This window comes from Erinaceus europaeus, chromosome 16 (genome assembly GCF_950295315.1).
Source record: "Erinaceus europaeus chromosome 16, mEriEur2.1, whole genome shotgun sequence".
Classification (NCBI taxonomy): Eukaryota; Metazoa; Chordata; class Mammalia; order Eulipotyphla; family Erinaceidae; genus Erinaceus; species Erinaceus europaeus.
Window position 1 is genome coordinate 22,802,915 of NC_080177.1, and position 141,833 is coordinate 22,944,747.

General features: G+C 45.8%; 3 protein-coding genes and 1 pseudogene across 7 annotated transcripts; 2 read left to right on the forward strand and 2 right to left on the reverse strand.

Annotated features, from left to right (window-relative positions):
• Nucleotides 1-1,389: 1,389 nt before the first annotated feature.
• On the forward strand, nt 1,390-89,003 carry SIN3A (SIN3 transcription regulator family member A). 2 transcript variants are annotated; one of them, XM_060174740.1, is made up of 21 exons: nt 1,390-1,731; nt 24,451-24,672; nt 30,829-31,005; nt 41,508-41,614; nt 43,000-43,282; nt 44,969-45,220; nt 48,119-48,271; nt 48,394-48,552; nt 51,161-51,250; nt 53,091-53,209; nt 54,007-54,217; nt 54,513-54,629; nt 56,544-56,782; nt 59,739-59,922; nt 60,972-61,545; nt 65,589-65,758; nt 71,441-71,614; nt 76,560-76,652; nt 78,416-78,510; nt 84,903-85,110; nt 87,928-89,003. In XM_060174740.1, the coding sequence occupies exons 2-21, from the start codon at nt 24,484-24,486 to the stop codon at nt 88,156-88,158; spliced, it is 3,825 nt and encodes a 1,274-aa protein (XP_060030723.1). In that variant the 5' UTR covers nt 1,390-1,731; nt 24,451-24,483; the 3' UTR covers nt 88,159-89,003. The 2 variants fall into 2 exon arrangements, with proteins under 2 accessions (XP_060030723.1, XP_016044901.1); XM_016189415.2 differs by lacking the exon at nt 1,390-1,731 and adding an exon at nt 5,448-5,711.
• LOC103115898 (mitochondrial import inner membrane translocase subunit TIM14-like) lies at nt 54,871-55,448 on the reverse strand (annotated as a pseudogene).
• A 2,401-nt stretch (nt 89,004-91,404) lies between the features above and the next one.
• Nucleotides 91,405-106,432, forward strand: MAN2C1 (mannosidase alpha class 2C member 1). Of its 3 annotated transcripts, none has more exons than XM_016189416.2 (26): nt 91,405-91,678; nt 91,810-91,935; nt 92,298-92,421; nt 94,563-94,633; nt 96,455-96,632; nt 96,736-96,925; nt 100,695-100,801; nt 100,945-101,055; nt 101,359-101,451; nt 101,565-101,681; nt 101,886-101,981; nt 102,093-102,238; nt 102,540-102,663; nt 102,970-103,091; nt 103,193-103,278; nt 103,379-103,550; nt 103,729-103,826; nt 103,958-104,090; nt 104,305-104,409; nt 104,500-104,656; nt 104,760-104,903; nt 105,437-105,546; nt 105,646-105,725; nt 105,812-105,960; nt 106,044-106,153; nt 106,232-106,432. In XM_016189416.2, the coding sequence occupies exons 1-26, from the start codon at nt 91,569-91,571 to the stop codon at nt 106,356-106,358; spliced, it is 3,186 nt and encodes a 1,061-aa protein (XP_016044902.2). In that variant the 5' UTR covers nt 91,405-91,568; the 3' UTR covers nt 106,359-106,432. The 3 variants fall into 3 exon arrangements, with proteins under 3 accessions (XP_016044902.2, XP_007525848.2, XP_060030724.1); XM_007525786.3 differs by having other exon boundaries at nt 91,406-91,678; nt 103,379-103,534; nt 103,996-104,090; XM_060174741.1 differs by lacking the exon at nt 103,379-103,550 and having other exon boundaries at nt 91,406-91,678; nt 103,996-104,090.
• A 365-nt stretch (nt 106,433-106,797) lies between these two features.
• Nucleotides 106,798-112,697, reverse strand: NEIL1 (nei like DNA glycosylase 1). 2 transcript variants are annotated; one of them, XM_016189431.2, is made up of 10 exons: nt 112,367-112,697; nt 110,943-111,377; nt 108,884-109,003; nt 108,739-108,802; nt 108,519-108,618; nt 108,042-108,169; nt 107,624-107,651; nt 107,387-107,454; nt 107,116-107,275; nt 106,798-107,028 (listed from the first exon to the last, which is right to left on the reverse strand). In XM_016189431.2, exons 1-10 carry the CDS (start codon nt 112,594-112,596, stop codon nt 106,952-106,954), a joined length of 1,410 nt encoding a protein of 469 aa, XP_016044917.2. In that variant the 5' UTR covers nt 112,597-112,697; the 3' UTR covers nt 106,798-106,951. The 2 variants fall into 2 exon arrangements, with proteins under 2 accessions (XP_016044917.2, XP_060030727.1); XM_060174744.1 differs by lacking the exons at nt 108,042-108,169; nt 108,519-108,618.
• Between the last annotated feature and the right edge of the window lie 29,136 nt (nt 112,698-141,833).

A 141,833-nucleotide genomic window follows, 5' to 3' on the forward strand; every position in this document is an offset into this window, starting at 1 on the left:
TCCTTTCCCTCTGTCACACTGTCACACCGAGTCAGTCATCCAGTCCCTCTGAGTTTCTCAAACATCTTTCTCCTTTTTTGTTTCATTTTTCAGCAGAGCACTGCTCAGCTCTGGCTTATGGAGGTAGTGGGGATTGAGCCTGGGGCCTTTTCTTTTTATTCCTGCTTGCCTGTTGCCCTTCCCCTAGCCAAGTCCTCATTACATTGCACTTGAATGGTTGGGTGGGCTGAGTTAGCAGGCTCTGCCGCCCTCCTGCACCTTCCATCTCATTAGTAATAACTTCTGTTCCTGGATGTCTTGGGCAGTCCGGTCTTTCTTGCTCACCTTGTAGGTGCCCTGGGCCCAGGCTTAGCTCAGGTGGAATAGCTCCCCTACATTTTGGCCCCCCAAATTCCTTTTGGATCAAAGTTGTGACTAACAACACTACAAATGATTCAGGGAAGACTGAGTCAGAGCTTTGACTTGAAGGCTGCAGTGGCTGCGGAAGGTAAGAGAGGCTTTCTTGTTGGAATGACTGGGAGAGAAGAATTTACCCCTTCATTCCCCAAACCTTCCACGGCAGGATGTACCTCTGTAGCCCTCAGCGTCACAACAGTTTAGGCATCCTCACTAAGGTGCCCCTCAGTACCCACCCTGAGACCATCCAGGATGTGAAGAGTCTTACACCATAGTTCTAGACTTGTTCTTTATTATTTTTTAAATATTTATTTATTTATTCCCTTTGTTGTTGCCCTTGTTCTATGGGACTGTGCTGCTTGCCATTTTGCTGTGCAAATCTCAGGATTTCAAGCAGGGATTAAAGTCTGCTACTTTTGGTTTCACCTTTGCAAATCTTGATTTTCATTATTTTACAGTCACGTTTGAAGGGTTGGTACAGGGTTTTGCATTTACCTTATTTGTCTGCCCGATGAACTTTTTTTTTTTTTTTTAATACCAATGAGAATGAGAGAGAGAGTCCAGAACACTACTCAGCTCTGGTTTCCGCTAGTGCTGGCGACTGAACATGGGACTTTGGAGTCTCAGGCATGGAACTCAAAAAGACCCACTTTGGGTGCCACCTTCTCCAGGAGGCCTTCCCCAGTTCCTCACAACTAGAAAGACTCCCTTTCCGGATCTCCTCTGGCTGTCTATATCTGCGGTCCTGCCTGGCCGTGTTTCTTTCTGTGCAGCCTCGGGGCAGGCCGCGTCCGGAGTCCTTGGGGTGGGGTGTCAGCACCGCCGGCGGTAGGTGCGACAGGGACGTGCCCCCCCCCCCACGTCGCGCTCGAACAAGTGTCTGTAGCCCCACGGCTCGCAGCCATGGCCGGGCGCGATTAGGCGAGGCGGCTAGCGGGGTCCGGCGGCCCCGTGGCCAGCGACGGCGTCCCGCCCCGCCCCGCCCCGCTCCGCTCCGCATGGGGGTGTGTGTGGAGGAAGTAGACACCGGGTCGCCTGGCCAAGTCCTCTTCGGACCCATCCTTAGGAGCTCCGGGTCCCCCTCGGTCCCCCTCGGCTCCCAGGGCCTCCAGGACGCGGGGCGGCGGTGCCGGGGACGCGGGGTCCTCACCGCGACCGCGCCGGCTCACTTATGAATTCAGTCGGTTTTTTCTGGGGAGAGGGGGCCGCTGAATGAAGGGGAAGAGGCGGGGCTCGGGCAGGAGGCGGCCCGGGCGGACTGACGCCGGCGCCTGCGAGCCAATGGCCCGCGGGGGGTGTTCCCCCCCATTCAGGACTCCTCGCCTGGTTCGGAAGGTATGTTAAACAGCTGCTTTGGATTTGGTCTCCCCAATCTCGGGCGTTTGGGGGGGGTTGCTCCGCCGGCCGCGGAACCGGGCCGATCCCCGTCACGGTGCGGCCGCCGAGGGGCCCGGGGCCGGGGCGGCTCGGAGTCGGGCGGCCGCGGGGGGCGAGGTCGGGAGGAGGCGCTCAGCGCCGCCCGCCCGAGGGTCGCCCCGCCGGACCCGAGGGTCGGTGCAGCCAGGTGGAGGGTCCGGGTCGCCTCAGGCGGCGTCCCGGGGAAGGGGCGGGAAACAGGCGATCTCGCCCCAGCCCCCCGCTCCGGGGCTGCCTCGAAGAGACGATCCGAGAGACGGAGGGCGGCAGGGGGGAGATTCCGCACACCGGCCAAGCTGCGGCGGCGGAGGGCGAGCCGGCAGGCCCGCGGCGCCCGGAGTTGCAGGAGCCCGAGTTGGCGGGCTCGCCCGCGGCTGCTCGGCTCGGCACGCGGGCCCTGGCGGCAGCCGCCGAGGGTTTTGTTCCTGCCGGCAAACTTGTCGGCGGGGCGGCAGGCGCCCTGGGCCGCGGTTGTTATGGACTCTGGGGGCGGGGGCTGCGCCGGCGCGGCGCGGCGCGGCGGGAGGGGCGGCGGGGAGAGCAGCCCGGCCACGGCCCCCGGGACTCCTCGGGGCCACAGGGAGCCTCCAGGCCGCGCCGCACTCGGCTCGGGGCGGGGGCAGAGCTCCGGAACTCGGCTGCAGCGACCCACGGCCCCAGCTGATCCCCTTGCAAACATGGAGCTGCCGCCTTCCCCGCCCACCCCGCGACGGCGGCTCCCTTCCGCCCTCCCTCCTGCTCCCCCCACCCCACGGCGGGGCGGCCGGGCGGCGGAGGGGCGGGGGCGCTGGCGTGCGAGCGCGCCCCTGAGGGGGCTGGCCTGAAAGGGGCAGTGAAGGTCGGAAACTGGGAAAACAGTCCGCACGCTCGGAATCGGGAAAAGGAAATGCATCAGCGGGCGGGGAGGGGCGCGGGGGGGCGCGCCTGTCAGTCGGGATGGCGGACGCGGGCCCGGGGGCGGGGCACCGCGGGGAGGGGAGGCGCCGGCTTGGGCCCTCAGAACGCTGGACCGCGCCGGCCTCCACTCCTCGGCTTGGCCTGTTTACTATCTATTCCGGCGCTGGCTTGTGCAACCAGCCTGGAGAGGAGCGGGGGGCGGGGCCTGCCTGCCCTCCACCCACCTCGGGCTCCCCCAGAGGGCCCGCCTTCTCTTGTCTTCCACTGGCTGGGCTGGACACCCTGTTTTCCTCCTCGCCTTCTGATTGGGCGGCGTGCTCCTGAGCTCCGCCTATCCGAGGCCGGGCTGGAGTTTAAGTTGCTAGGATTTTTTTTTTTCCCGTGAAGGGGGAGGGAGGATTCCGGTGGCTTACGCGAGGCGCACGGTCCCGCCCCTGTTCTTGATTGGTGGATCTGTGACCCCGCCTCCTCCGGCTGGGCGAGTTCGGTGGGGGAAGTCCACTCCTCCTCCCCGCCCCCTCCCTTCGCTGGTGTTCGCGCTCCGCACATGTGTGAGGCCCGCCTTAGCTCCTTCGAACTGTTCTCCCGCCCGGAAGTCCCGGGCTTGGAGCCGGGGGTGGGTGTGGGTATGGTTGCTGGCGCGGAGAACCGGGAAGGCGCACGGATTCTTTCAGGGTTTGGGAACTGGTAGCCTTTGCGATGAAGCAAAGGGTTGGAGGGGAGGCGGGGCGGGCTTAGCCTTGGGGACCCTTCAGGAGGTTAGTCAAAGTACTGTTCCCGCGCCACCTGACTTCCAGAAGCCGCCCTGCACTAAAGGTAGATAAACGTTGCTTCCTAGTTAAGGCAGTCACTGTCATTAGTACTTGGTCGGGGTGCCTTCGGCAGTACCCAGCTCATCCCCCTGTTGACAGATCCACGCGTTGTCGAATTCTGGCCCTCGGTGTACAGGTGGGAGCGCCTTAAGGCACTCAGTCCAGGGAGAGGGAAACGGCATGCCAGTTTTGCAGACGTAGTCGCACTCGGGGGTATGACTTATTTTCATAAGATTCTCGCTGAGGCAGGACGAATCTCCAGGCTGCGCCCACCTGTCGACTACTTGTAGAGTTCACTGTTCGGCTGCATTGTCCTTGCGGCTTGACCATCTTCGGAGTCCGGCCACCTGTTGCCAGCGCTCGTTTGTTTACTTATTTATTTATTTATCTCTGCCCTGGGTGGCTTGCGGAGGGATAACTGGATAGGATTTAGGAGCGAATTCTCTGGAGCCTACCATTTGGGCACTGACTCAGCTCTTGCCAAAGTAGCTTTTTTTTGCTGGTGAGCGGGAAAACTCTATAGTCCCGCCCCCTCCTTTCCTGGCGTTCCTAGAGCGCCTCCCAAAGCAAGGTCGGCGTCAGTTCTTCACCTTGTTTGACGAATAAATGAAAGGCAGCCTAGGTTTTGCGATTAATTTATGTCCGAGGTGCAAATACCTATAATCAGTGAATGCCAAGGGCCTGCCATTCACATTGGCTTCGGAAGAGCGAACATCGATTTTCACTGTCTTTTCCCAATAAACCTCGGATCAACCTTTTTTTGGACCGTGAGGGTTAATTTATTATGTCGTGGCTTATTGGCACCTTTCCCTGCCTTGCCCCTTTAAAGTCTGAGGATGCTGCAGCTTCAGGAGCGCCTTACACTCAACCCCACGTCCCGCCTTCCGGAATCTTGCCTGGGCGGTGGCTTTTGGAGCCCTGCCTTCCTTTTGGTTATCCCGCCCTCTAAGGACTGCATATACAGGTTCCTGGAGTGTCTGAGTTAGAAGCGTGCCGCGGCTAGTCCTCGCGCCTTTCTCGGCATTGCTTTCCAGCCCTCAGTTCTGTACTCACTGGAAGGAGCTGTAGCCTTCTCCCAGTATTTATATTCGCGAGGCGGCGGTGTGCGGAAACGTGAACTGTAAAGAGAGGGGGCTGGAAAGGGAGGAGACGGCTCTTCTCATTTTGCCAGGGTCCTTCAGGCTGGTAATTCTTCTGTCCCTCCTCTTCAAGCCTCCAGGCGTCGGATCGCGTCTGGCGGAGCTCCGCTCGACCCGGGCTTCGGGCCCTGGAACTCTGTTCTGTGTTAAGTCTCTAGTGTAAACATTCCACAAAAGGACTGCCGAGGTTCAGCCTTCTCGGGCGGGGCGGAGTCGGCGCCTTCCTAGACGGGCGGCGTGGCCAATGGCGGCCGCACCGGCGCCGAGAGGGCCAATCCCGTGACCGGGGGCGGGACCTGGTCCAGCAGGGTGGTAGGTGGAGCCAGTCTCCGACATTTCCCCCCACCCCCCCCCCCACCCCACACTCGGTTCCCTGCCTTCCTGGGGCGGTGAGAGAGCCTGGGCTAGCCTTCCAATGCGGTGACCGGCGAGGGCGGGAGCCGACCCTTTGAGCCCGTGGTGGAGAAGGTGTGGGGCGGGACTTAGCAAGACTTCCAATGAGACGTGAAGGGCTTCCCCGCTTCCACCAATAGCGTCGGGGCTTGGAGGTGGGACCCGGCAACCCGTCTCCAATAGGCGGGGTTGAGTTAAGGAAGCTCCCCGCCAATAGGGGCGTGGAGAAGGTGAGCCGCTCCCCCTCCCCTCCAAGACAGATGGGGCGGGCAGTCGGCAGGTCGGCTGCAGCGATTGGCTTAGCCTTTGACGGGCGGGTGTCGCGGCCTGTGGTGGAGCGAGGCTGAGTCTTCCCTCTGCGGGGCGGGCCGGGGGAGTGGGCGGGATTTCCCGGGTAACAGAGAAGCGGCCGTGGTGGTAGAGGCGGCGGAGACGGTTTCTCCATCTTCCCCCCCTCCCCTTCCCCCCTCGGAGTTTCCCTCCCTCCCTCCCTCCTTCCTAGTCTGGGCACCGGGGCCTGTGACCGCTTGGTTTGCGGAGAGCAGGTTGCCAGTCCTCTCCGGCGGGCCTGTGTCCTCCGCTCCCGGGGCCTCCCCGCTGATCCCGAGGCTCACACCGAGGGGGACACGCAGTGAGCAGTGGTCGAAGCAGCTTTGCGGTGAGAGCATGCCGGGTCGGGGTCGGGCGGGGAGGCGGGGCGGCGGGTAACACCGGACTCGAAGGTGTGTATTTTTAGGGGGGCTGACCTCTTCGGCTTCCCGTAGAGCCGGCGGGCGGGAGGCGTGTGGCTGTGTGAGGGGGGTGGGGGGCGGAGCGGGGTGTTCGCCGTGCGGGGGGTGGGGGGAGGCGAGCGTATCCCGGTGCGCGCGGAGGGGGTGGGCTCTCGCGCGCCGCTCAGGGGCGGGGCCGGCGCGCGCGTGCGGCGGCGGGGAGGGGCGGGGCCCCGCGCCGGGCCCGAGCGGCCACCCCCCCCCGCACCGTCTGCCGGGTGGGCGGGGCCTTGGCCGGCGGGGGCGCGGGCCGGGGAGGGGGTCTCCTGCGTGTGGCTCGGGGCGCGGCGGGAAGGGGGCGTGGAGCCTACCCCCCTCCGCCAGTTCGGGCTCGGGTTGGCCGGAGGGCCGTGCGGCGCGCCGGTGCCACTCCCCCAGGCCGTGCCCCCTCCCCTCGGTTTCCGCCTCCTTGGCAGAGCGAGGCGGGGCCCGAGAGAGCCCGCTGTCCGGTCTGGCTGGGACTCGCGGCGCCTAGGTGCGCCCCGCCCTGAGTCTCCCTGGGGTGGGGTGCAGTGTGGCGAAGGGGGGCCGCCCGCCGCTGTGAGTGGTAGTGGTGTCCAGCGTCCAGCTCGGGAGCTCGAGGGCTCCGCGCCAGGGCTGTTGTCTCCGCTGTGCTCCGTGCAGCGTGGACGGCACGGTGCAGCCTGGAGAGCGAGTGGAGCGCGGTCGCGATAGTTGCGGCGGGGTGCTCCGGGTTCCGGGTGGGAGCCCGCGCCGAGTGCCGCCGGAGCAGCGACCACGCTTCCGCTGCGGCCGGTGGGGGAGGGGCGGGCCGCCTCGGAGCCGGGAGCGTGGCGGGGACAACCTTTCCTGGAGTTCCCTTGATGTGCTGCTGCCCGGCGGGGCGGGCGGGGCGGGGCTTCCCCGGGCCAATGGGCTGGCGGCTACTTAGTTAGACTTGGCTGCTGCCTCGCCGCCTTAGGACTTCAAACCCATTTAGCCGTGAAGAGGCTGTCGAAGCTTCTGCGCTCAAGGTTGAGATTTACAAAAGAAAGGGTTGGATTTGCATTTTTACTCTTAAAGTGGTGTGGTTAGAAAAGACACTGCTTTAAAAAAAAAAAAAAGAGGACAAGCCCGTGTAAGCTACTTCAGTCTCTTGTGACTTTTGCATTCTTAAATACATCCCTTGTACGGATGTTTCTGCTACATAAGCCTAATTTCACGAAGATATAAATCGCAATTTTGGTGACTATAGGTGTTATTGAAATTTCCTCTTTTCTGGCTTTATGTAGTTCAGTTAGAGCATCTAGCCAGTTTCTGTTTATATTCTATAAAACTGCCCTTGCTCTGTTAAGAGTGGAGTGAGGTTGAGGGCTTGTATTGTCTTGTGTATGCAACTTATATAGTTTTGCCCTCCAGCCTGTGCTGGAGTGTAGCTTTAGCACATTTCAGATTCAATGAACCATTTTGATTGAGTTTTTCTTGCTCTGACTTGCCACATTTTCTTTTCTGATTACCAAAGTATTTTTTTTTTCATGAAAATATAAAACTTGGACCTAGTATAGTTTTGTGTGTACTAACATTTGAGCAAATCTAAGGGGCCGGGTGGTGGCACACCTGGTTGAGTGCACACGTTACATTTGAGCAAATCTTGTGACTAGTTATCTAATCCTAAATTAATTTCTGTTGAATAGATTTGTAGTTTGCTCAGTTGATTGCTGAGTTTGGCCACACACTTGTGTATTTCACCTTATCAGTTGAAAAGAAGTAGCAGTGGCTAGCCCCCCTTCTTAGTTTGACTAATGGTGGCTGTATTACAGCTAGTGTGGAGACTGAACAACTGGGAGTGTTTCCTGAGAAACTTAGAAACGTAGTGGGTAATTTGTTGTGCAAAGTTTGGTCATTTACAAGCTAGGAAACAGCCGACTTGATCCATGCTCTTGGAATATGTCCTGTTTGTGATCCCAGACAGAAATCCCACCATAGTCTTTAAGGATTCAAGTGAAAATCTTCCTACCTGGGCAGGGGTAGATCGCATAATGGTAATGCAAACAGACTTGTCATGCCTGAGACTTTGAAGTCCCAGGTTCAATCCCCTGCACCACCATAAACCAGAGATGATCAGTGCTCTGATTAAAAAAAAAAAAAAAATCTTTGTGCCGATGCAGACATCGTCAGTACTTGTCAGCAGTCAAGACCCTAGGTAGTTGGCATTTCGTAATTAAGATAGCTCTACCTAAAGAATGAAATTTTACTTTTTTTTTTTCCTCTAGGGTTATTGCTGGGGCTCATGCCTGCACTGTGAATCCACTCCTCCTGTGGGCATTTATTTTTTGGATAAGACAGGGAGAAATTGAGAGAGAGGAAGATAAGACACCTGCAGACCTGCATCACAGCTTGTGAGGGTACCCCCCCTGCAGATGGGGAACCTGGGGCTCAAACCTGGATCCTTTTGTGAGCCCTCATGCTTTGTACTATGTGTACTTAACCCAGTGTGTCACCACCTGTCCCCTGAAATTTTACTTTTTTAAGGGAGGAGGTGTGTGGTAATTTGATAAGTTTACTGGCAAAATATAATTCCCTTTATAGCTTGTGAAGACAGACAAGACACTGGAGAACTGTGTAAGGCAGATGTTATTAATGCCTTCGAATTTTAGTTGGAATTAAAAGTTTATTTCCATGGCATTTAGTAATCTGGCTTTCTTGTTCGTGGGAAGTAATTCTATCAACATAGAATTTAGGTTCTACATTATATAGATCCTTTTAAAGATATTTTATTTATTTATTAGAAAGATAGGAGAGAAAGAACCTGACATCACTCTGATACATACGCTTACAGGGATTGAACTCAGGACCTCCTGCTTGAGAGTCTAATGCTGTATCCACTGCACCACCTCCTGGACCACCATTATGTAGATTCTTATTGAATGATAGTATATGCCCTTTCAAACTCTATACCCTTTGTCTCTTCCTTGGTTAGTAATAAGACTATATGTCCCAGATAGTGTGCTAGATACTATTCATATACTAACCTGTATAATGTTCATGATAACCCTGTATGGTGGATACTGTGAAATTCATGTTTTTAATTTTTTTTTATTATCTTTATTGATATGATAGAAACAGCCAGAAATCAGGAGGGTAGGGGGAGATACAGAGAGACACCTGCAGCCCTGCTTCACTACTCAAAAAGCTTTCCCCCTGCAGGTGCGGACTGGGTCCTTGTGCATTGTAAAATGTGTGCTCAACCAGGTGCGCCACCACCTGGCCCCTAATTCATGTTTTAAGAAGAAACAGCAGAGAGTTTAGATATACTGTATAAGTACAAGTTAGGACCTGAATGCAGGCAATCTGGTTCCAGAGTCCACTACTCCAACCCTTCTCCCTCCCTCCAAAAAAAAAACAAAAAACAAAACTTTATTCATTAACGAGACAGGTGGGCTGAGAACCAGAGCATCACTCTGGCTTATGTGATGCTAGGGGTCCAACTAGGGACCTCATGCTTGAGAGTCCAGCATTGCCACCTCCCAGGCATAAGAGTCATTTCTTTTTTTTTATTATTTATTTTCCCTTTTGTTGCCCTTGTTGTTTTGTTATAGTTATAGTTGATGTCGTTGTTGGATAGGACAGAGAGAAATCGAGAGAGGAGGGGAAGACAGAAGGGGAGAGAAAGACAGACACCTGTAGACCTGCTCCACTGCCTGTGAAGGGACTCCCCCTGCAGGTGGGGAGCCAGGAGCTTGAACCCGGGTCCTTCCGCGGGTCCTTGCGCTTTGCGCCATGTGCGCTTAACCCGCTGCGCTACCACCCGACTCTCCATAAGAGTCATTTCTTTTGATTACATTTCAACTGTCTCTGAACTAAGGTTCATAGACAGGTAAAGAGTGCTTTATTTATTTATTTATTTATTCCCTTTTTTGTCCTTGTTTTATTGTTGTAGTTATTATTGTTGTTATTGATGTTGTTGGATAGGACAGAGAAAAATGGAGAGAGGAGGGGAAGACGGGGAGAGAAAGACAGACACCTGCAGACCTGCTTCACCATTTGTGAAGCGACTCCCCTGCAGGTGGGGAGCCGGGGGCTCAAACCGGGATCCTTATGCTGGTTCTTGTGCTTAGCACCACGTGTACTTAACCTGCTGCATTACCGCCGGACTCCCAGGAGTGCTTTTTAAGAATGATTATATACATGCAGTATGAAAATAGAGATTTTGAGGTACCTGTCAGCCTCAAGGGCATCAGGATATTAACATCGTTGTGTAGTGTCACCACCATCTTCAATACCCAGAACTTTTTCATGGTCCCAAACTGAAACTCTATACCTGTTAAATGATAACTGTCCCTTTAAATTCCCCTCAGCCCATGGCAGGCCCATTCTCCTTTCTTTGAATTTGGCTACCCTTAAGTACCCCATGTAAGTGGAATAATGCAGTATTTTGTCCTTTGTGTCTGGCTTATGTGGAATGTCTCCATAGTTCATGTGTCAGAATTAACTTTCTTTTTAAGGCTGACTACTATTTCATTATTTGCTGTGACCACATTTTATTTAGCTGCTCATCTCTTGATGGACATTTGGATTGTTTCCACCTTTTGCTATTGTGATAATGTTGTTAAGAACATGGCTATACAGACATGTCTATAAATAACAATTTGAAGAGTGTGTGTGTAGCGAGGACCACCTACTTGCCCAGCTCCATTTTCCAGTTAAAATTTGACCCCCTAATTGCCTTTTTTCTTTTTACAATTAATGTGTTTTTTATATTTATTTATTTATTTGTTTTCCCTTTAGTTGTCCTTTTTTTGTTGTAGTTATTATTGTTGTTATTGTTGTTGTCGTTGTTAGGACAGAGAGAAATGGAGAGAGGAAGGGAAGACGGGGAGAGAAAGACAGACACCTGCAGACCTGCTTCACCGCTTGTGAAGTGACCCCCTGCAGGTGGGGACCTGGGGGCTCAAACCAGGATCCTTCGGCCAATGCTTGTGCTTTGTGCCTTAACCTGCTGTGCTACTGCCCGACTCCCATGTTTTTTTTTTTTTTAAATAATAGCTTTATTTGATAAAGACAGCCAGAAATTGAGAGGAAGATGGAGATAGGGAGAGAGACAGACACCTGCAGCCCTGTTTTAAAGCTTTCCCCTTGCAGGGAGGGACTGGGGACTTGAACGCGGGTTTTATGTACTGTAAAGTGCACTCAACCAGGGTGGGGGGTTTTAATATGTTCCATTGTCTTAGCTACGTGTGTGTGTGTGTGTGTGTGTGTGTGTGTGTGTGGTGGTGGTGGTGGTAGGAATGTAATTCCTTTGTTTTTTTTAATTTTAATTTTTTAAATATTTGTTTATTCCCTTTTGTTGCCCTTGTTGTTTTATTGTTGTTGTAGTTATTGATGTCGTTGTTAGATAGGACAGAGAAATGGAGAGAGAAGGGGAAAGACAGAGAGGGGGAAAGATAAGACACCTGCAGACCTGCTTCACCTCTTGTGAAGCGACTCCCCTGCAGGTGGGGAGCCGGGGGCTTGAACCGGGATCCTTACGCTGCCTATTGGGATTTGCTGTCACTTACAGCCAAATGCAGAGTTTTGTTTTCATGCATTTGTTTTAGGACAACTTCACAAAACTATCTTTCCCAGGTTGAGCAACACCCACTTCTCACAGTACATGTAGACTGGGACTTGACTTTCTTGATCACTTCATTGTCTAGGATAAGGCTGGCACATAGTAGATAGTAGGTGATAAGTAAATACAAATGGCACTTAGTGGTTTGTTAATCAGACAGTTTCTGTCTAATTGCTTTTAGTTTTCTTCCAAGTTAGTCAGTTACTGATGACACTTTCTGTCCCCTCCCTCCCCTTTCTTCCCTCTCTGGCCAGTTTTTTTCTTTTTATTTTAAAGAGGGGAAGTCATGTTACCATAGCACAGGAGCCAGGTGTAACCTGGTTTGTATGTATGACAAAACAGGTGCACCAAACATGAGCTAATTTGTTGGCTCACATTGGTGGCAGTTTTCTTTTAAATTTTTTAAAAAAACTTTATTGGGTAGAAGCAGCCAGAAATTGAGAGGAATGAGGAGACAGAGAGACACACCTGTAGCCCTGCTTCACCATTTGCAAAGCTTTCTCCCTGCAGGTGGGGACCAGGGGCTTGAACCGTGGTCCTTGTACATTGTAACATGTGCACTCAACCAGGTGTCCCACTAGCTACTCCTGGTAACAGTTTTCTTACTGGTGTCTTTTTTTTTTCTCTTTACCTTCTCCCTTCTTTTGCTCCCAACCCACTTCCTCTCTTTCTTCTTCTCTGCTAAAGTTGTCGTCTTCCTCCTCTTCTCCTTCTTCCTCTTCCTTTTAAAAGATTTTACTTTTATTAATGTGAAAGATAGGAAAAGATTTCATTAATGAGAAAGATAGAAGAGAGAAAGAATCAGACATCACTCTGGTCCATGTGCTGCCGGGGATTGAACTTGGGATCTCATGCTCGAGAATCCAATGCTTTATTCACTGCACCACTTCCTGGATCACAAGATTTACTTTTTTTTTTTTTTTTTTATCAGAGCACTGCTCAGCTCTGGCTTATGGTGGTGCAGGGGATTGAACCTGGGACTTTGGAGCCTCAAGCATGACACGCTCTTTGCATAACCATTATGCTATCTACCCCTGCCCAAGATTTACTTTTTTAAAAAGATTAAAAAATTTTTTTACTTATTCCCTTTTGTTGCCCTTGTTGATTTATTGTTACAGTAATTGATGTCGTTGTATAGGACAGAGAGAAATGGAGAGAGGAGGGGAAGACAGAGGGGGGAAAAGACAGACACCTGCAGACCTGCTTCACCACTTGTGAAGCGACTCCCATGCAGGTGGGGTGCTGGGGGCTTGAACTGGGATCCTCATGCTGGTCCTTGCGCTTTGCATCACGTGTGCTTAACCACTGCCCTACCGCCCAACTCCCCCATTTCATGATTTTTCAGTCATTTATTTTGTCCAGGGATTTATTTATCTTTCATATGAGGGAGAGATACACACACCAAAGTTTGATTCTGGCATACAAGGCTCTAGGGATCAAACCTGAGAACTCAGACATTTAAGTCTTTTTTTTTTTTTTTTTTTAGACATTTAAGTCTTATACTCTACCACTGAGTAGTCTTCCTGATTAGTTTTCTTTTTTTTTGTTCCATAAATTAATCCACTTATTTTGAATGAACAAGACTTTTACTACTTGTTTATTTGTGGTAGAGTGAGACACCTACAGACCTACTTCACTGGACATGAAGCTTCTTCCCTTTTTAATTACATTTTTGGGTAGAGTCAGAGAAATTGAGAGAGGAGGGGTAAATAGAAAAGTAGAGAGACAGACACCTGTTAGCCCTGCTTGATCGCTCATGAAGCTTTCGCCCTGGAAGTGGGGATCAGAGGCTTGAAACCCTGATTATTGTACACTGTAATGTGTGCACGTAACCAAGTACATCTCTACCTGGACCCTTACTTAATTTTAAACTAGCACTCTGCTCAGCTCTGGCTTATGGTGGTGTTGGGGATTGAGCCTAGGACTTTGGAACCCCAATTATGAAAGTCTTTTTACATAACTGTTGTGCTGTCTTCCCTGCCTAGCCATCGTGCCTGAGGCTTGGAGGTCCGCGTTCAAACCCTAGCACTGCCATAAACCAGAGCTGAAAAATGCCCTGGTTTAATAAAACAAAACATTATTATTATTATCATTATTATTTTAATTTTTAAAATTTATTTTCCCTTTTTGTTGTCCTTGTTGTTTTGTTGTTGTTGTAGTTATTGTTGATGATGTTATTGTTGGATAAGACAGACAGAAATAGAGAGAGGAAGGAAAGACAGAGGAGAGAGAAAGATAGAAACTTACAGACCTGGGGGTTGGACGGTGGTGCAGTGGGTTAAGCGCACGTGGCGCAAAGCGCAGGGACCGGCGTAAGGATCCCGGTTCAAGCCCCCGGCTCCCGACCTGCAAGGGAGTCGCTTCACGGGCGGTGAAGCAGGTCTGCAGGTGTCTATCTTTCTCTCCCCTTCTCTGTCTTCCCCTCCTCTCTCCATTTCTCTCTGTCCTATCCAACAACGAATTGTGTCAACAAGGGCAATAATAATAGCCACAACGAAGCTACAACAAGGGCAACAAAAGGGGGAAAAAAAAATGGCCTCCAGGAGCGGTGGATTCATGGTGCAGGCACCGAGCCCAGCAATAACCCTGGAGGGAAAAAAAAAAAAAAAAGAAACTTACAGACCTGCTTCACTGCTTGTGAAGCGACCCCTCCCCCCCAACAGGTGGGGAGCCGGGGGCTGGAACCAGGATCTTTAGGCTGGTCCAATCCCCCCTTTTTTCTGTAAGGAAAAGAAACCTTAGGGAAAGGCATTTCAGTTGTTAGAGGGATTCGTAGATGAATGCAGTACAGCTCTTTTGACTATAATGATGGTAAAACCGACTGCATGAGCAGGGAATCGGGCGGTAGTGCAGCGGGATAAGCGCAGGTGGCACAAAGTGCAAGGACCTGCATAAGAATCCCGAGTGCTACCTCTCCACCTGCAGGGGAGTCACTTCACAGGCCGTGAAGCAGGTCTGCAGGTGTCTTATCTTTCTCTCTCCCTTTCTGTCTTCCCATCTCTTCATTTCTCTCTGTCCTATCCAACAACAATGACATCAATAATAACAATATTAACTACAATAAAAAAGGGCAAAAAAGGGGAATAAATAAATATAAAAAATAGTTACTATATAAAACAAACTGACTGCATGAGCTTAGACACAGACTGTGAGCCTTTGTATTTTAGCTGGATTTTGTTGAACTGAAGACCCGATCATTGCATATTTTATTTCTGAGGGAGGGCATGTGTTATCATGTAGTGATTCAACAGGAACGACTTCCGAATGCAGTAGTTTTCAATGTGAGTCAAAACCAAGGTTATCAATCTGGGGCGTAGTACTATGAATCCTCCTCTCCTGGCAGCCATTCTTTCATTTATTTATTTATTTGTTTGTTTTCTACTTCATCTGATAGGACAAACAAATTGAGGGGGGAGAGGGAGATACAGAGAGAAAGTGTGAGACACCTGCAGACCTGCTTTCCCGCTTGAGAAGCATCCTCACTATAGGTGGGGAGCAGGGGCTCAAACCTTGGTCCTTGCACATTGCAAAGTGTGTGTGTTCAAGTGGTTGTGCTGTGCTATTGCTCTGCCTCCCCATTTCAACTTAGGGGATATATATATAGAGAGGGGGGGGGGAGAGAGATAGATAGATTGAGAGAGGAAGAGAGATACACAGAGAGAAAGTACAGAGAACGATTCCAGAGCATTGCTCAGCTCTGGTTTGTGGTAGTACTAGGGATTAAACCTGGGATCTCAGAGCCTCAGGTATAAAAAGTATTGCATAACCACTATGCTTTCTTTACAGCCTTATTTCAACTTTCTTTTTTTAGAAAATATTTACTTATTAAATAATTTTTTGCTATCTTTATTTATTAGATAGACAGCCAGAAATCAAGAAGGAAGGAAGTGATGAGAGGGAGACACACCTGCAGCACTGCTTCACCATTTGCAAAGCTTTTCCCTGCAGGTAGGGACTGGGAGCTTGAACCCAGGTCCTTGTAACATGTGTGCTTAATCAGGTGAGCCACCACGCGGTTCCTTATTTATTACTGATAGAGACATTGGAATTGAGAGAGGTGGAGGAGAGAGGGAGAGAGACACCTGCAGCTCTGCTTCACCACTCGTGAAACTTTGTCCCTGCAGGTGGGGAGCAAGGGCTTGAACCTGGGTCCTTGCACATTGTAATGTGTGTGCTTAACCAGGTGTATCACTGCCTGGCCCATTTCAGTTTTCTTTTTTTTTTTTTTTTTTAATATTTATTATTGTAAATATTATTGTATGGAGACAGAAATTGAGATGGGAGGGTTACAGAGTGGGAGCGAGACACAGACCAGCTGCAGACCAGCTTCACCACTCTTGAAGCTTTCCCCCTACAGGTGGGGACCAGGGGCTTGAACCCCGGTCATTGTGCATTGTAGCATGTGCACATGCTTGAACCCAGGTTCAAGCCCCTGGTCCCCACCTGCAGGGGGAAAGCTTTGCGCGTGGTAAAGCAGATCTGCAGGTGTCTTTCCCAGTCTCTCTCCCCTCCTCTCAATTTCTGGCTGTCTCTATCCAATAAATAAATAAATAAAGATAATAAAAAAGTTACTACCTTTTGTTGCCCTTGTTGTTTTATTGTTGTAGTTATTATTGTTGTTATTGATGTTGTTGTTGGATAGGACAGAGAGAAATGGAGAGAGGAGGGGAAGACAGAGGGGGAGAGAAAGATAGACACCTGCAGACCTGCTTCACTGCCTGTGAAGCGATTGCCCTGCAAGTGGGGAGCCGGGGGCTCGAACTGGGATCCCTAAACCGGTCCTTATGCTTTGCACCAGCTGTGCTTAACCCACTGCGCTACCACCCCCTGCAGGTGGGGAGCCGGGGGCTCAAACTGGGGATCCTTATGCTGGTCCTTGCGCTTTGCACCACATGTGCTTAACCCGCTGCGCTACTGCCCGACTCCCCCTGTACATCTTTTTAAAATCATTTTATTCATTCATTTATTTTTTTCATGCCTTCAGTGTAATTGCTGGGTCTCAGTGCCTGTACCACGAATCCGATGCTCTTGGAGGCCATTCCTCCCATTTTGTTGCCCTTATTGTTGTTGTTATTGTTATTGTTGCCATTGATATTGTTGGATACGATCGAGAGAGGAGGGGAAGACGGGAAGAGAAAGATAGATATCTACAGACCTACTTCACCGCTTGTGAAGCAACTTCCCTGCAGGTGGGAAGCTGGGGGCTCAAACCAGGATCCTTACTTCGATCCTTGTGCTTTGTACCACCTGCACTTAACCTGCTGCGCTATGCTACCACCTGACTCCCTTTGGACAGATTTTTAAGGCAGGCTGTATGATAGATACTGGGTTGAAGTGATTAATTTAATGCTTTGATAAAAATTCCTTTGCTGTGGGGATCCTGGTTTGATCCCCCGGCTCCCCACCTGCAGGGGAGTCAATTCATGGGCAGTGAAGCAGGTCTGCAGGTGTCTTTCTCTCCCCCTCTCTGTCTTCCCCGCCTCTCTCCATTTCTCTCTATCCTGTCCAGCAGCGAACAGCGTCAACAACAACAATAATAACCACAACAAGGCTACAACAACAAGGGCAAGAAAAGGGGTGGGGGGAAGGCCTCCAGGAGCAGTGGATTCATGGTGCAGGCACTGAGCCCTAGTAATAACCCTGGAGGCAAAAAAAAAAAATCCTTTGCATTCCTTTAACTTTTTGTGGTGCTTGGGAGTGAATCTAGAATCTCATACAACTGTAAAACCACTGAACCACCTTCCTGGCCCAAGTTTTAATCTATTTTGGGAGAGAATTGGGGAGAGAGAACCAACGACCATAATAAAGTACTTCTCCATCATCCTTGGACCTGTCCTTGATGCTCCCCTGTGCCAAGATTTGAACCCAGGGCCTCATATGGTAAAGCATGTACTTTACTCACTGAGACATCTCAGTGGAAAAATTGGCTACGGAGAGCGGGAGCAGTGGATTTGTTGTGTAAGCACCAAGCCCTAGCAATAACCCTGGTGGCAGTTAAAAAAAAAAAGTTCAGATTTTTTAATATTCATGGAGAAATGTCTGAATTTCTAGGAAATCAACTCTTGTGATAAAAGGCATTTTAGATTGTGGAACTAGGAAATGGCTTTTTATCTATCTTGTTCTGAATGGTTTAGTCTTTATCTCTGGCTTGACATTTGTCTGAATTGTATCACATTTGCTTTCCAGTTGTTTTTTACCTTTCTCTACAAGACTCCTGGGTAATGTCAGAGTTGTCCTGTTTGACTTTATTTGGGAATTATGACTTGATTTTGCATCATTTGGAGCCACCTCCCACTTTGACTCAAACAGGACTAGTTGACTTTTTAGTGTTCTGCCATTCATTGTTCATATGGACTCTTCTTCCCTAGTTCCCAGAGCTGTTGTTTGTTTTTGCTTTTTGTAACTGTCTTCATCTCCATAGTGGCTGATGAAAATTCCATCAGCTAAAGCTTGAAAGTTGTTTTGTGTCTGACTGTAGTGATTCCCTCGTGGCATTGGACTGTGTTGTAGTCTGGAATTATACTGTACTTTCTTTTTTTTTAATATTTATTACCTTTTGTTGTTGCCCTTGTTTTATTGTTGTTATTGATGTCAATATTGTTGGAGAAGACAGAGAGAAATGGAGAGAGGAGGGGAAGACAGAGACGGGGAGAGAAAGATAGATACCTGGAGACTTGCTTCACCGCTGTGAAGCGACTCTCCTACAGGTGGGGAGCCCAGGGCTTGAACCTGGATCCTTAAGCCGGTCCTTGCGCTTTGCATCACCTGCGCTTAACCCGCTGCACTACCACTCGACTCTCTACACTGTACTTTCTGGAAGTAGGATACAATAGTCAGCCCAGTATTTCTATTCCAGATTCATCACGTAGCCCAAGAAAAGAGTCTAGTGTGGTTCCTTTTGCCAACTGTGATTTTGAAGAAGTCAATTGATTTCTCAGAGTATCAGTTTCCCTCTAAAGAAAAGAGTTAATGGATCTGTTCATCTCAGGACTTTTTGGGAAGCACATCAACTGAAAGCAGTTACATGTATAAAATCACAGTCACTTATTAAAGAAATGAGATGTAAGGGGAGTCGGGCTGTAGCGCAGCGGGTTAAGCACAGGTGGCACAAAGCACAAGGACCGGCATAAGGATCCCGGTTTGAACCCCGGCTCCCCACCTGCAGGGGAGTCGCTTCACAGGCGGTGAAGCAGGTCTGCAGGTGTCTGTCTTTCTCTCTCCCTCTCTGTCTTCCCCTCCTCTCTCCGTTTCTCTCTGTCCTATCCAACAACGATGACAACAACAGTAATAACTACAACAATAAAACAAGGGCAACAAAAGGGAATAAATAAATAAAATAAAATATTTAAAAAAATTTAAAAAATGAGATGTATATATATTTAAAATATTTATTTCCTTTTGTTGCCCTTGTTGTTTTTATTGTTTTAGTTGTTGATGCTGTCGTTGTTGGATAGGACAGAGAGAAATGGAGAGAGGAGGGGAAGACAGACGGGGAGAGAAAGATAGACACCTGCAGACCTGCTTCACCGTCTGTGAGGCGACTCCCTTGCAGGTGGGGAGCCAGGGGGCTCGAACTGGGATCCTTAGCCAGTCCTTGCGCTTTGTGCCACCTCCCAGAAATGGTATTTTTTTTTAATTTAATTTAATTTAATTTAATTTTATTTTATTTTATTTTGTGTCTAGGCTTATCTCTGGGGCTTGGTACCAGCACTGTGAATCCACTGCTCCTGGTGATCATTTTTGTTTGTTTATTAGAAAGGTAGGAGGAGAAAGAGAAGGAACCAGACATCACTGGCGTACATGTGCTGCCGGAGATAGAACTCGGGACCCATGCTTGAGAGTCCCGTGCTTTATCTAAGGTGCCACCTCCTGGACCTCCCTGGTCTTTCCGCTCCGCTCCGCTCCTCCCCTCCCCGTCCCCTCCCCCCTCCCCATCCTTCCCCTCCCCTCCCCTCCCCTCCTCTCCTTTTCTTTCTTTCTTTTAATATACATTGTGTAGGACAGACAAATTGAGAAGGAAGGGGGAGAGAGATACCTGCAGACCTGCTTCACAACTTGTGAAGTGACCCTGCTACAGGTGGGGATCCTAGGGCTCGAACTGGGATCTTTGCTGGTGGTCCTTGAGCTTCTTACTATGTGCATGTAACCCAGTGCATCACCACCCAGCCCCCCAAGGAATAATTTAAAAAAAATATTTATTCCCTTTTGTTGCCTTGTTATTTTATTATTGTAATTATTGATGTCGGACAGAGAGAAATGGAGAGAGGAGGGGAAGACAGAGAGGGAGAGAGAAAGATAGACACCTGCAGACCTGCTTCACCGCCTGTGAAGCGACTCCCCTGCAGGTGGGGAGCCGGGGGCTCCAATCAGGTTCCTTATGCCAACCCTTGCGCTTTGCGCCACCTGCGCTTAACCTTTGTGCCTGACTCCCAAGGAATGATTTATTAAAAAATATTTATTTTCCCTTTTGTTGCCCTTATTTCTTTACTGTTGTAGTTATTGTTGTTATTGATGTCGTTGTTAGACAGGACAGAGAGAAATGGAGAGAGAATGGGGAAGACAGAGGGAGAGAAAGACAGACACCTGCAGACCTGCTTCACCGCTTGTGAAGACTCCCCTGCAGGTGGGGAGCCGGGGGCTCGAACCGGGGGCTCAAACTGGGATCCTTGCGCCGGTCCTTGTGCTTGGCACCACATGCCCTTAACCCGCTGCACTACCGCACGACTCCCCCAAGGAATGATATTTTAATAGTAATAATACAGCACTTGATCCTAGAATTTAAACATTTTTAATGCTTAACCTACCTTGGGTCCATACTCCCAGAGGGTTAAAGAATAGGAAAGCTTGGGGTCGGGCGGTGGCGCAGTGGGTGAAGCGCAGGTGGCGCGGAGCTCAAGGACCGGCGTAAGGATCCAGGTTCGATCCCACGGCTCTCCACCTGCAGGGGAGTCGCTTCACAGGCGGTGAAGCAGGTCTGCAGGTGTCTATCTTTCCCCCTCTCTGTCTTCCCCTCCTGTCTCCATTTCTCTCTGTCCTGTTCAACAACGAACATCAACAATGGTAATAATAATAACCACAATGGGGGGGGGAAGAGGGGTAAAAGGGGGGGGGGGAAATGGCCTCCAGGAGCGGTGGGTTCATGGTGCAGGCACCGAGCCCAGCAATAACCCTGGAGGAAAAAAAAAAAAAAGAATAGGAAAGCTATCAAGGGAGGGGATGGGATACAGAATTGTTTGAAGTTGTACCCCTCTTATCCTATGGTTTAATCAATATTTCCTTTTTATAAATAAAATGATAATAATAATAAAAACAATCCCCCTTTTTTTTTCCATTTTCCTATAGACTAGCATTTGCTTATCTCTATGTCGTGTAATAACCTTTTTTGCAGATAAAGAGACAGGGTAGAGTTACATAAGTTAGGAGTTTGGGGTGCAACCCAGGTTTTAACAGGTTCTCTAGTCTTTTCCCCCCATAGTTCTATGCTGTGCTATTCTGATCTAACTTGGTGAACCTTGTATGAATTAGTAAACTTGACTTCTGGTTATGCAGATTAATCTCAGGTGACTAAGTATCTAGTTTGCTTCTCTATTTCTATTTAAATACAGTGCTGGAGGTTGAATTCAGGGTTTCATGCATACATACATTACTTTTTTTTTTTTTAAATTTATAAAAAGGAAACATTGACTAAACCATAGGATAAGAGGGTACAACTCCACACAATTGCCACCACCAGACCTCCGTATCCCATCCCCTCCCCTGATAGTTTTCCCATTCTTTAACCCTCTGGGAGTATGGACCCAAGGTCATTCTGGGATGCAGAAGGTGGAAGGTCTGGCTTCTGTAATTGCTTCCCTGCTGAACGTGGGCATGCATACACACTTTTACCTGATTACGTTTTTTTAAATTTTTAAATATTTATTGGACAGAAAGTGAGAATGGGAGAGACAGAGAGATACCTGTAGCTCTGCTTCACCACTTGAAAAGCTACTTCCCTGCATGTGGGGACCAGGGGCTTGACCCGGTCCTTGCACATTATAACATGTACACTCAACCAGGTGTGCCACCACCTGGCCCACCTGGTTCAGTTTTTTATTTTACTTAAAAAAAATTTTAAAGTTCTTTTAAAAACTATCTATTTACTTATTGGATAGAGACAGAATTGTGAGAAAGGGGAGATAAAAGAGGAAGAGAAACAGTCACCTGCAGCCCTGCTTCACTTTTCTCTTGCAGGTGGGGACAGGGGCTTGAACCTGGGTCCTCGTGCATTGTAACATGTGCGCTCAACCAGGTGTGCCACCAGCTAGCCCCTGATTCAGTTATTTACTTAATGAGAAAGCAAGAAAGCAAAGTAAGGCTGACTCTACCTACTGAGCCATTTTTTTCTGGCCCCAATCTAGATTTCAAGCAGATTCAAGACTAGCCCAGGGTGTAGGTCATGGGTAGACAAAGAAGTAGCGGTCCCAGAATTTTAAAGACTTTTCACACCATCCACTTACTACACCCATTTCTTCATCCTAACACGAAGTGGCTGGGTTCATAGCCAGCTGACTGATAACTCTTTTAAGTATTGAACAACATGTGTAAATCTATATTTTCAATCTCTTTTTAAAAATATTTATTTATTCCCTTTTGTTGCCCTTGTTGTTTTATTGTTGTTGAAGTTATTGTTGTCATTGGATAGGACAGAGAGAAATGGAGAGAGGAGGGGAAGACAGAGAGGGGAGAGAAAGATAGACCACCTGCAGACCTGCTTCACCGCAGGTGAAGTGACTCCCCTGCAGGTGGGGAGCCGCTGCTCTGACTGATTCTTTCACTGGTCCTTGCACTTTGCGCCATGTGTGCTGAACCCGCTGCGCTACCGCCTGACTCCCTATTTTCAATCTCTTAATATGTCTGAAAACTTTTGAAATACTGAGCTAAAGACATGCTACTTTATGCTAGAAAAGTCTAGGAAAACACAGCCAGGTAAGCACTTTCCAGCTATTTCTCCACAGCAGTGTCAGCAGTGTGCTTTTACTTCCGGTTATCTTAGCTCAACATATTTTCACATATAAATTTGGAAGACTTGGTCCTTTGATCAACAGGATATTTGTGGCTTGAAATTTGTAAAAAGATAATATTAAAAACATTTGGCTTGCAAATGAAACAGTTGTCACTGCTGCTCTGTGTGGTGTTAGTTAAGGTGTGAGAAAAATCCAGGACACTTCAAGACCGAGGACTAGAGCAACGGGCTGGCTGAGCATGGCGGTGAGTGCAGAGAAGAGGCAAAGCAGGTTCAGGAGTCCTTAAGAGATCTGCTTCTCCATCAGGACTTGCGTTTCCAGGGAATGGAGGAAAGAAGAGTTGGTCGGACTTGGAAATTAGGTAGAAGATTTTTTACAAAAATTATTTTATTTATTATTGGATAGAGACAGAAATTGAGAGAGGAGAGGGAGATAGAGAGAGGGAAAGAGGCAGAGAGACACCTGCAGCCCTGCTTCACCATTCTCAAAGCTTTCCCCCTGCAGGTGGGCACCAGGGACTTGAACGTGGGTCCTTGTGCACTGTAATGCGTGTGCTTAATCAGATGCGCCACCATCTGTGGTCCTCTTTTCTGTTTCTTTTTCCCCTATCTTCATTTTTTACTTCCGATGGAGGAGTGTGGTTTGTTTTTTTGTTTGTGTTTCCTACAGTCACTGGGGCTTGGTGCCAGCACTGTGAATCCTGGTGGCCATTTTTCCTGTTTTTTTTTTTGAGAGGGGAGGTGGGATAGAGAGAAGATAGATACCTGCAGACTTTCTTCACTACTTGTGAAGCATCCCCCCTGCATGGGATGGGGGCTTAAACCCGTTTCGTTGCTGGTCCTTCTGAATAGTACTTTGTGCGCTTAACCTGGTGCACCACTGCCTGCTCCCCCCCTTTTTTAATCTTAAAAAAAAAAAGAAAAAGTGTCTTTTAAAATTATTATATATAATCATTTTTAAAAATAATTTATTATTTTTGTTATTAATAGTTTGTTATAAGAATTTAAAAAAATATTTATTTACTCATTCCCTTTTGTTGCCCTTGTGATTTATGTCATTGTTGTTGGATAGGACAGAGAGAAATGGGGAGAGGAGAGGAAGATGGAGGAGAGAAAGACAGACACATGCAGATCTGTTTCACCACCTGTGAAGCGACTCCCCTGCAGATGGGGAGCCAGGGCCTCGAACCAGGATCCTCACTCTGGTCCTTGGGCTTTGCGCCATGTGTTCTTAAGCTGCTGCGCTATCGCCCAACTCCCTAAATTATATTTTTATGACTAAAAAAAGCAGCGAGACTTGGCCTCATTTTTGTCTTTGGATGACTAGAACATTTAACTGATTTGCTTGTGGTGGTGATTCTGATAATGGAAAAGACCTGCCTGGATTCCTGGCCACTGCATTAGGTTTTGTGCCCTCAAGGGAAGAATGAGCTTACCACAGGGGAGTTAGTAACATAAGGGTTTCTAGCATCCCCTCAGAAGAAACCTTAGAAAGCATTCGTGCATCCATTCCAGCCTTGTTTTATAGCTGGAAAGGCTGAAACTCACATCAGTGAAGAACTGGTTCTAATGTACATTGGTATGTGCAGCACTAGTGTCCTCTTCTGCTCTGCTGCTCTTTCTGTGATGCCATTCCATTGTTGAAACAGTTGATATTTTCAAAATTAGACTACAGTGACAGATTTTGAGAGAAAAGATCTTTTGAGTTGTAGCATGTGAATATGTAACTCATGTTATTGAATCCAATGACGGGTTTTTGAGGAGAAAACTAGAGAATAAAGAAAGATTTAAATTTAAATCTTTAAAATAACGTTTTAAATTGGAGGTGACTTTCCAGTTCTGTAGTACTGCACTAAATACAGCTAATTATTGAAAACTTGTCATCCAGTTATAGCCTGTAGATTGAAGGGTGGAGAGGTGTGGATGCAGCGTGCACTGAGGCTGCCCGGTGACCGTCTCTTGGAGAGTTGGTTCTGCGAGCTGCTGTACACTAAATTGGGGCCACTGATCTTAAATGGTGCACATTGACTGGGATGTGAATTGGTCTGCATGTCATTGCTTTTGGTCTCTGCAGGTTTTGTAGTGCATCCCTGAGCATGAACACAGAATGAAGCGGCGTTTGGATGACCAGGAGTCACCGGTGTATGCGACCCAGCAGCGCCGGATCCCTGGTAGCACGGAAGCTTTTCCTCACCAGCACCGGGTGCTCGCCCCTGCCCCTCCCGTGTATGAAGCTGTGTCTGAGACCATGCAGTCGGCCACGGGGATCCAGTACTCTGTGACACCCAGCTATCAGGTAAGATGGGGCACATGGGCTAGGAGGGCTAGGAGGGCGCAGCACCTGTGATTTCATCCAACTTAAAACTTCATTGAGCATTGTGTTAAATATATATTAGTGGGATTGCTTAAAGTATGTAAAATCATGAAAACATGGTATACTTGTATATTCATCAGAGATATTTTGAAGACTTGTAACCTTTGATGCTCACTGTGTGTCCTTCTCTTTTACTTTCCCTCTCTTCAGAGGTAGACACTAACTTGACCTATGCGTTTATCATTCTCTTGATTTTTAAAAATAACTTTTTGTTTATCTCTAGACAATAAATTATCTAATTTTGAACTTTATTTTAATATTTAATAACTGTTTTAAGATGTTTTATTCATTTATTGGATAGAGAGAAACTGAGATGAAGGGAGAGACTGGGGGGTGGAGAGACACCTCAGCACTGCCTCACCACTCATGAAGCTTCCCTTCTGTGGGTAGGGCTGGGCAGGTCCTTGAGCATGGTTAACATGTACTCAACCAAGTGTACCACTGCCCGGCTCCTATTTTTGAACTTTAATATGAATAAGAACGTGTATATTTTCTTCTTGGATAGTTCCTAAGACTGATCCTTGTTTTTGGACGACTGTAATTGGGTCTTTTTTTTTTTTTTTTTTTTTTTTTTACCACTGTTAATTATATGACTATATCTAACTTAAATTTATCCATTCTAATTTTGAGGGACAGTTTAAGTTGTTCCAGTTATAAGGAAGATATTATAAATGTTATTTGCTTTTTGTTTGTTTTTTGTTTTTTTACCAGAGCACTGCTCAGCTCTGGCTTATGGTAGTGTGGGGGCTTGAACCTGGGACTTGGGAGCCTCAGGCATGAGAGTCTGTTTGCATAACCATTATGTATCTACCCTCTGCCCATAAATGTTATTTGGTGCAGTGGTAATCCACGACAAGATAAGCTTCCCCTGGAATAAAAATCCAACAGAGTTTACTCCGTAACTCTGGATGTGTGTGTCTTTCACTGCTCCTGGCTGACTTTTTCAGATAGAGAGGACACCTGGAAGAAAGCTTCCCTGGTGGTGTAGTACTCTATTGCATTGTATGCCATGGGCTCCACCATTCTCCTCATACCCCCCCACACACACTGCACCTCCACTCCCCCAAATAAAGGTAGTCTTGCTGTGGGGGTAGGCAGAGCTACATTGAACAGTATGCTTATTAGTGAAGTGGTTGGTTTGCATTCTGGTACAAACTCCTTATCTGTTTTGCAGTGCAGTCAGCATGTTTGAGGGCACTTAAAACGTACCTGCTTAGGTATCTGGGAGAGGGATTGTTGAGTAATAGGACAGTTTTAACAGTTTGTCAAAGTTTGGCCAGTTTGTATTGTGAATAGCATCGTATATTTCGGTTATTCCACATCCTGACCAGCACCAATCATTCATTTTCTTATCTGTTCGTTTTGGGTTTTCAAAGAAGATTCATTTGTATATTTAGTGGAGTCATCAGAACACGGTTGGACACGTGGTGCCAGTGACCGAACCAGGAATCTTGTGCCTGTGAAGCAGGGATGGGGTCGTTTGGCCCTTAGGGCTGGCAAAATCATTTGGTCTGGCCTTGCTAGGCAATCTTAGATGGAGCTTGAAATTTAATAAATGTAAGGTCTGTCCCGTTGTCGTGTCTGCCTGTCCCCCGCCACGAGGGTTGCACTGGGGCTTGGTGCCAGCACTGTGAATCTACCACTTTTCTTTTTCTTTTTTTTCCTTCTTCCTTTTTTATTTTGGTAGGACAGAGAGAAATTGAGAAAAGAAGGGGGAGCTAGAGAGGTAGAGAGACTGATAAATACCTGCAGACCTGCTCCACAACTTGTGAAGCTTTCCCACTGCAGGTGGGGAGCTGTGGCTTAAACCTGGGTCCTTTGCACACTGCATAATGTGTGCGCTTAACCAGGTGTGCCACTTCCCGGCCCCCAGTCTAGGAGCATTTTTCACAGCAATGTTATGTGCTAATTTTTTTTTTTAAAGATTTTATTTATTTATTGATGAGAAACATAGGAGGAGAGAGAAAGAGCCAGACATCACTCTGGTACGTGTGCTGCCGGGGATTTAACTCAGGACCTCATGCTTGAAAGCCTGATGCTTTATCCACCGCGTCACCTCCAGGACCACATATGTGCTAATTTTTTTTTTTTTTTTTTTAAATCACTGGACAAGGTGCTGGCACTAGGAATCCACGGCACCTGGCAGTCACCATTTTCCCATTGTATTTGATAGGGCAGAGAGGTATGAGAGAGGACGGGGAGAAAGATAGGCAGAGAGAATGACAGACACCTGAAAACCTGCTTTGCCACTTGTTAAGAGTCCCCACGACAAGTGGAGAGTTGGGGCCTCAAACCAGCATCCTTTCTCAGGTCCTTTGGTTTAACATGATGTGTGTTTAACTGGGTTCTCCATCACCTGCCTCTGTCATGTTCATAGTTGCATAATTTACAGCAGTCTATATGATAGCAACCTAAATGTTCAAGGAAAGGTGGCTGGGTAAACAACAAATCAATGAGAGAAAGAGAGAAAGGAGAGAGGAAAGAGATAGAGAAGAAAGAGTGGAGAAGAGGGAAGAGAGAGAGAGAAGGGCTAGTGTTGCGGGCAAGAGAGAGGACCCAGGAACTCGTGGCAGCACGGTAATACAATTTTTTATTCACATGGGAATGCCCAGAGTTGGGTATGATCACAGCAGGTTAAGCCACCTGGTGCCAAACCACAATGGCCACCTCCCACTCTGCATGCCTCTCCCGGTGGGGACATAGGAGAGAAAAGAGAACCATATGTGCTAATTTTTAAGTTGATAATTTTCAAAGTCCAGAGTTCTAACCATTACACCACGGGGCCAACAGATAATTTTCTATGGCTTGTGAATAATACTAGAATATTATTATAAGTAACCAAATAGCATTTGGCTTCACCACCCAGTCCCCTTACTTACTATTTAAAAAGTATGGCTGGGGCTAAGGAGAGAGCACCCATGGTTTATGCAGACTTTCATGCTGAAGCTCAGAGATCTCAAATTCAGCCTCATAAAGATAGAGCTGAGCCATGTCTGATTCAAGAAATAGAGGAAAGGGGGTGGGGAGTTGGCTGATAATGGTCATGTAAATTTGTATAATCTTCCTTTCGAGTAATTTGACAGTTTGTGTCAGACCTCAGTTACTTTCAGTTCTTGGATAGAACAGAGAGGGGAGAGGGACACCCGCAGCCCTGCTTGAGCACTCGTGAAGCTTTACCCTACAGGTGGAGGCTAGGGGCTTGAACCTGGGTCCTCGTGCACTGTGATATGTGTGCTTAATCAAGTGCACCACCGCCCTGCGGATTCGTTTTATTTTATTTATTTATTAAAAGATTTTATTTATTTTGTTAATGAGAAAGATGGGAGGAGAGAGAGAAAGGGCCAGATATCACTCTGGTACATGTGCTGCTGGGGATTGAACTCAGGCCCTCATGCTTGAGAGTCTAGTTTGTTAACCACTGCACCACCTCCCAGACCACATGGGGATTCGTTTTAATAAAGAGGCCAACCCAGGTAAGTAAGAAATGGTGACTCCTTAGGTGTCACTTTTCCTTGTGCAGTCCTTTTGAAGTACAGCAATTTCATACAGGGCTGGGGTAATAGTCATGATGACCACAGAGTACATGTTTACTTTAGGAAATGCTTTGAAGAAAAGTCACTCACTTCCTTAAGTGATCGATTCCTTTTATCTAAGCAGGTTCATGACTGTCTCTTTAATCTGGATAATTAATTTTGTTGCTACTGCAAACTATGCATATAAAACCAGCCTTCAGAAATACATACATACATACATACTCATTCATTCCAGTTAAGTGTTGTAGAAAGCTGTTCCACATGTGCATGTTGGAATATAGAGGGTCGGATGAATAACTTTCTGAGCTATATTAGTTCTTTTAGAATCATCTGAATAGATACTTCTTTTTCTTCCCTCCCCTCCCCTCCCCTCCCCTCCCCCCTCCCCTCCCCTCCCCTCCCCCCTCCCCTCCCCTCCCCTCCCCTCCTCTTTACCAGAGCACTGCTCAGCTCTGGCTTATGGTAGTGCAGGGGATTGAACCTGGGACTTTGTAGCCTCAGGCATTAGAGTCTCTTTGCATAACCATTATGCTATCCTCCACCCCTGACTAATTTCTTTTGACTCCTTGTTAGTGTTGTTTCTGTTTATTGGTTTATTTATTTATTAATGGAAAAAAGATAAACCAGAACACTACTGTGGCACATATGGTGCTGGGGATTGAATGCCATATGTGGAAGTTAACTCCACTGCATCACGACCCAGACTACTGTTTTACTTTAAAAGTATCAAATTAGGTCGGTGAAATAGCTCACTTTGGATAGTGTGCAGCTTTGCTGTGTGTGTAACCCAGGCTCAAACCTGGCCCCCACCTTATTAAAGGAAGCTCTGGTTCTATGATCTCTTAAGTACTCTGTTTCTGGTGCGAGTGCACACACACCACTATGCACAAGGAATTGGGTTCGAGCCTCTGCTCCCCACCTGCAGGGAGGGTGCTTAACAAGCGATGAAGCAGGTCTGCAGGTGTTTCTCTTTCTCCCTCTCTGTCTCCTTACCTCAGTTTCTCTCTGTCCTGTCAAATAAAAACAAAAACACAGAAAGAAAAGAAAAAAAAATGGTGTTAGTGGTCTGCAGGAGCCATGGATTTATAGTGCCGGTACTAAGCCCCAGTGATAACCGTGGTGGCAATAAAAAATAAATAATTGTTAAAAAGAGCATCAGATTAATTATTATTATTATTTTTAACCAGAGCACTGCTCAGCTTTGGCTTATGGTTGGTGCAGGGGATTGAACCTGGGACTTGAGAGTCTCTTTGCATAACCATATGCTATTTACCCCTGCCCACAAATTAAAAATCTTTTAATTCCATGGTCTGGGAGGTGGCGCAGTGGTAAAGCTGCCAGAGTCATGTCAAGTTCTTTATGTCTCCTCCTATCTTTCTCATAAATAAATGAAATCTTAAAAAAAAATAATTTGTTATCTTTATTTATTTATTGGATAGAGAAAGTCAGAAATTGAGAGAGAGGGTGTGATAGAGACAGAGAGACACCTGCAGCCTTGCTTTAGCACTCATGAAGTTTCCCCCCTGCAGGTGGGGACTGGGGGCTCAAACCCAGGTCCTTGCACACTGTAACGTGCGCTCAACCAGGTGCGCCGCCACCCGGCCCCCAAAAAACAACTTTTAATTCCATTGCTAAAGTATAAAAATACTGATATTTTGCTGTGCATTTGTTATCTGGGACTTGAATTTTATTGTATTATGTGCCGCTTTATGACATACTCTTCAAACATTTAAAAGTTTAAATTGATATGTGGCACATCAATAAATTGAAGTTATGGGCCGTGAACTTTTTTTTTGTTAATATATAAACAGCTAGTAGTCTAGAATAATGTAAGCACAGAAATTGATACTTTAGAAACTTATATAGCAATTGTACATTGCTAGTTTACATATGTAAAAGCTAATAAGGACAATTGCAGTGTTATGCATTTTTTCATTTTACTTTTCTAGTCATTAATTTTTACTATATTTTATTAAAGTGGTAACCATGATAGATTAGAACCTGTGAAAAAGGAAACCTAAGGGGTCAGGTGGTGGTGCACCTGGTTAAGCTCACATAATGCTATGCTCAAGGACTTGAGCCCCTGTTCCCCACCTGCAGTGGGGGGGCTTCTTAAGCTGTGAAGCAGGTCTGTCTGTCTGTCTTATCTTTCATCTCCCCCCTCAGTTTTTCTCTGTCCTATTGAGTAAAATGAACAAAGAAGAAAAAGAAAAAAAAGAAGGCCTTCGGGAGCCTACAGGATACGCAGTGCTGCCAGCTGAACCCCAGTGACAGCCCTGGAGGAAAAAAGTAAAAAAAAGCTAGTCCTTCAACCACAGATAGTTTGAGGAGTATTGAGCTGTGTAGTTTGCAGTAGCTGCAAGGAAATCTATTATAGTATGGGTGGGTTATAATTTTATTTCACCAGTTCCCTTTTGTGGGAAATTTGGGTTTCTAATTAGTTGTCTTTGTGAATGCAAAGATAAGCATGCATGTGTCTATCGGTCATGTTTGGGGAAAACTGCATAAGTATTGACATTTCTTGTCTGTATTTTGCCCACCACAGGTTTCGGCTGTGCCCCAGAGCTCTGGCAGCCATGGGCCGACCATAGCAACGGTGCACAGCAGCCATCACCACTCAACGGCGGTGCCGCCCCACGGAGGCCAGGTGGTCCAGAGTCATGCGCATCCAGCCCCACCGGTTGCACCTGTGCAGGGACAGCAGCAGTTTCAGAGGCTTAAGGTGGTATTCAGTTTCTTTCCTCGCCTCAGAAAGTTCATCTCTAGGCAGGAAATACTGACTTCAGCCTAATGCTCTGAATTAAAATTTTTTTTTGTATGTGTGGGGGACTTGATGATTTCAGTATAGTATAGTACAGTATAGTTAGTGTAGTATAGTTTCCTCAAATACCAGGACCTCTTTCAGCATGTCCCTCGCCCTCCTTCGCCAGAGTCCTTTGCTCTGGTGTAGTACACCACTCCCACTTCAAGTTTCACATTCTGTTTTTCCTTACTGTCCTTTATTCTTAAGTTCCACCTGTAAGATCAGTCAGTATTGGTCTTTATCTTTCTGGCTTGTCTCACTCAACACGATGCCTTTAAGACGTATGCACATCTGTGTTCATAGCAGTTTTTTTTTAGTTAATTAATTATTTAAAAAATTTCTTTATTGGGGAATTAATGTTTTACATTCAACAGTAAATACAATAGTTTGCACATGCATTACATACCCCAGTTTCCCATATAACAATACAACCCCCACTAGGTCCTCTATCATTAATTTATTTTTTATTTAAGAAAGGATAAATTAACAAAACCATAGGGTAGGAGGGGTACAACTCCACACAATTCCCACCACCCAATCTCCATATCCCATCCCCTCCCGATAGCTTTCCTATTCTCTATCCCTCTGGAAGCATGGACCCAGGGTCATTGTGGGTTGCAGAAGGTAGAAGGTCTGGCTTCTGTAATTGCTTTCCCGCTGAACATGGGCGTTGACTGGTTGGTCCATATTCCCAGTCTGCCTCTCTCTTTCCCTAGTAGGGTGGGTCTCTGGGGAAGCAGAGCTCCAGGACACATTGGTGGGGTCTTCAGTCTAGGGAAGCCTGGCCGGCATCCTGATGGCATCTGGAACCTGGTGGCTGAAAAGAGAGTTAACATACAAAACCAAACAAATTGTTGAGCAATCATGGACCCAAAGTTTAGAATAGTGGAGAGGAAGTGTTGGGGGGGGGGGTACTCACTGCAAACTCTAGTGTACTTCTGCTTTCAGGTATATATATTTTGCACTAGTTTATGGATACGTGTGAACATATGCTCTCTCTCACAGAACCTGGTCTATATCTAGGTTTTGGGACTTTGTTAGAAAGTGATCCACCTGGGATGGAATTAGAGAATACTATGAAAGGAAAGGTCTCACCTGAGTAACGAAGCTGAAGGGTTGTCATTCCACACCTGAAGTCTCTGGACACAGTCTGAGCTGAAGCATGTTTAGGTGGCACTCGTTGCGTTGATTAGGTTGCAATTGGCAGATGCAATATTATTTGATATGGATTGAGAGAGGCGTGCGGGAAAGTGGGCCCTATCCTAAGGTTCCAGGACTGGGGGAAATAATAGGCTCTCTAGTGGAGATGTGAGGTTCCTGTCTTAGGGTTCAAAAAGACAATGGATAGTTAATGTTATCATCACATTATTTGGTAATTGGGTTAACTTTGAAAAGTCCTTTTTTTACGGTTTGCTGTATAGTACCTGGTATCTTATGTAGCTCTGCCACTGGTTGTTTCTGATCTGCTTGGTCTAGGCTTTTGAGAGAGTCCACATATCAAACACACAGCCTGTATATTAAAAAGACTCAGTCTGTGTTTTAAAAACTTTGAGACATAGAATTAATTTTCCCCCTCTCATATTAATTAACTAGAGATTTATACGACTATACTAGGAATGTACATAAACACCATTCCCACCACCAAAAGACTGTGTCCCATCCCACCCCCTCCACCCCCCAGCCCCCACCCCCACCACCCCCCACCGGCCGGGAAGCCACATGTCCGCCCTCCCCCTCATCACAGGGTTTTTACTTTGGTGCCCTACCACAGCAGTTTTTAATAGGCCAAACTTAGCAGCCCAGATGCCTCTTGCAGATGAGTGGCTAAGAAAGTTGTACACAGTGGTGCGCTATGTAGGTTTTAACAGTGAGGTTGTCCCCTTTGCCTGTATTTTTTTTTTTTTTTTTTTTTTAAACACCAGAACACCACTCAGTTCTGGCTTATGGTGGTGCAGGGAATTGAACCTGGGACTTTGGAGCCTCAGACACAAGAATCTCTTTGCATAACCATTATGCCATCTACCACCACCCTGCTTATGGTGTGTGTGTGTGTTTTTTTTTTTAATATTTATTTATTCCTGTTTGTTGCCCTTGTTTTATTGTTATTGTTGTTGTTACTGACGTTGTCATTGTTAGATAGGACAGAGATATGGAGGGAGGAGGGGAAGACAGAGGGCGAGAGAAAGACACTTGCAGACCTGCTTCACTGCTTGTGAAGTGACTCCCCTGCAGGTGGGAAGCCGGGAGTTCGAACCAGGATCCTTTTGCCAGTCCTTGTGCTTTGTGCCACCTGTGCTTAACCCATGGTGCTACTGCCCGACTCCCGTGTATATATTTTTTTATTTATCTTTATTTATTTAGTGGATAGAGACAGCCAGAAATCGAGAAGGAAAGGGGAGATAGAGAGGGAGAGAGACACCTGCAGCCCCGCTTCACCACTTATAAAGCTTTCCTCCTGCAGGTGGGGACTAGGGGCTCGAACCTGGGTCCTTGCGCACTGTAACGTGCGCTGAACCAAGTGTACCACCTCCTGGCCCTGCTTATGGTACACACACACACATACACACATATTTATAAAAAGTAAACACTGACAACCATAGGATAAGAGGAATACAAATCCGCACAGTTCTCGCTGCCAGAACTCCGTATCCCATCCCCTCCCCTGATAGCTTTCCTATTTATCCCTCTGGGACTATGGATTAATGGTTTATAGTGCAGTTGTTGATACGTGGGTAAAATATCTCATCTTCCTGTGACAGGTGTCTGCACACTACTCTCCCCACCATAGTTCCTTCTCCCAACACTGCTTTCCATTCTCCATTGCCCATTCTGCCCTCACCTGTCCCTTCCTCCCTCCCCCAGAGTCCTTTGCTTTGGTGCAACCCCCTGCCCCCTTTATATTTTCTCTCTTATGCAAATATAAGATAAAAATTGGGCCAGCACAGGAAGATAGCACTGCAGTTATACAAAACGTTTTCTTGACTGCCACTCTGAGATCCTAGGTTTAGCCCTGCTCCGACATAGACTTTAATGGACATTTCTCTAAAAAGATGGATAGATGGCCAAGAACCCATGAGGAATTGATTGGGCCAAGAGGTGGTTCAGTGCAAGTGTGCATTAATGAGACTGAATTGCATGGCTCTGAATTAAGCATACATTTCTTAAATTAAAAATAAAAAAGAAAGAAGGAAAGGCCTTGTGGGAGGAGCTATTTTAATGCAAAACTGTCTCTTTTTTTTTTGCCTCCTTTTGAATGCTTAGTTTTTTTTTTTGCCTCCTTTTGAATGCTTAGTTCCTAGTTCATGAAGGTTTTTACTGAGCACACGAATGTCTATAGGACCTGTATAGTTGACCAGCCCAGAGTGACTTTATTCTTGAACCTTTCTATTCCTTTTTAAATACTTTATAGTTGAGTTGGCTGGCATCTTGAAGTCCTTTGGGGAACACATTCCTTTTTGGGGAACCTTTCTAAAGTTTGGGGAAGACTATACTTGTGAGTGAAGTGTCAGTATTTTCATCTGTTCTGCTGAGCATGTGCTGTAGATATGCTTTGAAATTCATGAGGCATCTGTGGAGAACTGGAGTGTGTGTTCCCATCTAACCTTCTCTCTACTTACTTGAGTGTTACTTTTCAAAATGTGTGATTATTATAACAAGTGTTCTATATTTCAACTCTCCCTATTTTACACTTACATAAAATTTAAAATCAGCTGCAGGAAATATTGAAGAACTGTAAAGAAATAAAAATTTTAAATCATCATTTGGTGACACCAGCCTAGTGATATCAAGTACTTTGCCATTATGAACACTGTCTCCTAGAAGGACATGTCCACATGTAGCAGATATTTTGACTTTTGTTTTTCTCTTATATTTAATCTAACTTTTCCTATGCCCTGCCTTTTTTGATTTAGGTTCTCAGCAACTTGCTCACTATTGGTCTAGGGGAATTAAGTACAGTATAAATATAAAGCATACCAGAGCCATATTTAGAATGTTGTATAAATTATTTTGTCTTTATTAGCTTTATTTTAATTACTACTTTTAGAATTTGAGAGAGTGGGAAGGATGACTGACTGCTCTAGCTATTTATGGTGGTGCCAGGAATTGAACCTGGGACCTTGAGGTCTCAGGTATGTGAGCAGACCAGAAGCGCCCAACTTAGACATAGACAGTGTATGCCCTGGAGTCTTAAATATGCAGGTCCTATATTCTGCCACTGAGATTGTTGATGATACTTAAGCATTCCCCCTGCCCTAACAGGGTTATTGCTGGTGGGTTGGTGCATGTTTAACACATATCTACCACTCCTGGTGGTCATTTTTTCCATTGTTTATTTTCCTCTATTTGATAGGGGAGAGAGATACACAGGAAGAGGGGGGATAGAGAGAGACAGACAGACAGAGAGACTTGCAGTACTTGTTTCACCACTTGTAGGTGGGGAGCAGGGGTCAAACTCCTGGTCCTAGCACACTGTGTATACTTAGCCAGGCATGCCACCATTCAGCCCCTTAAGCATGATCTTTTTCCCCCTTTATTTGGGGGAGGGATCAGTGGTTTACTGTCAACAATAAAATACAGTATTTTGTACTACGTACACTTAACCTGTTGCGCTACTGGCCGGCCCCCTAGCAGTAAAATGCAGTAGTTTGTGTATGCGTCACATTTCTCAGTTTTCCATATAACAATTCAACCCCTTTTAGGTCCTCCTCTGCCATCATGTTGTAAGACCTGAACCATCCCCCTGACCTCCCAGAGTCTTTTACTTTGGTGTGCAATACACCATTAAGCATGATCTTAAAGAAAGCATAAATTATTTGTTTCTGAAACTTCATTCTGGGCTCTATCTTTGGAAAAGTCTGTATATGTAAACTTGCTATTGTTTTTCCTTAAAATATTTTTACTCTAGCTCTTTATTGAAATTAATCATTGCTATGTGTTGTAACTAAAACAAAAGGACTTTTGCTGCTGCATGGTGCTTAAGGAATTGATGACTGCGGGCTGCTGGGAACAGGCTTAAGCAATTCAAGGCTTTATTAGGATGATACAAGGGTAAAGGGCAAATATCTAGGTACTCCAAAATAAGTGGCTTTATTTAAGTTAAACAAAAGAGGCTTATTCATGAACACCACTGTGAATGTGAGGGGAGAAGTCTAGCTAGGAAAATAGGCAAAAGCCCAAAGTCCGAAACTTAAGTTACCCAAAACCACCATGTGAAGAGATCATTCGGGAACTGTACCAACAGGAAAGTGCCATGATGAAGGAAATCCAGTTGGGAGGAGCTGCTGCAAGTCCTTGCTTATATACATTCCCTTGTGTATGCCCCACTTCAGACTAATGTCATTTATATGCTGATTGTCCCAAATTCCTGCTGGGGTCACAACAGCTATGAACTTAATACTTCACTGCTTCTGTGGCTTCTTTTAAACAACTTTCCCTTGTTCTTTATTTTTTGTGGTTATAGAGAGATTGAGAGGGAAGGGGGTAATAGAGAAGAAGACACCTATAACACCGCTTCACCACTCATGAAGCTTCCCCGCCTGCAGATGGGGACCAGGGACTTAAACTTGGGTCCTTCTGCATGGTAATATGTGTTCTACTGAGTGTGCTACTGCCCAGCCCCCAGCTGCATAGACTTTAAATTCTGCAAAAGAGCATATAAATTTGCTCTTAAATTAACAAAAATGTTTCCATGTTTTTTTCAGTCACTTAAAAATTTTTTTTCTTTATTTCTTTTTAATATTTATTTCTTTTATTTATTCCCTTTTGTTGTCCTTGTTGTTTTATTGTTGTCGTTATTGTTGTTGTTCTTGATGTCGTTGTTGGATAGGACAGATAAATGGGGAAAGGAGGGGGTACAGAGGGGGAGAGAAAGACAGACACCTGAGCAGAGCTGTTTCACCACATGTGAAGTGACTCCTCTACAGGTGGGGATCCTTACGCTGGTACTTGAGCTTTGTGGCACCTGCGCTTAACCCACTGTGCTACCGCCCAACTCCCTATTTTCTTTCTTTTTAATATATATATATATATATATATTTTTTTCCTCCAGGGTTATTGCTGGGCTCGGTGCCTGCACTATGAATCCACCGCTCCTGGAGGCCATTTTTTCCCCCTTTTTGTTGCCTTTGTTGTTGTAGCCTCATTGTGGTTATTATTATTGCCATTGTTGATGTTGTTCATTGTTGGATAGGACAGATTGAAATGGAGAGAGGAGGGGAGAAAGATAGACACCTGCAGACCTGCTTCACTGCCTGTGAAGCGAGTCCCCTGCAGGTGGGGAGCCGGGGGCTCAAACTGGAATCCTTACGCTGGTCCTTGCGCTTTGTGCCACATGTGCTTAACCCACTGCGCCACCGCCCGACCCCCTTTTTTTAAAAAAAAAATTTTTATATTATTGGATAGAGACAGAAATTGAAAGGGGAGGAGGAGCTGAAGAGGGAGGGAGATGATACCTGCAGGTGGGGAGTGTGGCCTTGAACCTGGGTCCTTGTACACTAATGTGAGCACTTAACTAGCTGTCACTGCCTGGCTCCTCAGTCACTCTTATCAAAACAGTGCACTTACTTTACTCACTGTACCCAGATTGTACTTTTTAACCAGAACACTGCCAGCTCTGGTTTATTGATGATTCCCGGGGTATTGAACCTGGGACTTTGAAGCCTCAGGCATGAGAGTCTTTACATAACCACTGTTATCTACCCCGCCCATACTTTGTGTTTTTAAATTTTTAAAAAATATTTATTTATTCATGAGAAAGTTAGGAGGAGAGAGAAAGAACCAGACATCATTCTGGAACACGTACTGCCAGGGACTTAACTCCAGACCCTTATGCTTGGGAAAGAGCTCAGTGACTTGTCACTATACCACCTCCCAGACAACCATACTTTGGTTTTTGTGGAAACTCATGGTAAGAAAGGGCTGTGGCATTGAGGTTATAGAACTGAGTTAAGGGTAGTTAGGATTTTTTTTTTTTTAAATAAATACTCCCTTTTGTCACCCTTGTTTTATTGTAGTTATTAATGTCGTTGCTGGATAGAATAGAGAGAAATGGAGGGAGGAGGGGAAGACAGATACCTGAAGACCTGCTGCACCGCTTGTGAAGAGACTCCCCTGCAGGTGGGGAGCCAGGGACTCCATCGATTGATCGGGATCCTCACTCTGGTCCTTTCTTCGTGTGCTTAGCCCACTGCACTACCGTCGGACTCCTGGTAGTTAGGATTTGAGTGTGATTTCTGAATACAGCAGTTTCCTTTTTTTTTTTCCTCCAGGGTTATCGCTGGGACTCAGTGCCTGCACTACGAATCCACTGCACTTGGAGGCTTTTTCCCCTACTTTTGTTGCCTTGTTGTTTATTGTTGTTATTGCTGAATAGGAAAGAGAGATGGAGAGAGAACCCCTGCAGGTGGGGAGCTGGGGCTTGAACGGGGGTCCTTACACGGGTCCTTACACGGGTCCTTGCGCTTTGCGCCATGCACGCCTAACCCAGTGCACTACTGCCTGACCCCTCAATTTCCTTTCTAAGGAAGAGAGGTAAAGTGCTCTTGTGACTCTGTTATTTTATTCACTGTTCCCACTTTGCCTGCCATTTTTACTGTCTTAAAATGCTTTATAAGTATTTGAATTAACTTCAATAAATCATTTATATTCTGTAGTAAGGAGATGTTCTGTGAGAATGCTTAGGTTATTTCAGGTATTACCGTTGTCTATGCTTTTTCTTTTGTTTTTGGTAGATTGACAAAAAGGAGAATTTTAGCCACTTGACAAATATTTCTTGTGAAAAATATTCTTGTTGAATAATATGGGGCCAAGCTCTGCTGTACTTGGTTGAGTGCACACATTATAGGCAATGGTCCACGTCCCCGTCCCCCCACCCCCAGCATTACTGCACGCGTCTCTTTCCCTTTCCAACTTTCCCTCCCCTCTCAGTTTCTCTCGTCAAATAAAAGAAAGGAGCATGGAAAAGAGGCTGGGTGGTGGTGCACCTGGTTGAGACTACATATTATCAAGCACAAGAACCTGGGTTCCAGCCCCTTCTCACTGGCAGGGGAAACTTTACAAGTGGTGAAATTGATTCAACAGGTCTGCTGCAGGTGTCTTTTTCTTTTTCTTTTTCTTTTTCTTTCTTTCTTTCTTTTTTTTTTTTCCTTTTCAATCTTTCTTTTTCTTTCTCTTTACCAGAGCACTGCTAGGCTCTGGCATTGTGGTGGTCCAGGGGATTGAACCTGGGACTTTGGAGCCTTAGGTATGAGAGTCTCTTTGCATAACCATTATGCTATGTACCCTCACCCTGAAGGTATCTTCTTTATCTCCCCCTCCTTAATATTTCTCTGTCCTATCAGTAAGTAGAAAGGAAAAAAAATTGGCTGCCAGAAGTGGTGGACTTGTGCCGGCTCCAATCCCTAGCAATAACCCTGGGGACAATTAAAAAAAAAAAACAAAACTCCCCACCTGCAGGAGGGTCGCTTTACAAGTGTTGAAGCAGGTCTGCAGGTGTCTGTCTTCTCTCCCCCTGTCTTCCCCATTTCTCTCTGTCCTATCCAACAACAACGACATCAATAACCACAGCAGTGTTAAACAAGGGTAACAAAAGGGAAAATAAATAAATATAAAAAAATGCTAAAAAGACAAGTGCCTATTGGCAGAGGTGAATTTGTTGTGTATGTGCCACGTCTAGAGACAGCCCTGGTGGCAATTAAAAACATTGATGAATATCATATTACTATTTGGCATATACTGGAAATTCTCTAGACAGTTTGTATTGGCTTCATAGTAACACACTATCCTGCCTCATGTCTCAAAAAGAGATCTCAGATGCAGATTTTAACAACAGTATAATCCAGGGCTGAACCAAGAGTGCTCTGGTTAATAACAGCACAATAGTTTGTGTTGCTCTCCCCTACAAGACTATGAACTTAGTAGATCATGAACCTTAGTAGAAATAATAAATGCCTGCTGAAGTGAGCCAGAAAAAATTCATTAGTCTTAAATGTGCTCCCCTCTCCCAACACTCCTCAAATCTGTAGCTTATAAATGATTCCTAGTTGTTTTCTACTAGTTTGTTTTTTTTTAAAAGAATTTATATTATACTTTATATTATAAAGAATTGCTGGGTAGTGGCGCAGTGGGTTCGAGCTCCACTGGCAGGGGGGGTCGCTTCACAAGCGGTGGAAGTAGATCTGCAGGTGTCTTTCCCCCTCTCTCTTCCCCTCTTCTCCATTTCTCTCTGTCCTATGGAACAACAATGACAGCAATGACAACAATAATAATAACAACAGCAATGATAAACAACTAGGGCAACAAAAGGGAAAAAATAGCCTCCCGGAGTAGTGGATTCATAGTGCAGGCACCGAGCCCCAGTGAAAACCCTGGAGGCAAAAAAAAGAATTGTACTGTTTGAGGTAATAAGTAATTTTCATACTTATTTTTTACACGTAGGCAGTTATAAAGTGGATATAATACTGTTAATGAAAATACTTGTTTGGGGCAGGGGGGATAACATAGTGGTTGTGCAAAGAGACTCATGCCCGAGGCCCTAAGGTTCCATCCCTCACGCCAGTTTAAGCCAGAGCTGAGCAGTACTTTGGTCCAAAGCAAAGCAGAACAAGAGAACAAAACTTGTTTGTTTGTTTTCATTTTATGAGAAGCCAGAGCACCATTCAGTGGTCATATGCAGTGCCTGGGACTTACCCAGTCAAGTTCTGTGCTCGGCTGCTCTGTCAATTCCTGGGTGAGGGCAGCCTTCCATTATCCATATATGTGGTTTTTATTTTTGAGGATGGGGCCCAGTGACCTTCCCATGTGCTCCTTCGGTGATTACCTATTTAACCCGCTGCTTGATGGTTTCTAACTAGATGTGAACAGCTTTTGTAGAGCAGAAACTAGCATATTTGTCGAATCTTTAGTTCTTCCTTTGGGGCTTTGTGTGGTATATTTTAGCTTAGTAGGTATTTGTGGAAACAAATACTTGAACAAACAAATAATCCAACTCATCCAAGTTAAGACTACAGATTTTATGAGTTGCTTTTTATTTTAAACTTGAATTTTATTACTGGCACCTGTTAATTTTTCATACTTTCATATATATTTGCTGTCTATTTCCGTTTGTCCGCCCCTCCCTTCCTCCCTCCCTTCCTCTCTTCCTCCCTCCCTCCCTCTCTCCCTCCCTCTCTTCCTCCCTCCCTTCCTCCCTCCCTCCCTTCCTTCCTCTTACCAGAGCACTGCTCAGCTCTGGTTTTGGGTGCAGGGGATTGAACTTGGGACTTTGGAGCCTCAGGCATAATAATCTCTTTGCATAACCATTATGTTATCTCTCCCACCCTTTCTGTTCACTTTCAGTGTTAATTTTGTTCTGGCATACATTATTTGCGCTTTATTATTATTGAATTTTACTTTATAACCTGGAGTTTTTATCTTTACCTCAGGTGGAGGATGCGCTGTCTTATCTTGACCAAGTGAAGCTACAATTTGGTAGTCAACCTCAAGTCTACAATGATTTCCTTGACATCATGAAAGAATTTAAATCTCAGAGGTAAAGTCTATATTCTCACCTACTGAAAAATAAAGGACACTCCTTTTTGGGGAGTTAATAATTCTTCTTTTTTTTTCTTCTTCTTTTTTTTTTTTTTCCTCCAGGGTTATTGCTGGGCTCGGTGCCTGCACCATGAATCCACCGCTCCTGGAGGCCATTTTTTCCCCCTTTTTTGTTGCCCTAGTTGTTGCAGCCTCGTTGCGGTTATTATTGCCATTGTTGACATTGCTTTGTTGTTGGATAGGACAGAGAGAAAGGGAGAGAGGAGGGGAAGACAGAGAGAGAGGGGGAGAGAAAGATAGACACCTGCAGACCTGCTTCACCGCCCGTGAAGCGATTCCCCTGCAGGTGGGGAGCCGGGGGCTCGAACCGGGATCCTTACGCCGGTCCCTGCGCTTTGCGCCATGTGCGCTTAACCCACTGCGCCACCGCCCGACCCCCTTCTTTTGTTTTTTTTTTAAAGATTTTTTTTATTAATGAGAAAGATAGGAGGAGAGAGAGAGAAAGAACCAGTTAATCTCTTTGTGCTGCCAGGGATTGAACTTGGGACCTCATGCTAGAGAATCCATTGTACCACCTCCTGGACCACTGAGGAGTTAATTCTCAAGACCATGCTTTTATGTATTTTTTTATTGGTGAAATTTATAGATACTATATACCTTTTTCTCTTTTGGCTTATTTTTCTTTCCATTTTCAAACATTTTATTTATTGATGGGAGAGATAGAGGCTGGAGCACTGCTGAAGTCTGGCCTAGTGGTGCTAAGGACTGAACCTGGGACATTTGGTGCCTCAGTTCAGACACGAAAGTCTTTTTGCAGACCATTATGCTGTCCCTCCAGCCCTGGGCTTATTGTTCTTAACTAAAACTTTTTTATTCTTTCGATCAGATAAATAGACTGGTGATAATTATATGACTTACTCTTTGAATTATTTTAAAAGAACCTTAATACTGGCATGACTCACTTGTCTCATCTGAGTGTCTCAACCTGAACAGTAGAAATACATGATGATTTATATTGGTATACCAAAGTTGCATCTTGCTTGAGAATTATAACTCTTTTTTTAAAAAAATGATTTACCCTGTGATTTAGGTGGTTATTTTTTTTTTTAATAAGAATTTATTTATTCTTTATTCATGAGCAAGATAGGAGAAAAAGAACCAGATATCATTCTTACATGTGTTACCAGGGGTTGAACTCGGGACTTCATGGTTGAGAATCCAATGCTTTATCCACAGTGCCATTTCCCGGACCACGAGAATTATAACTCTAATGATAGAAGACTGTTGTTGCCAGGACTGTATGTTCTGTTTTCAAATTTTGTTTACTCTCACTAATGTGTTTCTCGAGTTTGCTACTTGATTTATTTATTTATTTTTAATCAGCATTGACACTCCAGGAGTGATTAGTCGTGTGTCGCAGCTGTTCAAAGGCCACCCTGACCTGATTATGGGCTTCAATACCTTCTTGCCTCCTGGCTATAAGATTGAGGTGCAAACTAATGACATGGTGAACGTGACAACTCCTGGCCAGGTTCATCAGATCCCTACGCATGGGATACAGCCACAGCCTCAGCCACCACCCCAGCATCCTTCCCAGCCGTCAGCCCAGTCAGCACCAGCTCCTGCCCAGCCAGCTCCTCAGCCCCCACCTGCCAAAGTCAGTAAGGTGAGCTTGTGGGAAACTTCCTGTCCAGCAAGTAGCCTTTCTTGACATTTCTCCTTTATAGGATTCTTAGATATACAAATCATAGTGATGGCTTAAATCAGATGCCTACAAAGATCCTTTTATTCCCAACTTTTGCTTATTGAACTGCGGTGATTTTAGATGTATAGTAGGACCTAGACAGCACAGGCAGCAAAGATAATCTTATAATCAGATCATGCTATTGAAGTTACTCCATTTACTAGGTTTGGTTTCTCAAACTTAGCAGAGGATCCTGGTGGTGGTGACGATAGCTGTCCTTGCTTTAGAACGTAGCCTGACAGGGTAGCTGCTAGTCGCATATAATTAGGTACATTTAAATTAATTAAAAAATAAACTTTGTTTTTCATTTACACCAGCTAAATTTCTTTTTCTTATATTTGATAGGGACAGATTGAAGTTGAGAGGGGAGGGGAAGACAGGGGAAACGACATAGATGTCTGCAGCATTGCTAAACCATTTGTGAAGTGTTTCCCCTGCCGGGTGGGGAGTGAAGGTACTTACACACGATAATGTTTGCATTCTACTGAATGCACCGCCACTCGGCCTTTTGCCCTCTCTTCTTCCTCTTCCTCATTGACCAGAGCACTGCTCAGCTCTGGTTTATGGTGGTGCTGGGTATTGAGCCTGGGACCTTGAAGAAGCCTCGGGCATGACATTCTGTTTGCATGACCATTATGCTACTTCCCTGCCCCTTCCCTTTTCAACATTTTACTTAATTATTTATACAAGGTGGAGTGGAGGGAGGGAAGGAGGGAGTGGAGGGAGCACACATCAGTGGGAGAGAATGAACTAATCAGAGCATCAGCTGACATGGCATGCAGGGGACCAGACTCAGGACCTCACGTTTCGGAATTTCAGCACCCTCCTCACTGTGCCTACTCCTGGGACCACAGCAGCTACATTTCAAATGCTCTTTAGTCTCAGGCAGCTAGCTAGTGACTGGCAGAGAAAAGTGCGAGTAGAGTGTTTCCATCGTCTCAGGGCTCTATTAGTGAGAACTAGGTTAGAAGTTTTTTCTGTATTGTTTCCATAAGCTTGTTCTATGTAGAACAGAGGATTTACAAAAATTCTGTTTGTGGGCAGAGGTAGATTGTATAATGGTTATGCAAAGAGACTCATGCCTGAGGCTTCAAAGTCTCAGGTTCTATCCTCCTCACCACCATCAGCCAGAGCTGAGCGGTGCTCTGGTCAGAAAAAAATGAAAAAATAAAATTCTATTTGTTACTTAATCTTAACAATTTCATTGTAAGTGCTTGCCTTTAGTTGGAGATGTTTTTACTGCTTTTTTCGATTTATTAATGAGAGAGCAGCATAACATCACCCTGGTACATGTGATGCCAGGGCTTGAACTCAGTACCCCATGTTTCAGGGCCTTACCTACTTTGCCACTTTGTGGGCTGCAAAATGTCCTTAGTTTTAGGGTTGTGCTTGGAAGGCCCAAGAGAGAAATATTTGTATTTTTAATGTATGACACCACCTATATATAATTCTACTTCTGCTCAGTGACACAACTTAGGCTAAAATAGTCTCACTGAGTGACTATAAGATAAAAGTTGATTAAAATGTTTGCTTCTGTTTAGCTTGAACTTTCTTGCTTGTGTCAAACCATCTGTGTTCCCTTGGAAAATAAAGACTTTTTCTTTTTAGCCGTCCCAGCTACAAGCACATACTCCAGCCAGTCAGCAGACTCCTCCACTCCCACCATATGCATCCCCTCGCTCTCCACCTGTCCAGCCTCATACACCAGTGACAATCTCATTGGGAACAGGCCCATCTTTGCAGAACAATCAGCCTGTGGAGTTTAATCATGCCATCAACTATGTTAATAAGATTAAGAATAGGTTCCAGGGCCAACCGGATATCTACAAGGCATTTCTGGAGATTTTGCACACATATCAGGTAAGAGGATCTATCTTTTAGCAGGTCACTCTCTGACGGCATCTTGTCTCAGAAGAATGTCAGTAAACTATTATTATGTCCACTTAAAAAATCTAACTTGGGGAGCCGGGCGGTAGTGCAGCGGACTAAGCGCAGGTGGCGCAAATCACAAAGACCGGCATAAGGATCCCTGTTCGAACCCCGGCTCCCCACCTGCAGGGGAGTCGCTTCACAGGCGGTGAAGCAGGTCTGCAGGTGTCTGTCTTTCTCTCCTCCTCTCTGTCTTCCCCTCCCCTCTCCATTTCTCTCTGTCCTATCCAACAATGACAACAACAATAATAATTACAACAATAAAACAAGGGCAACAAAAGGGAATAAATAAATAAAATAAATATAAAAAAATTAAAAAAAAACTAACTTGTCCACTCTTCCAGTCTGTTTATTTATTTATTATTTATTGGATAGAGACAGAAATGGAGAGAGAAGGGAGGGAGGGAGAGGGGAGAGAGAGAGAGAGACCTGCAATACTTACTGCTTCATCACTTCTGAAGTTCACAGGGCGGTGGGGACGTGTTAAATTGGGTCCTTGCAATTCTAGCGCTTGTTCAGTGAGCCACCACCTAGCCCTACCAGGGTGGTTGTTGGGGCTCAGTGCCAGAACTATGAATCCACCACCCCCCCGGGGCTATTTTTTCTTTTCTTTTAATTGGATAAGACAGAAATTGAGAAGGGAGGGACGATAGAGGGAGAGAAAGATAGACATCTGCAGATCTGCTTCAGCAGTTGTGAGTGTCCCCCCTGCAGGAGGGGGAACAGGGGCTTGAACTCTGGTCCTTGCACTTGGTAGTGTGTGAACTTAACTGGGTACACTACTACCTAACACACACAGGCACACACACCCACCTACCCACCCAGTAAATTTACCTGGTAAATTAAGATGTGTCCTATAGTTATGTTCATCTACTACAGAAAAAAATTCTCTTAATATTTTTGTGTTTTACTGGTTGGAAGTTTGCACATCCACATATATACTGCCCTAATTCCCACCCCCCAAGCTCCATAAGTTCTTTATTTATTACTTCAATATATTTATCTTTCTGGGGCCTTTCAAGATTATTACAAAACATTTCAGGTGCTTTTTTCCGTATGCTTTCTATACTGTGTGTGTGTGTGTGTGTGTGTGTGTGTGTGTGTGTGTGTGTGTGTGTGTGTCACTTCTGACCAAGCTGATTGAATGTTCTTTATACAATATAAAACATTGTTGGGGCTGGGCGGAAGTGCACATGGCATAAAGCACAAGGACCAGAGTAAGGATCCTGGTTCAAGCTTTCTCCCCCCCCCCTTTTTTTTTTCTTACTTATTCTCTTTTGTTGCCCTTGTTTTATTGTTGTAGTTATTGTTGTTGTTATTGATGTTGTCGTTGTTGGATAGGACAGAGAGAAATTGAGAGAGGAGGGGAAGACAGAAGGGGAGAGAAAGACACCTGCAGACCTGCTTCACCACCTGTGAAACAACTCCCCTGCAGGTGGGGAGCTGGGGGCTTGAACCGGGATCCTTACACCGGTCCTTGTGCTTTGCGCCATGTGCGCTTAACCCGCTGCACTACCGCCCGACTCCCCTCTTTTTTTTTTTTTTTTTAATATTTATTCCCTTTTGTTGCCCTTGTTGTTTTTTTATTGCTGTAGTTGTTGTTATTGATGTCATTGTTGTTGGGTAGGACAGAGAGAAATGGAGAGAGGAGGGGAAGACAGAAAGGGAGAGAGAAAAACAGACACCTGCAGACCTGCTTTACCACCTATAAAGTGACTCCCCTGTAGTTGGGGAGCCGGGGGCTTAAACCGGGACCCTAACCCGCGCTTAACCTGCTGCACTACTGCCCGACTCCCTCTCTCCCCGCCCCTCTTGTCTTCCCCTCCTCTCTTGGTTTTTCTCTGCCCTTTCCAACAACAGTAGCAAAAGCAGCAGTAATAATAACGACGGGAGTTGGGCGGTAGCGCAGCGGGGTAAGCGCAGGTGGCTCAAAGTGCAAGGACCAGCGTAAGGATCCCGGTTCAAGCCCCCGGCTCCCCAACCGCAGGGAAGTTGCTTCACAAGCGGTGAAGAGGTCTGCAGGTGTCTATCTTTCTCACCCCCTCCTCTCTCCATTTCTCTTTGTTCTGTCCAACATAGTGTGTTTAAATGTAGCCATAGCCCTCTGCTCCACTGGTGGTAACAAAGCAGTTTGTCTGGCATTTATCAAACAGGATGATGATTTTATTTATTTATAATGAAGTTTATTGCTGAAATTGGTATAAAGAATATATAGTAGGTTTCTGCATGACAGGAAAATTAAAGCCAGAGATCCACCACCAACACCTGTTGCAATAGTTTTAAATAATGATTTTATTTAAATAATATATATATATTTAATTATTTTCTTTTTTATATTTATTTATTACTTTTGTTGCCCTTGTTGTTTTATTGTTGTAGTTGTTATTGTTGTTGTCATTGTTGGATAGGACAGAGAGAAATGGAGAGAGAGGGAGAGAAAGATAGACACCTACAGACCTGCTTCAACACTTGTGAATGACTCTCCTGCAGGTGGGGAGCCAGGGCTTGAACCGGCATTCTTATGTCGGTCCTTGCGCTTTGCGCCACGTGCGCTTAACCCACTGCGCTACAGCCTGACTCCTTAAATAATATTTTTTTATTGTAAAAGTTTTAAAAAGAAATGAGCGGTCAGTAACTACCTTCCATGCCTTTCTCAGTTCGAAAGCTGCAGTCAAAACATGCTAAGAGCACAAACTTCATTCTTAGTGCAACCCAAGTAGGTAACATAGAGTTCCTACTTTACCCTGCAGAAAGTGCAAAATCGAGTCTTTAAAACTGTGGCTTTCAGATATGAGCACTTAGTGCTTCCTGTTTGCAATTTTCTATCAGAAAGAACAGCGGAATGCCAAGGAGGCTGGCGGAAACTACACTCCAGCATTGACTGAGCAGGAGGTGTATGCCCAGGTTGCTCGTCTCTTTAAGAACCAGGAAGATCTATTGTCAGAGTTTGGGCAGTTTTTACCAGATGCCAACAGTTCTGTGGTAAGTTTTATTTAGAAGAACTACACTATTTAGAATGACTGTTTTAAATAATTAAGGGTCGTTTTCTAAATTATACTTATGCCTTGTTAAGAGTATTAATTTCTTTCATATGTCTTAATTAGCTTTTAAGCAAAACAACCGCTGAGAAGGTTGATTCTGTGAGAAATGACCACGGAGGTACTGTGAAGAAGCCCCAGTTAAACAATAAGCCACAGAGGCCCAGTCAGAATGGCTGCCAGATCCGCAGACACTCTGGAACAGGAACCACTCCTCCAGTGAAGGTGAGAACGGCTCACAACTGCTTGTTTTGACTTCAGGAACCACTGTATTGATGGAAAACTCTATAGAGTTTTGTGCGTACTCTGATCCTGAGTGTAGACAGTTGTGTCCTAGATATTCAAATCCTACTGAAAATGCCTCACTTTCCCCCCTTTTTCTCCCAAAGTTTGTTTGTGTCACAGAACCTCAGATGTGCAAAACATGCCTGGTTGAAGAAAGATGTTAAAAAACCACTAGTTCTTTAGATCACTGTGCTTCTTTGAGTTCCAACTTGTCTTCTCTTATATTTGTTCTTGTTAGTTAGCTGTCATCTATTTATTATATTATTCACTTAATTACTTTTGCTGCTCAGGGTTACTTAGACTTTTTAAAATCTTTCCCTTTTGATGTGGTGCCTTAAACGTGCCTTGTGCCAAGAAGATTATTGAAGTTGATACTTACTTCAGAAATAAATTAATGGTCTCTGTGGTCCTCCTGTGAGCAAAGTGTAAGATTTCTGGTATAGAGGCATATCCTGCCTGAGGTTCTTTGCGTTGCCTGATTGGGGTTGAGGGTGGTGGTAAAAAGAAGAAATACCAAAGCATCAGTCTGGCACATGCTAAACCAGGGATTGAACTTGTGCTCTTAGGTCTAATGTTCCAGCCACTGTATCACCCCTCAGGCTGAGGTTTTCCAGACCATATATCTCTATCAACTTCATCTCTAAGTCTGGACTTGGGGCTACAGTGGAGAGAGGTTTAAATTCTGCTGGTAACCTGTTATGTGTTGGTCCTTGGTAGAATAAATGCTATTGGCCTGCCTGTAGGAAACTAAAACTCAACCCCTTTTATATGGTGCAGTGATGGTAGGAACAGTATAGGTGTATTTATTGCATATTACTTCAGTAAAGCAGTATAAACATGGAAGAAATAGGTATTTCTGTAGAATTAAAGAGTAACACAAGATTGGAATTTTCTAATGGTGGAAGGTAATTGGTAAATAAGAGAATATCTACAAATACCGACATGTTCAGTGTTGCTGACACTCTTGGGGGGGGATTTCTATAGTTATTACTGATATTCCCCATCTATAATTTTTTTTTTTTTTTTTTTTTGGCCTCTGGGATTATCACTGGGGCTCAGTGCCTACACTATGAATCCACTGCTCCTGGAGACTATTTTTTTTTTCTTTTTTGTTGCCCTTGTTTTATTGTTGTAGTTAGTAATGTTATTGTTGTCATCGTTGTTGGATAGGACAGAGAGAAATGGAGAGAGGAGGGGAAGACGGGGAGAGAAAGACACCTGCAGACCTGCTTCACCGCCTGTGAAGTGACCCCCCTTGTAGGCGGTGAGCTGGGAGCTCAAACCAGGATTCTTGCACCGGTCCTTTGCACCTTGAGCTATGTGTGTTCAACCCGCTGCGCTACCTCCTGCCCCCCCTGAAGATTTTGTTTTACCCTCTTTCCTCCCAAGATAGAGACGGAGAGAAGGAAAGACACTACAACACTGCTCTGTTGCTTGTGAAGCTTCCCCATGCAGGTGCTGCTCGTATGTGACGGCTCAAACTTGGGTCCTTGTGCACAGTAAAGTGTGTGTGCTCTCCTCGGTTATCTACCTCCTGGCCTCGACGACTGTTTTAAATATTTGCTTTTCAAAGTTTATACTTTAGATTATATTTCACGTCTGTGAACTATGGTAGTTCCATAGGGAGCAAGGATCAGGTCAGCAGATTGGCTTCACACCTGAAGTGGTTTTTTCCCACACCTGATTACTTACAGGTGGAAGTACTATATTTGGGGGGATTAGAACTCACGTTCTACTCTCCTTGGTGGTGAAAGCAGAGGTGATGGCTCCTCAGAGAGTAAACTCTGAGTCAAAGGTAAATATGTTGTTACTTCCAAAGTTTGTGTGTTTCCTCACAGGTAATTGAGAAGTAGCTTTATGGACATGGGTAGGTAGCATAATGTTTATGCAAACAGACTCATGCTTGAGGCTTCAAAGTACCCGGCTCAATCCCCAGCACCACTATAAGCCAGAGCTGAGCAGTGCTCTGATTAAAAGTTAAAAATAAATAAGTAGATTAAAAAAGAGAGAGAAAGAGAGAACTGGCTTTTTAAAAGCAAATTCTTGTTGACATTTATGTCATGGCTTGTTCATTTCTTTGAAAAGAGCAATCGTAAATTGATGTTATTTTTGCTGACAAGATTGTTTCTGTTAGGAAAATAAGCTATGCTTTTTAAATAAAAAAATTTAATTGTAATTTAATAAAAATTTGAAGGTTGCTTTCTGTCTACATAAAGCAACGTGTTTTGGTCTCTTCTGCCTCTAAAATTCAGGTGATAATACGGTAAGATTAGATCCCAAATAAAATTTCTTTGAACTCAATGGGAAGCAGTAAGGACAATGATACAGAAATCACATTTGTAGGAAGACTATTTGGTGAATAGAGTGATCTGTAAGCCTCTCCAAAAAGAAACTTGATCGGCAAACAGCAATAGAGAAAATGGGTTTAAAATGATTCATGGCTTACTTAATTTTCTCATTTGTTGCAAATGATTAGCTAGAAGTGGTTAGTAATAGAATCCACTGAGCATAGATGAAATACAGTGTTTGTATTTTCCCCCTTTTGTAGAAGAAACCCAAATTGCTCAGCCTAAAGGATTCTTCAATGGCAGAAGCCAGCAAGCATGGTGTAGGAACTGAATCATTATTTTTTGATAAGGTAAGTAATGTATATTATTATTTATTATTATTATCAGAACACTGCTCAGCTCTGACTTAAAGTGGTGGGGGGAATTGAACCTGGGACTTGGAAGCATCAGGCATGCAAATCTCCTTATATAACCATTATGTTCTCTTTGCCTTGAGTGTATTGGATTTAATTATTAATGCCAGAAGAAAACCACTTTATCAGCAGGGTTTTGTTTGAGACTTCATGCTGATGAAGACTTTTTTCTTTTTAACTTAGTGTTGTAGGTACTTTATTTATTTCTTTCCTCCTCTCCCTCCTCCTCCTCATTACTTTTAATTTTATAATTTTCTCTTTTGTTGCCCCCCCTTTCATTGCTGTTGTAGTTGTTATTGATGTCGTCATTGTTGGATAGGACAGAGAGAAATGGAGAGAGATGGGGAAGACAGAGAGGGAGAGAGAAAGATAGACACCTGCAGACCTGCTTCACTGCCTGTGAAGTGACTCCCCTGCAGGTGGGGGGCCAGGGGCTCCAACCGGGATCCTTACGCTGGTCCTTGCACTCTGCGCCCAACTTCCTCAATGTACTTATTCTTAAGTATCACAAGCCATATTGTCTCCTTTGACTTTGTGAATATGCACTAAATATAACATTTTCCATGGGAGAAGGGTTTTTTGTTTTTAAATGCATGATAATTCTTTGAAAATTTTGGAGCTCCCTCTTAGAGATTTCTACATTTGTTCAGTGGGGAGTTTTGTTCCTGGCACCAAAGACTTAGAAAGAACCTTGTGGGCTGGGGAGGCAGTATAATGTTTATGCAAAAGAATTTCATGCCTGAGGCTCAGAGGTGCCATGTTCAATCCCTAGCACCACTATAAGCCCCAGCTGATCAGTACTCTGACCTGCCTGCCTCTCTGTCCCTCTCTTTGTATTTCTCTCATTAAAAAATAAATTACTTGGGCAGGGGAGATAGCTTAATTATGCAAAAGACTTCCATGGCTGAGGCTCCAAGCTCCCAGGTTCACTCCCCAGCACCACCATAAGCCAGAGTTAAGCAGTGCTCTGGTATTTCTCTGTGTCTCTCTCATTCAAACAAACAAACAAACAAACAACAACAAAAAGTGCCTTGTAATCTAATTGGTTGTGATACCTATTTGTGGTCATGCATGTAGGGCTCATGGGAATTCTGATTTGTAGTTGCAAAACTTCCCAGGTGATTGTAATGAGCAGTCAATTGATGGTGCATTAGTTTCACACTCTTTCAATGTCTGACATCCTCCTTGGAGTCAACTTGATGAATAGCATGTTCTTTCATTGAGCTAACTGACAGCTGCTGAACTCAGCAGCAGAACCAGGTTGGGTTTATCTGGTGGTGATCTATCCTGTCTTAACACCTTTTGATTTTTGCAGAAGGACAGATGAACTAGTCTGTCCGTGATTGGTGCCTCTTGTTCTCTAAAGTACCTAGAGATATATATATTGAAGTATATATAGATAAACTATTTGGAAGCTGCTTTAGAGTTCAGTGGTAGTTGGAAATGGCTTGTGGTGAAACAAAATTTCTATTGATCTTTGAGCCTGGGTTTGTTGGATTATTCAGGCTACTTTTATGAATGCTTAAAATCTAATAACAGCTGAAAGTAAACATGGTATACAGTACAAAAAGGTATACTGCTTCAGTTTTGGCTTTGAAAGTACATATTCCTAATAATTATGAAAAGTCTATCTGTCTTATGTTCCCGTTTGCTTATATGTTTCTGGTAGTCCAACCCAGGATCCAGTACATGCACAGTATGCAGTCATTGCTGAACTGCATTCCTTCCCTAAATTCTAGTGTCTCTTAAGTCACTTTACTTTTTTTGTTTCCATAAGGTCCGGAAAGCTCTGCGTAGTGCAGAAGCCTATGAAAATTTCCTGCGCTGTCTTGTTATCTTTAACCAGGAAGTGATTTCTCGGGCTGAGCTTGTACAACTAGTCTCTCCTTTCCTAGGGTAAGTGGAGTGAGGGTTGTAACCCTGATGGATGATATAGAGGTGGAATGTTTGTGAAAGTACTTGGAAGGTAAATTTAATTTGAATGCCATGGAGCTATTTGGTTCATTGTCAATACCAAAAGAATCCTTTGAGGGTCTACTATAATTCTGGCGATGAAAAAATGGACAGATGGGCCATTGGCTTAGATTGACCAGTGGTAAATATTTATAGAGACCAGTCTCTTCTGGGTTCTAGAATCTTGGCTATATTTGACCTAAGAATTGTCTGACCACTCAAACAGTAATCTTAACTACTGTGACTGAGTATTTCCTAGCTTCAAAGCACTTACTTTATTCCTACCTTAACTGATTTGAGAGTACTCTTCAAGAATGGGAAGCCAAGTGCTCAGAACTAGTGTTTCAGGAAAAATTGTTTTGATTTCTTTACTTTTTTTAATATTTATTTTCCCTTTTGTTGCCCTTGTTTTTCATTGTTGTAGTTATTATTGTTGTTATTGTACAGGACAGAGAGAAATGTAGAGAGGAGTGGGGAGAGAAAGATAGACACCTGCAGGCCTGCTTCACTGCCTGTGAAGGGACTACCTTGTAGGTGGGGAAGCCAAGGCCTCGTCCTTGCACTTCACCATGTGCGCTTAACCTGCTGCGCTACTGCCCGACTCCCGGAAAAATGGTTAAATTGAAATTATATTGAATTCTTGGTAGCAGGGTTCTGACCCAGCACCAACAGTAGTAGTGATTTCAGGATAACTGTATCATACTTCTCATTGCTCACAGATACTTGGTTTGATTTTATAGGAAATTCCCTGAATTGTTTAATTGGTTTAAAAACTTTCTGGGCTATAAGGAATCTGTACATCTGGAAACTTTTCCAAAGGAACGAGCCACAGAGGGCATTGCCATGGAGATAGATTATGCTTCTTGTAAACGGTTGGGCTCCAGCTATCGAGCCCTACCAAAGAGTTACCAGCAGCCCAAGTGTACAGGGCGGACTCCTCTCTGTAAAGAGGTAAGAATTGCTTTAGTAAGACACAATTCTGCATTCACACCTTTCTCCAGAAGTTAGTGGTAGCTGGGACTGAGGATTTATATGAATGTGCAGGTCAAGAACTTTCTCTTTGTTAAAAAGAAAATGTTTTACTCTTATGTTCAAAACTTTGTCATTACTAATGGCTTTTGTAAACTTGCTAAAGGTGATTTTGTTAACTGCTTTTTCCTTTCTCTAAAGTTTTGTGTCTTACTGAGAATGTTCAATCACCAGAATGCCTTGTCACACTTTTTGATCTCTCTTCTTTAACCCTAAGGTCTTAAATGACACCTGGGTTTCTTTTCCATCGTGGTCTGAGGATTCCACATTTGTTAGTTCCAAGAAGACTCAGTATGAAGAACATATCTATCGTTGTGAAGATGAGCGCTTTGAGGTACAACATTTTATCATTTGAAATTTGGGGAAATGGGAGGTACCTGCCTTCAGTGAGGTTTGGCATTTTAAGATTAAACAAATGTGGTTTGAAAGGTGCTGCAGTGACTGAGTGTTGGAATGATGTGGTTCTTGTGTGCATATGTACTAACGTTTGGTTGGGCTTGTGTGAAGGAATATTTTTTTTTACACATCAAGATACATTAATAATCTTGTTGTGTAGACAATCCCCAACCCGCAGTCACTTGAAAAAACTTGTTTCTTTTTTTTCTTTGATTAGTCATTAAAAAATTGTAGTATTGAGGCATTTTATTATTTTAAAAAGGTATATATATGCATAAACTACTAAGAATTTAAGTTTCATCACACATGTACTTCATTTTTTAGCTTGACCGTCTAGTAAATCTTTAGCTTCATTGATTTTGGCTGCTATATAAAGAGATCCTCCTTTATCTGGGTGATTTAAAAGCATGATTCGACGATGAGCTTCTTATTTTCCTTTTGTTGGCAATATTACTAATATACTAATAACCTAGTATTAGTGCTGCTTCCCGCTTTGTCATTTTGGGTTCAAACCCACCTCTGTAATAGCCACCACTGAAGGCAGATTTCGGTAGACTTTGAAAAACTTGTTTTACTTGAGGCTCCACATGCTTCATGGCTTGCAAATCATAGCGACCTGCAAATCCTGCAGCTGCAATGGTCAGTCCAACTGCCACCACTGTGCTCGCCATGGCTCCAGCTCGGCTGCCCGGCCTCTGCCGACAGCGCGGTTCATCCCAGCCCCGAGCGGCCACACACCTCGTCGGGAAACTAAGAGGCCGCCCACTTGTTTATTTCTTATGCTGCTTGGGCATTGATAATTCACAACCAGTTCTGCTCATCAAAATTATTTGGGAACCCAGGCTTACAGTTCTTGAGCATTGTCAATAACTGAGTGAAGGGAGAGGTCAGAATGGCTTTGTAACCTGAACTAAATGCTCTGGCCTTGAAATAATAAACATTACCTTAACTCACCTGTTCACATGTCATTTGTCAAAACTAGTTACATGATCCTGTCTGATCCCAAGTGAGGCTGCAAGTTCAGTTCAACAGTGAGTTCCTTAAGGGATGATAGTCACTGTTCTTATTACTATTAAATGTTGAACAAGCTGAGTAAATATTTCACATTAACCTAAAAAAATTTATTGGTGAGGCTGGGTTTTCCTCTTGAATAGTTTTTAGTGGCATGTCCTGACTGTAATGTTTGTGACATACATATTATAGTCATTCAGGGAAATTCAGGAGACAGTGTTAACAGCATTGTTGTCTTCTGCGAACTCCCTCTGGTCTGGGATAAGCAGTTCTAAACAGAACACTTTGTAGTGGTAATGGAATAACTTATCACTTACGGAATGTTTGCTGTGTTCCAGGTACTCCACTTTTTGTGAATTATAACATTTAATTCAGAAAACAATCTCTTGAGAGTAGGTTTTTGTTACTTTTATTTTACTGGTAAGGAAATGGTTTACTATGAATAGAGCAGAGCCAGAATCCCAATCTAGGAATTTTGACTTTGCACAATATATTTCTGACCATGACTTTCAAAGGATTTACTTATTTTATTGGTGCCACCGGGTCCGGCTCTCTGGGACTCAGCGTCTACACAGTGAATTCACCAGTCTTGATATCTATGCTTCCCCTCTCCCTTTGACAGAGAAATAGGAGTGAGAGAGAGAAGGGGAAAGAGAGAGATGATACCTATAACACTGCTCCAGTACTTCTGAAGCTCCTCAGCTTCCCCACCCCTTAGGTAGGGACTGGGTACTTGAACCCAGGTCCTTGTGCTTGGTAAAGTGTGCTCTACTGGGTGCGCCACTACCTTATCACAGTTCTAATTTGGTTTGTGTCATACATACTCTTCTTTTTTCTTTAGCTTGATGTAGTTTTAGAGACCAATCTGGCAACAATTCGGGTTCTGGAAGCAATACAGAAGAAGCTTTCTCGCTTGTCAGCTGAGGAGCAAGCCAAATTTCGCTTGGACAACACTCTTGGGGGCACGTCAGAAGTCATCCATCGAAAAGCTCTCCAGAGGATATATGCCGACAAAGCTGCGGATATCATCGATGGGCTGAGGAAGAACCCCTCTATTGCTGTCCCAATTGTCCTTAAAAGGTACCTGAGCAAATATCCCCTTGTACTTGAGTGAGTTCCAGTGTGCTTTCTGTTTGTGTCCCACTAAATATGACTCGTGGAGACCTGTTTATCCCAGGAGGCCCCTTTTCCCCCTCAATTCCAGTTCATGGAAATCAGATGCAGCTAGCAGAGTTCTTGATGGGGCTTTGTGTAACCAGCAGTGAGAACAACCTGAAAAGTCTGTAGTGATGTGTTCTCTGTTTCTGAGAGCTTTCTTTCTTTCTTGAGAATATTTAAAAAGATAAAATGAAAACCACCACCCCCATTTCACTCGGAACTACTAGCATGTTATTTTTACACAGGCTGGGGATTGAATTCAGCTTCTGGCTTGTGTGATGCTGATGAAGTGCATCCTGGGAATTCTCATTTTTGTCTAATGGGACACCCAGCACAATTTCATCTGTGTTAGCTTCCCTAAAACAATTCATGATGACCCTTGTAGTGTTGGGCTGAAACCCAGTGCCTTTTTCTTAATACACATGTTTGCTTTCAATTGTGTTCTCTGCCAGGTGCTATCTCCTGCCCTGGTGTGTTCACTTTTAAATAAGAGACGGTTTTTTTTTTTTTTTTTAAAGATTTTATTTATTTATTTATTAGTGAGAAACATAGGGAGAGAAAGAGCCAGACATCATTCTGGTACATGTGCTGCTGAAGATTGAACTCAGGACCTCACGCTTGAGAGTCCGATGCTATATCCACTGCGCTACCTCCTGGACCACAAGAGACAGTCTTTGTAAAGAACTCAGCCTGCCATTTTCTACCAAGAATGTCTTCTTTCTCTTAAGTAGACTTCATGTTTTGGGCTACTGTTTTGCCCACCTCTGGCCAGGTATTGAGCAGGAATCTAAAGCCAAAGACCTGTGAGTGCCTTCAGCTCCTTGTCAAACTGTCTCCCTTGCTGTCTCTCTTTTTATTTATTTAATTATTATTTTATTTTTAAATTATTTATTTATTAATGAGAAAGATAGGAGGAAAGAAAGAACCAGACATCACTCTGGTACATGTGCTGCCGAGGATTGAATCCAGGATTTCATGTTTGAGAATCCAATGCCATATCCATCACGTCATCTCCTGGACCACTTATTTATTTATTATTTTATTAGTGATTTAATATTGATTTGCAAAATCACATGTCAGCAGGGGCATACTTCAACACCATTCCCACCACCAGAGTCCAGAATCCCCAGTCTCTCCACTGAAGGCCGCCACTGTTCTCCCAAGGTTGCAGACACGGGTTAACTGTCGCCTCTATGACTATCTGTCTAGAGTTTTACATCGTTGCCCTCTTTTCTGAAGTTGCGTTCTCTGTCTCTGTCACCTGGTGAATAGAATTCTTGTCTGCTGCATAGGTCAGAAGTATCCAGACTTTACTGTTCTCCCGATGTGCGCCTCCCAAACCCCCCCCAAGTGCAGGCATGGATTGGTGGCTACATATATACATATATATATAATTTATTTATTCATTTGTTTAATTTATTTTTTTAACCAGAGCACTGTTCAGTTCTGGCTTATGGTGGTGCAGGGGATTGAACCTGGGACTTTGAAACCTCAGACATGAGAGTTTCTTTGTATAACCATTATGTTATCTACACATGCCCGTGGCTGTACCTCTTCTTGCTAGTTAATTTAACTTCTGACTCTGATGTAGGGTATTTTTCAGTTCTAGTGCTCCTCTTCTAGTGAGTCTACTTTAGTCTTCTGTTGTGTGGTGTTAGGATCAGTTTTCACCAGAACTTCCCAAATTGTGTTCAAAGGAACATTACAATGCAAGTTTTCTGCTGTTGGACTTTACACTGGCATAGTAAAGATTCTTAAAAGTAATGCAGTAAAGAGAACATTTAATTTTGTTTTGGAATGAGAGAAGGGGATAGATATTCTGTGGGATGTTTGAGAAATAAGTAATTCTCCCCTTAGCCCCACCCAGGTCTTTGAGCATGTAGATGCTCGGGATTGAACCTGGGACCTCTCCCATTCAAGACCTGAGTACCACCACTGTGATATGTCTCTGGCCCCCAGCTGCTTTTTCATTCAGATAGAGAAGCAGTGAGGGAGAGATGCCATAGCTCTGGAACCACCTCCAGAACCCTAGTGCATGGCAAGACTCTTGTTCTACCCATGAAGTACCTTAGACCTAAAAGTAGCATTTCTTTGGGACAAATTATTTTCTCCAAATAAGTTGAATAAATAATCATGTTACAGAATTTAAAACTGGTTTGAATAACATCCTTGAATTGCCAACATTTTTTTAAATAGACCCAGTTTATCCCTTGACTTTTGAAATAAAGTAAGCCTGACATCTTCCTCACTTCTAAACACTCATAGAGGGCTTACTATTTCCTGATTGGGGGGAGTGTCTTAAATATTTATATCTGCCACCAGGGTTATCAATGGGGCTCCATGTTGACACTACAAATCCACTACTCCCAGCAGCAACACCTCTTTTCTCCTTCCTTCCTTCCTTCCTTCCTTCCTTCCTTCCTTCCTCCCTCCCTCCCTCCCGCCCTTCCTCCCTTCCTCCCCCTCCCTCCTTCTCTCTGTTTCTTTATTGGATAGGACAGAGAAGAATTGAGAGGGGAGAGGGATAGAGACACAACCTACAGACTTAATTGCTCCTGAAACGTCTCCCCTACAGCTGGGAGTGGGGGCTCAAACTCTGGCCTTGTGCATGGTAATATGTGTACTTAAATGTGTGTGCCACTGCCCAGACCCCAATACCTAACTCCCTCCCTCCATCCCTTTGAGGGAGAGAGAACCAGAGTACCACTCAGGCTTATGCACTACCAGGGATTGAATTTAGGACTTCTTGCCTGACGGTCTCTTTATCTGCTGTGCCATTTCCTGTACCCTCTATCAAAAAAAAAAGAAAAAAAAATTTTTTTAGTAGCTACTGTGACAGAGCCAGGGAGTTAATTCTGTTGTTTCTACATCTTGCTAGGTTGAAGATGAAAGAGGAAGAATGGCGAGAGGCTCAGAGAGGCTTTAACAAGGTGTGGAGAGAGCAAAATGAAAAGTACTACTTAAAGTCTTTAGACCACCAGGGAATAAATTTTAAGCAGAATGATACCAAGGTCCTGAGATCTAAGAGCTTACTCAACGAGATTGAGAGTATCTATGATGAGGTAAGTTGGAGTGGAGGCTTCTTGTGTACAGCTTTGAGTCCTAGAAATTACCTTTGTTATAAAAGTGAGACTCCTCAGGGCCTGTTGTTGCTTGCTGCAAAACTATCATAGATTTCTGTTGCAGGGTTCTGCCAATAAAGTTTAAGCCTTACCTTTATACTTAAGCTGTCTTACTGATTTCCCAGTTAACCATTTCTGACCCTATCTATTCCCCTCAAACAGATCCTTGTATTCTCTTACGTACGTCCTCTCAACTTCCCGTAATATGAACACTTTCTATTGATTTGCTCAGACTCTTTCAGATCTTTGTTTATTCAATAGATTACCAGGCTTATATATAGTACTGGGAGCTAGAAGGCAGAGACGAATAAGAAATTGTGCTTTTACGAGTTCACAATTTTGGGGATGGGTAATAACAGTCATATGGTGTGTTTAAGCATTCTTAGAAATAGTATTAGCTTGGATTTAAAAAACAAAAGCTAAAAAATGGCAAACACCTGAAAGGGAAGAGAACAGTAAAATGAGCTTATTATTAACCAAATGCAAACAATCATCCTATTGTCAGTTTTGTTACCTCTGTCACCTTACCTCCCCCACTCCCATCATAATGACTTCTTTTAGTTTTAGACTCAACATTGTCACCTGTAAACACAAGTCCAGAATTTAAAAAGACCATCTTCCAATTCTGTCCCATTGTTCCTAGCAAACAGTACAGAATTTAGAAGTTACAAATACCAAACGACATCTCCCTTATTACCTTTTTTTATTCTTCCAGAGCACTGCTCAGCTCTGGCTTATGGTGGTGCAGGGGATTGAACCTGGGACATTGGAGCCTCAGGCATGAGAATCTCTTTGCATAGCCATTATGCTATCTACCCTTCCTCCCACATTACCTTTTGTTTCTTGGAGGCACAGAAAGTGTTGTTTATGTCACGTCCTAAGGTTTGACTGTGATTAGCAACGTTGGTTATTGCTGTGTAGACTTACAGCACTTGTTCTGTTTGTTTCTGTAGATTTATCACATAATACTTGTGTCTCTTTTCTATCAGAGACAGGAACAGGCTACAGAAGAGAATGCTGGTGTACCTGTTGGCCCACACCTCTCTCTCGCATATGAAGATAAACAGATTCTAGAAGATGCAGCTGCTCTAATTATCCACCACGTGAAGAGACAGACAGGCATTCAGAAAGAGGACAAGTATAAAATCAAGCAAATCATGCATCATTTTATCCCAGATTTGCTCTTTGCTCAAAGAGGAGATCTCTCAGATGTAGAGGAAGAGGAAGAAGAAGAGATGGATGTAGATGAAGCCACAGGGGCAGCTAAGAAGCACAACGGTGTTGGGGGCAGCCCCCCGAAGTCCAAGCTACTGTTTAGTAACACCGCAGCTCAGAAGTTAAGAGGGATGGATGAAGTATACAATCTCTTCTATGTCAATAACAACTGGTATATCTTTATGCGGCTGCACCAGATTCTCTGCTTGAGGCTGTTACGGATTTGCTCACAAGCTGAACGTCAAATTGAAGAAGAAAACCGTGAGAGGGAGTGGGAGCGGGAAGTTCTAGGCATAAAACGAGACAAGAGTGACAGCCCTGCCATCCAGCTGCGTCTTAAAGAACCGAGTGAGTGTTTCTCGGCTGTTGGTTCACAAAGGGTTTGTGGAGTACATCCTTTAGGCTTTAGTTAGTTTTGGGGCTGCTGTCTCTTTTTTTCTTTTTATCATTATATATTTTTTCCTTTCTTTATTAGCGATTGATTATTGATAGATAAAATTATTAGGTCACGGGTATAATTCTACATCATCCCCACCACTAGAGTTCTGTGTCTCTACCCCCTCCATTGGATACTACAGTGGTTCTCCCAAGGTCACCAGTATGGGCTGACCGTATCACTGTAGGTAGGTAGGTAGGTAGGTAGGTAGGTAGATAGATATAGATATATGCCCGTTTTTTATATGGTTCTGCCTTTACCTCCTAAGTCACAACTAACTACTACCTCTGAGTGTGTCATTGTCATTGTTGTGGTCGTGTGTGTGTGTCCTCAGATAAGGGGACTAGTGTCTGACTTCCTCTGGTCTTGGCATAAAAATAAGATTCCTGGTGACAGACACTTGGAGTCCTGGTGGAATTAGGGTTCAGAACCCTCTGGTTTTATTCCTCTCATTTACTCCTCTGGGGTTTTGGATGAAATTTCTATTTTTTTACCAGGACACTGCTCAGCTCTGATTTATGATGGTGTGGGATGGACGAAAACTCTTTTTGGGGTGCAGAAGGTGGGACTTCTACTTTATTTTATTATTAGAGACAGAAATTGAGAGGTGAGAGGGAGAGACTTTCTATAGCTCTACTTCACCCCTTGTGAAGCTTTCCCCCTGCAGTGTGGGACCAGGGGCTTGAAGCCAGGTCCTTGTGTGCTTAACCAGCTGTGTACCATCGCCTTACCCCTGGCAGTGTTTTTTTTTTTAATTGCTTCTCTGCTGGACATGGACATTGGCATACCCCTTGCTTGTTTCTTTCTTTCCCTAATGGGGTAGTGCTCTGGAGAGGTGGGGTTGCAGGACACATTGGTGAGATCATCTGCCCAGGGAGGTCAGGATTGACTTGTAGTAGCAGCTGCAAGTTGGTGTCTGAAAGGCAGTAAGATATAAGGCAGACAAAATGCTGAACAAGCAGAAGTCAAAATGTAGGTGCAGAGCAGAAGAGTATTAGGGATCTTAGGTAGAAAAAGACTAGAAAGTCTATTTCAGGTTTGTTTCTAGGGGCCCATGACTTTAGTACTTTTTGCTTGAGTTTGATAGCTAACATGGAAGGTGGAATAGAAATATTGTCTTGGGAAGATGGTGTCAGAGTTAAGAATAGAACTAGAAAGTTAAACAACAACAATAATAACCACCACAGCAATAAAAAACAAAGGCAACAAAAGGGAAAAATAAAGATAAAATACTAAAAACAAAAAATAAAACACTAGAAAGCTGGATTAGGGCAAAGAGTAGCTCCCAAACACAGAAATACAATTAACTGTTTACCACACTGATCTGACCAAGGGCCCATGTATATTCATATTTAAAGTTTATAGAAAGAGGATTGAAACTGAAGAGATGATGGGAGATAACAGAATACCAGAATTCAATGAAGATAGAGAACTCTGGGAAGAGTTTTAAAGAAGTTGCCATGTCCTTTAATTCTGTGTTGCCTGCTTTTGGATAGCTGCTGAATCCATGAATTAGGTACTTGAATTGTGAGCCCAAAGGGTTTTTTTTTTTTTTTTTTTTTTTACATGTTGCAGCCTATTTCCCTGTGCTCTTGAGGAAATAACCAGTCTGTGGTGTGAATCATCTTTTTGTTTTTTTTCCAAGCTGCTGATTTAAGAAACTGTTGTCTGGCCTTAGCCTTCTATCTGTTTAAAAGCTAGTGACACTAGGAATTGATTCTAAAAGTCTGTCTCTGTCTCAAGCTAGAGTTAATCGAGATAACCTTTTTGATTTCAGTGATGATTCATTTGACTGGGTAGAAATGAGAGAAAATGGCCTAGTACTTGCTTGGCCTCTGACTGAACTAGTTGCAGGTCCACAGAGTTTGCTTGTGATCACACTGAGCCTCACAGAGACATGGTCGACACAAAGTTCTGTGGTTTGCACTTTCCCTTCATGTTCCTACTTTGATTTGCAGCGCTGGAGATCAAATCTACCTCTTTGTGAACGTTATGCAAATGGTCTTTATTTTAATCTGTTAAAAAACAAAGTCCTGCAGTCTACTAGTTGCCAAGCTTCTCATTAATAGGGACAAGGTTCTAGCTGGTAATTGAAATGATTCATACTCAGTAAGTACAGATCATTTAATGCAATTTGTGAAGTAAAATGTTGGGAGTCCATCTTCTTTTAAACAAAGGGACTTTGACAAATGTGGATGACTTCAATATTCATAGAGGATTTAATTTGCACTCCTATTTTACTGTTCTTTAGAGGTTTGCCTGGGCTAGTGTTTGGTTCTAAGTCTGCTCTTCCTGCTTGCTGCTCTCTGCTTTATGCTTCATTGCAATGTTTTATGAGCAAGTGACCCATGTAAGGAATGCTCTTTGCAGGCTTGGAGAGCAGGTTCCTCTTTCAGCAGAGGATTCAACAACTTTTTGTAGGTGACTTCTTCACCGGAATATTTTGCTTTCTTTATGTAGAGAAACCAGCTAGGTTGTAACTAGGAGTCTTCCTAGCACAGTCCCTGAGTGTTAGAAGCTGCTGTTAGAGTTGCAGAATCACACTTTTTAGATGGACAGCACTGGTGAATGGAGCCACGTGTCAGGTTTTATCTGAATTGAGCAGATTGAGTTGTTTTCAATAACTAATTCTTGTTCTTTTAAAAATCTTTTTGTAATTTATTTATTTTGAATAGAGACAGGGAAATTGGGAGGGGGGAGCTCTGCAGCACTTGTTGCTGCCCCCACCCCTGCAGGTGGGGACTAGGGGCTCAGACCTAGGTCCTTGCACACTGTAATTAATGTGTGCGTTCAACCAGTGTGCACCTACTTTTTTAAAAAAACTTTATTTGTTAGAACAGAGAAATTGAAGTGGGGGTTTAGAGAGAGACAAAAAGACACTTGCAGCACCACTTCACCATTTGTGAAGCTTCCCCCTGCAGGTGGGGCCTAGTGGCTTAAACCTGGGTCCTGTGCTTAGTAATACATGCACTTAGCCAAGCACACCACCACCTGGCCCCCCCAATGCTTGTTCTCTGATACTTTTTTGGCCAGCTGTGGGTTTTGCCCCTTCTGACCTTTTCTTTCTTTCTTTCTTTCTTTCTTTCTTTCTTTCTTTCTTTCTTTCTTTCTTTCTTTCTTTCTTTCTTTAATATTTTATTTATTTATTCCCTTTTGTTGCCCTTGTTGTTTTATTATTGTAGTTATTATTGTTGTTGTCGTCGTTGTTGGATAGGACAGAGAGAAACGGCGAGAGGAGGGGAAGACAGAGAGGGGGAGAGAAAGATAGACACCTGCAGACCTGCTTCACCGCCTGTGAAGCGACTCCCCTGCAGGTGGGGAGCCGGGGTTCGAACCAGGATCTTTATGCCGGTCCTTGTGCTATGCGCCACCTGCGCTTAACTCACTTCGCTACAGCCCGACTCCCCTCTTTCTTGTTTTTTTAATATTTATTTATTCCCTTTTGTTGCCCTTGTTTTATTGTTGTAGTTATTATTATTGTTGTTGATGTTGTCATTGTTGGATAGGACAGAGAGAAATGGAGAGAGGTGAGGAAGACAGAGAAGAGAGATAGATACTTGCAGACCTGCTTCAGCGCCTGTGAAGCAACTTCCCTGCAGGGTGGGGAGCCAGGGGCTCGAACCGTGATCCTTACTCGGGTTCTTGTGCTTTGCACCACATGTGCTTAACCCGCTGTGCTACCGCCCGACTCCCCTGACCTTTCCTTCCTTCCTTCCTTCCTTCCTTCCTTCCTTCCTTCCTTCCTTCCTTCCTTTCTTTTTTAATGATTTTATTTATTTATTAATGAGAAATTAGAAGGAGAGAGAAAGAACCAGATATCACTCTGGCACATGTGCTGCCAGGGATCGAACTCAAGACCACATGCTTGAGAGTCCAAAGCCTTATTACTGCGCCACCTCCCGGACCACCTCTGACCTTTTCTTAATAAGGCCTTGCCTATCCCATCTCTCTACAGTGGATGTTGATGTAGAAGATTATTACCCAGCTTTCCTGGACATGGTGCGGAGCCTGTTGGATGGCAACATAGACTCATCACAGTACGAAGATTCATTGAGAGAGATGTTCACCATTCATGCCTACATTGCCTTCACCATGGACAAACTCATCCAGAGCATTGTCAGACAGGTAAGAGTGTTGGAAAGGGTTTGAGGGTGAGCCTAATGTGTATTTCTATTTCTCTTGTTTAAAGTGGGGATATTTCAGCCACACAACTGATTTACTTTGCTCACTGTACCCTCATAATAATGTAAGCTTACTTGAGACCCTATTTCCTCTTTGTTGCTGGCTGCCTGTGCGCTGAGCATTGGTTCTAACCCCAGCTCCAGATCCCTGTCTCTCTGCCCTAGTGACCTAGCTATTGCTTCATCAACCAGAGATGAACTCTCAGTGGGTAACTTTTCCTTTCCTTGAGATGTTGCTATACTCCTTTTTCTTCTTTATTTATTTCTTTTATTTTTTTAAATTTATTTGTTATTGGATGGAAACAGAAATTGAGAGAGAAGGGGGAGATAGAAAGGAAGAGAGACAGAAAGATACCTGCAGACCTGCTTCACCATCTGTGAAGCGACTCCCCTGCAGGTAGGGAGCCAGGGGCTTGAACTGGGATCCTAACTGGTCCTTGCACTTTGCGCCACGTGCGCTTAACCTGCTGTGCTACAGCTCGACTCCATTATTTATTTATTTATTTATTTATTTTATTCCCTTTTATTGCCCTTGTTTTTTTATTGTAGTTATTATTGATGTTGTTATTGATGTCATCGTTGTTGGATAGGACAGAGAGAAATGGAGAGAGGAGGGGGGAAGACAGAGGGGGAAAGAAAGATAGACACCTACAGATCTGCTTCACCGCCTGTGAAGTAACTCCCCTGCAGCTGAGGAGCCGGGGGCTCGAACCAGTATCCCTACACTGGTCCTTGAGGTTTAGCACCACCTGCGCTTAACTGCCCGACTCCCTCTTATTATTTTTTTTTTAATTTGTACTTATTTATTACTGGATAGAGGCAGAGAGAAATTGAGAGGTATGGGGAAATAGGGGAGAGACACGTGCAGCCCTGCTTCACCACTTGTGAAGCTTTCCCCTTGCAGGTGGGGAGCAACAGCTTGAACCCCGGTCCTTGCACTTTGTAATGTGTGCACTTAAGCAGGTGCGCCACCCCCTGGTTCCCCCCCTTTCCCCCCTTTTTATCTTTATTTATTTATTTATTTATTGGGTAGAGACAGCCATAACTTGATGGAGGGGAAGAGACAAAGAGACATCTGCAGCACTGCTTTACCACTCTTGAAGCTTTTCCCCTGCAGGTGGGACCAGGGGCTTGAACTGGGGTCCTTGAGCATTGTAATGTGCACTCATCCTGTTATATCCATGTTCTTCCCTCTTTTAACATCTTTACAGGAAAGGTTTTACTTGACATCCTTCACAATACCCTACCCAACCCACTCTCTGAGATTTCTCTAGATTTATGGTTGACTTTGTGGGATTTTTGTTCCTGTGCAATTGGGAAATTATAAATATGGCTTCCTTTTTCTTTTCTGTATTTTTGCAGGCTAGGGAATAAACCCATTTATATCCTAAAGCTCTCAGTGGCCTTCCTGGACTTTTCAGACATTTAAAAAAAAATTCTGTGTATGGGAGGGAGAGACACCACAACACTTTCTGTGGAGTTCCCTCACTCCCCACCCTGTGCTCTCCATGGTGCTCCCCTGTGGTGCAGCTCAAACCCAGCACCTGTCGGTACATAGTGAGGTCCGAGCTGACTTGGTGAGGGTGAGCTGTCCTCCAGCACCAACATGTTCTTTACAGCATATTTATAGATGGTTTCATAGTACTTGAGATTAAATCTAGGATCTCATGCTTGCCAGTCCTCTTTACAGCAGTGCCACTTCGTCAGCTGTGATTGGGGTTGTACAGTACAGTCGCTGCTCTGAGCTGACTTTTTCAAGGAGGTGGGGGAAGGAGAGAAGGGCCGACCACATGTCTAAGTTCCCTTCCTTTCACCTCTACCTCCACTTGGCGCAGTTACTCTCATGTGGCGGCGAGACTGTAACTGGGGCTGCAGCCATGGTATGGCAGGTGTGCCCTATTTGGTAAATTATCTTTCTAGCCCTCTAAGCATTATTTTAATGGTCACATAGAACCCATTGTCTGCAGTTTGGTTAGCCAGGTCTAGTTGCTGGCCTCTGTCAACCTCAAATCATTTACCTTCTGACCTCACCCTGTCCCTACTTACCTACAAATATACATACTTGTCGCTTGAGTCTTTTTTTAAATGTTAAAAATAAGTAGTTGTCATGGTTACTAGTATTTCAAAAAGTGTAACTTCCTAAAAATAGAGTGGCTTCGTGGTTAGGAGAATTTTAAAGTAAAACAGACAAATTAGTGTTGCAGCTAATGTTTTGCTTTATTTTTATATCTGTCTTTCACATTCTCTTCCATTTTGATGGGTAAAGTATCATTTAAGAGAATTTTTAAAAAATTTTTTTATTAAAGAAAGAATTAGTGAACAAAAACATAAGGTAGGAGGGGTACAACTCCACACAATTCCCACCACCCAATCCCCATAACCCACCCCCTCCCATGGTAGCTTTCCCATTCTCTAGCCCTCTGGGAGCATGGACCCAGGGTCGTTGAGGGTTGCAGAAGGTAGAAGGTCTGGCTTCTGTAATTGCTTCCCCGCTGAACATGGGCGTTGACTGGTCAGTCCATACTCCCAGTCTGCCTCTCTCTTTCCCTAGTAAGGTGTGTCTCTGGGGAAGCTGAGCTCCAGGACACATTGGTGGGGTCTTCAATCCAGGGAAGCCTAGCCAGCATCCTGGTGGCATCTGGAACTGCAAACTCCAGTGTACTTCTGCTTTCAGGTATATATTTTGCAGTAGTTTATGGATACGTGTGCACATAAGCTCTCTCTCACAGAAACTGGTGTATATCTAGGTTATGGGACTTTGTTAGAAAGTGAACTACCTGAGATGAAATTAGAGTGTACTATAAAAGGAAAGGTCTCACCCGAGTAATGAAGCTGAAGGGTTGTCATTCCACACGTGAAGTCTCTGGATACAGTCTGAGGTGAAGCATGTTGAGGTGGCAATCGTTGCTTTGGTTAGGGTTGTGATCGGCGGATGCAATATTATTTGGTTTGGATTGGGAGATGCATACGGGAAAGTGGGCTCTATCCAAGGGTTCCAGGACTGGGGGAAGTAGGGGCTCTATAGTGAAGATGTGAGGTTCCTGCTGTCTTAGGGTTCAAAAAGACAATCGATAGTTAATATTATCATCACATTATTTGTTAATTGGGTTAACTTTGAAAAGTCCCTTTGTTATGGTTTGCTGTACAGTACCCAGTATCTTGTATATAGCTGTGCTATTGGTTAAGAGAATTTTTTAAATTATTTGTTTATAAAATGGAAACACTAACAAGACCATAGGATAAGAGGGGCTATAGTTCCCACCATCAGAGCTCTGTGTCCTATCCCCTCCCCTGATAGCTTTGCTATACTTTATCCCTCTGGGAGTATGGATCCAGCGTCATTTAAGAGAATTTTATTTCACAGAAGTAATCTTGACTTGTGAGGATGGAAACTGAAAGGTTCTCTGTACTGATCAAAATTTAGTAAAAAAAGCTACAAAAGTTACCAGTAGTCAGTTGTGAATGACCAGTGTGGAAAAATGAGTGAACATTATAAGTACTGTAGTTTTGTCAGATGAAATTATCAAGTGTGTTTCATACTTTGTAATAGGCCCCTCTCTTTTATTTATTTAATTTTTGATTTATTAAAAGGAAACACTGTGTAAGTATCCCGATTCGAGACCCCGGCTCCCCACCTGCAGGGAAGTCGCTTCACAAGCGGTGAAGCAGGTCTGCAGGTGTCTTTCTCTCCCCATCTCTTGTCTTTCCCTCCTCTCTCCATTTCTCTCTGTCCTATCTAACAAAGATGACATCTGTAGCAACAATAGTAGTAATTACAACAACAATAAAAACAAGGGCAATAAAAGGGAAAATAAATATTAAAAATTTTTTTAAAAGGAAACATTGACTAAACCATAGGATAAGAGGGGTACAACTTCACACAATTCCCACCACCAGAACTCTGTATCCCACCCCCTCCCCTGATAGCTTTCTTATTCTTTAACCCTCTGGGAGTATATACCCAAGGTCATTGTGGGATGCAGAAGGTGGAAGGTCTGGCTTCTGTAATTGCTTCCCCGCTGAACATGGGCATTGACAGGTCAATCCATACTCCCAGCCCGTTTGTCTTTCCGTAGTAGGGAAGGGCTCTGGGGAATTGAAGCTCCAGGACACATTGGTGGGTTTGTCTGTCCACGGAAGTCTGGTTGGCATCCTGCTAGTATCTGAAACCTGGTGGCTGAAAAGAGAGTTAACATACAAAGCCAAACAAATTGTTGACCCATCATGAACCTAAAGGCTGGAATAGTGCAGATGAAGTGTTGGGGGACCCTCCATTTTGTAGATAGCTAGCAGGCATATTTTAATTATATCCCAAAGAGCCTGTGGCTATACTAGTTTTTTTTTTTTTTTTCCTTGAGCTTGAAATCTGATATGCAGGTGGATCTAAGTTATTGTCCGGGGAGGTGGTGTTATGGCTGGCAGAAGGACCAGAAAGCTGGATCAGGGAAGAGAATGGCTCCTAAATATGGGAAAGGTGTATAAATACTGTCGACTATAAACCCCATCGATTTGATGTGATCTGGGGCCCACATTCAGCTTAGGAGCCTATGTGACCTCTGCATTACTGTAGATCTGAGCTCACATTCTATGGTCATGAGTAGGAATGTTCTAAAACTGCCCCAATATCAGGACCCATCTTCCTCATGTCTAGCATAGAGTATGTTGTCCAGCCTCCCTTCAGAGGGGGCCCACAAAGGGGTCTATTGTGTTGTTCCTGCTAGGAATGACCGGTAACAATGGAGAGAGGGATTTATTTGAGGTTTAGGCCTATCATGTCTGTTTGGGAATCTCAGGACTCCCCGAGTAGGGCCTAGGTCCCTCTCTTCATCTTGATAACACCGTGAAATTTGAAAAACGTGGCAAAATTTTGAATAAGTGGCACAATAACTGAGTTGCCTATGACTTCACTTTGAAATTGGTAATATTTTAATGACCTGGCGTATGGAGCAGTGGGCAGTATATTGTGTGTGTGTGTGTGTCTGTGTCTGTGTCTGTGTCTGTGTCTGTGTGTGTGTGGGAGAGGGAGAGGGAATGGGAATGGATCCCTGAGTTTGATTCCCTGGACTACAGAGTGATGTTTTGGTGTCTTCTCTCTTGTTTGGTCACTCGCTCACTAGCAGATACTCATAAAAAAGTAGAGTTGTGGGAGTCGGGCGGTAGCGTGGTGGGTTAAGCGCAAGTGGCGCAAAGTGCAAGGACCAGCGTAAGGATCCCAGTTCGAGCCCCTTCGTCCCCACCTGCAGGGGAGTCGCTTCACAGGCGGTGAAGCAGGTCTGTAGGTGTCTATATATCTTCTCTCCCTCTGTCTTCCCCATCTCTCTCCATTTCTCTCTGTCCTATCCAACAACGAGGACGTCAATAACAACAACAACAATGATAACTATAGCAATAAAACAAGGGCAACAAAAGGAAATAAATATTTTTTAAAAGCCGTTTTACTCTTTGGGCAGTGACGGATGAAAATGTTGGCTGTTGGTCTCTAAGAAAACAAAATAGTGCTTTAATGTAATTTTCTAAAATTACCAAGCAAAAAGTGAAGGGATTACATTAAAGTATTGGAGCTATCAAAGACTCTGACAGGAAGATATATTTCTTGGTTCACTGATAGCTTTTTGTTTGCCTCCAGCTGCAGCACATCGTGAGTGATGAGATCTGTGTGCAGGTGACTGACCTTTACCTGGCAGAAAACAATAATGGGGCCACTGGAGGCCAGCTGAACACACAGGCATCAAGGAGTCTCCTAGAGTCAACATATCAGCGGAAGGCTGAGCAACTCATGTCTGATGAGAATTGCTTTAAGGTGAGTTTCTCTTGCAGTCAAGGAGTGTGCTGATGACACCTTGAGTTGCTGCTGGCATTGTGGCTACCAGGATTTGGTGCCATTCTAGGATACTGTGACTTAGTGATTCCCATTGTATCTCCTTAGAGTTTCAGTGAGCTCATTGGAGGAAATACAGGTGTGTGGAAAAAATGAAGATATGATTTCTCTTATGCAAAGTGTGCTTTGTTACTTCCATTTCTTAAACTAATTTGGGAGATCGTTCATCTGAGAGAGTGCAGTTGGAATCCAGAAACCCTGTGGAAATGCCGCTGCAGCAGGGAAGCCGCACTGATGGTGGAACAATGCTGTGATTTCCATTTTTGTCTGCCTCTCCCCATGAAGTTAAAAAAAAAAAAAAAGTTTATTTGTGCAACCCGTGTATACATTTATTCCATTATTGCTGTAGAAAATGTAGAGAAAAGAACATTCATTTACAGTCCTTTGCGGAAATAACCACTGACATTTTAAGATTTATACATCTCCTGGAGCATAGTGGCGGTGGGAATTGAACTTGGGACCTCAGATATGTAAGTTCTCTGCTCTGGTGCCCACTATTCTTATAATGAAAGAGGTAATGCTGGGCCAAACTTTTTTTTTTTTTTGCCTCTAGTGTTATCACTAGGGCTTGGTGTCTACACTACAAATCCACTGCTCCAGAGGCCACCCCACCCCCTGTTGTTGTTGTTCTGGACGCCATCTTTTTTCTGTTGTAGTTGTTTTTTCATAGGACAGAGAGAAATTGAGAGAGGAGGGGAAGAAAAAAACACCTACAAAGCTGCTTCACCGTTTGCAAAGCAATCCCCCCTTCAGGTGGAGAGTCAGGGGCTCGAACCAGAATCCTTGCACTGGTCGTTGCACTTTTTAATTTTCCAGTTTTTAATCATTATAGCTAATTTGAAAAGTAGATGATTTGGAAGCAACATCCTATTGTATGAATAGCTGATGGTGTATTTTTCTAGTTCTTAAGCTAACCATAACTTTAAAAAAAAAAAGTTGAAGCAAATAGAAAGATACACAGTGTGTACTGTGGTTGAAGCTTTATAATAATAAATGTGTATAGTTGTGTACTTACTACATAAAAAAGTGCAGGTTCAGATCACTGAGTAATTGGTATAGTAGAGAACTAAGCTAAATAAAAGCTTGACTTCCGTATACTTTACTCTCAGTTATCTGCTTACATGTTGGCTATTTTTTTTAGTTTCCATGGGTATGGGAGATTGCATAATGGTTATGCAAAAAAGACTCAAGCCTGAGACTCTGAGGCTCAGATTCAAAACCCCCCCCCCCCCCCACACACACACACATTATTTGTCTGAGCTGTGTAGTACTATGGTTAAAAAAAAAGTAGAAATAAAAATACTTCTAGATTCTAATCACTTGTACTACTTGCTAGACTTAAAAATCAGAGAACTAGAAGTGAATTTTCTAATGTATTCTGAGATCTAATGTTCTGCAGTAACGGTGACATTCCCATTACACAAGAGATTTGCGAGACTTGTCAGGGTTTAAAAAAAATTATGAATGTTTACTGTAAATTTACTTTGTGTTTGGTTAATAGCACAAAATTGTATTAAATTGTATGGTGAGAATGACTCACCTTATAGGTAAGAGTACATACCAGACAGCCACCACCAGATAGCTCTGTTGGATAGTGTGCTGCTTTGCCAAATAATCCTGCTGCTTAGAACTTGCAAAATCTCTTTGATCACTGGGTAAGAAATCGTGGGATAACTAAAGGCATATTTACAAGGTGAACCAGTTGCCAAATGGAGGTGGTGATGTAGGCAGTCCCTGGTTGTAGAAGTGCTAGAACTAGAATGTAAACCCATGACCAAGGACTGAACGAGACAGCGGATTGGGTGGAGGGTGAACTTTGAGCACAACTGTAAAAACACAGAGATAGTCCTCTCACTGGCATTTTGAAAGATGATTTTTTTTCCCCTTTTTTTAAAAGATTTTTTTATTGGGGAATTAATGTTTTACATTCGACAGTAAATACAATAGTTTGTACATGCAGAACATTTCCCAGTTTTCCATATAACAAACAACCCCCACTAGGTCCCCTGTCATCCTTTTTGGACCTGCATTCTCCCCACTCACCCACCCACCCCCAGAGTCTTTTACTTTGGTGCGATATGAAAGATGATTTTCTTAATAGTAGAACAAATCATGGTTTGGGGTGGGGGGTTGGCACAGTGGATAAAGCATTGGACTCTCAAGCATGAGATCTTGAATTTGATCCCTGGCAGCACATGTACCAGAGTGATGTCTGGTTCTTTCTCTCTCCATCTCTCTGTCTCTCCATCTCTCTCTTCCCCCTCCCCCATCTTTCTCATAAATACATAAAACCTTAAAAACAAAACCAATAGAAACAAGTCTTGATGCTGTAGGCTGTCCTAGATAGGGTGAATGTGGGAAGTCAGCAAATCCACAGGGAGAGTTTTCTTTCATTTTATGCAGCCCAGGGTCTTGTGTGTGTGTGTCGTTCACTTACCTGTGATTTTTTTTTTTTTACATGGGGTGGAGAGTACCAAGAACCACTCCCCATCCACCCAGAATGGGAGCTCCATCTGTTCTGTCCTTGTTGCTTTCATGTAGCGTCAAGGCAGGTGGTCCACCACTGAGCTTCCTTCCTGGTCCCTAGGGGGAATTTAAAAAAATGTTTTGGATGTAAACATGTTTGTGTGTGTTTATATTCTTGTCATATTTTCAATTTTACTAACAGACCAAGAATTACAACTTTTTATTAAAGACTTATTTATTTTCCTGAGAGAGACCAGAGCACTGCTCAATTCTGACATACAGTGGTACAAGGATTTGAACATGGATCCGGATTTTATCTGATGCCCTGGCGCTTAGTTGCTTTAAAAAAAAATTGTTTAAATTTATTTGAGACACACCAGTGTACCATTTTGGTATTCATAGTGTTGAACCACTTCTTTGGCTGTGCGGACAGGAATTTCTAAAGCTTCTCTGGAATAATATTTGGAGGTAGAACAAACTTTAATCCTGTTTGCTTACTGACCAGTTGTGTGATTTTGAGAAATAAGTGCTCTTTAAATCTTTGTTTTTTTCCATGAGTGAACATAAAAGAAGGCTGAGTGATGGAGAAGGTAGCTCAGCTCGTAGAGTGAGCAGCTACTGTGCCTGAGACTCCAAGTTTGATCCCTGGCACTACATGATGTAGCTCCCTCACAGATTTATAGCAGTGCAGGTGTGCTTGTGTGTGTATACACACACATGCGCGCACGCACACACACACACACACACACACACACACACACACACACACACACACACACACAATAAATCATTACAATGAGATCAAGTCATTCTCCAGCTTTTTTCTAAGTCTTGATTTTCTTCATGTGACTTGGATAGGGATTGAGTCTGCATCAAACTGCTAAGATAGAGGTGTTGAGAATCTTGGGGTTCTAAAAAAAAGGTTTGTATGGGGTTCGGGCAGTGGCGCACTGGGTTAAGCGCGAGTGGCGCAAAGCGCAAGGACCGGTGTAAGGATCCCAGTTCGAGCCCCCGGCTCCCCACCTGCAGGGGAGTCGCTTCGCAGGCGGTGAGGCAGGTCTGCAGGTGTCTGTTTTTCTCTTCCCCTCTCTGTCTTCCCCTTCTCTCTCCATTTCTCTCTGTCCTATCCAACAATGAACAACATCAACAATGGCAATAATAATAACCACAATGAGGCTACAACAACAAGGGCAACAAAAGGGGGAAAAATGGCCTCCAGGAGCGGTAGATTCATGGTGCAGGCACTGAGCCCAGCAATAACCTTGGAGGGAAAAAAAAAGGTTTGTGTGCTGATGCCATTTGATAGTTCTTTTATTAAAAACATGACTTTTTAAATTTTTTAAAATTTATTTATTTCCCTTTTGTTGCCCTTGTTTTTTGTTTGTTTGTTTGTTTTGTTTTGTTTTGTTGTTGTAGTTGTTGTTATTGATGTCGCCAGTTGTTGGATAGGACAGAGAGATGGAGAGAGGAGGGGAAGACAGGGGGATAGAAAGATAAGACACCTGCAGACCTGCTTCACCGCTTGTGAAGCGACTCCCCTGCAGGTGGGGAGCCGGGGGCTTGAGCCGGGATACTTATACTGGTCCTTGCGCTTTGTGCCACGTGCGCTTAACCGGTTGTGCTACTGCCCGACTCCCCTACTTTTTTTTTAAAGCCTCTACCAAGGTGTCACTTTTAAATAGAACTTTTAAAATTATACAGATTTTGGCAGGTGCCACAGAAGTTTGGTGGATGATGTGGTGATGTACACTTACTGTGTAGGGGTGTGATATTATAACCCTAAAATCTTAGTTTTGTAAAAGTCTGTTAACCTAGTAGAAAGGTTAAAAAATTGCAGAACTCAGCATTTTCCAGCACTTAAAATCTGACACCATTGTCACACATCACTTCTCATAAGTCAGTTTTCTGTTACTGCACATGCGACACCTTGGTGGGTGGATGATCTCTTTTGTAGTGGAAATGTGGCTACTGCTCTATTGTGTTTGATGTTTCCCACTTTGGTATGAGAAGTTTTTTTTAATGGTGTAGACATGTTAAAGTTATTGTATTATGTACCAGAAATGGGACTGCTAAGTGAAATAGCATTGGCATTTTATTCTGGCTATATATGCCATATTTATATCAGATGAAAAAAAATCATTAAAGTTGATTATTGTTTTAGTTCAAGAAGAAACTTGAAATGGTACTGTTGGCTCTAACATTTATTTTATCTGGTAACAATATTGGCCTTCTAAACCCCCCCCCCCCATTTCCTTCTTAGACTTGTAAATATTTTCCTCACCACTTCACTTACAGCAACATTTTAGAAGTTTATTGTCCCCTCTCTTCCCAACCGTTGAGAAGCTCGATTATAACCTTGGAGAGATGGTTTTTCATTTACACTTAGAATTCTGTTTTGCAGCTTATGTTCATTCAGAGTCAAGGCCAGGTACAGCTGACCATTGAGCTTCTGGACACAGAAGAGGAAAATTCAGATGACCCTGTGGAAGCAGAGGTATGGATGGATAGGTGTATTGTAGAAAGTACCTGCAGAGAGATCTAGTATATCTAGATAAGTCTGTTCAGTCACCGTCTTCTAGAAGCCAGGATATCCTTAGACCTGTGCCAGGGTCAAGGTGTGGCACTTAAGTCACCTGTTCAGGTGAAGAGAAAGACTGCCTGCTGATACACATTTAGTGTTGATGGTCACCACATTTAGCTTTCATCAAAGACATTTCCTCTGAGGAACTTAAGTGATTGGCAGTTTCCTATCTTTTTCTCCTAAAGTATAAAAAGCAACAAATGGGTGGGCCAGGCTTTGGTGCACCTGGTTAAGCGCACACCTTAGAGTGCACAAGGACCCAGGTTCAAGCCCCTGGTTCCCACCTGCAGGGGGAAAGCTTCATGAGTGGTGAAGCAGGGCTGCTCTGTTATCTCTCTGTCTCTCTCCCTCTCTGTCTCCTCCTGCCCTCTCAATTTCTCTCTGTCCCTATTCGATAATAAAGAAATAGAAAAAAAAAGAAAAAGCAACGAAATGTCATGCTATCTGTCCAGTATCATCTTGACTCTGCCATTTTTACTTTGTCCTGGGATAGAGGAAGCCAGGAGTGTTTACCTCTGCTGAATAGACAGTGGAGTGGTAGTCATAGCTGGGTTTAGCAAGTAAGTAGTGAGATAGCTGTAAGTTGCATGTGTGATGTTCAGGGATATGGGCAGGGGGACTTTGTGGCAATACTGGCTTATGGGTACATCTTCAGATGCCTGATAACCACATCTAGTGACTTGCTTTTGAGGTGGTGCCTGAAGGGAGCGGCTCATTTCCAGGGTTCCCTCATTTCTAGGGCCTTACTCTTTCAGTTAGTAACAGAAGTGGTGGGGAATCACAGCAATGGAACTTCCTTCATTATCGTGGGGGCTGGACTCAGACCTGGGTCGTACACATGGCAAAGCAGTGCACTATCCAGGTGAGCTTTTTTCTTGGCCTCAGATAGCCAGAGGATTTTTTTTTTTTTGGCCTGAGATTGGACTCGAGGTCATATATATGTACTTTACCAGTGTGCCCTCCTTTCTCCCATCTCTTTTCCTCCCTTCCTTAACTTTTCTCTCTCTCTCTTTTATTTTTTTTATCTTTATTTATTGGATAGAGATAGCCAGAAATTGAGAGGGAAGGATGTAGACAGAGAGAGAGAGAGAGATAGACACCTGCAACACTGCTTCACCACTTGGAAAACTTTCCCCCTGTAGGTGGGGACTAGGGGTCAAACCTGGGTCCTTGAGCACTGTAACATGTACATTCAACCAGATGCACCAGCACATGGCCCCTCTCCCTCCCTCCCTCCCTTTCATTCTTTATCCATTTCCCTCTGTCCCTTCCCTCCTTCTCCATCCCTCCCTTCCTCCCCTCTCCCCTTCCCATTTTTCCTTCTTCCTCTTCCACCTCCCCTTCTTTCTGGACCATATGCAAAGCACTACTTCACTATCCAAGAGCTCTTTGTTGCTCTCATGTGATGAGAGGGATTGAACCCAGGGCTACCCATGTGCAAGAAAGGTGCTGTACTACTGAGCCACTTCCCTAGACCCAATAGAAAATTTAAAAAGTGTGTCATCAAGTAATAAGTATGTCATTATACCAGGGATGCTTCTGATACTGAAATGACTGGTTTTCAGTTTTAGTTTTAGTCATAGAATCTGCTATATTATCTGAAGATGAAGTTAATTTTTTTCTTTCTTCTTTTTCTTTCCAATTTTCTTTCCCACCTATTTTGTTTATAACCCCAGCGTTGGTCAGACTATGTGGAGCGATACATGAATTCTGATACTACCTCTCCTGAGCTTCGTGAGCATCTGGCACGGAAACCAGTATTTCTCCCAAGGTGGGTGAACGTGAGTCATGTGTCAACAGTACACACACGCACAGTTGAGGAACAGAGTGACTGAATTATTTTCAGACCCTGGGTTTTTACTTAATCTTTGTTTTATCTGCTGTCTACTTATTACTGATTCACAGTATGCTTGGCTGATATACCATGAACTTACTTTAAAGCTAAACCACCAGGGAGGAGAGAATTTTAGAAAATTATTTTAATTTCCCTCTAGATAAGAATATATTTTGGCATCTCTAGTGTTTGGGAACTTACAGAACTCAGTATATAGTCACATTCACGGTGGTTGTTCACTACAGTGGAAAGGTCATTGCAGTCATTCTTTTATATATATATATTTTAAATTTATTTTTCCTTTTTGTTGCCCAACATTGTTGTGGTTATTAATATCATTGTTGTTGGATAGAACAGAGAGAAATAGAGGAGGGGAGGACGGGGGGAGAGAAAGACAACCTGCAGACCTGCTTCACCGCCTGTGAAGGGACTCCCGTGCAGGTGGGGAGCCGGGGGCTCGAACCTGGATCCTTACACTGGTTCTTGTGCTTTGTACCACATGCACTTAACCTGCTACGCCACTGCCCCACTCCCTAGATTTTTTTTTAATTTATTTCTTAATTGGTGAATTAATGTTTTACATTCAACAGTAAATACAATAGTTTGTACATGCATAACATTCCCCAGTTTCCCATTTAACAATACAACCCCCACTATGTCATTTATCATCCTTCATGGACCTGTATTCTCCCCACCCACCCACCCCAGAGTCTTTTACTTTGGTGCAATACACCAACTCCAGTTCAGGTTCTACTTGTGTTTTCCATACTGGACTCTTAAATGCTTCAGGAACGTACATGGCGTGTATATGTAGTGCTATCTACTAGGGAAGCTCATTAGAGATTAAGGGCCATATATATATTTTTAAATATTTATTTATTCCTTTTTGTTGCCCTTGTTTTATTGTTGTACTTATTGATGTCATCATTGTTGGATAGGACAGAGAGAAATGGAGAGTGGATGGGGAAGACGGAGGGGGAGAGAGAGATAGACACCTGCAGACCTGCTTCACTGCCTGTGAAGCTGCTGGGCTAGCTTCGTCGGAGAGATGAGGAACTCGTCGTGGTGTGGTAATACAATTCTTTATTGATGTGGACGCCCCAGAGTAAGGTTTGAGCACAGCGGGGTTAGGCCACACAGAGCTAGCAAAATGGCCACCTCCCGCTATGCATGCCAGCCCATCTCTAGGTTTTCTCCAGGTTAGGACACGAAAGAGAAAGAGTGAAACCAGGAACAGCAGTGGGCTTTATAGGGTAAAAACGGAAGTGACAGGTCGGGAACAGGATTGGCTAGGAAAGGGAGTGGATAAAACAAGGCACTCTGGGAAGGTAGAAGGCTGGGATTAATGTACCCTGCAGGCATGGGTGGGGATCTTTCAGGCAAAACTATGATTATGTAAATAGGCCATAGTATCAAGCAATGTAGGGGAGCTGGTGTAATGCCCAACATCTCCCCCTTTCTTTTTATCTAATGGCCATAATATCAGGAATGCGGGGTGCTTTGTGAGGCAGGGAGTCTGATAGGACAAGGCACACTTTTGGGGTTACTACTATCCCTCCTTGCTCAACCTCTCGGTAAAGAGAGACTAACAGGATTGACACACTCCTCAGGTTCAAGCCCTGCCAAGCTCAACCACATCCTCACAATTTCCCGACATGAAGAGATTCCACTGCAGGTGGGAGCTGGGAGCTCGAACCGGGATCTTTGCACCAGTCCTTGTGCTTTGCGCCATGTGCACTTAAACCCACTATGCTACCGCCCGACTCCCAAGGGCTATAATTTTTATTGGTTATTTTTCTTGGTTCATATAAGTACCTCCTGCCTGGCACACACCCAAATTCCAGACTTCCAGAAGCAGTGTAAGTCTTCAGTGTGAACTGTTATGTCTTCAATAAACAATCTAAGTATTACGAGTTAATATATTCATTTTGAGGGTACTGGAAAGTCTTCACTTTCAATGTTACAGAACCCCACTACTGAATTAAGAAGACTTTTCAAAGGATAATAGTCATCTTTGATCTGTTTTCTTCTGCATAGACCCTCTCAATCCTTCTGACCTTAAATTTATGGGCAAACTGCAATGCTAATGCGGTCATTCTGTGAATGGAACCTGAGATTCAGAAGTAGAAAACTGGTGTACTATAGTAGAATGCTTTTCTTCCTTCCTAAAAGTCTGAAATTGAAATCTTGTGTCTTGTATTTCCAGAAAGGCATTATTCCAGTGTTGTTGGTGTGGAAGGGTTTAAACAAACGGGCTTTGCCAGATTCTCCCACTTGTTGGTTCATTCAGCTGTCTTCACATAGCCGCTCTGGGCCAGGCCCCTCCTTTGACAAAACAGACTTCATTTCCATGCTTATGAGATAGTGCCATGTATTTCTCACCATATTCACAAAGGTGTATAGTCTGTGTTGTAAAGTACATGGCGGAAGAAGGCTCTGTAGGGGAACATATAAATTGATGGAAGATGTTGGAATGTGTGGTAGGACGTTTATTCTAGGACTTCGGTGGTTTTTTGTTTGTTTGTTTGCCTCCAGAGTTATTGCTGGGGCTTGGTGCCTGCACCAGGAATCCACTGCTCCTGGAGGCTAATTTTTTCCCTTTTGTTGCCCTTGTTTTATTGTTGTTGTGGTTATTGTTATTGATGTCATTGTTGGATAGGACAGAGTAATCAAGAGAGAATAGGAAGACAGAGAAGGGGAGAGAAAGACACCTGCATATTTGCTTCACCCCCTGTGTAGCGCCGCCCCCCGCCCGCAGGTGGGGAGCCTAGAGTTTGACCCGGGATCTTTGCGTCAGTCCTTGCGCTTTGCACCATGTGCGTTTAACCCGCTGCACTACTGCTCAGCCCACAGGACTTTGGTTTTAATAATTTGCCTTAGAATTGTTAAATTGAAGGTCTTAGTTTTTGCTCTGGGATCAGTTCACTCTTGGACCCCAAAGTTTAAAAAAATAAATAAATAAAACTGATTGGTGAGAGAGAGAGAGAAAACCAGAAAACACCAGAACATTATTCTGGGATATTTGGTACTACTAATGACCAGCTTTACAGGTCAACTAGTCTCCTGCTCTACCCACTGTGAAAACCCCCAGGATGCACCCCCAAAAGCTTTTGTTTATGTAGATTTTGTCTCAGTTATATTTATTTTATAATAATCTATTGCCATGCATGATGTTTAGTTGAAATAAAATCTAGATTCCATATGTGGGTGGTAAGTACATTCTTGTATTACTGTTTTTACTTTTTAAAATTTTATTACTATTTTTTCTTTTTTTTCTACCAGTGCACTCACTGTTCAGCTCTGGCTTATGGTGGTATGGGAGATTGAACCTGGGATTTGCATAACCATTATGCTACTACCCCTGCCCTCTATTATTTTTAAGATTTATTGATTACATGAGAGACTCACATGAGACAGTAGAGACGAAGCCAGAGCATATTCATGTATATACAGTGCTGGGGCTTATACTAGTAACTTCAGACATACAAGCCCAACATTCTGCCAGTTGAGCTATCTTTCCATTGGCAAAAAGAAGCATTTTCACATCTCTTCATATAACGGTAGCTATTCTTTAGTATAATAACAAAACTCTAAAGATTAATTACAGTATTGTGAGCACGGTCGAGCTTTTCGTACAATTCTGTCAAAATCCGTTGACTTAGCTTGTACTTTGTTTGGCTGGGTTTTTTTAAATGTCTTTTTAGTTTGGGTAGAGACAGAAATTGGTAGGGGGCCAGACGGTTTTGTAGCTGGTTGTGTTCACATACAGTACAGTGCACGAAGACCTGGGTTCAAGCCCTTGGTTCCCACCTTCATGAGTGTTGAAGTAGGGCTGCAGGTGTCTCTGTCTCTCTCCTTCTTCCCCTCTTAATTTCTCTCTGACTATTCAGTAATAAATAAAGTGAAATAAGTAGGCCAGGAAGATCCAGTGCTGCTATTTCTTTCAAAAAAAAAAATAAAAATAGGAAAGAAAGAAATTGGTAGGGAGAGAATGAGCTATATCTGCATAGATGCTTCACCACTCTTGAAGATTCCACCCATCCCCCGGGACTGGGGGCTTTCAACTCAAGCAGGTGTGCCACTACCTGCCCCCCCCCCCCATACTTTATTTACTTGTGTATTTTTTGCCTCCAGGGTTATTGCTGGGGCTCAGTGCCTGCACTATGAATCCACTACTCCTGGGGGCATTTTCCCCCCTTTTGTTGCATTTGTAGTTGTTATTGTCATAGCTGTTGCTGTTGGATAGGACAGAGCGAGATGGGGCAGACAGAGAGGGAGTGAGAAAGATAGACTCCTGCAGACCTGCTTCACTTGCTTGTGAAGCGGCCCCCACCCCACCCCCAAAGGTGGGGAGCCGGGGACTCAAACCGGGATCCTTATCTGGTTCTTGTGCTTTGCTTAACCTGCTCTGCTATCTCGCCTCCCCCAAACTTTATAATTTAAATTAATAATGAGAAGCCAGGGAGTTGGGCGGCAGCACAGTGGGTTAAGCGCAAGGACCAGTGTAAGGATTTCGGTTCGAGCCCCCAGCTCCCCACCTGCAGGGGAGTTGCATCACAGGCGGTGAAGCAGGTCTGCAGGTGTCTATCTTTCTCTCCCTCTCTCTGTCTTCTCTTCCTCTCTCCATTTCTCTCTGTCCTATCTGACGATGACGACGACGACGACAATAATAACTACAACAACAATAAAAACAAGGGCAACAAAAGGGGAAGAAAGAAAAAAAAAAAAAGAATGAGAAGCCAGAGCATCACCCCAGCACATGGCGATGCCCTGGATTGAACTTTGGGTCTCATGTTCACAGGTCAGAACATCACTTTGTACAGTGAATCCTTTTTTTTTATGCATTTGCTAGCTTGAAAATATTGTTATACAGATGTATGAAATATTGCCACCTTTTAATTTTATAATTAAAAATATATCCCTTTTATTCATAATACCAAAACAAATCTTAAGTGTAATGAGTAGCTTAGCTCATAGGTGTCAAAAATAGGTCACTTAAAATTTTGAAATAGAACATAGCACCATGGAGGCCAGGCTCAAACCTGGATCATGCACATGGCAAAGCAGCACACCATCCAAGTAGGCTTATCTCACCAGCCCACCCTGCTTGATTCCTGTTAAGAAATATTAAAGTTAAGGTACATTCCTCTGTAGTAAAGAGTGAGGGAAATTTGTTTGGTAAAGTGAAGAAACATGATGACATTTAACATTAAGGAAAAAAAATTGAGAATGATAGGATATACTCTTACTTAAAAAATTATTGGGGGTCGGGCAGTGGTGCAGCGGGTTTGGGTGCATGTGGCGCAAAGCGCAAGGACTGGCATCAGGATCCGGGTTCGAGCCCCCAGCTCCCCACCTGCAGGGAAGTCACTTCACAGGCGGTGAAGCAGGTCTGCAGGTTTCTTTCTCTCCTCTCTGTCCTCCCCTCTTCCCTCCATTTGTCCTCCTCTCTCTGTCCTATCCAACAACCACAACAATAATAACAATAATAACTACAATAATAAAACAACAAGGGCAACAAAAAGGAATAAATAAATATTTTTTATAAACAAAAATTTAAAAAGTTGGCTACCGTTTGCTTGGAGCTTTCTACTTTTTAGTCTCTATCTCTGTGGTTGGTATGTCCCCCTACCCAATACTTGTCAGCTCTGGCATACTTACTATTTATGTATTGCTACCAGGGCTACCATTACAAATCCACTATTCTCAGTGACCATTTTTTCTTTTTCTATTTTTTTACTAGATAAGATAGAAATTGAGGGAGTCGGGCTGTAGCGCAGCAGGTTAAGCACAAGTGGCACAAAGCTAAAGGACCGGTGTACGGATCCTAGTTTGAGCCCCTGACTCCCCACCTGCAGGGGAGTTGCTTCACAAGCAGGTCTGCAGGTGTCGATCTCCCCCCACCCCCGTCTTTCCCTCCTCTCTCCATTTATCTGTCCTATCCAACAACAATGACATCAATAATAAATACAACAATAAAAAAACAGCAAGGGCAGCAAAAGGAAATAAATATTTTCTAAAAAAAAAAAAACATATAAATTGAGAGGGAAGAGGACATATGGAGATAAACACCTACAGACCTGTTTCACTGTTCGTGAAGCATCCTCCTGCAGGTGGGGAGTAGAGGTTTGAACCTGGGTCCTTAAAGCTTGGTAATATGTGTACTCAACTGGGTGTGCCACCATCAAGTGTGTGTGCCTCCCCCCCCCCCCCCCCTTAAATTTGTATGTAACTGAATTTGTGCTGTGAGGTCAGCAGCGAGGAAAACCAGTAAGTCATGGAACCTGCTCTGGATGCGCTCTGATTTGCAGGGCTTTTCTGCTTTGTAGGAATCTGCGGCGGATCCGAAAATGTCAGCGAGGTCGGGAACAGCAGGAAAAGGAAGGGAAGGAAGGAAACAGCAAGAAAACCATGGAGAATGTGGATAGCCTGGACAAGCTGGAGTGTAGGTTCAAGCTGAATTCCTATAAGATGGTGTATGTGATCAAATCCGAGGACTACATGTATCGGAGGACCGCCTTGCTGCGCGCACATCAGGTGAGAACCAGTCACAGGGACTCTTCCAGGTGTTTCTCTCCCCAAATGCACTTGCCCTTGCCCCAGAGACTTGATGGTTCTCTTCTGGGATTTGAAGATTTTAGAGTAAGACGGTGTACTCTGGTTTGTTAAGGATGCCACAACGAAGTCACAGAGTGTGATTTAGGATATACAAATTTATTCATACAGTTCTGGAGGTAAAGGTGGCACTGAGCACACTTGCTGGGGTTTGTTCAGACCCTCTTTGGGCTGTGAGGGAGAATTTTACTCATATTATCCCTCTCCTAGGTGCTAGTAGTTAATTACTATGAGAAGTCAGAGTGCCATTGTCGTATGCTTTACATTGGTTTGTTCTAGCCCTCCCCCGCCAAGAGAATTGGATGAGTCCTGTTAATTTCGCGGGCCTGCTTGGCCCCGCCCAAAGGAACCCAGAGAGAGGGTTCCTGAGTCTGAGAGTTCCTGAGTTCCTGAGTTCGTGAGTTCGAGAGTTTCAGGGTTACAGAGTAAGAGAGAGTTACACAGTGTGTCAGAGTTTCAGAGGGCTCTCAAGTACGAGAGTTCCAGAGTGCCAGAGTTGGAGAGTTCCTGAGTTCCTGAGTTCGAGAGTTGGAGAGTTCCTGAGTTCAAGAGTGAGAGAGAGTGTTTGTGCCGCCGCAAAGAGACAGCAGAGTTCTGTTTGGTGATTAGTTTGTCTTAGTTTATGAATCGTTGTTCCTGAATAAAGAAATACAGCTTCCCTGCCCAGCCGTTGTCTCCGCGTCTCTGTTCACCACTGCGAAGCTAACTCGGCAAGAGCCTACGAAATTTTAACAACATGCCATGCTGCCATTTATGTTGTTTTATTTGGTTTTGTCTTTGCTGCATTTATGCAGTGTTAATTACCATATCCAGGCCTCACACATGCAAAGCATAAACCTATTATAATTGAGCTCCCTCCCTGGCCCCCAGTCCCATGTTGTGCCACCCTCCCTCCCACCCCTTAAAAGGCGTCAGTTGGCCAGAGAATAGCACAGTGGGTTTATGCAACTTTCATACCTGAGGCACCAAAGGCCACGAGTTTAATCCCCAACACCACCCTAAGCCAGAGCTGAGCAAAGCTCTGGTAAAAATAATAATATTGGACACCAGTTACATTGGATTATGAGTCCACCCTACTCCAGTATGACTTTATATTACATCTGCAGTCACAGAAACTTGGCATAATTGAGGGTAACTGGCTTGTAAACATTGCTTTTGTTGAGGGAGACCTGCTAGGAGGTGACACTTGATAACTAATGACAAGGATCCAGCCTGATGAGGAGTTGGGAGTTGATACTTTCATGGAGCTAGAGGGAGGAAAGGATTTGGTCTGTGAGTTTTGGAAAGCATTGTGGTGGTGACAGAGAGCACACTGCAGTCTCAGGCCATTGATTGAATGATGAAGCACATTGAGATTGATGGATTTGAACTGTTCTGACTGAAATGAGAATGTGTGAGGGAGTTGAAAGGTAGGGACTGCTCAAAGGATTTTTTTTAAACAAAATAAAAAAAATATTATTCATTTTTGTTGCCCTTGTTTTTTTTATTGTTGTAGTTATTATTGTCATTAATGTCGTTGTTGGCTAGTACAGAGAGAAATGGAGAGAGGAGGGGAAGACTGAGAGGGGGAGAGAAAGACACCTGCAGACATGCTTCTTCATTTGTGAAGCGACTCCCCTGCAGGTGGGGAGCCGGGGGCTCAAACCTGGATCCTTATGCTGGTCCTTGCGCTTTGTGCCACGTGCGCTTAACCTGCTGCACTACCGCCTGACTCCCCTTTTTTTTTTTTTTTTTTTTTTTGCCTTCAAGGTTATTGCTGGGGCTTTGTGCCTGCACTACAAATCCACTGCTACTGGCAACCATCTTTTTTCCGTTATTATTGTTGTTGCTGCTGCTGCTGTTGTTGGATAGGACAGAGAGAAATTGAGCTAAGAGGGAAATTAATGGTGTGTCGCTGCCCAGCCCCCTCAAAGGACTGTTCTTGTCTAGATAAGAGGTGATGGGATCCAATGACCGGGGTAACTGAACTGTAGAATTGTAAAAATCAGGCAGTTTGGAAAGAAAACGGTGTGATTTTAGCATTTGTTTTGCTTGGGGACTAAACATGGTATGTTTAGGGGTATATCTGTTTATAATCTGAGGAACACTTCATCTTTGTGTTCCCTACTCTTGCCTTTTTTATGGACACTGATGAATATTTACTGCATGTCTTAGTGGGAGTATAAATCTTCACAGACCTGTGCCCAGCATTCCACTAGACCAAATGGGGTATGGAGTAGGGCAGATAGGAAGTGGAATGACCATTTTGTCTTTCTTAGAGCATTGTTGGCACTAGTTGGCTTGATGGTTTAAAATGCAAATTGGTGCTAGGAGGTGTTCAGCAGTATGGTACAGGGTTTGTGTGTGAGGTCTTAGGCTTATCTCCAGCATTGATTATGCCACAGCAGAGTAGTTCTTTGGCCTCTTCCTCTCAACAGCAAATAGATCTTTTTTTTCTTTAAATGAAGATTGCAAATGAGGAAATACTTTCAAGTTCCTCCAGTGGTACTAATGTATGCTAACACTGAAAAGAGCTGAGCTAGTTTAGTCCAGCTTTTTTGTTGTCCTTTCTCTTGAGGGGGGAGCTTTATGAATTTATCCTATGTGCAGAAGAAAATTTGTTTGCTTTTTATAGCATTCATGTGTTAAGAGACTTGAGCCCACATCTTTCCTTTGCTACTGAAGCAGAAATATAAGCTTTGTATTTGAAGATATTTCTGGTTCTAGTTTCATGGTTTTTACTCTTGTTCTGTTTTACAGTCTCATGAACGTGTAAGCAAGCGGCTACATCAGAGGTTCCAGGCCTGGGTAGATAAATGGACCAAGGAGCATGTGCCCCGTGAAATGGCAGTGGAGACCAGCAAGTGGCTCATGGGTGAAGGGTTGGAGGGCCTTGTGCCCTGCACCACCACCTGTGACACAGAGACCCTACACTTTGTGAGCATTAATAAGTACCGTGTCAAATACGGCACAGTGTTCAAAGCCCCTTAACTGCAGAGCCCAAGGAACTAACTGGAGGGGGGAGTATGTGGGGGCCGTGTGCACTCGCATGCACTGAAGAAACAAGGAAGATGCCTTTCAAGCCTCTCTGGGCCTCTTGGGACATGGCCACCAGATCTGTGTGTGACTTGTGCAACATGGCACCAAAGGAAACATGGATACCATACAGAGCCACAGCTGGAACTTTCCCTGAGGGGGCTTTTGAGTATTAGCTCACTCTGGAGGGGAAGTAAGTTCACGCAAGCACAGAGACATGGGACTTGCTTGTACACACCAGCAGGGCTAAGACTGGAGTCTTCTGGGCCTGACCTCCAATGATGGAAGCAAGATGTCCACACCTTGACTAGACCAGCAAGCATTATGAACGGACTAGGAAAGGATTTAAACTCAAAATGGACTATAACTCTACTCTGATGCTCACTGCTCCTCTCTTCTCCCAAGTGGGGTTGGGGGTGGGGAAGAACTGGAGTTGACTCCCCCACCCCCCAGCCCATGGTCATTCGAGCACATCTAGATCCACCTGTTAGATTTTATCTGGGACTTGCAGTTTGGCTTTGGGATTGATCACCTTGTGGATTTGATTCCTGACAAATCCTTTGCTGAGTACCCTTCCGTACTGTTCTCTGGTTCTCAACTTCAACACGTTCAGATCACTCGTCCTTTTTAGCTCCCGTGGAACTGTTTTGTATCTGCTTCTTTACTAGTCTACCCTAGTGCCATCCACCAGCTTTACTCTGACACACACACACACACACACACACACACAAATTTTAACTTGTTTTTTTTGTAAATAATGTACATACTGTCAATTTTTTATTAAAAGAAATATGCTTTGATGTGCTAGCATAACTGCTCTAGCTTCTTGTGTACCATAGTACTCTGTGGCTTCAGATTTAGTACCTATGAACAGATGTACAAGACATTTATTACACTTTTTACCAAAGGGAGTTACTGTTGTAGTACTTTTGTGTAAAACTTGTCTTTCCCGTTGCCCCAACTTTTTTTTTCCTCTTTTCTCTTTCTTTTTTTCTTTTTTTTTATTTTTGTAAATAAATAAAGCTTGGTTCTTACTTAAGGAATAAACTCTCATCCCAAGTCCCTTGTCCTCACCCAGGAACTATGTAAAGCAGGAATTTCTACTTAAGTTCCTTAACAGTACAAATACGATCTTGCTTTAGCAGTAAAATGTAGTTAACCCAAATCAGAAATTCCAAATTTTAAAAACAGGATACTTATATTTTCATATATTCTCATGCAAATAATTTATATTTTGGTAAATTATCTAGCTTTTATTTCTATTTTCTCTATTCAAAATTAGGCAAGCAGCTTAAACCACAGGACTGTATATAATTTGTGAATGGAGTTGGCAGCAGAAAAAAGTTGACAGCATCCATTAATGTGGACTGCTTTCAATTACACCCATTTAAACTGATAGACATAGAAATATGAATGAATATGTTTCTTTATGTGATCAGCCTACACTTTGAACACAGGTCTGAAGTACCCCTCCCTGGTACTCTGATGGACTTTTATCCAACCACTGCTACCCCAGTCATAGCTATAAAGTAACTCAAGTTTGCTTTAAAATGAAAAATTGCCACCACTGCCAGAATACTACAGGTTTTTTTTAGCTTCTGGACTTAAAAACAAATGGTAGAGGTCTCTGCCTTTAGTTTTTGTTTGGGGGTGAGACAACCAGAGACTGAATCTAAAAGGGTGGTGGCTTGCAGGTGGTGTCTGACTTGGGGCTAGAGCGAGACATACTAAGTAGAAGATATTTAGGTTTTCCTAGCAATGACACAGCTGTTCCCCTGTGCTCGCTCACTCAAGATCAGATGAAGCCCAGGAAGTGGAGCAGTGGGTAAGTCAAGCATGGGGTTTCAGAGTCCATCTCTGCATACTATGTACCAGATGCTCTGGTTCATCTTCTCTGTCAACAAAAAATGTTGGCCTAGAATTATGGCAGGAACTGATGGGGTGGTCCAACCCAGATGGTGCTGAAACCTGCAGCCATGATGGACACATATACAGCTAAAGCTTTCATAAACTTATTCCTCCTTGCCCAGCTTTAAGCTCTAAATAGCCTGTATTACAGCAGTTATTTAAGTCAAGTGGTCTGGGAGGTGGTGCAGTGGTAAAGCTTTGGACTCTCAAACACGAGGTCCTGAGTTCATTCCCCGGCAGCACATGTACCAGAGTGATATCTGGTTCTTTCTCTCTCCCCCTATCTTTCTCATAAATTAAAAAAAAAAATTAAAAAAATAAGTCACATTTACTTAGCCACCTTTTATGTAAGTTGAGGTTTTGTACACTCCAGTTGGTACTTCCATTCTAGTATCAGGGCTGATGCTTTGTATATATTTTTCTTCCCAACAGTCTACAAACAAGGACTCCACAGCAATTTTTTTTTTTTTTTAACCAGAGCACGGCTCACCTCTGCCTTACAGTAGTGTGGGGTATTCAACCTGGGACTTTGGAGCCACAGGCATGAGGTCTCTGCATGACCATTATGCTATCCAAGCTCCCCACCCAGCATTTTTTTTTTTTTTTGCCTCCAGGGTTATTGTTGGGGCTCTGTGCCTGCACTGCGAATCCACGGCTCCAGGAGCCTGTTTTGCCCCTTTTGTTGCCATTGTTTTTTATCGTTATTGCTGCTGTTTGATAGGACAGAGAAATAGAAGAGGGGAAGGCAGAAGGGGGAGAGGAAGACAACTGCAGGCCTGCTCCACTGCTTGTGAGGCAACCCTCTTGCAGGCGGGGAGCTGGAACCGGGATCCTTACGCCCGTCCTTGTGCTTCCTTGCGCTCACGTGTGCTTAACCAGCTACGCTACCGCCCGCCCCCCTCCCCCGCAGTTTTTAAGTGAAAAATGTGCTAGGTTTGGGGGGGGGGGTGACTACTAGAGTTAACGCAAAGATGGGCTTTGGCAGGTGGCTCCCCCCTCCCCAGTTCTGTCCTGTTCGGGGACATTGTCACTTAGTGGAATCTCGAATGCTCCCCCCTCATCTGTCACTTCAAATCTATGTCTCTTCAGGGCTGCTGCTGGCGGGCAGTTGCCAAAGACAAGTGCAGGAAGCCGACAGATGCAGAGCCTTCCCTTAGTACCGTGCCGGCCAGTGTGGCCCGGCCTCGCCACCTGGACTTGCTCCTGCGCTGCGCCCGGCGTGCCCAGCGGTCCGGTGCCTGCCCGACACAAGCGCGTCTCAGATTGCTAAGCGCCACCGAGCCCTTTAGCCCAGCGGCGGCGCGGACCCGGGCTCTCCCGCCCCGCATCCAGGCTTGAGAGCCGCGGTGTTCCAGGAAAAGCCGCCCGCGCCCGCAGGCCCGGCGCACACCGGAACCTTCGGTTGCAGGCCGGGGTCCGCGCCCGGGCCCTTCCGGACAAGGGGAGAGGGCGCGGCGATGGCGGCGGCGATGGCGGCGGCTCCCCTGAAGCACCGGCGCACCACACTGGAGCGGGTGGAGAAGTTCGTGTCGCCGCTCTACTTCACCGATTGTAACCTTCGCGGCAGGTGTGGCCCCTCGCCCTGGGAACCCGCCGGCCGCACTGACGCGCTTGGGCTTCGCCCCTATTCCGGGTGGGGGGACCCAGCGCCGGAAGGAGGCGGGGTTGGAGCGCACGCCCACGACCCTTTCCGACCAGGCTGTTCGGGGACAGCTGCCCGGTGGCCGCGCTGTCCAGCTTCCTGACGCCCGAGCGGCTTCCCTACCAGGAAGCGATCCAGCAGGACTTCCGCCCCGCGCAGGTCGGCGACAGCTTCGGACCCACGTGGGTAACGCCCGGAGGGAGGGCGGGGCCGCAAGCTCGCCTCCCAATCCCGCATCCCCGGGCCCTGACAGCCGCGTGGGGACCCGCACCCTCTGCGGGGAACAGCACCCGGCCTCCCTCTTGCCCTTCTTCCGCCCCCGACACCCCTAAGGGAGGAAGCGCCCCCTTAGAACCCCGGCTCCTGTGCCTCTGCCCTTCACCTTGCAGCTGTCTCTGTTGCTCCCTTGTGAGTCCAAACTGCACACTTTAGGACCCGGCAGATGCCCACCCTTCTTAACTCAAGGAAGCGGGGGGGGGGGGTTTGGGGGGGTGCAGAAGAGCGGCCCCTCCCCTCCCAGGCACTTGCTTTTGCTCTCTTGCAGGTGGTGGACCTGTTGGTTCAGGGTGGAGCTGAGTATCCCAGAGGCGTGGCTGGGGCAGGAAGTTCACCTGCTCTGGGAGAGTGACGGAGAGGGTCTGGTGTGGCGAGATGGGGAGCCTGTCCAGGTGAGGGAGAGAGGGAGAGAGTATGTGTGTGTTGGTGGTGGTGATGGTGGGGGATTGTCAGGATTTCAGGAATATGGACCCTGGTGTTTGGGCACCTGTTTACTTGGAAGTTGAACAGGTGGCTTACTTATCACATCACCTACCAGCCACTTCCCATTTCAAGACTGAAAATAGTCACTTATCTAATGTAGCAATAATACATGCAGCAGCAGATTAGTTTATTAACCCTTTTATTAGGTTCCAGGTACAGTGACTTTGCAGTCCATAAACTTTTAAGGTTTTACCCCCGGACTTAAGTATATGGTAATGTGAGAAAGAGGAGAGAGGGAGGACCAGAGCATAACTCTGGCACATACACTGTCAGTAATTAAGAATATGACTTCATACTTGTGTATCCACACTTTCTCCCCTTTTTGTTGCCCCTTGTTATCATTGTTGTTATTATTATTATTATTGTCGATATTGCTGTCGTTGTTGAATAGGACAGAGGGAAATCGAGAGAGGAGGGGGAGAGAAAGACACCTGCAGACCTGCTTCACCACTTGTGAAGTGACCCCCCTGCAGGTGGGGAGCCGAGACCTCTAACCCGGATCTTTAGGCCGGTCCTTGTGCTTTGCGTCCTGTGGGCTTAACCCACTGTGTTACCAACTGGTGAGTGTACACATTTTTTTTTTATCTGAGGAAATCATATTTATTTATTTTTATTTCTTTATTGGGGAATTAATGTTTTACATTCAACAGTAAATACAGTAGTTTGTACATGTATAACATTCCCCAGTTTCCCATATAACAATACAATCCCTACTAGGTCCTCTGTCATCCTTCTTGGACCTGTATTCTCCCCACCCACGCACCCACCCCAGAGTCTTTTGCTTTCGTGTGAGAGTGCACATTTTTATCACTTCTTTGGCCACTGCTTTTTAGTTCTTTATTATATGTAACACATAACCATTCCAAATAGTATAAAGTACAAGTTGAAGTCCTCTTCCCTTGAACTAAGGAATCTCTCCTTAGCACCCAATCCTCAACCATCAGAGAAAACCACTATTAAATATCTTATTTATGCATCCAATCATATCCATTTTTTAAAAAGCTTTTATTTTATTTTATTTTATTTATTCCCTTTTGTTGCCCTCAATCATATCCATTTTATAAAAAAGAGAAGAGATAGGAAAGAGAATCAGAGCACCACTCTGGGACATAAGGTACTGGGAATTGAATTCGGGACCTCAAGAATCCAGTGCATCATCACTGAGCCACCTCCTGGGTCTCTGACTATATCAGACATAATCTTTATAGTCCTTGTGGTAGGTCTTTATGTCCTTTTATACATTACAAAATTGACATATATAGAGGTGGGTCCACTTGTTCAGGCTCACACAGCTTCCATTCTAGTACACTTAGCTCCTTGTTCTCAGAATTATCACTCTCTCCGTACAGAATGAAGACACACCCCTTCTTCCCTCTCGTCTCTCTCACTTTGCCCCTTCAAGAGCTCAGCAAATGTGTGACGTATCCCTGTTCTGGGCCAAGCTCAGTGATAAACACTGGGGACGTAGTGGGGGAATGAGGCAGATGTGTTCCTGACTTTATAACATTCCCTTAAGATAGTTCAAGGGGGTGAGGCAGTGGTACACTGGTTGGGCATATATATTATAGTGCACAAGGACCCAGGTTTAAGCCCCTAGTTCCCACCTGCAGGGGGAAAGCTTTACAAGTTGTGAAGCAGTATGGCAGGTGCCTCTCTCTCCTTCCCTCCCTCCCTCCCTCCCTCTCTCCCCCTCCCTCTTAATTTCTCTTATTTTCTGTAAAGAAAAAAAAAAAAAAAAGAAGAAGAAGACATAGCTGTTCAGGGATACAGTCACCACTGGAAACTACACCCAGTTCTCCTGACTGCTGCCAGGACCCTTGCCATAAGGCTGATGACCTTTCTGCTGGTACACAGATGCCATCTGGTGGTGATGGCACTGGTTGCCCTTGGTTTGGAATGCCAGCTCCCAGAGGTCCCAGATTCATCGATCTCAGCCTGGGAGAGAGGAGCCAGATGTGGGCACTGGTGGAGGAGCCTGGTCTCTGTCAGCTTTTACTTCATCTCAACTGTGCAGCGGCCTCAGGCCCTGCTTTCACTCCACTCCAAACAGGGTTTGACGAAAGAGGGAGAGAAGACCAGCTATGTCCTGACTGATAAGCTGAGAGAAGAAGACTCCCGGAGGTGAGTGAGTCCCTGTGCTACTGGGGAGGGAGCAGCTGTGGGCAAGGAGGAACAGAGTCCCAGAGTAGCCTAGGAAACACCCCCACCTCTTGCATAACCATCCTCAAATTTCATCATTTATTTTATTAAAAGCAAAAAATTTTTTTTCCTGATGTAAAAATGTTTGCCTTGTGGTGAGGCCAGAAAAGCACAAGGAAGTGAATCACTGCCATTGCTCCACCACCTAAAGATGACCGCTGCTTGACATCTCGGTGATTCTTTCAGACATAATTTTTTTTAAAAAAATTATTTATTTATTATTTTTCCCTTTTGTTGCCCTTGTTGATCATCATTATTGTTATTATTGTTGTTATTGCTGTCGTTGTTGGATAGGACAGAGAGAAATGGAGAGGGGGGAAAACAGAGAGGGGGAGAGAAAGACACTTGCAGACCTGCTTCACCACCTATGAAGCAAACCTCTGCAAGGGGGCAGCTGGAGGCTCGAACCGGGATTCTTACGACAGTCCTTGTGCTTCGTGCCATGTGCACTTAACCCGCTGCACCACCACCCAGCTCCCCAGATGTAATTTTTATAAATCGATCTTGCAATTTCTTTGATATTCTGCATCCTGTATATATTTTTTTCTATTCATATTCTGACGTGGACATTCTGACATGGCACCACTAAAGGCTCTTGACATTATTATTATTGCATTTTACATTTACCCAACACTGTGTCTGATGTTTCCAGACACTGGAGCCAAGATAGTGAGTGGTGTGGTCCTTGACTGCAAAGGGGACTCATACACCCACATAATCACCAATGAGGGCTCAGAATGAGAACAGTCTGTATTCAGTATAGGAAACTTTCCACACTAGGGTTGGGGGTGGGGAGAAGAGGGCCAGGAATGCTTCACCAAGGATGTCATGTTTGCTTTCTGAAGACTGAGGAGGGCAGCCCCATCCCTGCCATGTGTGTCCTGGCCCCCCTCACCCCTGCAGTGTGTGCCCCCCCCAACCCTCGTTAGCTGATTATTTTTGCTTTTCAAGCTCCAATATGGGAGGTTCAAATTTTTTCTTTTTTCTTTTTTTTTCTTTTCTTTTTCTTGTTGCAACTCAGTGCCAGCACTGTGAATCCACTACTCCAGGCAGCCATTTTTCCTTTTATTATTACTCTTTTTTTTAATTGGATAGACAGAGAAATGGAGAGGGGAGGAGGAGGTAGAGAAGGAGAGGGACAGAGAGATACCTGCAGACTTACTTCACTGCTCATGAAGCAGAGGCTCAAACCAGGGTCCTTGCGCATGGTAATATGTGTGCTTAACTGGGTGTGCCACAGCCCAGACCCTGATCCCAATGTTTCAAGGATTCTAAGACCGAGATAGAGCTTTTCCAAGACAGCTTTAAAGATAAAACTATTGTTTAGGCCATTTTTTAGATTTGGCTGCCTATTCTTTCTGACAGAGGTAGAACATCCTTCAGCAGGACTTAGGTTCTGTCTTTTTTTTTTTTTTTCCTTTCCCCACACTGTGGTCCTCCTGATAAAAAAAGCTGAACTAGTGGCCATGGAGGCAAAAGCAAGTTGGATTTGGGTCTTGATTTGAAGCAGTTTTTTAGATTTTCAAGTCATCCCTAATGAGAAAAAGCAAACGCTCCTTTCAACTCTCTGGACTGTGTTTCTATTGTTTCTACCACACACATTTGACTTGCGGCAGCCTTTGGGTGGCACATCCTGGAGACTGATGGGCAGGGGCCTGCTGGATGTTTCCTGGGGGCCTGACCCCCAGCACCCGGAGTCCACTGCTGGCCCCCTCACCTGAGGCTGCCTCTTCACCTCCACAGCCTTACCCTCTATGTGGAAGTAGCCTGCAATGGGCTCCTGGGGGCTGGAAAGGGGAGCATGATCGCAGCCCCTGACCCAGAGAAGATGTTCCAGGTGAACCGGGCTGAGCTGGCTGTGTTCCGCCGGGACGTCCACAAGCTGTTGGTGGATCTGGAGCTGCTGCTAGGCATAGCCAAGGTACGCGGTCCCACACACCAGCCCCTTGGAGCACTGTGCCTGAAGCTCACTGTGGAGCCCCCTCTTGCTTGGGACGTGTATTAAGGGGCAGGTCCTGCTGTAGGGCCTTGGGGAGGACAACCAGCGCAGCTTCCAGGCCCTGTACACAGCCAACCAGATCATCAACATCTGTGACCCTGCTCAGCCGGAAACCTTCCCAGCAGCTCATGCTCTGGCCTCCAGGTTTTTTGACCAACGTGGAGGTGAAAGCCAGCACACCCTGCATGCGGTGGGGCACTGCCACATTGATACAGGTAGGGTGGACACTGCCTAAATGCTCTGTGACCCTCAGCAAGTTCTTGCCTCTCACGTAGTTCAATTTTCCCCTCTGTAAAAAAAAAAAGGCAGGATCTAGACTGTAGGCTCTGTTAGCCTGATGCCCATGTGGCCCCATGCTAGATGCTGTTAAGAGTCACAGAAAGTGCTGGGTGGAACTAGGCAGGCACAGCTGGTACTAAGATAGGGGAGCTGGGGAGCCAAGGGTTGGGAGGATTCAAGAGGAAGAAGTGACCCTTCAGACTGAGTGGAAATAAGTTTGGCAGGAGTATCTGGTCCTCAGAGAGAAACCACCTGGAAGTAGTTGAGATGGGGCTGCAGTTCACGGAGGCCTTTCCTAGGGAGGGTTGGGAGTTCAGTTTTGAATCTGGTGAATTAGCAGTACCTGTGAGGCTTATGGGAAACCTACATAAATTTTTAACAAGTTTTTAACAATACCTTGGGGAAAAGGTATTAATTCTGTTGTAGCTGAGGTTCCTGAGCCACAGAGAAGGGCTTTCTCTGCTGTGCTTAGGTGTGGGTCCCTGGGAATAGGGGATGAGGTGCAGTGAGGAGAGACCCAGCAGGGCCATCTCAGGGAGCCCTCTGTTCTGGGCTGTCCTTTAGTTTGTGTCCCTAGAAGGGAGAGTGGTAACACCCCCCTCCCCCCGCTGCTTTTTCTTTCTTTATTCCCTTTTGTTGCCCATTTTATTGTTACTGTTGTTGATGTTGTTGTTGGATAGGACAGAGAGAAATGGAGAGAGGAGGGGGAGAGAAAGACAGACACCTGCAGACCTACTTCACCGCCTGTGAAGTGACTCCCCTGCAGGTGGGGAACTGGGATCCTTACGCTTTGCACCATGTGCGCTTAACCCACTGCACTACTGTTGGTATGCTTCTAAATTCTGCTTATAAGACCTTCTGTTTTGATCATCATATTAGGTTCACTTGTATTACTTACGATGTGGTCTATTTACATAATCACTGTTTTACCTGGGTCCCGCCCTGCCTGCAGGGTATTGCTTTAATACCCACTGGTTAGATGGAAGCTTTCTATGTTCTGTTCAGGCTCTTTTTTTTGCTCCACCCCCTCTCCTAGTCATTTCCTTTCCCTTGCCACTTCCGTTGAAGAGATGGATAAAAGGCGATGTATCTGATTAATAAACGAGATACTGCTTCCCAGCTCAGCCATGAGTCCCTGGTCGTCTCTCTACCGCCCGTGAAGCTAGCCCAGCCTGGCAAATGGCGCCTTGAACAGGGACTGGCACACTACCACCTGACTCCTTATTTATTTTTATTTATTAGTGATTTATAAAATTACAAGATAACAGGTACAATTTCACACCGTTCCCATCACCAGAGTTCTGTGTCCCCATTCCCTCCACTAGAAACTGCAGTGATTCTCCCAAGGTCACAGATAGGGTTGACTATTATTTCTATATCTATCTGTCTGTCTGTCTGTCTATGTTTTTGCTTGTTTTTTCCCTATGGTCCTGTATTCTGTTCCTTTTTTAGTCACACCTACACCTATTACTACTTCCAAATGTCTTTCCTTTTTTCCTCTTCTCTCTCAGGGTGCTGATGGAATTGGGTTTCAGAGCCGTCTAGTCATCTTCCCCTAACATTTCTCCCTCTCTGGGAGTATGGTCAAAATTTTTTTGGGGTGCAGAAGGTAGGAGTTCTGGCCTCTGTAATTGCTTCTCTGCTGGACGTGGGCATCAGCAGGCTGACCACACCCCCAGCCTCTCTCTGTCTTTCCCTTGTGGGCTAAGGCTTTGGCGAGTTGTGTTTCCTGGACACATTGTTGAGGTCATCTCCTCAAAGAGTTCAGGAAGGACTGGTAATGGCATCTGCAACTTGTTATCTGAAAGGCAGTAAATTACGAAGTAAGACAAAATGTTTAATAAATAGGAACCAGAAAGTAGGATTAGAACAGTTGAGAATAGGGATTTTAAGGTGGAGAAAAGTCTGTTTTAGGTATGTTCCTAGGGACCCATGATTTTTTTTTTCCTCCAGGGTTATTGCTGGGCTCGGTGCCTGCACCATGAATCCACCGCTCCTGGAGGCCATTTTTACCCCCTTTTGTTGCCCTTGTTGTTGTAGCCTCGTTGTGGTCATTATTATTGCCATTGTTGATGTTGTTCATTGTTGGATAGGACAGAGAAAAATGGAGAGAGGAGGAAAGGAGAAGACAGAGAAGGGGAGAGAAAGACACCTGCAGACCTGCTTCACTGCCTGTGAAGTGACTCTCCTGCAGGTGGGGAGCCGGGGACTCGAACCGGGATCCTTACGCCGGTCCCTGCGCTTTGCGCCACATGCACCCAACCCACTGCACCACCGCCCGACCCCTGGGACCCATGATTTTAGTAATTTTTTTTTTTTTTTTTTGGCTTGAGCTTGATAGTTAACATGGTGGTGGACTAAGAATATTATTTGGGGCAGTCGGGTGGTAGCGCAGAGGGTTTAGCGCACATGGCACAAAGTGCAAGGACCGGTGTAAGGATCCTGGTTCGAGTACCTGGCTCCCCACCTGCAGGGGATGAAGAAGCAGGTCTGCAGGTGTCTCTCTTTCTCTCCTCCTCTCTGTCTTCCCCTCCTCTCTCCATCTCTCTGTCCTAACCAACAATGACAACATCAATAACAACAACAAAAGGGAACAAAAGGGAAAATAAATATTTTTTTTAAAAAGAATATTGTTTGGGAAGATGTAGTCAGAATTAAGAATAGAACTAGAAAGCTAGATTAGGGCAGAGAGTAGCTCCCAAACTTGAAGAAAATATATAAATACAATTAACTGTTTACCTCATCAGTCTGACCCAGGGCCCATGTATATTCATATTAGCACAGGAGCCGATAAAACCTCTGTTAGTCTGAGCTCCTAGTCCATAGCCCCAGCTGGGAACATTCTAGGCTGCACTCATTTCAGGACCAGTCTTGGTCGAGTGGCAGAGTAGTTTGGCCCAGCCTACCTTTAGAGAGTGGGGCAGTCTCTACCATTGCTGCTCTGTAGTGAGGGCAAGGTCCTGGAAAGCCCCACACGAGGGCTTATGATAATGTTCTTGAAGGAAGTGACCCATGATGGTGGAGAGAGGGATCTATTAGAGGATCTATGGAGGGAATCCTAGGATTCCCTGAGTAGGGGCCCATATGATAGAGTGGCCTGGTAGTGACCAAAAAGGCCACCATTAAGTGAGCCCTTTTCCAGCTTTTGTAATTCCTTCTTTATCTGATGAGCTTGGATTATCTCCCAGCTGTTAAAATATTGTGTCATTTGTTGTACGTTGCTGCTTCTGACAGGATCCTCTGTCTAGGTGTGTAGGCGTCTAGACCTCAGTGAGGCCTGTGGCCTTCATTCATTGAAAGCTGACCTGTTAGCTCTGCCTATCTCCTTACAATATTTTAAATTAGTTAATTCATTTTAGATAGAGACAGAAATCCAGAGGGAAGGGGGAGATAGGGAGAAAGAGAGGCACCTACAGCACTGCTTTACTGCTCATGAAGCACCCCCCGCAGGATGGGGGACATGAACCTGGGTCCTTGCACATGGTAACATGTGCACTCTACTGGATGCATCACAGCCCGGCCCCTCCTTGAACCTAGAAGGAGTGGTTTGAAGTGGGCTCATGAAGGGTGCTCAGGGCTTTCAGGGAGGAAGGCTAAAGTGAGCCCTAGGAGGCCCAGGGTGCTGTAAGGCGGGGAAGTGGCTTGGGGCATCGGGGAGCTGGAGGGCTTGTTCTCTGTCCCCTCCATCTTCTTTTCCCGGTGTAGCTTGGCTTTGGCCCTTCAAGGAGACAGTGAGGAAATGTGCCCGGAGCTGGGTGACAGCCGTGAACCTCATGGAACGGAACCCTGAGTTCATCTTTGCTTGCTCCCAGGTCAGAGGGACAGCAGTACAGGGCTCGCTGGAGCCCGACAAGTGTCTCAGTCCTGAGGGGTCCCCACCTCTTGCCCACTGCAGCTATCTCAGGGTGGGGGTTCTCGGTTCTCCTGGCACAGCTCAGCCCCCTGTACCACACAGGCACAGCAGCTGGAGTGGGTGAGGAACCACTACCCTGGCCTGTATACTCGGATCCAGGAGTTTTTCCAACGGGGGCAGTTTGTGCCTGTGGGGGGCACCTGGGTGGAGATGGTGAGTTCACTGCACCCCCTTAGCCTCAGGCCACAATCCCCCCACCCCATGGCCCACCCCCTCCTAGGCTTGCTGGCTGTTTGCTGTGTTTCCTTTACACCTTAGCCAGTCCCTAGAATCCCCAGGCTTGGACCCCAAGGGGAGGAGGGTTGCAGGTATGGGGATAGATTACACGGCCTTGTCCTGGGATGTCCATCTGCAGAGGAATGGCTGCACCCATAGTGGGGAGACCGATGCCCCCCGGCTGCACTCCAGCTGCTCCTTGTCCTGTGCTGAGTCCCCCACCTCTTCCCCCAATGCCAGGATGGGAACCTCCCCAGCGGAGAGGCCATGGTGAGGCAGTTCCTGCAGGGCCAGAACTTCTTTCTGCAGGAGTTCGGGGAGATGTGCTCTGAGGTAGGCCGGGTGGACGGGGCTGCAGCACGGCCCTGAGAGGTGAGGGGCCGGGGCCAGGGCTGCTCTATTAAGAAGCCCGGCTCCTGTACCCCAGAACCCCTTTCCCCCCACAGTTTTGGCTGCCAGACACATTTGGCTACTCAGCGCAGCTCCCCCAAATCATGCGCAACTGTGGTATCAAGTACTTCCTGACCCAAAAACTGAGCTGGAACTTGGTGAACTCCTTCCCGGTGAGCAGGCCCCAGGGGTCAGGGTCGTCACTGCCCACTCACTTCTCAAGAGGATTATTGATAGACACCCCCCTCCCCACCCTCTCCAGCCCATGCCTAGATGCTACCCCTGGGTCAGCCTCTCCCAGGTCACACAGTGGGCAGGGCTGAAGGGTCTGGCTCTGCCTCCGTCCTGATGTGGTCTTTTTGCCTCCGTGTTCGCAGCACCACACTTTTTTCTGGGAGGGGCTGGATGGCTCTCGCGTGCTGGCACACTTCCCACCTGGCGACTCTTACGGGATGCAGGGCAGCGTGGAGGAGGTGAGGTGACACCTAGAGGCAGACAGCAGGGCCTGTGGGCAGCTGGCAAGGGCTGGTACCCTGCCCTCAGCTGACCTGTGCTGACCCGCTGACCCGCCCCCACCAATCCAGGTGCTCAAAACCGTGACCAAAAACCAGGACAAAGGGCGGACCAACCACAGCGCCTTCCTCTTCGGCTTTGGAGATGGGGGTGGTGGCCCCACCCAGACCATGCTGGACCGCCTGAAGCGACTGAGCAACACGGATGGGCTGCCCAGGTCAGGCCTGTCCCGCCGGCAATGCCAGCCTCAGCCTCTGCCTGACACTGGACCCAGCCTTCCAGCTGCACCACTGGCTCAACATCTACCTTGGGCATGAGGAGGGATTTGGGAGGCTGAGGGGGAAGCTGAGGTGGGAAGGGCTTCACCCAGAGAGGGAGCTCTTCCGGGCAGTCCAGAAACCAGCATTGCACAGATGGGTGACTCCTTTATCTCGGGAATCCCGGCCATCATGACTTGGTGGGGGGAGGAGCCACGAGGGCCCCTAAGGTTGGAGACTCAGAGTCGCAGTCTCCCCCAGGGTGCAGCTGTCTTCTCCAAAGCAACTCTTCTTGAAGCTGGAGGGCAGCTCGGAGCAGCTGTGCACGTGGGTTGGGGAGCTCTTCCTGGAGCTGCATAACGGCACCTACACCACCCATGCCCAGGTCAGCAGCTGGGTGCCAGGGGTGCCAGAGCACAGCACAGTCAGACCTGGGAGTGAGGACTGTGCTCCAGGGAGGAGCTCTGAGAAGTCAGGAGCGGGCAGGTCAGGAAGGAGGGAGAGAGGAAGGGCATTTGGGATGGGTCACTCCTGAGCAGCTTTATCTAGGCGGCCCAGGGAGCCACAGGGAATCCCAGCGAAGCGCTGGGGGCTGGGGTGGGGGTGGGGGTGGGACAGTGACAGGGAGGTCTTGTGGAGGTGTCCTGGGACAGTGGAGCTGCCGCTACTGATCCCTCTGTCCTGGGCTCAGATCAAAAAGGGCAACCGGGACTGCGAGCGGATCCTGCATGACGTGGAGCTGGTGAGCAGCCTGGCCCTGGCCCGCAGCACCCAATTCCTGTACCCGGCGGCCCAACTGCAGGAGCTGTGGAGGTGAGCCTGGTGACTGCCCCTGCCCATCCCACCACCCCTGCCAGCTCACCCCAGACACCTGCCAGCTTCATCCTCCCCCTCCCTGCACTTGGCCCCTGCAGGCTCCTGCTCTTAAACCAGTTCCACGACGTGGTGACGGGCAGCTGCATCCAGCTGGTGGTCGAGGAGGCCATGGCCCACTATAAAGGTAGGCAGGCAGCATCCCTAGCTCCCCAGAGAGCCAAGTGTCCCCCAAGAGAGGCCATCACAGGCCCCTGCCTACCCGTGACCCGCCACCCTCTCTTTAGACATTCGCTCCCAGGGTGGTGCCCTCCTCAGCGCTGCGGCCACAGCCTTGTGTGCAGGGGAGCCAGGTCCTGGGGGCCTCCTCATCGTCAACACGCTGCCCTGGAAGCGCACGGAAGTGCTGGCCCTGCCCCGACCTGGCGGGTCCCACAGCATAGGTACACTGGGAGAAAGGTTCAAGGCCAGGGAAGTGTTAGGGCTACTCCCTGGGGTCTCTGCCCTGGGCTGCCTGCCGCAAGCTGGAGGGGTTGGTAGATTTGGTGACTCCTCCTCTGCCCTCTGGGCCCACTGCCCTGAGCAAGGCTTCCAGAAGGTCAAGGAGATGACACTGATGCCCTGGCCTTGCCCTCAGCCCTGGTGACAGTGCCCAGCATGGGTTATGCACCTGCTCCCGCGCCCACCTCCCTGCAGCCTCTGCAGCCCCAGCAGCCTGTGTATGTGGTGCAAGAGGTGAGTGCTGGCACATCCTGGTGGGGCATCCGCAGCCCTGACCTCCCTGACCATCCTCACCTTGAGGAGGTCAGCGGTGAGGCCAGGCTGGAGTAGGTGGGGCTGTTGGTGGGGTGGGGTGGGGCTGTGAGGCTCCTTCAGCTCTACCTCAAGGCCTGCTCTCACCAAGACTGATGGCTCTGTGACTCTGGACAATGGCATCATCCGGGTGAAGCTGAACCCTACCGGCTGCCTGACGTCCCTGGTGCTGGTGGCCTCTGGCAGGTGTCAGTCCCCCACTGCCCTCTCCTTGTGCTTAGCAGGGGAACCCTAGGCCCTGCTCCCTAGGCTGAGCCGCCCGCTAGCTGAAGCACTGCCCACAGCACCCTACCAGCTGCCCTTGGCTGGGACCCAGACATGGAGCAGGGGGAAGCGTCCCCCGTCCCCTAGAGCCCTCACCCTCAGGCAGCTAGAGACAGGGGCTGCCCTGTCCTTCCAGGGAGGCCATCGCAGAGGGAGCCGTGGGGAACCAGTTTGTGCTGTTCGATGACGTGCCCCTGTACTGGGATGCATGGGATGTCATGGACTACCACCTAGAGACACGGTGAGGCTGGGCAGGCTTGGGGCAGAGGTCTGGTGGAGCCCTCGTGAGCCTGCCCTAGCTCAGCACTTGTACCCCACCCCCCTCTGCCAGGAAGCCGGTGCCGGGCCAGGCAGGGACACTGGCAGTGGGTGCTGAGGGGGGCTTGCGGGGCAGCGCCTGGTTCCTGCTACAGCTCAGCCCCAACAGCCGGCTCAGCCAGGAGGTGGTGCTAGACGTTGGCTGCCCCTACGTCCGCTTCCACACTGAGGTAGTGGGGACAAGGGGGCTCGCCGGGTGAGTGGTGTCTAGGGGACAAGCCTGGAGCTTGGCCTATGTCTCTTCCCTTGCTTTTCTCCCCCCTGACCCCCCAGGTGCACTGGCATGAGTCCCACAAGTTCTTGAAGGTGGAGTTTCCTGCCCACGTGCGGAGCTCCCAGGCCACCTATGAGGTCCAGTTTGGGCATCTGCAGCGGCCCACCCATAAGAACACCTCTTGGGACTGGGCTCGATATGAGGTCTGACATGGGGTGGGGGGCTGGGGGCTGGGGCTCCCCGGTGGGAGAGACGAGATATGAAATGTCGTTGAGGAGTAGGGACAGCATTTTCTAGTAGTTTTGCTGGTCTCTCTCTCTCTCGAACCAGGGCTTTCACATGTTGCTGTTCTGGCCATTTTTTTCATTCATACAGAGAGGCAGGAAGGGAGAGAGACCAGGGGACCAGAGCTTCCTCTGTTGCCGTAATACTTTTCAAGTGGTCTGGGCTTAAACTCAGGGCACACGCCATGGCCACAGGGGGAGCTGGGGACCTCTCTCTTCAGCCTCATTTGCTGGTTCTAACATGTCCCAGGCACTGTGCGAAGTGGTCTGTTTCCCTTGTTTCTCAGGCCTGCATGGTGGGCAGACACTATCACCCAAGCCACAGATACGAAACCGAGGCTTAGGCAGGCTGGGTGGTGTGCTTGAGGCTGCTGCCTCTGGTGAGAGCTGGAGCCCCAGCCTGAGGTCCCAGAGCTTTTGCTTGCTCTAATGACAGGAGCTCTGCCCTGCAGGTGTGGGCCCACCGCTGGATGGACCTGTCGGAGCACGGCTTCGGGCTGGCCCTGCTCAACGACTGCAAATACGGTGCCTCCGTGCATGGCAGCGTCCTCAGCCTCTCCCTGTGAGTGGGGTCCCTGCTGTGCCTGGGGACAGGGGGCTGGGGACAGGGGCAGCCCGGACAGCTCCCACTCTGTGCATCCCTCCATCTTCTCTACCCCAGCTTGCGGGCACCCAAGGCCCCTGATGCCACAGCTGACATGGGGCGCCATGAGTTCACCTATGCACTGATGCCACACAAGGGTGAGTGCAGGGCACCACATCTCCACTCCAGCTCGGGCAGCCCCTGCCCGAATTCCTACCTGCGCCCCTCTTCGGTCCCTGCCCAGGCTCCTTCCAGGATGCTGGTGTGATCCAAGCTGCCTACAACCTCAACTTCCCCCTGTTGGCACTGCCGGCCCCGGGCCGGGCGCCGGCCACAGCCTGGAGCGCCTTCTCTGTGTCCACATCCGCAGTTGTGCTGGAGACTGTCAAGCAGGCAAAGGACTGGGCGGTCCTGGGGGGTGGGCCCTGCACCAGCTCCCCACACCCGTAGCTTACCTGCCACCACCACCCCTGCAGGCTGAGTCCTGCCCCCAGGGCCGCACGCTTGTCCTGAGGCTGTATGAGGCCCACGGCAGCCACGTGGACTGCTGGCTGCGCACCTCGCTGCTGGTGCAAGAGGCTGTCCTGTGAGTGGGGCTCGGGCAAGGTGAGGGTAGGGAGACAGCCTGCCCTGTGGGGTCCTCACAGACTCTCCTGCTCTCCAGCTGTGACCTCCTGGAGCGGCGGGACTCTGCTGGATACCTGCCCCTTCAGGAAAATGGCCTGAAGCTGACCTTTTCTCCCTTCCAAGTGCGCTCACTCTTGCTGGTGCTGCAGCCCTCACTGAGCTGATCCTGAGGGTGGGGGTACTTTGGGGAGTGACCTGGGGGTGAGGGTAGGTGAACAATAAATCCTTGGCTCAGGAACCTTGCCAACAGCTTCCACTCATTCCCTCAGGAGGGACCCGGAGATGGGTAACTATAAGCTAAGAGACCAGGGAACGGGCAGCTTCCTGCATGCCAGCAGGCAGAGGGCATGGGGAGTGGCCATGCCCATTAGGAGAGGATCTTGACCTATCAGGATGGGGCCTGGACTACAGATGTGTGGGCCAGGGCCCCTGCATTGGCTCTGAGAGGGCTGCCCTCTCACAGCCAGGCCTTGAGGATGGGGCTCAGCTGGCCTTGCTGGGGGGTGGGCTCCTATCCTCAGGCAGGCCCTTCTAACTAGTCCTCTGCAGATATTCTGAAACTAACCCAAGACCAGGCTTACTGATTTTATTTATTTATTTATTTATTTATTTATGTAGAACAGCGTTTTCTATAGGCTTAAAAAATAGGGATGGTGGAGCACAATTAAAAGCATCCTCTTTGCAGGTACCACCACAGGTCTAGGGCAGGTCTGGGACCAGGCTGCAGGAAGTGGTGGATGCAGACTAGGAGAGCCTCCTAAGAGGCCAAGGCCCCCTCAAGCTCCATGGCTGGAGAGGTATCAGCTTTGCTTTTCCGGCCTTTGTGGCGGCGGCCTGTGGGGAGGACAGCCAGGTGGCAGCTCAGTCCCTCCCTTCACCCCTCACTGGCAAGCCCCATAGGTGGTGCTGAGGAAGGCCCACCTGAGGCTGTTGGCCATCCCCTCCTCTTCCCTTCCCTGAGTCTTGGGGGCATTTCTGGGCCCTCTTGAAGGCTGGTCTCCTGGGCTGTGGTTGGCTGAGACGGAAGGCGTCTTCGTGTCTGCCGTGTCCTGAGAGTGGCCTTGTTTGGGGTTGAAGAGTTCTGGGTGGAGGAGACACAGGACCCCAAGATGGAGAGCAGCTCAGAGGCGGGTTAGAGACCCACCTCCCTGCGCTGTGCTAATGCCCAGGAGGCCAGGAGAGGACGCCGTACCTGTACCTCCACTGTGTCCTCGGGACTCAACTGGGCTGCCTTGGGTTTCTTCTTTCGAGACTTGCCCCCTGCAGGATACCAGCACAGGGAGTGAGCAGCCTTTGTCTCCTTTTCTGCGGAACCCCATTCTGGGGTGACTCTTAGTGGAGTGGGGACTTGGATAGAGAAGGGTGCTGTATCCCCTGAGGCAAGCAACCCATTCCACTCCCTTAGCTTAGTATATAAGGAGTGGTTTACCTTTAGGTGCCAGGGGTCCAGGGTCCCCCTAAAATGGAACAAGAATTTAGGAACTATCCTGGGAGGGGGTCATTTTTTGGAGAGGTGGAACACAGACCCATCCTAGATCTGATCCATGTACCTCCTCTCCAAGGAACCTGTCTCTGAGGACCAACCCCCCCCCCCCAACCTGGTCATCGTCAGTACCAGTGCCAGCACCAGCAGGGCTGCCTGACTTCGTTGCTCTGTTAGCCGGAGCCTTGGGGGTCAGTGAGCATAGCATAGGGCAGGCTTAGACACTAGGCCTTAGACTTGGGGGGCCTAGTCAACCCTGGGGTCCCCACCGGGGAGAGTCCAGCTCCTGCCTGGCTATTCCACTAGACCTCTCCAGTACACTGGCTTCCCTGGGGTCCACTGGCCTTGAGGACAGAGCCCGAACCTGGAACCAGATGGTACGGCCGTGCCGGTCACGCAGGGAGCTCATGCCCGGCAGGCTGTAGCACTTCAGCCACGCTCGAAAGGCAGCAAAGTCTTCCTCTCCATCCTCTGGCCCGTAGCCTTTGCCCCCTGTGGGACAGAGGAATCAGGCAGAGGGCGGAGGGCAGACTTAAGCTGGAGGGGGGGAAGTCTGGTTGGACCTGGCCCTGACCACAGCGACATCAACTGCTGGACAAGGTCAGGCTACCAAGGCTCTCCCCCCTCCAGCTATGTGGCCTTGGGCTCGTGTCTCGCCCACTCTGGGCTCCTTCATCCTGGAGTGAAGACTCCTCACCCTGTCTGTCCTGTGGGCAACTTGGAGAAATGGAGGAGGCCCAGACCATGTAGCAGCAATGAGACTCCCAAGCCTCCCTTCTCTAGGTGGGGACCCAGGCCCTGAGGGGAGGGCAGCTGCTGCTTATGCATCTCTGGGCCTCACCCAGCTGGATCACTTCCTTGGGCACAGAGTGGCACAGCTCCAGTAGGTCGGGGTTCTGCAGCCTGGCCCTGACCTTCTGGCTCAGGGTCAGCTCCGGGCTCTGCAGGGGCAGGGGCAGGGTCACTTAGGAGCAGCTTGGCAAAACTGAGAAAAAGCCTCCCCACACACCGCAGAGAAAGGGGTGCTGAGCGGGAACACGGTCCCACCCCCCGTCCCTCACCAGCCTGCGCTGTTGCAGTGCCTCCAGGACTGTGCGAGCCTTTTCAAAGGGGGGTATCTTCAGCCTGCAGGGTGGAGACAGGGTCCCACTGAGCAGTGGCCAAGGTGGGCATGCCCAGCCCGGGGCCCGTGGTCTGCCCACTGACCGGAACAGGATCTCTGCCCGTAGGTAGTTGCCAATGCCATTGAAGAAACGCTGGTCCAAGAGGGCCTCGCAGATGGGCCGGTCAAAGGCCTTGTCCGTCAGGTTTCGTAACACGTTCTCTCTGGAGTGACACAGCTTGAGTCCACCAGCCCCTTTCTGCCCCTTGCCGCTCCCTTCCTTCCACCTGGAGCAGGTGGAACAACTTTGGGGAAGGAAACCGAGTCTAGCTCCCCTTCCCTAACCCAGGGGTATTTGGCAATGGGAATGGAAACTGGTTTTCCTATGTGCAAAATGAAAACAGGATTTGATTTGATTTTTTGGTTGACATCAGGGCTTCACTGCCCCAGATCTACTTTTCCAGATAGAGACAGAAGGAGAGAGGGAAAGACACCATAGCACTGGAAGCTTCCTCGTGGTGGGGTGGGACCCAGGTTGTGCACATAACAGGAAAGGTGCACTATCCAGGTGAGCTGTCTTGCTGACCCAACAATACAGGATTTTAGTTCATAATGCAAACTGGGAAAGGCCAAACTAAGCACTATGTTTAAGGACATACTGAGACTATGTTGTGCACACATCACCAGAGAGCTCCCGGCTCAAGAACACGGGGATGACAGGTCTACAGCTGCACCTGTGGTCCAGGACCCCTATGTGGTGGGGACGTTGTGTGGATCTGGCGGCAGTGAGGGCAGCTCTTGCCAAGCACTGAAGAACTCTTGAGGCGGCAGGGGCTGGCTCTGGGTGGCAGGTGTGTGGGGGTAGGGGAGCCTAAGGCATGGTTAGTGAACACCTTGGTGGTCCCCAGTTGTCCCACTACCAGGAAAGAGAAATACATTTTTCTTTGGGGAAAGGGTCCCAGTAAGACTCAGTGATGGAAACTAAGAACATATAAAATAGTAGTGACCTGCCAGAAGAGTGAAGTGGCAGCAATCTGGAGTCACACCTCACTGGGGAAGCACCTGACCAACCCCAGTGGGCAACCCAGCCTCCCAGGATGCATTGACCCAGCCCACTCTAGGCCTTTACATCTGAGCAGCTAGAATCCTTTTCTTGAGAACCCTGCCAGGCAGGCCTCAGTTCAGTGTCACACCCTGGGGGGAATGGGTTTGCTTAGTGCCACATAATCCCTCCCCAGCAGATCAACCTCTACCCCGTGGACTGCACGAATGTGTCTATTTGAATTCATCTAAATCATTTTCCCCCATTCCACCCCTACCTAAGCTTTATTCTGTGAGAGTAGAGAACACCTCTGTCTTGGTGTCCCCCAGTGCCCAGAATGGCCTGGCACCAAGCAAGTTCCTTTTCAGAGGAAGCTGCTGACACCATGCCATATTCTGTGACCTGCATCGTATCCCAGGCAGGGCTGTCACCACTCCCACAGGCAGGAAGGCACAGGGCACAGAACACTGACCAATGGTTAGGCAGAATGTGTGAGACCACAAAAGCCGAATCAGAAACCAGCCATCATACAGGCCTCTCCTGAATCTTGAAGCAACTCCTTCCAGCTCTGCCTCACCTGTGGTTTTAGATTTAGATGCCCTCCACTTTTCCTCTTCTCCCCTCAGCCCAGCTTTTTTTTTTTTTTTTTTTGGAGCCTCAGGCATGAGAGTCTCTTTGCATAACCATTGTGCAGATACCACCACCCCCAGTTTTTTTTTTTTTTTTTTTTTTTTCTGATTGCTCTAGATTTTTTTCTGATAGAAACAGGCAGAGATGGCAAGATACCTATTGTGGGTACTGGGCTCAAAACTGCCATGTGCATGGCTAAGCTGGCATCCTAGATAAGCTACTTTGCCACCCCAGTGCCCAGCTCTGACACTCTTTTATTCTTTTATTCTCACTGGACTTTTTTTTTTTTTTATTCTCTGCCCTGCCTCTTGGCAGCTCTCTACCCCATCAAGTTTTGGATTTCCATATCCATCAGCTTAGGGATATCCGTATCCATTCCCAGGGGCTGAGGTCCAGAGGAGGCCGGGACTCCTGCCTCCGTGGCCACAAAGGCAGCGACAGAGCCTGCCTGGAGCCCAGGGCCTGTTCTACCGCACCTGGGCCGGCCCTACCTGAACTGCTCATACTCGCGCAAGACACAGGGCCCGCGGCCCGCCTGCCACTGCCCGCTGAGGTCCCAGCGGCCGAAGCGCCGCACGTCCACGAAGCACAGGGCCAGCTGGGGGTCGGGCGGAGCAGTGTAAAAGCGCAGGTGGGCGTGGGGGGGCAGGGCATCGCCAGGCGCCAGCTGGAAGGAGCCAGACATCCCGAACCGGAAGACCAGGGCCAGTGGCTCCTGAGGGGGCTGGGCCCCGGGCAGGGGGCACAGGGTCAGTCGCAGCTCCTTGCCCCGGGAAGCCGCAGAGATGTGGTAGGCGCTGCTCTCAAAGGACACCTCGGGGTTGCGGCTGACAGCTGACTTCTCCACTCGCCCTCCGAACACCAGCCGGGTGCACACCTGGTTCACATACTGACTGGCCAGGTGCAGCTCAGGGCCCTCGGGCATCCTAGGGACAGGACGGAGGGGGGCTAGGGCCCACCTGATCTGGACAGGAAGGAATCCCCATCCTGGTTTGCAGAGGAGTCCCTGGGGTTGGGGAGGCGTGGCCATGCGGGTTTGGTGAGGAAGGCCGTTGTCCTGGCTGTAGCCCAGGGCCCCCACCTCTAGGTGTTTGAGGGCGGGGCGGGGGTGTCGGGCTGTGTTGCACCTTCGAGTAACCTTTGCTGCGTTTAGAATGCAGCCAGCTCCTTCCCTGACTCTCACCTCATTTCTGGGCATCCTGCCATCTCCTTTCCTCCCAGGCGCCCCTCAGTGCTTGCTCCAAGCACACTGTTCCTCTCACTTCTGCTCTGTCCTGCTGTCCCCTCGGTCTGGGGCACTGGGGAGAGGTCCTACCCTACTCCTGCAAGGTACACCCCCCCACCCCATCTTCTTTTCCTCTGCAACCTAACAACTGAAATTGCTGCTCGAGGCCACTCTGCCTCCCTCCCGCCACAGAGGACCCTCCTCTGTGACCACCAGGACTGGACGAGTGGCCCTGACCTGCCGGAAAATGCTGGAGGACAGCCCGCCCCGCCCGGGGCAGGACAGGGTTTCAGTGCAACTGCTGGTCCTCAAGGCGGCGAGGACAACGGGGGTGGTGGGGGGCGCGCCACCCTCCTCCCACCTGGTCACTTCCACCCCACTTTTCTCTCCCCCGGGAAGTCGTGGAGTGGAAATCCAAGGCTTGTGCCGGGTAGAAGGAACCACTTAACTAGGGCAGGCTGCTTCATGAGCCCCACCCTCACCCCGATTTCATCTTAGCGCTGCCCGGGGCTGGCACCCGGAAAAGTTGTGGGGAGATAGGGGATTGCAGGAGAAGGTGATGGTTCCAACGCTGACTTTGCGCGGGGCAGCGTCGGTCCCTGACTGGCTTCCTTCTCTCCTTCCCCGGCGGCGGAAGCTCTATTAGCCCCCGCGCCTCCCGCCCCTCCCGCCCCCTGCCCCGCCGGGTACCTGCGCGCAGCTCCGCCTCCGCCCGCGGCGGCTCCAGGAGGGGGGGGGGGGGCGGGGGCGAGGGGCGCGAGGCACTCTGGGAGCGAGGCGCGGCCGCAGCGCCCCTTGGGAAGTGTAGTCCGCAGCCTGGGGCCGGAACGCGGGGCTGCGACCCGGTGCTGAGGACTCGGCTTAAGGGAGCGGTCGGGGGCGGTCACCCGGCTGGCACCCGGCTGGGCGCGGATGCTCATCTGATGTCCGGGTCGCGCCGGCCTCGGGGTCGGGGGAGCAGGAAACGGCGGAGGCGCCCCCGCAGGTGCGCGCAGGCCCTGGGGACCCCGCTCGGGCGGAACCGAAAACAACCGCCGGGCCTGCGGGAGGCGAGGCGAGGCGAGGCGGCCAGGCAAGGCTCGGACAGCTAGGCCCCTGAGTTCCATGTTTCTGTGTCCTCTGTGATTTATGTCTTCAGGTGTGCTTCCCATGCTGTGATTGCAGAGCAACTCATGCATGCTTTGTTTTGTTGTTCTCTTTTTGCCCGTTTAAATTAAGGTATCATTTACATATACTAAAATGTACCCTTTTTAGAGTTCATGTTTTGCCAGATACATGCATTTAGGTCACTGTGACCGCCATCAACAGAGAATACATTTCCAGCCCTTCCCCAAATGTGTGCACCTGGTATAAAGTCAACACAAAACATTCATAACTGAAGGAAAAACTAAATTTGATTTTGGAGACAGTGAAAATGAAAAGGCAAACATGCTCCTGAGTTCATGGATCCCTGGCTTCTCCCACAGAACTCTATTATACACCTTTGTATTGTTTAAATATTTTATTTTTATTTTTTAATTTATTTTTTTGCCTCCAGGGTTATTGCTGGAGCTCGGTGCCTGCACTACAAATCCACTGCTCCTGGAGGTTATTTTTTACCTCTTTTGTTACTCTTGTTGTTACTGTTATTGCTGTCGCTGTTGTTGGATATGACAGAGAAATCGAGAGGGGGAGAGAAAGACACCTGCAGACGTGCTTCACCAATTATGAAGCGATTCCCCCCCTTGCAGGTGGGGAGCTGGGGGCTCTAACCCGGGTCCTTGTGCTATTATTTTTTAAATAATCTCTGAAAAATTTTATTTTATTTATTTATTTATCTCCGGGGTTATCGCTGAGGCTCAGTGCCTGCACTACAAATCCACTGCTCCTGGAGGCCATTTTCTTTTTTTTTCTTTTTTTTTAATATTTATTTTATTTATTTATTCCCTTTTGTTGCCCTTGTTGTTTTATTGTTGTAGTTATTATTGTTGTTGTCATTGTTGGATAGGACAGAGAGAAATGGAGAGAGGAGGGGAAGACAGAGAGGAGGAGAGAAAGAAAGACACCTGCAGACCTGCTTCACCGCCTGTGAAGGGACTCCCCTACAGGTGGGGAGCCGGGGTTCGAACCGGGATCCTTATGCCGGTCCTTGTGCTTTGGGCCACCTGCGCTTAACCCGCTGCGTTACAGCCCGACTCCCGCTGGAGGCCATTTTCTTCCTTTTGTTGCCCTTGTTGTTTATCGTTATTATTACTGTTGTCATTTGCTGTCGTTGTTGGATAGGACAGAGAAATTAAGAGAGGACGGAAAGACAGAGAGGGGGAGAGAAAGATGCAGACCTGCTTCACCACTTGTGAAGCGACCCCCCCCCCCCCCCCCCGCAGGTGGGGAGCCGGGGGCTCAAACCTGGATCTTTATACTGGTCCTTACACTGGTCTTTGCACTTTGTCCCACTGCACTACTGCCTGGCCCCCTTTATTTTTTTTTTAACCAGAGCACTGCTCAGCTCTGGCTTATGGTGGTGGGGTGGAGGATGAACCTGAGACTTTGGAGCCTCAGGCATGAGAGTCTCTTTTCATAACCATTATGCTATCAACCCCTGCCCTTGTTTAAATACTTTACAAGAGGAGCGGGTTGCATTGGATCGACCTTCTCGTGGTGCATCCCGTGAGTACCCATTCATTGGGGAAACTGACGATCCTTCCTAGCCGACTGAATCCACATGGATTCCAGTCACTTTCAAAGCCAGCAACAAGCAGCTCCTGACAGCTTTGCTATTGACTGGCTACGGAAGAAGGGCAAACGCTAGAAGAAGAAGAACAAGAGGAGCCAGGTGGTTAGAGCACATGTTATAATGCATAAGGTCCCAGGTTCAGTCCCCTAGTCCCCACCTGCAGGGGGAAAGCTTCAGGAGTGGTGAAGCAGGGCTGCAGGTGTCTCTGTCTCTCCCTCTCTATCTCCTCCTCCTCTCTTAATTTCTCTCTGTCTCTGTCCAGCAATAATAATAATAAAAAGAAGCAGTGAAGAAATGCTGCAGGTGTCTCTCCCTCTCTTTCCCTTTCCTCTGAATTTCTCTGTTTCTATGCAATAAATAAATAGATAAAATATTTAAAAGAATCTTATTTAAAAATATCTTATAAGGGGGCCAGGCCATAGCACACAGTGTTAATCACACATGGCACAAAACACAAGGACTAGTGTTAGGATCCCGGTTTGAGCCCCGGCTCTATACCTGCAGGGGGGAGTCGCTTCACAAGTGATGAAGCAGGTCTGCAGGTGTGTATCTTTCTCTCCCCCTCTCTGTTGTTGTATGCTTTACATTGGGTTGTTCTAGATCTCCCCCGCCAAGAGAATTGGATCAGTCCTGTTAGTTTCGTGGGCCGCTTGGCCCCGCCCCTAGGAACCCCACCAGAGTTCCAGAGTTGGAGAGTTACAGAGTTAGAGAGAGTGCTTGCGCCGCCGCAAAGAGACAGCAGAGTTCTGTTTGGTGATTAGTTTGGTTTAGTTTATGAATCGTTGTTCCTGAATAAAGAAATACAGCTTCCCTGCCCAGCCGTGTGTCTCTGGTCGTCTCTGTTACCCGCCCGTGAAGCTAGCCCGGCCGGCAAGAGCCTCCGAACTTTAACAACACTCTGTCTTCCCATCCTCTTTTGATTTCTCTTCTGTTCTATCCAACAATGACAACAATAATAATAACTACAACAATGATAAACAACAAGGACAACAAAAGGGAAAAAACAGTCTCCAGAAGCAGTGGATTTGTAGTGCAGGCACTGAACCCCAGCAATAACCCAGTGTGCTGGGAGATGGTATATTGGCTAAAACATTGGACTTGGAAAGATGAGTCTTGAGTTTGAACTCTGGTTCTGTCATTGATTAAATAAGTACTTTTTTTTTTTTTTTTAACCTGCGGGGTTATTGCTGGGGCTTGGTGCCTGCACTACAAATCCACTGCTCCTGGAGGCTTTTTTTGTTGCCCTTGTTGTAGTTATTGTTACTATTGCTGTTGTTGTTGGATAAGACAGAGAGAAATGGAGAGAGGAGGGGAAGACAGAGAGGAAGAGAGAAAGACAGACACCTGCAGACCTACTTCACCACTTGTGAAGCAACCCCCAGCAGGTGGGGAGCCAGGGTCTTGAACCGGGATCCTTAGACTGGTCCTTGTGCTTCACACCATGTGCACTTAACCTGGTACACTACTGCTGGGCCCCCATAAGTACATCTTTAAAAAAGTAAATATAAGATTGTGTTCCTTGTATACCTTTTTTTTTAAAAAAAAAGATTTTATTTATTAATGAGAAAGATAGGAGACAAAGAGAAAGAGCCAGACATCACTCTGGCACATGTGCTGCTGGGGACTGAACTCAGGACCTCATGCTTGAGAGTCTAATGCTTTATCCACTGCGCCACCTCCTGGATCACCTTGTAAACCTTTTTAAAATGTTGGCATTGGGAGTCGGGCAGTAGCGCAGTGGGTTAAGCACACTTGGCACATAGCCCAAGGACTGGCATAAGGATCTGGGTTCGAGCCCCCGGCTCCCCACCTGCAGGGGTGTCACTTCACAGGCGGTGAAGCAGGTCTGCAGGTGTCTTTCCTCCTCTCTGTCTTCCCCTCCTCTGTCTTTCCCTCCTCTCTCCATTTCTCTCTGTCCTATCTAGCAACGACAACATCAATAACAACAATAATAACTACAACAACAATAAAAAAACAACAGGGGCAACAAAAGGGAAAATAAGTAAATATAATACAAAATAAAATAAATAAAATGTTGGCATTAATCTAGAATCTGTCCTTGGCCCTCACTACACTTGCTGAGATTAATGATGTTTTTAGGGTTCACAACTATACCTTTTGTTATAGATTCTCTGCTGAGCTCAGACCCTTAAGTCTATCCTGGCAGCTCAGACGTGTCACTCTGCATGTAAGAAGGCGCGGAAACCTCCCTCCCTCCCGGGGTTTGCACCCCACTGAGCACCCCATCTGGGAGCCATCCAGACACCTCCCTCCTTAACCCTCCTGCAGTTAGTTCCCAAATGAATCCTCCTACCGTCTGTTGCTCTACTCACCACCCTCCCAATTCAGGCACCCCTACCATCGCCTGGGGGTCCCCTGCCCCAGCCTGGGCTCCCTGTGTCCGTCTTGCTGGGAAGTTTGGATCTTTCCTATTTCCCAGTGTCTCCTCTTCCTCCTCCTTAGTTAATTTGCCCAGAGCACTGCTCAGCTCTGGCTTATGGTGGTGCTGTGGATTGAACTTTGGGCCTCAAACATGGAAAAAAAAAAGTCGGCTCCGGGCAGTAGCATCTTGGGTTTTGTGCACATGGGGCAAGCACCGGTGTAAGGATCTGGGTTTGAGGCCCAGGCTCCCCACCTGCAGGGGGGTCACTTTACAAGTGGCGAAGCAGGGCTACAAGTGTCTCTCTGTCTCTCCCTCTCTGTCACCCCCTACCCTCCCAATTTCTGGCTGTCTCTATCCAATAAATAAATAAAGATTTGAAAAAAAGAAAGAAGAAAAGAAAGTCCTTTTGCACAACCACTATGCCATTCCCAGTCCCACCACCATGCTCTCTTCTTAAAGCCCAAACTCCTTTCTGGTACTTTCAAGACCCATCTAGGTGTGGTCTTTCCTAGGGAAACACAGCCATCCTAGTCTTTTTACTCACCTCTGGTTTATACTTAGACTGAACTGGAATGATTCACTCCTACGGAATCACTCTAATGCTCAGCCAGATTCTTTGAACATGCTGTGTCCTGTCTGAAGACACATCCCTGTGTTCCCCCTTCCCACTGCATGCCTTGCAAGCCCTGCACACAGTCAGTCTGGCGCCAGCCAGCCCTCTCCCCTGTCCTGAGGGGCCCTCACTTGAGTCATCCTCAGGAAGCATTCCTAACACTATACAGTTAGGTCCCTGCCCTGGAAGTCTTTAACAAACACTAGAACAAAAACCCAGTACAAAGGAACCCATTGATGAGCTGATCTTCCTCTTTGTAGTCAAAGACTCTCAATCAGTTGAATGCAATGTGAACTTGAGCCAAGAGTCAGGACAGGACCTGAATGTAGTGGTTCTGTGATGAGGTCACATCTGGAATCTCCCTGTTGTCTGTCAAGGAGGACAGACCAAGGCATGGAGGAGTGACACAGTGACAACCAGACACCAGCCCCCAAAGAAACAACCCAAAGGGTTAGATGAAAAGAAAAAAGTGTGACCTTGCTTGCTTGCCTCAGTGTGTGGGTAACACGTAGTCATGAGAAGTGTTGTCACTGTCGAATTCCTTAGACATTAACTGGAACTTCCTCATCACACATATACAACGCATCAGCCATCTACACATATGCAACGCATCAGCCATCTACACATATGCAACGCATCAGCCATCTACACATATACAACGCATCAGCCATCTACACATAAACAACGCATCAGCCATCTACACATATACAACGCATCAGCCATCTACTGTGACAGCCCACGTGTAGAGCCATTTTCCAGAGCCATCTGAAGGCTGTTCCTGGCTTCAAGACTTCTTTTCAATTCTTTGATAAAGTCACCTCAAAATATAAGTTGTTTGCTTTCAGTTAATAATTGTTGGTTAATTGCTTGTTTGAAATATTTGTTTTATAAATTCTCAATATCAATCTCTTTATTAGATGTGTGATGTGCAAATATCTTCTTCCAGTGTCTTGGTTGCCTTTTTATCATTGGGGCAGTTTCTTTCAATGTATAGAAGCCATTTCATTTGATGTAGTTTCATTTACTTATTCTTTTTATAAATTTTATTTATTTATTAGATAGAGACAGCCAGAAGTTGAGAGGAAGGAAAGACAGGGAGAGAGACAGAGAGATACCTGCAGCCCTGCTTCACCACTTGTGAAGCTTCCCCCTGCAGGTGGGGACCGAGGGCTTGAACCTGGATCTTTGCACACTGTAATGTGAGCACTAACCTGGCCACTGATGATTTTTTCTTTAGCTTTTCAGGATTGTGGGGTTGAGTCTCTGAACATATCTTTGAAGGTAAGGTCCTGGAGCATTATACCTTTGGTTGTTTCTATGGATTTTACAGTTTCTCAGGTCTAGTATTTAAGTCTTTAATCTACTTGAGTTAATTTCAAAATTAAAGGCGTGAAGGACAGCTACCAAATGGCTACACTCATATGTGGAACGTAGGTGACTAAGGCAAATGAACTTGCAAAAACAACACCACCCAAAATAAAACAACAAACAAAAATAAAGAATAAAAAAAGGTTTCCTGGACTTTGTTGTGTGTGTGTGTGTGTGGTGTTTTATATGCACCTTGTGTGGGTGTGAGAATACCCTTGGGGGCCTGGGGTGGCACACTTGGTTGAGCACACATGTTACCGTGTTCAAGGAATTGGGTTCAAGCCCCTGGTCCCCACGGGGGGGGGGGGGGGAGCTTCATGAGTGATGAAGTGGGGCTGCAGGTATAGCTTTTCCCTTTCCGTCTCTCCCTTCTCCTTCAGTTTCTCTTCACCCTATTAAATTCGGAAAAAAATTATGAAGAAAGAAAAACGGGCTGGGTATTGGCACACTCAGTTGAGCACATATAGGACCTGGGTTCAAGCCTGTGGCTCCCAGTTCCAGAAAGCCAGTGTGTGTGAGGGGGGTGGGGCGGTGGGAGGTGAGCTTCACAGCAGTGCTGCAGGTATCTCCACTATTTTCCCTCTTCTCTCTTGATTTCTCTATCCCTACCCAGTAAAGAAATAATACCCCCCTCAAAAAAAAAAGCCACCGGGAGCATTGGATTCATTGTGCAGACACTGACCCCAGCAAGAACCCTGGTGGTAAGAAACGAAAACACTGAAATCTTACAATGTTTTAAAATACTATTAATTTCTTTATTCCCAGTGCACTTACTCAGCTCTGGCTGATGGCAGGGATTGAACCTGTGATCTTGAAACCTCAGGCCTGAAAGTCTTTTTGTATAACCATTATGCTATATCTCTAGCCTAATCCTGTTAGATTCTGTTTAATTACTATTAAATTCTAATAAATAAGTTAACAAACACAAAAACAACTATTATTATTATTTTTAAACTCCCCCCCCCTTCAGGGTTATCTCTAGGGCTTGTCCTGCACTAGGAATCCACTGCTCCTGGAGGCTATTTTTTCCCTTTTGTTGCCCTTGTTGTTTATCGTTGCTATTGTTATTAGTATTGCTGTTGTTATTGTCATTGTTGTTGGATAGGAGAGAAACTGAGAGAGGAGGGGAAGACAGAGGGGGAGAGAAAGACACCTGCAGACCCGCTTCACCGCTTGTGAGGTGACCCCCCCCTGCCGGTGGGGAGCCGGCGGCTCGAACCGGGATCCTTATGCCAGTCCTTGCGCCTTGTGCCAAGCACACTTAACCCACTTCGCTACCGCCCGGCCCCCAACAAACACAAAAACAATTATTTTTATTTTGGTAAGCATGAAGGACCCCAGAGACTTCATCTGGACCCCACGCCCCCGGGGGGGGGCACAGAATGGCCTCTTTACTCTGGGGACACCCAGCACAGACAGGCCCCTGTCGCCTATCACTCTGGCAGCTCCAGAGAGTGGGGCCTCTCCCAGTGTTCAGTCCTCCCCTCTAGTTACGACAGGCTTGTTTTACTGAGAGCAGGGCGCCCTCTGCTGGACACACAGGGAAAGGAACTCCAGAAGTGAAAAGGGTTAACAGGCCAACCCAGTTAGTGACTGACTATGGGCTAAAGGTGGGGCTATTACCTGGAGGACTAGCAAGGAAATTTAAGGTTGACTGAGAGTCTATGATTTTGAAGAGACTACCCCAGTTTATGGTTAGTGATTTCAATGACCTCCAAAGAATTAAGGGGCAACTGCTCCCTCTGGGTGAATTATTCAAGTCTGTATGTGAGCAGAAGCCTCGGGAGGTGCCTGAATATGAATTCACTTTAGAAATCAATCCAGCCGGGTTGTGGCCCACTCGGTTAAGTGCACAGATGTCCCATGTCTCCTCTCAGCCCACACTGCCCCCGCGTCCCTGTTCGGAAAGAACAGTGTCCCACACGCGACGAATGGAGGGACAGGACGAGGGGAGACAGTGAAGGCGGATGCTCTCAGGAAGGGCTGGAGTGGGGCTGGGTGAGATGTGCTGTGACGGCCCAGCACCTGGGTGGGTGCTGCTGGCTGCTCTGCTGTGCTGACCTTTAAAAACATTTTTTTTTTATGGGAGTCGGGTGGTAGCACAGTGGATTAAGCGCAGGTGGCGCCAAGCCCAAGAACCGACACAAGGATCCCGGTTTGAGCCCCCGGGTCCCCACCTACAGGGAGTCGCTTCACAGGCGGTGAAGCAGGTCTGCAGGTGTCTAACTTTCTCTCCCACTCTCTGTCTTCCCCTCCTCTCTCCATTTCTCTCTGTCCTATCTAACAACAATGACATCAATAACTACAATAAAAAAACAAGGACAACAAAAGGGAAAATACACAAATAAATATGAAAAAAATTATTTATTTATTTTTTATTTGATAGGACAGAGAAATTGAAAGGGAAGGAGGAGATAGAAGGTGAGAGAGAAAGAGACACCTACAGACCTGCTGTGCTTCACCACTTGTGAAGCTTGAACCTGGGTCCTTGCACATTGTAACATGTGCTGTGGTGCGGTGGAGTGGAGAGGTTTTGTGTGTGTGTGTGTGTGTGTGTGTGTGTGTGTGCGTGCACGCACACGCAGGCCACAGGGACACCAAGGAGCCTGACTGTGAGGCGTCCATCTTCACACCCCTTCCCCATCTGACATCCCCAGCGCTGCACCAGCTCTAGCGCCCCAGCTCCTTGGGAGCACAAGGCAGCTATCTGCTTGGGTGCTGTGCTGGGTGGCCCTTGCACTCAGTGGCCTGATTCTCAGAGCTTCACCTGGTGTCCCATCAAGTCCTCCTGTGACTGGAAGCCTGCTGACGTGGGGGTAGGGAGCTGGGTACGTGTGTGGGGAGGTAGGCACTTGAAGACACGCCCAGACTATTAGAGCAACTGGAGTGCTCTGGTCGTTCTCACCAGCGCTCTGGCTGAGGTACTGAGCGGCCAGATATCCATTCCCCTGCGTGCAGGAAGACAAGGTCACACCAGGTCTTCAGTCTTTGCAACCATTGTGCATAGATGCTCAGCATTTCCAGAGAGAAATGGAGTCTGGCCAGCTATGTAGCCTGGGCTCTGCGGGACATGCTGAGAGAGAACTGGCCTAATGTCCAAAACCTGGGGAGAAGGTGGGCTTACTTCTTTATCCAGAGCCTCAGCAACTATTAGAAAATATTACAGAGGGAGTCGGGCGGTGGCGCAGTGGGTTAAGCGCAGGTGGCACAAAACACAAGGACCGGCATAAGGATCCCGGTTCGAACCCCGGCTCCCCACCTGTAGGGGAGTTGCTTCACAGGCGGTGAAGCAGGTCTGCAGGTGTCTATCTTTCTCTCCCGCTCTCTATCTTCCCCTCCTCTCTCCATTTCTCTCTGTCCTATCCAACAACAATGACATCAGTAACCAAAACAATGTTAAACAACAAGGGCAACAAAAGGGAAAATAAATTAAAAACAAATTTTAAAAAATCTTAAAAAAAAAAAGGAAATGTTACAGATAGAGCAGCCTGAGATGTGACGCAGTGTGTAGAGCGCCAGGCTGACAAGCATGAGGTCCTGAGTTCAGTCCCTGGCATCACATGTGCCCGAGTGATGCTCTGGTTTGCTAGCTCTCACTGATAAAAGGAAGGTGTTACAGAGTTGGCTGCAGCATCTATGGACAGTTGTGTGTGTTAAGTCTGAAAAACCACAAGCATTTGTTTCCTGTTTAATCTGCTTTCATAGGCATCACAGCAACCCCAGGCTTAGAAGCAGTTTCCTATTTTTTTTTTTTTCCTCTGAGACCATTTTTTCCCCCTCATGCTCTCAGTACATTTACAAACACTGTGATTTCACGCAGCTGTGGCAGAGATTATAATGTTTGCTACCTGCAAAGGATGGGGGGGCAGTATAAAAGTTTTGCTACAAAAGTTTTTTTTTTTTTGCCTCCAGGGTTATTGCTGGGGCTCAGTGCCTGCACCACGATTCCACTGCTCCTGGAGGCCATTTTTTTCCCCTTTGTTGTCCTTGTTGTTTATCGTTTTTGTTGTTGTTGCTATGGTTGTTGTTATTGCTGTCGTTGTTGTTCGATAGGACAGGGAGAGATCCAGAGAGGAGGGGAAGACAGAGAGGGGGAGAGAAAGATAGACACCTGGGAGTCGGGCAGGAGCGCAGTGGGTTAAGCACAAGTGGCGCGAAGCGCAAGGACCGGCTGAAGGATCCTAGTTTGAGCCCCCGGCTCCCCACCTGCAGGGGAGTCGCTTCACAGGCGGTGAAGCAGGTCTGTAGGTATCTCTCTTTCTCTCCCTGTCTCTGTCTTCCCCTCCTCTCTCCATTTCTCTCTGTCCTAACCAACAATGGTGACATCAATAACAACAACAACAACTACAACAACAATAAAACAATGGCAACAAAATGGAAAATAAATTTAAAATAAGATAGACACTTGCAGCTGCTTCACCGCTTGTGAAGCGGCCCCCCCCCCCCCAGGTGGGGAGCCAGGGGCTCAAACCGGGATCCTTACACCCGTCCTTGGGCTTTATGCCATGTGGCAAAAAAAGATTTTTCATATCCGAGGCTCCAAAATCCTAGCTCCAATGCCCTGCATCATTATAAACCAGAGCTGAACAGTGCTCTAATAAAAGAAGAAAAAAAATATAAAAGAAAGGAAACGTTTGCTACTTGACATTTGAAGTGCCAGTTTTTTCGCCTCTGTTCCTTCCCAACTGAAGTGAACATTCCTAGCCCCAGCATGGCATCTCACTCCCCTGTGGACACGCCCCTTCCCTTCCCAGGTAACAGGAGGACTAGTAGCTGCAGGTTCAGGCTTCCAGATGCCATTATGATCCTTTGAACAGGGGCGACTTGCTCATGCATCAAATGTTGAAGAGCAGAGCCACTTCTTCTCTGTTGTGGTTCTTAAGAGCCACAGTGACCAGAGGTATCACCCTGAGCAGTGTCAGATGAGTCACCCATGCTGGATACTGATCTTCAAACTTTTGCAAAGTATTTATTTTTTTATTTGATAGAACAGAGAAATTGAAAGGGAAGGGGGAGATAGAGGGTGAGAGAGAAAGAAGACACCTACAGACCTGCTTCAGCACTTGTGAAGCTTGAACCTGGGTCCTTGCGCACTGCAACATGTGCGCTCAACCAAGTGCGCCACCACCTGGCCCCGGACAATGACCTTTAAAGTCATGAGGTAGGTGCGCCGGTGAAATAGCTCACTTGGGTAGTGCGCTGCATTGTCATGTGCACGATGCAGGTTCAAGTCCAGCTCTGACTGCATTGAAGGAGTTGCTGTGGTCTTTGCCTAAAAACCAAATACAGTCATTAGGCCTCCGGCGACGAGAATGGCCAGTGTCCTCCAGGTACTGGTAAAAATGTTCCAGACGCTGCCATCTCACTAGGGGTGTTTCCTAAATGCTTTCCATGGCCTGAGTTCACTCAGTGGAAGGCAGGTCTCTTGGGAGCGTGCGCCATCTGGTGTCTTTATGTGAGATAGCACGTCCCTCTCTGTAATGCTTTACTTTTTTTTCTTTAAATATTATTTATTATTGGATAGAGGCAGAGAGAAATTGAGAGATGAGGAGGAGACACAGAGAGGGAAAGAGACAGAGAGACGCCTGCAGCCCTGCTTTATTTATCACTTGTGAAGCTTTCCCCCTGCAGGTGGCGACCAGGGACTTGAACCTAGGTCCTTGTGCACTGCAATGTGTGTGCTCAACCGGGTGCGCCACTGCTTGACCCCACTTTCTTTTTTTTTTTTGTTTGTTTATTTATTTATTTATTACATGTTTTCCCTTTATTGGGGGATTAATGTTTTACAGTCAACAGTGAATACAATAGTTTGTACATGCGTAACATTTCTCGGTTTTCCACGTAACAATACAACCCCAGCTAGGTCCTCTGCCATCATGTTCCAGGACCTGTACTCTCCTCCCACTCACCCCAGAGTCTTTTGCTTTAGTGCAATATATATATTTTTCTTTTTAATAGTGGATTTTTTGAGACATTATGAAATTCATTCTTTTAGCTGTATTTATTCTGAGCCTGAGACAGCATAATGATTATGCAAAAGGTTTTCATGCCCGAGGTTCTAAGGTCCCAGGTTTAATTCCCACCACCACCATAAGCCAAAGCTCAGCACTGCTCTGTCCCCTGCCCCCCCACCGCGTCTTTCTCTCATTAACATACGATAAATAAAATACTTAAAAAATAAATATTTCTCTTTATTTACTAGATAGAGTGGTCCAGAAGGTGGCACAGTGGGTAGTATTGGAATCTGAAGCAGGACATCCTGAGTTTGATACCTGGCATCACGTGTGCCAGAGTGATGCTCTGGTTCTTGTTCCCTTCCCTCTCCCCCCCTTCCCCCAATAAATAAGGCAGTGACATCTTCTGTGCTCAAGGACATGGGAGTGAAAGTCCACAGTCCCCACCTGGAGGGAGGGATTGTTTTTGTTTTGGCTTAACCAATGAAAAATTTCTCACAATACGTACTTTGAAAGTGTAAGATTATGGAGCTAGCATGCCAGTGTCTATAAAGACTTTCTGTGGCTTTTAGATTACCACCTTCTCACCATGTTACAACATGCCGTAACATTCTAATGCTTTATCCATTGTGCCACCTTCTGGACCATTCTATCTCATATAAAATAAATAAAAAGAAATATATGGGAGTCAGGCGGTAGCACAGCAGGTTAAGTGCAGGTAGTGCAAAGCGCAATTACCAGCATAAGGATCCCGGTTTGAGCCCCGGGGTTCCCACCTGCAGGGGAGTCGCTTCACAGGCAGTGAAGCAGGTCTGCAGGTGTCTCTCTTTCTCTCCCCAACTGTCTTTCCCATCCTCTCTGTCCTATCCAACAATGATGACATCAATAACAACAATAATAACTAGAACAATAAAAAAACAAGGGAAACAAAAGGGAATAAATAAATATTAAAAAAGAAATATATATTTAAAGATTTATTTAGTTATTTATTAATGAGAAAGATATGAGAGAGAGAGAAAGAACCAGGCAGAGTAGATAGCATAATGGTTATACAAAGAAACTCTCATGCCTGAGGCTTCAAGTTCCCAGGTTCAATCCCCTGCACCACCATAATCCAGAGCTGAGCAGTGCTGTGGTTAAACAGACAAACAAACAAACAAACAAAGAGAGAGAGAAAGAACCAGACATCACTTTGGTACATGTGCTGTTGGGGATTGAACTCGGGATGTCATCATGTTTGAGAGTCAAGTACTTTATCCATTGTGCCGCCTCCCAGAACACAAAAAAGTATATATATATATATATTTTTTTTTTTTAAGAAGTATTTTATTTTATTTTATGTTAATGAGGGAGAGACAATTGAACCTGGCACCTCACAACCTCAAGCATGGAAGCCTTTTGTATAATCATTATTCTTTTTTTTTAATGATTTCTTTTTTAAAAAAAAACATATTTATCTATTTATTCCCTTTTGTTGCCCTTAACCTGTTGCGCTACCGCCCAACTCCCTTTTCTTCTTTTTAAATTAGTGATTTACAAGTTTATAAGGTAATAGGGATGTAGTTTTCACACTGCTCCCATCACCACAGTTCTGTGCCCCCCCCGCCCCCCCCCCCGTGATAACCAGCATAGTTCTCCTCAGGTCTTAGATATGGGTTCACTCTCCTCCCACCCAAGTTCATGTGTTTTAATTCTCTATATTCTACATAGAAGTGAAGTCACCTGGTGGTTGTCCTTCATTTACTTTTCTCTTCTTTCTTTCTTTTCTTTTTTTTTTAAAGAAGTGACCTTTCTACTAGGGAAAGAGAGAGGCAGACTGGGAGTATGGACCGACCAGTCAACGCCCATGTTCAGCGGTGAAGCAATTACAGAAGCCAGACCTTCCACCTTCTGCATCCCACAATGACCCTGGGTCCATGCTCCCAGAGGGCTAGAGAATGGGAAAGCTACTGGGGAGGGGATGGGATATGGAGATTGGGCGGTGGGAATTGTGTGGAGTTGTACTCCTCCTACCCTATGGTTTTGTTAATTAATCATTTCTTAAATAAAAAAATTAAAAAAAAGAGGAAAAAAAAATAAAGAAGTGACTTTTAAAATTTTTTAAATTAATTCCCTCTTGTTGCCCTTGTTTTATTGTTGTTCTTGATGGCATTTTTGTTGGATAGGACAGAGAGAAACGGAGAGAGGAGGGGAAGACAGAGAGGGGGAGAGAAAGACAGACACCTGCAGACCTGCTTCACCGCTTATGAAGCGAACCCCCTGCAGGTGGGGAGCTGGGGCTCAAACTGGGATCCCTACACAGGTCCTTGTGCTTTGTGCCACGTGCCCTTAACCTGCTGTGCTACCGCCTGACTCCATTTTCTTACTTGCTTCATTAAGCATAGTCATCCAGTGCCATCCGTTTGATCCCAGAAGACACACAATGTCATCTTTTTTAATCACTGAGCAGTATTCCATTGAGTAAATGCCCTATAACTTTTTCTTTCTTTTCATTTATAAGTCTCAAATGAGTGATTCTTATTTCATTATTTTTAAATTTTTTCCCTTTATTGGGAGATTAATGTTTTACATTTGACAGTAAATACACTAGTTTGCACATGCAGAACATTTCTCAGTTTTCCATATAATAATACAACCCCCACTAGGTCCTCTGTCATCCTTTTCCAAGTATTTCATTCATTTTTTTTTTTTTTTGCCTCCGGGATTTCTTCTTCTAGCGTTTGCCCTTCTTCCGTAGCCAGTCCACAGCATCAGGTTGAGCCTGATGTAAAGTTTCGAGACCTCCGGGATTATTGGTGGGGATCAGTGCCTGCACTATGAATCTTTTGCTCCTGGAGACCATCTATGTTTGTTGTTGCTGTCGTTGTTGTTGAATAGGACAGACAGCAATTGAGCGAGGGGGAAACAGAGGGAGAGAGAAAGACAGACACCTACAGGCCTGCTTCACTGCATGTAAAGCGACACACCCACACCCCGAAAGTGGGCTGCAGGGGCCTGGAACTGAGTTCCTTCTGCCCGTCCTTGTGCTTATTACTATGTGCTCTTAACTCAGTGCACCACCGCCTGGCCCCTTTTATTCATTTTTTTTTTTTTAATCTTTATTGGATAGACAGCTAGAAATCAAGAGGGAAGAGGGTGATAGAGAGGGAGAGAGACGTGTGTTTGTCTGTGTGTATCACAACTTCTTTAACCATTCATTTGCCATTAGACACTTGGGTTGTTTCTGTATATTGGCTACTGTAAATAATGTGGCAATGAACACATATGCTTACGTCTTTTGGGGTTAGTGCTTTTTGGATAGATACCCAGGTAAGGAATTGCTAGATCAGAGGATATGGTGGATCAATTTTCACAGAGGATGGAGCAGTCTTCATTCTCACCAACAGTGTATAAGTTTCTTTTTGCATTTGCCATTTCATATGCTTTCTTCTATTTTGTTTCCTTTTTTGCCACCAGTTATCACTGGGGCTCTGTGCTTTCATAGCTTTACTGCTCCTGGTGGCATTTTTCTTCTTCCTTCTAGAGAGAGTGACAGAGAGAGATAGAGAAGGAGAGAGATGAGAGGAAGGAGAGATACCACACTCCTGCTTGTGAAGGTTCCACCTCTCCAGCCCCCTTCTGTGCTCACATGTGGGGGCCCGGGGCTCAAGCCCAGGTCCTCACACATGGTAACTTGTACGCTCTACAGGCTGAGCCACTTGATGAGCCCCTGCTTCTGGCTTTTTTTTTTTTTTTAATATATTTATTTTCCCTTTTGTTGCCCTTGTTGTTTTTTATTGTTGTTGTAGTCATTATTGTTGTTGTTATTGATGTCATTGTTGTTGCATAGGACAGAGAGAAATGGAGAGAGGAGGGGAAGACAGAGAGGGGGGAGAAAGACACCTGCAGACCTGCTTCACTGCCTGTGAAGCGACTCCCGTACAGGTGGGGAGCCGGGGGCTTGAACCAGGATTGTTAGGCGGGTCCTTGTGCTTTGCGCCACGTGTGTGTAACCTGCTGCACTACCGCCCGACCCCTGCTTCTGGTGTTTTTGATGAAGAGCATCTTCACAGATATGAGGTGGTGTCTCACTGTTGGTTTGATTTGCATTTTCCAGGTAATAAATGATTATAATAATTTTTCATGTATCTTTTAGCCATCTGTTTGTCCTTTATGGTAAAGTGTCTGCACATCTCTTCTTCCTATTTTTTTATGAAGTTATTTATTTATTTATTTATTTGTGAGTTGTTTGAACATATTATTTCTTTTTTTAAAATTTTTATTTATAAAAAGGAAACACTGACAAAACCATAGGATAAGAGAGGTACACTCGGGCGGAGGGTAGATAGCATAATGGTTATGTAAACAGACTCTCATGCCTGAGGCTCCAAAGTCCCAGGTTCAGTCCCCTGTACCACCATAAGCCAGAGCTGAGCAGTGCTCTGGTTAAAAAAAAAAAAATATATATATATATATATATATATATATATATATATATATATACATATAAAAGAAGAGAGGTACACTCCACACAGTTCTCACCACCAGAACTCCGTATCCCATCCCCTCCCCTGGTAGCTTTCCTATTCTTTAACCCTCTGGGAGTATGGACCCGGGGTCATTATGGGAATGCAGAAGGTGGAAGGTCTGACTTCTGTAATTGCTTCCCCACTGAATATGGGTGTTGGCAGGTTGATCCATACTCCCAGCTTGTCTTTCTCTTTCCCTAGCGGGACGGTGGGCGGGGCTCTGGGGAAGTGGGCTCCAGGACACATTGGTGGAGTCGTCTGCCCAGGGAAGTTCGGTTGGCTCCATGGTAGCATCTGGAACCTAGTGGCCTCTCCCTAGAATCCCAGGTTGAAAGCTGCTTTCTTTCGGAACTCACACCAGGTGTTGTCTCCAAGCCGCCAAAAGAGATGCTCATGCCTGAGGCTCTGAAGTCCCAGGCTCAATCCCTCACACCACCCACCATAAACCAGAGCTGAGCAGTGCTCTGGTGTTTCTGTGTCTTTCTCTCGCTGCATCTTTCTCAAAAGTAAAAAAATAAATAAATGTGGTCCGAGAGGTGGAGCAGTGGTAAAGCTTTGGACTCTCAAGCATGAGGTCCCGAGTTTGATCCCTGGCAGCACATGTGCCAGAGTGATGTCTGGTTCTTTCTCTTTCCTCCTATCTTTCTCATAAATAGATACAATCTTTAAAAAAAATAAATAAAATACTTAAAAAGAAAAGAAAAAAATAAGACACTTTCTGGATATTTGATCAACACCATAGTGAACTATAGACAATACTATATTATATAGTTCAAAGTCACTAAAAGACTAGATACTAAATAATGATAAAAAGTCATGATGGGAGCTGGGCAGTAGCTCAGCGGGTTAACACATGGCGCAAAGTGCAAGGGCCAGCGTAAGGATCCCAGTTGGAGCCCCCAGCTCCCCATGTGCAGGGGGCTGCTTCAAAAGCAGTGAAACAGCTCTACAGGTGTGTCTATCTTTCTCTCCTCCTATCTGTCTTCCCCTCCTCTCTCCATTTCTCTCTGTCCTATCCAACAACAACAGCTAAGACAATAACAATAAAAACTATAACAATCGAAACAACAGGACAACAAAATGGGAAAATGGCCTCCAGGAGCAGTGGATTTGTAGTGCAGGCACAGAGCCCCCGTGATAACCCTGGAGGCAAAATAAATAAATAAATAAATACAAAGTCATGATAACTTACTAAAGTTAGGGGCCCCTTGGAACTACTTAAAGTAGACTTCCTAGCTTCTTTCCACACAAGACGGCCCCCCCTCCAATTTCATCTGTTCTATTCCTACCTTTGGGTTCCTGTTTATTAAACAATTTTTCCTCCTTTATATTGTATTGTTTTTCAGTCACCAAGATGCAGACTCTACTATGATGCCATCCTGACTTCTCTGGGCAGACAACCTTACCAATGTGTCTTGGAATCTCGACTCTCCAGAACCCCATTCCACTAGGGGAAGATAGAAACAGCCTGGGGATATGGATCGACCTGCCAATGCCCATGTCCAGAGGAGAAGCAGTTACAGAAGCCAAAACTCCCACCTTCTGCACCCCCGAAATAATTTTGATCCATACTCCCAGTGGGGGAGAAATATTAGGGGGAAGATAACCAGAGGGCTCTGAACTCCAACTCCATCAGGACCCAGAAAGGGAGAAGGAAAAATGGAGGGACATTTGGATGTAGTAATAGGTGTATGTGTGACTTGGAAAGGAAGAGAAGATGGAACCTAAAAAAAAAAAAAAAAAAAGGTAGGGGGCCCGGCGGTGGTGCACCAGGTTAAACGCATTTAGAAGCACAAGGACTGGTGCAAAGATCTTGGTTTGAGCTCCCAGCTCCCCACCTGCAGGGGTGAAGCAGGTGTCTATCTTTCTCTCCTCCTCTCTGCCTTCTCCTCTCAATTTCTCTCTGTCCTATCCAACAACAACAACAACAACAAATGAAAAAGATGGCCATCAGGAGCAGTGGATTCATGGAGCAGGCACCGAGTGAGCCCCAGCGATAACCCTGGAGGAAAAAAAAGGGTAAATCTATACAAATATAGACAGATAGTTGTAGAAATAATAGTCAACCCACATCTACAACCTTGGGAGATCTGATGTAGCTTACAATGGAGGGATTGGTCTTCAAAACTCTGGTGGTGCGAACAGTGTGGAGTTGTATCTGTTATCTTGTAATTTTGTAAATCAATATTAAATCAATAATAAAAGATAAATAAAATAGAATAAAAAAAGAATTTTGCTCCATACTCTTAGAGAGGGATAAAGAATAGGGAAGCTTCCACTGGAGGGGATGGGACACGAACTCTGGTGGTGGGAACTGTATGGAATTGTACCCCTGTTATCTTACAATCTTGTTAATCATTATTAAATCACTAATAACAACTTAAAAAGAGTCACAATGGGGGCTGGGTGGCAGCGCAGCTGGTTAAGCACACATGGCACAAAGCGCAAGGACTGGTGCAAGGATCCCAGTTCGAGCCTCCGACTCCCCACAAGTAGGGGAGTCACTTCACAGGTGGTGAGGCAGGTCTGCAGGTGTCTTTCTCTCCCCCTCTCTGTCTTTCCCTCCTCTCTCCATTTCTCTCTGTCCTATCCAACAACAACAACATCAATAACAAAAACAAAAGCAATGGCAATAAACAACAAGGGCAACAAAAGGGAGTAAATAAATAAAAAATACATAAAGAATATAGGATGGTTAAAAATTCTATGATTTCGAGTAATTAGGGAAGTGGGGCTACGAGCAGCAGCAGATGTGTTTCTCTCCTCTCCTCTCCTCTCCTCCCCTCCCCTCCCCTCCCCTCCCCTCCCCTCCCCTCCCCTCCCCTCCCCTCCCCTCCCCTCCCCTCCCCTCCCCTCCCCTCCCCTCCCCTCCCCTCTCCTCTCCTCTCCTCTCCTCTCCTCTCCTCTCCTCTCCTCTCCTCTCCCAGGTCAACTAGGAATACCAAAAGACACCACCTGGGACCGAAACAAGACAGGACTAGAATGAATTCAGGAACCCACCAAATCACCGGTGAGTGCAAACACGTGTGGCTGGTGGACAGAGAGGTTCCTAGGGAGAGATTAAGTGGCTGGTAACAGTCTGGCAGTTTATCAGTTGAGACACCACCTCCAGTCTGTTTCACCAACAAGGGGACAGCTGAAGCTAGGAGAGGACTCCCCTGAGACTCACCAAGTGCAGCTCTGAGTCTCTATTGCTACTGCTCTCAGAATTTGGAGCAGCGGCAGGGAGGCCCTGTGCTGATGCCAGGGGACAGAGAACAAACCAGGAAACTCAAGAGAAGACCTATACCTCAGTGGCATAGCCAGAGCAGTGGGGCTGTGAAAGTCTCTTTGCATAACTACTGGATTATCTCTACCATGCCCTGCTTTATCTCTTGGTCAGGAGTCAGTGATTAAGCTAAGAAGCCTACTTATAGTTTAAAAGCCCTCAGGCTCCCATAGTTTACAGGGAAGAAAAAGCACAAAAGAGGCTTTTAAACCACTGAGCTCCAACTCAGGGATTAAAATACTATTGAAACAACTGTTAACTTCCACCACTGTGAACCCTTTAATTACCTTACTTAGACACAAATCAATCCAGGCAATAGTGATCAGTAATTTTAAAAGTACTGAGGGACCTCATAATATAATATATATATAAAGTGGTTAAACTAAAAATTCTATAATTTCTTCACAGAATTTAAAGAAGATCAAAGATATTTGTACACCAGTATTCACAACACTTAAGATACAGCAACAAGCTGAGCTAATAAGGCTCTTTATTATTATTATTTTTTCTTTATTGGGGGATTAATGTCTTAGATTTGACAGTGAATACAATAGTTTGTACATGCATAACATTTCTCAATTTTCCACAAAACAATACAACCCCCACTAGGTCTTTTGTCATCCTTTTCCAGGACCTGACCTCTTCCACCTCTACCCACTGCAGAGTCTTTTACTTTGGTGCAATACACCAAATCCAGTTAAGGTTCTACTTATGTTTTCTTTTCTGATCTTGTTTTTTAACTTCTGCCTGAGAGTGAGATCATCCCATATTCATCCTTCTGTTTCTGACTTATTTCACTCAACATGATGTCTTCAAACTCCATATAAGATGGGCTGAAAATGGTTAAGTCACCATTTTTAATAGCTGAGTAGTATTCCATTGTGTATATATACCACAACTTGCCCAGCCACTCGTCTGTTGTTGGACACCTGGGTCGCTTCCAGGTTTTGGCTATTATAAATTGTGCTGCTATGAACATAGGTATATAAAAATCTTTTTGGATGGGTGTGGCTAATAAGGTTCTAATAAAAAAAAAATCCATCATAGCCTTGTGGATTTTCTCTTGTATATAACCTCTGTCTTTTCTCTTACTGCTCTTAAAATGGCTATTTATGGCTTTAGACAATTTATTTGATTCAGGATTAACCAACCTATTCATAGTCCTTTGAGCCTCAAGGATATATATGTATAGTTTTTTTCTTTTCCCAGAACATTTTCATCTACCATCACCTTAAATAGTAGGTATAAAAGTAAGTGAATTGCTGGTTGGGAAATAACATAATGCTTATAGCATTCCATGCCTCTGGCATGATGGCCCCAGGGTCTCCAGCACCATTATAAACCAGAGATGAGCAAGTATTCTGCTAACAATAAAGTCAACATAGAAAAATGGTGAGGGGGGGCCCGGGTGGTGGCGCACCTGATTGAGTGTACATGCTACAGTGCTCAAGGACCCAGGTTTGAGCCCCTGATCCCCTACCTGCATGGGGAAAGCTTTGCGAGTGGTAAAGCCAGGCTGCAGGTGTCTCTCTCTGTCTCTCTCCCTTCCTATCACTCCTTTCCCTCTCAATTTCTGGCTGTCTCTATCTAATAAATAAACAAGTAAGTAAAGATAAAAATATTAAAAATAAAAGAAAAAGGAAATAGGTGAGGGGGGCTGGGCGGTAGTGCAGAGGGTTAAGCGCACATGGTGCAAGGACCAGCACAAGGATCCTGGTTCGAGTCCCTGGTTCTCCACGTGTGAAGGGTTGCTCTACAAGCAGTGAAGCATGTCTGTAAGTGGTTATCTTTCTCTCCTCCTCTCTGTGTTTCCCTCTCTTGATTTCTCTCTGTCCTATCCAAAAATAACAAGGGTTAAAAAAAATGGAGAAATTGGCTTCCAGAAGCACTGAATTTGTAGTGCAGGCACCAAACCTCAGCGATAAACCCTAGAGGCAGAAAAAAAAAAAATGGTGAGACTGCTTTTTTAAAAAAGAAAAAGTTGGGGAGTCGTAGTGTAGTGGGTTAAGTGCACGTGACGCGAAGCGCAAGGACAGCCGTAAGTATCCTGGTTAGAGCCCCTGGCTCCCCACGTGCAGGGGAGTCGCTTCACAAGCAGTGAAGCAGGTCTGCAGGTGTCTATCTTTCTCTCTCCTTCTCTGTCTCCCCTCCTTTCTCGATTGCTCTCTGTCGTGTCCAACGACAGCAACAACAACAATAATAATAACCACAACAATGATAAAATAACAAAGCAACAAAAGGGGAAAAAATGGTCTCCAGGAGCAGTGATTCGTGGTTCAGGCACCGAACTCCGGCAACAATCCTAGAGGCAAAAAAGAGAAAAAGTTGGGAGCTGGGCGGTAGCCGCTAAGCGCAGGTGAAGCAAAGCGCAAGGACCCATGTAAGGATCCCGGTTCGAGCCCCTGGCTCCTCACCTGCAGGGGAGTCACTTCAGAAGCGGTAAAGCAGTTCTGCAGGTGTCTTTCTCTCCCCCTCTCTATCTTCCCCTCCTCTCTCTATTTCTGTCTGTCTTATCCAACAACGACAGCATCAATAACAACAATAATAACTACAATAATAAAACAAGGACAACAAAAGGGAATAAATAAATATAAAAAAACTTAAAAAAAGTTACTGTTGACGGTAAACCATTAAAGAAACCAACAAAGAAAATAAAATAAAAAAGAAAAAGTAAATGCATTACATAATTATCAAACTCACCTAGAAAGAGCAGTATTGGAGATGTTACCAAGAAGTGAATATTGAAGCAAGGGAAAGTTGTTTGAAACCTGAAAATTCTTACTGCAGTTATTTGGAGTGAGAGAAAATTTGAGGTTATATCTTTAAGTACAAAATAGCATGAGGAGGCAGGTGGTGGCATACTTGGTTAAATGCTCACATTATAGTGCCAAAGGACCCAGGTTCAAGCCCTTGGTCCCCACTTGCTGGAGGGAAGCTTCATAAGTGGGGAAGCAGGGCTGCAGGTGTCTTTTTCCCTCTTTCTATTTCTTCCTCCCTTTCAATTTCTCTCTGTCTCTATCCAATAGTAAATAAATACACAAACCAATGAAAAACAAACGAAAACACAAAATAGCATAGGGGGCTAGGCAGCGGCACACCTGGTTAAGCTCACACATTACCATGCACAAGGACCTGGGTTCAAGCCCCTGTTCTCCACTTGCAGAGGGGAAGCTTCATAAGTGGTGAAGCAAGTACTGTAGGTACTTTCTCTGTCTTTCTCCTTATATTCCTCTCCCCTCTCAGTTTCTCTCTGTCCTATTAAATAAAAGAAAAAGGGGAAAAATAGCCCCAGGTTAGACATATTTGTTTTACAGGCACCTAGCCCCAGCAATAAAAAACAAGCAAAGTAGCATGGATTGGTGGCTGCTTCTTCTTCTTCTTCTTCTCCTTCTCCTTCTCCTTCTCCTTCTCCTTCTCCTCCTCCTCCTCCTCCTCCTCCTCCTCCTTCTCCTTCTCCTTCTCCTTCTCCTTCTCCTCCTCCTCCTCCTCCTCCTCCTTCTTCTTCTTCTTTTTATCAATGTGCTTTGAAGGGGGATTTTTTTTTTTTTTTTTTTTTTTTTTTTTTTTTTCAATTTTTATTTTATTTATTTATTCCCTTTTGTTGCCCTTGTTGTAGTTATTATTGTCGTCGTTGTTGGATAGGACAGAGAGAAACGGAGAGAGGAGGGGAAGACAGAGAGTGGGAGAGAAAGATAGACACCTGCAGACCTGCTTCACCTACTGTGAAGGGACTCTCCTGCAGGTGGGGAGCCGGGGTTCGAACCGGGATCCTTATGCCGGTCCTTGTGCTTTGCGCCACCTGCGCTTAACCCGCTGCGCTACAGCCCGACTCCCCTTGAAGGGGGATTTTTTAAAAATTTATTTCTTTATTGGGGAATTAATGTTTTACATTCAACAGTAAATACAATAGTTTGTACATGCATAACACTCCCCAGTTTCCCATTTAACAATATAACCCCCACTATGTCATTTATCATCCTTCATGGACCTGTATTCTCCCCACCCACCCACCCACCCCAGAGTCTTTTACTTGGGTGCAATATGCCAATTCCATTTCAGGTTCTACTTGTGTTTTCTTTTCTGATCTTGTTTTTCAACTTCTGCCTGAGAGTGAGATCATCTCATATTCATCCTTCTGTTTCTGACTTATTTCACTCAACATGATTTTTTCAAGGTCCATCCAAGATCGGCTGAAAACGGTGAAGTCACCATTGTTTACAGCTGAGTAGTATTCCATTGGGTATATATACCACAACTTGCTCAGCCACTCATCTGTAGTTGGACACCTGGGTTGTTTCCAGGTTTTGGCTATTACAAATTGTGCTGCCAAGAACATATGTGTACACAGATCTTTTTGGATGGATGTGTTGGGTTCCTTAGGATATATCCTCAGGAGAGGAATTACAGGATCATAGGGTAGGTCCATTTCTAGCTTTCTGAGAGTTCTCCAGACTGCTCTCCACAGAGGTTGGACCAATTTGCATTCCCACCAGCAGTGTAGGAAGGTTCCTTTGACCCCACACCCTCTCCAGCATTTGCTGCTGTTACCTTTTCTGATGTATGACATTCTCACAGGAGTGAAGTGGTATCTCATTGTTGTCTTTATTTGCATTTCTCTGACAATCAGAGACTTGGAGCATTTTTTCATGTGTTTCTCGGCCTTTTGGATCTCTTCTGTGGTGAATATTCTGTCCAAGTCCTCCTCCCCATTTTTGGATGGGGTTATTTGTTGTCTTGTTGTTGAGTCTGGCAAGCTCTTTATATATGTTGGTTATTAAACTCTTATCTGATGTATGGCATGTAAAGATCTTCTCCCATTCTGAGAGAGGTCTCTTGGTTTGGGTAGTGGTTTCTTTTGCTGTGAAGAAGCCTTTTAATTTGATGTAGTCCCATAGGTTTATGTTTGCCTTACTTAGTCTTCTTTGTAATTGGATTCGTTTCATTGAAAATGTCTTTGAAATTTATGCGGAAAAGAGTGCTGCCAATATTTTCTTCTAAGTATCTGATAGTTTGTGGTCTGACATCCAAGTCCTTGATTGGAATTTACTTTTGTATTTTGGTGAAATACAGTGATTCAGTTTCATTCTTCTGCATGTTTCAACCCATTGTTTCCAACACCCTTTGTTGAAGAGACTCTGTTTTCCCTATGTAATAGTCTGGGCCCCTTTGTCAAAGATTAGATGTCCATAAGTGTGGGCCTCATTTCTGGGCTCTCAATTCTATTCCACTGGTCAGTGTTTCTATTCATGTTCCAGTACCAAGCAGTTTTGATGACAATGGCCCTATAATACAGTTTGAGATCTGGGAGTGTGATGCCTCCGGTTCTGTTCTTTTTTCTCAAGATTGTTTTGGCAATTCTAGGTCTTTTCTGGTTCCAGATAAACATTTGTAGCATTTTTCTATTCTCCTAAAAAATGTGCTTGGGATCTTGATAGGGATAGCATTAAATTTGTAGATGGCTCTGGGTAATATATTTATTTTGATGATGTTAATTCTTCCAACCCATGAACATGGAATATCTTTCCACTTCTTTGTGTCTTTTTCAATTTCTTTGAGTAGTGACTCATAATTTTCAGTATACAAGTCTTTCACTTCTTTGGTTAGGGTTACTCCTAGATATTTTATTGTTTTTGTTGCTATAGTAAAAGGAATTGATATCTGGATTTCAATTTCTTCTAACTTAGTGTTTGCATAGAGGAATGCCACTGACTTTTGAATGTTAATTTTGTAGCCTGACACCTTACTGTATTGCCTGATGATTTCCAAAAGCTTCTTGCTGGATTCCTTAGGTTTTTCCATGTATACTATCATGTCCTCTGCAAATAGGGAGAGTTTGACTTCTTCTCTTCCAATTTGTATGCCTTTAATTCCTTGCTCCTGCCTGATTGCTATGGCAAGAACTTCCAACACTATGTTGAATAGTAATGGTGATAGTACCTGTTCTGAGTGGAAATGCTTCCAGTTTTTCACCATTGAGTATGATGTTGGCTGTAGGTTTGCTATATATAGACTCCACTATCTTCAGGAATTTTCCATCTATTCCCATTTTTTGTAGTGTTTTGATCATAAAGGGATGTTGTATTTTGTCAAAGGCTTTCTCTGCATCTATTGATATGACCATGTGGTTTTTGGTCTTGCTTTTGTTGATGTGGTGGATCACATTGATTGATTTACATATATTAAATCAACCGTGCATGCCTGGGATAAACCCCACTTGGTCATGATGAACAATCTTTTTGATATACTGCTGTATCTGATTGGCTAGAATTTTGTTTAATATTTTTGGATCTATGTTCATCAGAGATATTGGTCTGTAGTTTTCATTTTTGGTTGTGTCCCTGTCTGCTTTTGGTATCAGGGTGATGTTGGCTTCATAGAAGCTGGCAGGGAGTATTCCAGTGTCTTCATTCATCTGGAAGACTTTTTAAAAAATTATTATTATTATTTATTTTCCTTTTTGTTGCCCTTGTCTTTTTGTTGTTGTTGTAGTTATTATTATTGTTGTTATAGATGTCATCTTTGTTGGATAGGACAGAGAGAAATGGAGAGAGGAGGGGAAGAGAGGGGGAGGAGAGAAAGATAGACACCTGCAGACCTGCTTCACCGCCTGTGAAGTGACTCCCCTGCAGGTGGGGAGCCGGGGGGGCTCGAACCGGGATCCTTATTCAGGTCCTTGCGCTTTGCGCCACGTGCGCTTAACCCGCTGTGCCACCGCCCGACTCCCCATCTGGAAGACTTTTAAAAGTAGAGGTATTAGTTCTTCTTTGAAGGTTTTGTAGAATTCATTTGTAAAACCATCTGGTCCAGGACTTTTATTTTTGGGAAGAATTTTGATGACTGTTTCAATTTCATTAGCTGTGATGGGCCTGTTCATGTTATCCACTTCTTCTTTACTTAGTTTTGGAAGTTGGTAGGTATCTAGGAAATTGTTCATTTCTTCCAGGTTCTCTAGCTTGGTGGCATACAGTTGTTCATAGAAGCCTCACATGATATGTTGAATTTCTGCGGTGTCTGTTGTGATATCTCCTCTTTCATTTACTATCCGATTTATTTGGGTTTTCTCCCTTTTTTGTTTTGTGAGTCTGGCTAAAGGTTTGTCGATTTTGTTTACTCTTTCGAAGAACCAACACTTACTTTCATTGATCTTTTGTATGGTTTTCCTATTCTCAATGTTATTTATTTCTGCCCTAACTTTAGTGATTTCTGACCTTCTCGTTGTTTTAGGGTTCCTTTGTTGTTCTTCTTCTAGGTCTTTAAGATGTACAATCAGGCTGTTTATTTGTGCTTTTTCTTGTTTCCTAATGTGTGCTTGTATAGCTATGAACTTCCCTCTTAGGACTGCTTTAGCTGAGCCCCAGATATTTTGATAGCTTGTGTCTTCATTTTCATTGAATTCTCGAAACATTTTGATTTCTTCCTTGATTTCCTCTTTGACCCAGAAGTTGTTAAGAAGTGTACTGTTGAGCTTCCACATTTTGGGACTGTTACTAATCTGTTTGTTACTAATCTGATTGTTAAGTGTTAGTTTAATTTCACTGTGGTCTGAGAAGTTGCTTGGGATGATTTCAATGCTCTTGAATTGGCTGATGCTGTCTTTGTGGCCTAACATATGGTCTATCCTTGAGAATGACCCATGTGGATTTGAGTAAAATGTGTATACCAGTTTCTTGGGATGAATGACTCTGAAAATGTCCAATAGTTCTAGTTTATCTGTCTCTTCATTTAGATCCCTTATGTCTTTATTGATTTTCTGCCTGGATGATCTGTCAAGTTGAGAGAGTGGGGTGTTGAAGTCCCCTACTATGATTGTGTTACTGTTAATATATTTCTGTAGCTCTTTCAGTAGACGTTTGATGTATTTAGACGGCTTCTCATTGGGTGCATAGATGTTAATAATTGTTAAGTCCTCTTGATTGACTGATCCTCTGAGCATTAAGTAGTGTCCATTCCTATCTTTTTTAATCTTATCTATTTTAAAGTCTATCATGTCAGATATGAGAATAGCTGTTACTGCCCTTTTTTGTGGGCCATTGGCTTGTATGATAGTTTTTCATCCTTTCACTTTAAGTCTGTGTTTGTCTTGTTGAGTTAGGTGGGTTTCTTGTAGACAGCATATTATTGGGTTGTGTTTTCTAATCCATCTTCCTACTCTGTGTCTTTTAATAGGTGAATTCAGGCCATTGACATTTATTGATATCAAAGATTGAAGATATTTTAACGCCATTCTTGTAGAGTTTTAGAGTGTTTTGATATATGTCCTATTTGTGGTGGTCTGGTTGTTTACAGGAGACCTTTCAGAACTTCTTTCAGGGAAGGCTTGGTGATGGTTGCTTCCTTCAACTGTTGTTTGTCTGAGAAGGTTTTGATGCCTCCATCTAGTCTGAATGACAGTTTAGCAGGATATAGTATTCTTGGCTGAAAGCCTTTCTCATTGAGCACTCGATAGATATCTTGCCATTCTCTTCTGGCCTGTAGTGTTTGTATGGAGAAGTCTGCTGCTAATCTTATGGGTTTTCCTTTGTAGGTGACTCTTTGTTTTTTTCTTGCAGCATTCAGGATCCTTTCTTTATCCTTATTCCTTTCCATTCTAAGTATGATATGTCTTGGTGTCTTTAGGTCTGGGTTAATTCTGTTTGGGACCCTCTGGGCTTCTTGAATCTTTATGTCTTTGATGTTGTCTAGACTAGTGAAGTTTTCAGCTATTATGGCCTGGAAAATGCTTTCTTCCTCTCCTTCTCTTTCTTCCTCTGTATGCCAATAATGCGTATATTGTTTCTTTTGAAATCATCCCATAGGACTCTGTTGTTGTTTTCAGCATCTCTTAATCTCTTTTTGAGATCTCTTATTTCATTTTAATTTTTTTAAATATTTATTTTATTTATTTATTCCCTTTTGTTGCCCTTGTTGTTTTTTATTGTTGTAGTTATTATTGTTGTTGTCGTTGTTGGATAGGACAGAGAGAAATGGAGAGAGGAGGGGAAGACAGAGAGGAGGAGAGAAAGATAGATACCTGCAGACCTGCTTCACCGCCTGTGAAGCGACTCCCCTGCAGGTGTGGAACCGGAGTTCGAACCGGGATCCTTATGCCGATCCTTGTGCTTTGCGCCACCTGCGCTTAACTCGCTGCGCTGCAGCCTGACTCCCCTCTTACTTCTTTTTTAGTTGTCTCTAATTCATCCTCAATCTTGCTAATTCTGTCTTCAGCCTCATAGATTCTATTCTCTCTGCCCTCTACTGTTTCCTCGAGTTCATCTATTTTGTTGCCCTGTTCTGATACTGTTTAACTTGTTCAGCTAGTTGCATTCTTAGCTCAGCGATTTCAGCTTTCAGCTCTCTAATAACCATGAGAT

Coding starts and splice junctions, on each gene's coding strand:
- SIN3A (XM_060174740.1), top strand. CDS start 24,484: ATGAAGCGGCGTTTGGATGACCAGGAGTCACCGGTGTATGCGACCCAG. Junction 53,210..54,006: donor CTAGTCTCTCCTTTCCTAGG/GTAAGTGGAGTG, acceptor TTGATTTTATAG/GAAATTCCCTGAATTGTTTA. Junction 56,783..59,738: donor GTCCCAATTGTCCTTAAAAG/GTACCTGAGCAA, acceptor ACATCTTGCTAG/GTTGAAGATGAAAGAGGAAG.
- MAN2C1 (XM_016189416.2), top strand. CDS start 91,569: ATGGCGGCGGCGATGGCGGCGGCTCCCCTGAAGCACCGGCGCACCACA. Junction 101,056..101,358: donor GGGGCACCTGGGTGGAGATG/GTGAGTTCACTG, acceptor CCCCAATGCCAG/GATGGGAACCTCCCCAGCGG. Junction 104,410..104,499: donor GACTACCACCTAGAGACACG/GTGAGGCTGGGC, acceptor CCCCTCTGCCAG/GAAGCCGGTGCCGGGCCAGG.
- NEIL1 (XM_016189431.2), bottom strand. CDS start 112,596: ATGAGCATCCGCGCCCAGCCGGGTGCCAGCCGGGTGACCGCCCCCGAC. Junction 109,004..110,942: donor CGCGAGTATGAGCAGTTCAG/GTAGGGCCGGCC, acceptor GTGTCACTCCAG/AGAGAACGTGTTACGAAACC. Junction 107,276..107,386: donor AGGACACAGTGGAGGTACAG/GTACGGCGTCCT, acceptor TCCTCCACCCAG/AACTCTTCAACCCCAAACAA.